This window comes from Bufo gargarizans, chromosome 1 (assembly GCF_014858855.1).
Source record: "Bufo gargarizans isolate SCDJY-AF-19 chromosome 1, ASM1485885v1, whole genome shotgun sequence".
NCBI classification, from domain to species: Eukaryota; Metazoa; Chordata; class Amphibia; order Anura; family Bufonidae; genus Bufo; species Bufo gargarizans.
In genome coordinates, this window is record NC_058080.1 from 514,412,729 (window position 1) to 514,556,898 (window position 144,170).

General features: G+C 44.4%; 1 protein-coding gene across 1 annotated transcript; it reads right to left on the reverse strand.

Annotated features, from left to right (window-relative positions):
• Positions 1 to 24,333: 24,333 nt before the first annotated feature.
• On the reverse strand, positions 24,334 to 78,359 carry CORO1C (coronin 1C). The gene is made up of 11 exons (XM_044275341.1): positions 78,195 to 78,359; positions 59,008 to 59,207; positions 40,246 to 40,368; positions 39,699 to 39,828; positions 38,110 to 38,291; positions 35,988 to 36,107; positions 34,752 to 34,856; positions 28,614 to 28,759; positions 27,697 to 27,754; positions 26,527 to 26,772; positions 24,334 to 25,152 (listed from the first exon to the last, which is right to left on the reverse strand). The coding sequence occupies exons 2-11, from the start codon at positions 59,200 to 59,202 to the stop codon at positions 25,015 to 25,017; spliced, it is 1,443 nt and encodes a 480-aa protein (XP_044131276.1). The 5' UTR covers positions 59,203 to 59,207; positions 78,195 to 78,359; the 3' UTR covers positions 24,334 to 25,014.
• Positions 78,360 to 144,170: the final 65,811 nt, after the last annotated feature.

Sequence of the window (144,170 nt, forward strand, 5' to 3'; positions counted from 1 at the left end):
TTGCGGTATGCACTATTAAAATGGATAATGAAATGGTGCAATGTGGCTCTATTTTTTTGTTTTGTAGGTTTTGTGTAATTTTGGATCCCACATACCGGTTATGTATGGCTTACTGGGTACATATCATAATACTTACTGTTAACTGAGTGGTGCTTATATTATAACATTTATGACATATGAATTATTTACAGTCTATCAATGATTTCTCAATGATTATCTAAAGTGTATGGCCAAATTTAAGTTAATGGTACATGTATCCATCACTGAGAATCCCTATATCTGTATGTAGTGTTTAGTAAAGTGAATTGTCCTTTACCTCATAGCTTATAATGCCTATTCAGCCAATCACTGGCCGAAGTGGTGACCCGCCATAGCTAGTGACTGGCGGAGCGGGAATTTCCTGTCACTTCCTGTGTGTTGAGACGAGACCAGGAAGTAGAGACCAGCAGCGACCCAAGAAGCATTAGAATGGGGGCAGCAGGGCATGAGTGAGGTGGATATCATTTCTTTTATTTTTTTGTTTAACCCACTGTAAGCTATTTTCCAAAGCTTTAGATAAAATACTGTATGTTTCACACAAGGCACTGACAGTAATTGTGAGAAATCGGTGGTTTCACCAAAGATCATTTTCACTTCACCAATTCGAGCATCAGTCCTGAACATGGGGCTGCAAATATAGTGAAAATGATATATTATTTGCAAACATTACTTATATGAAAGCACAGGCGTGAATTCACTTCTACATTATCACGTCCACATCCTGTTAGCACATCCCCTATTGAGACTGTTTACAAGTAACTGGTTGTATACAAAGGGGTTTCAACATCTGCCGTGTAGATTCACTGGCGTAGTGTGAACATAGTAATATCAGGATTTTTTGTGGCTCTGGGATTTTTTTTTATTTCTTAGGGAGAGGCAGTTCATCTTCAGCCCCCTGACTAATACAAGAAGCATACAACGTACATCATGATAATCACAAGTGTGGGGACTGCAATCTGGTACTGTATATTTACTGCTCCAGTATAAGCCTGCATTTCACATGAGCATATTCAGATCCTATATATGGCTATGTAGCCTTACTTACATATATATTGTTCCACTACTTGACTAGCTTTAAGAAGAGATGTATTTTGCTTTATGCCCCTCCCTCTTATATGAAAGCATTAGAATTACAAATAGCAGATATGGGCCCCAGATAGACCAGACCCCCTTATAGTAATACAGATGACTTACTATGCCCCTAAATCTACAGATCACAGACTTCAGATACAGACCTTCGTCCAGACCAGTAGCATAACTATAACTGGGCCCCAAAGCAAATTTTTGAACGAGCCCTACTCCCCCCAACAACTTTTTCGCAACCCCCTCCTCCCGTGCAACCCCCACCCCTGAGGCTAGTCAAGATCACTCTTTCAGATCAGGTCCAGCAGCTCTGTCCGTCCGTTTACTACACATACTGTATGTCATGTCATTGTATATACTGTCACTGTATATAATGTATTTTTATAATACTGTTGAGGGGGCCATGACAATAGAATCTTATAGTCCTCCTCCTGAGTGGGCCCCTTTCTGAGTTCGGGCCCCAAAGAAGCAGCTTTCCCTATAGCTACCAGACCCCTTAAATAAATATAGATCCCAAACCAGAGCCCCTATATACAGACCCAGAAATAAGTACACTCTTTAAAAAATTGTTCAGACCACTTAATACATATAGATACCCCACAGCCCCAATAGATGTTGGGGAGTAGTTGGTGCAGAAACAGATAACTTTATTCCTTCTAACAATAAGGTTAATGTTACATTAAGTAGTACACAAGCATAATGGTTGCAGTCACATGATATTTAATAGTTTCTCGCACACTAGACGGGCAAATACTCTTCAACAATCTCTTTTGGGGCCTTTGGAACTGTGTGCCACACTGCAAATCCTCCCGGGGTCAGGTTGAACCAAAAATAGCTAACAGCTTTTCTCCAAACCTTTTGTGCTGCTATACAGAGGCTACCACCTACCAAAATATGCTCCTTTGACACTATATATATGGAGCTATACCAGCCTCTCATATATTAATGGACATCTCTGGAATCTATCCTGATCACTCACAGCTCTGTGCATGTAGCGTGCTTGTACATTTCTCCACACAATCCGGTCTGTGAGCTCTACAGGCAGTTCTTTCTCATGGTTTGGTTTTTTCTCTAATATGCATTATCAGCTTTGACACATTATATATACAAGGGTGTCTCTTTCCAAATCATGTCCTATCAACTGAATGTACCACAGGTAGATCAACCAAAGTGTAGAAACATCTCAAGGATGGTCAAGATAAATGGGAGGCTCCAGAGCTAAATTTCAAGTGTCATAGCAAAGGGTCTAAATACTTACGTCCATGTGAAATGTGTGAAATTTAAGTTTTTCCTTTTTTAACTACTTAAGGACCCGCGGCGTACATGTACGGCGCAGCTGGACGCGACTTAAGGACGAGCGCCGTACATGTACAATGTCCGCCGGGTGCTGGGGTAGGATCGCAGGGGAATCGGGCACCATGGCTGCTCTTACTGGCAGGCATCCATGCCAAGTAAGTGCAGCTTTCTGTCTTTCCGCCCACCCTGCAGCTTCAAGCGCTGCGATTGGCCGGTCAATGAAGACCGGCACATTGCAGTGCTGGAAGAGAATGAAGCTGCTGGGCGGGGGGTCATGGGGAGGTGACCAGTGCTGAACAAGTCAGCACCGGTCTCCTTCGAGGTCAGGTAGGGGACTCCAGTGCCAGCCCTGCGATTGGCTGGAACAATGCTCCAGCCAATGACAGCGCTATAGCAGCACGGGAAAGGGCTGAACCTGTCTGCAGGCAGCCATTCTAGCTGGTGACTGCGTGCAGAGAGGTTCTGTGCTTTTCTGTGCTGCTTGTTGGCTTGCTGGAGAACATCTGGAACAACTGCCGCAGTGATTTATTAATATTTTTTTTTTGCAGCAGAAGTTCCAGATCCCTAATCCACCCCCCATTCCGAAGCCCTAATCCCTGTCCCTATTCCCCCCCCCCCACCCGATTTTGCGTACGGCGAACTAATTGTGACCTTTTTTTGTCACTATTATCTGGCTTTTTTTTTTTTTTCCTGCTCTGCACCACATTTTTTGTGTGCGAGCTGTGAACGCCACGTGCTGATCAGTCCGTTATCCCCACTGTTCAGCACCTGGGCTCATTTTTTTGGTGTAGATATTTTTTTTTTTATCTTATTATTTTTTTTAAGTACCGTAATTGAATCTTTTATATATATATATATGTATATATATATAAAAATCATTTTTTTTGTATCTGCAGTAAATTTTTATACTGCAGTGTCTGCACGGACGCACCAAATGTCAGCTTGGGTGCCTTCTGCAGCCCTGAGCACCAATAAGCACAATTTTTTTACTGGTCACTTTTGTGCTCATCATTAGATCCCTTGAACAAAAGCCAAGGAGTCCAAATTTTTAAGTATTTGTTGGAATTGCCCATGTCCTCCGCCAACAGCTCCTCCATTCTGTGAATTTTTTCAAAGGTGATGAGCCAGTCCCCAAGAAGAAGGGCAGTGGTGGATTTCCAAAATCTAGGTATGACCAGGCGAACAGCTTGCACAAAGAATCTCAGGAGGCCTTTTTTCAGTGTGGAGGTAGAACTAGGGAACATAGAGAGCAACTCCGGAGTCCACCTGGTTGTGCTGCCACTGACCTGATCAAGGGAGAAAAGAATGTAACAGGTCTGGTGTCCTGTACCATCTGGACAGGATCTTAAAATTATTTTCCTGGAGTCCGCAACTTACGGACGACTTATGTGATAACTCGAATGCCTTCTCCCATTGTTCTGAAGAAAATGACTACCCTAGTTCCTTTTCCCATACTCTTACAAATGGTATGGTCGAAACAGAGTAGACACTAAGTGTGTTGGGGGGGGGGGGGGATGATTGGAGGCAAAGCGCTTCAAAGGTAGTGAGGTCTCTAGAAAGAATTTCTTTGGGGCCTAAAGAGGTCAGGAAAGTCTTTAAACTGCCGTAACAAAGCCATGCCCCTCTAGACAACCCCTCCGGGAAGGAGGGCAGCGGACCCAAGGAGCCTTTCTCTTCAAATAGGGATATAGTAGGGTTATCTGCACGATCAATACCCAAAAGCGATTTACGGCCCACGCCCAAAGGGAACTTAAGGTTATCAAAAAGTTGGGTCAAGGGGCTGGGGGATAGGGTGAGGCCTAGGGGTATTGCACTTTTATCCCATATTCCTAGAATGCCCGAGGTCAATAGAGGGAGTCGCGAGGGTCTTTTAAACTTAGAGATCCAGAGTAGATTCTGAACTGGGAACCCCACCTCCTGCTTCTTAAATTGAATCCACCTTTTGGAATGTCCATTATGAAACTAATCCAAAATATATGAAAGGATTGCGGCTTTATGATATTTTGGGAGGTCCGGGACCCCCGCGCCTCCCCTCGACCTATGGCGGACCAAGAATCTCATCCCCAATAGGGGAGTAGACCCTGCCCAGATGAATTTTAGAAACATAGATCTAAGAGTCCTGAAGAAGACACTCGGCAGGGGTATGGGAATAGTGCGAAAAAGGTACAAGATTCGTGGGAGTATATTCATTTTAAGTGTGTGAATCCTACCAAACTAGGACAGCGGCAACCCCCTCCAAGCCCGCAAATCCTTCCTGATGTCTTCAATAAGGGGGGTTAAGTTTAGTGGGAAGAGATCAGCTGAATTAGAGGGAATAACCGTGCCCAAGTAAACAATGTGGCCTTGGGCCCAACAAAAAGGAAATGGGGATTGCAGAGTATTGACCAGGGCTTGCGGCAGAGTAATATTAAGAACCTCTGACTTATGGAGGTTAACTTCAAAGTTGCTAAGGTCTCCAAAGGTCGAGAATTCCTTCAGTATATTAGGAAAGCTGACCAATGGGTCTGTACAATAGTTAAGGAGATCATCTGCATAAATGGCAATCTTCAACTCCATTTCTCCCAATCTCAGGCCCCTGATAGACTCATTGGCTCTGAGAGCTCTGGCTAGAAATTCCATAACCATAATGTATAACAGAGGGGAAAGTGGACACCCCTGTCTGGTGCCATTACGGTTACGGAAATCGATAGAAGACAGAGAGGGGACCCTATTTTGCTAGCTCTATTTATGATGGCCAGAGAGCGAATGGTGTTGTCTCGCGTTTGCCTCCCTGGGACAAAACCCGCTTGGTCCACATGGATTAAAGAGGGCATAAATGACTTCAATCTTTCTGCTAAAATTTTTGCGGAGATCTTTACATCCACATTAATCAGAGAGATTGGACGGTAATTGCTGCAGGCTAACGGGTCTTTACCTGGCTTTGGGATAACACATATGTGGGCCATCAGGGCCTGGGGAGGGAAAGACGATCCACCCGCCAGGAAATTACACATTCTGGTAAAGGGGGTGGAAATATCATCCAGGAAGTGTTTGTAAAAGCGAGGCATGAAGCCGACCAGGGCTTTTACCAGCTATCAACCCCTTTATTGTTTTATGAACCTCCAACTCCTCTCTCTGGTCAGAGGACAGCTTAGGGCCAAGCAGACCAGACATGTATTCCCTGATCTTCCTAGTTTGGGCATCTAGGGGTAAATCAGCGAACTTTCCTCGCAAACTATACAATTCTTCATAATAGGAGCGGAATTCCTGGAGAATGTCCCCTGTCGTGTGTATCCATCCCCCCACCCTGCGATTTAGAGAGGGAATATACGAGGAGTTCGTTTTTGGTCGCAACATTCTCGCCAGTATTCTACCGCTTTATCCCTGTGACCATAAAAAAGCTTTTGCAGCCTATCCTTAGAACCCAGGTACTTTTGATCAATTATTTTCCTAAGAGCTGTGCAAGTCTCGCAAAGCTCCTGAAAAACCGCAGTGGAGAGCGACCCTTTATGCTTCTGCTCCAAACTGGCCAATTTCTGCAGTAGTGTTTTAACCTTCCCAGATCTAATTTTCTTAAGTCTAGAAGCATGTAGGATAAGTCTACCTCTAATTACACATTTTAAAGCTTCCCATTGAATGGTCGGGCTAGAGGGGTCGGATTTGTGAATCATTGCAAAATCAGAGAAGGCGGCTCTAATGTCAGCGGCGCAGACAGGGTCCCTAAGTATGTTGTCATTAAGTTTCCAGGTACTGAAAGATCTGGAAGAGTCCCCAATGTCTAAAGCAATCCAGGTCAGAGAGTGATCTGAAAATAAGACGGGTTCAATGCCCGCAGCGGGTCGTGAGTCAAGTAGAGAGTGAGAAATGAAGATGTAGTCAAGACGGTGATAAGTGTTGTGTGAGGCAGAAAAGTACGTGTAGTCCTTGGTAGTGGGGAATAGTATGCGCCAAACGTCTACTAACTTGAGGGATCGGAGGTGTCTCTTGAAGCTATGGGCTACCCCAGAAGAAATAGAGGACCTATGTGTCTATGATTTCACATGGAATTAACTTGTGGACGGCAATGGACACCCCCCCGAGATTTAGACTCTGGGTGTGTACAGTGCGACCGGGTCGTGTAATATCTGTTTTTTCAGGAGGTCACATGACCGGTTTTGAAGTGGGTCTCCTGCAAAAGAGCTATTGAGATTTTTTGTTTGTGCAGGTTATACAGGATTTGGTTACGTTTGACAGGCTCGTTAAGACCATTTACATTATAGGAGCTAATTCTAACAGACGCTATCAAGTGCAGCAGAGGTTAACAACTCTAGTAAGTACTGATCAGGAAAGGGAAGGGGAGGAAAAGTACAAAAGGGACGACAAAACGTGACTAGGAAGACAAAACAATGACTCACAATGAGAACAAAAACCAACAACCAGTGGCATTCTACCCGAGAAATAAACATCTCAGGAGTGTCTCGGCCACCCAAACTGAACAGGTAGGAGAGATGAAAGCCCAAGTTGAGCAAGCACCCACCCCCCCCCCCCCCTCACATAGTAGGAATAACTGGTAATAAGCTATCTGTTAGACGAGTGATCGCCTTCGCTCTACAGATGAGAGCAAGGGCGAAGCCAGTGAAATCAAGAACGGCATATAACACCCGCAGAGGTACATATAAAATATGAGGCAACTAGCTAGAGGAGACTAACAGTAAACTGAAGATAAGTAACTGGACACATAAACCCAGAAAATTGCAGAACGAAAGCAAGAAACCACTTGGATAGTGGACAAGTAAGTGCCAACCACAAAATTGAGAGACAGAGGACATCACGACGTCTTCCTTGACTTCGCTGTCCGCGGAGATACTTGGGTCCACTGTGCTCTGTCTGGCAGCTGTGCTGGAGACATCAACGGCCAGTCTGTAAGAGAGACCATAGGTAAAGAGAATGCAGTGCAAGGATGGGGCGCACCGCCCTGCGAAGTTGGAGTGTTCTTTTAGATGAATCCGATAGGATCTGGATTTGAGCACCTTGAAATGATAAGTCCTCGGACTGCCGTGCGCAGGGGTGGGATTCAAATTTTTAACAACAGGTTCCCTACTCAGCGGTGGATACGCAGCGCGTCACGAGTCATGACACATATTTACATACACCATATATATGCAACACAGTCACGACATATTTACATACACCATATATACACTACACACAAATACACTATATATACACTACACACATACCACTCAACTTTTAAAAAGCCTTAGGCCCCCTCTTTGTTATTACTGTAATGGCCCCCTCTTTATTATTATTATAATGGCCCACTCTTTATTTTTAATGTAATGGCCCCCACTTTATTATTAATATAATGACCCCCTCTTTTTTATTAATATAATGGCCCCCTCTTTATTGATAATATAATGGCCCCCTCTTTATTATTAATATAATGGCCCCCTCTTTATTATTAATATAATGGCCCCCTCTTTGTTATTACTGTAACGGCCCCCTCTTTGTTATTACTGTAACGGCCCCCTCTTTATTATTATTATAATGGCCCACTCTTTATTTTTAATGTAATGGCCCCCACTTTATTATTAATATAATGGCCCCCACTTTATTATTAATATAATGGCCCCCTCTTTATTATTAATATAATGGCCCCCACTTTATTATTAATATAATGGCCCCCTCTTTATTATTATTATAATGGCCCACTCTTTATTTTTAATATAATGGCCCCCACTTTATTATTAATATAATGACCACCTCTTTTTTATTAATATAATGGCCCCCTCTTTATTATTAATATAATGGCCCCCACTTTAATAACAAAGAGGGGGCCATTACATTAATAACAAAGAGGGAGCCATTACATTAATAATAAAGAGGGGGCCATTATATTAATAATAAAGAGGGGGCCATTACATTAATAACAAAGAGGGGGCCATTACATTAATAATAAAGAGGGGGCCATTATATTAATAATAAAGAGGGGGCCATTACATAGTGGAGTACCGCTTAAAAAAGCTGCTCTTACTCTGTGGGCAAAATAGATGTGTTTCCCTGTGTGTGGCCACCTTAAATATTGTCATCAACCCCATCCATAACTCTTGTTTGGCTAAAAGAATCTAAACATTGGGTCAGGATGAGGGGAAGGTGGAGTAGGCACCTGCTTAGGAGAAATAATTAATACTTACCTCTCTCTCCTTCACAGCTTGTGGCATCCTGGTACAGGCGGTCACCAATGCCTCGCTCACTGTGCCTTCCCGCGCCGCGTCATCGCGTCATCTCGCGAGATCCGCCGCAGGAGGTCACAGTGAGGTACGTGACTAAGTCCTGCGTCGCACCTCAACTGAAGCCGCTCCCCCGGCCCCTCCTCACTTCGCCTGCCCAGCTGCCCTGCACAGTGCGCGTCACACAGGGCCTCTCCTCTCGGCTTCCGCTCCGCCCCCACCCCTATAGCTACGCCACTGGTGCAGGCGCAGCTGCAGGACCGGGTCGGGATCCCTGCTTCTCACCGGTCCTGCGAACCGCCTGTAATTTTAACAAACGGTTCGGCAGAACCGGAGAGAACCGGCTGGATCCCATGCCTGGCCGTGCGGCTTTCATAATGTCCTCCTTAACTTTGTAAAAGGGTCTGCTGACTTAGGCCCCAAAGCCCTGTGCACCCGGTCTAGCTCGATGGGGGTAGTGTTTGACCCTTTCAACAGAGAGCTAAATAGCGACTGGACAGTGGCTTCCAGGTCAGACGGCATAACGGTTTCCGCCAGCCCTCTTATCCGGAGGTTGTTTCTCCGGTGACGATTGTCGATGTCGTCAAGGTGGGACAATAACTGGGAGATCTGCATAGAGTGTGCAGAGAGCACCTTTTGGTTTTATAAGACTGCTCGAGTCGGGAGACCGAATGTTCTAAGTCCTCCTTTGTAGGCAGAGCACGTAGCTGGGCTTGAAGGTCCCATCCTATATCGGAGGTACACGAGGAGGGACTCCTGGAGTCTGTTTCAGAGGGTGACGAGCGGGAGCCGCGGTCTGGAAGCGGCGTGGAGGTGCCGGCGGACATCTTGGGAGCTCCCTGCTGTCCCGCTGTATTATGTTTTGCAAAGTTGCGGAACGGATGCGGACCCATTTTGCGGACGTGTGAATGGACTTCCTTAGTGGGAACATCGTGTGGGACTTACTGCACCCACTGCTGGATAAGGGTTACCATCTCTATGTGGATTACTTTTATACCAGCATACCCCTATTAATGTCCCTAACTGCCAGAGGTACTGTTACTTGCAGCAGAGTGCTCAAAAATCTGAGAGGCCTTCCTAGATCCCTGGTAGGGCAACCACTGAGAATGGGTGAAAGTAGGGCTATCCTCCATGAGAACATGCTGGTGGTTAAATACAAAGACAAGAGGGACGTCCTTGTACTGACCACCATTCACACTAACACAGGCTCCCCTGCTCCTGTACGAGGTACCACAACCACTACCCCCAAACCAGTTTGTATTGTGGACTACAACAGGCACATGGGAGGGGTTGATCTTTCAGATCAACTTCTGAAGCCCTACAATGCCACACTAAAAATTAAAAAGTGTGGTACAAAAAGCTGGCCGTACACATTGTGGCAATGTACAATGCGTACGTGCTATTTTAATCTGCAGGCCACACAGGAACTTTCCTTCAGTTCCAAGAGGTGGTTATCAAGGCCCTAATTTTTCAAAGTCAGGCCGGAGAGGGTCCCAGTACTTCAGGAAGTCATGGTGTCCGTGTTGTACCAGGCCAACATTTTCCAGGTGAAGTCCCCCAGACAGGAAGGGAAGGACCCAATAAAGATGCAGGGTGTGTTCCAAAAGGGGGATACCATTTACCACTGCCCTGAAATACCTGGCCTTTGCATGCAGGAGTGTTTTAAAATCTACCACTCATAATTTCATCCATGATGTACCGTGTAGTTTTACCACCTTATATCTCTGATTTAGTTCCCATAGCTTACAGATCAACTTTTCGCCAACCACTACATATTCATTTCTGTGAAACACCTGTTTAGTCAAACGTGCCCTTTCCACCCCTTTAAATGTTCGTACAGGGGTGCACTTCTTGGGGTTTTTAATTTCTGGGGACATCAGCAATTTTTTAAATGTGACATGGCACCTAAAATCCAGGTCAGCCAAATCCATATTTTGCTGTTTCGCGCTAGAGCCCTGCTGTGCGCTCATACATCATTTTTTGAGCATATATGGGGTATTGCCGTATTCGGGGGGAAACTGGGAACAAAATGTGGGGTGCATTTTGTCCTGTTACCCTTTGGGAAAGTGAAAAATGTGGGTGTAAAGCAACCTTTTTCTAGAAAAAAAAAATGCAATTTTTCATTTTCACTGGCAAGTGTTTCCTAATTCAAAGTGCTCACTACACACCTTGAAAGATTCCTTGAAGGGTGTAGTTTCCAAAATTGCGTAACTTTTTGGGGGTTTCCACTGTAGGGCCACCTCAAGGTGTCTTCATATGCGACATAGCTCCCAATTACCATTCAAGCTAAATCCGCTCTCCAAAAGCGATATGGTGCTCCTTCCACTCTGAATCCAGCTGTGGGCCATACATCAGTTTTTGAGCACATATGGGGTGTTGCCGTATTCGGGGGGAAATGGGGAACAAAATGTGGGGTGCATTTTGTCCTATTCCCCTTTGAGAAAGTGAAAAATGTAGGTGTAAAGCAAAATTTTTTTTCTAGAAAAAAAATGCAATTTTTCATTTTCACTGCCAAGTGATTCCTAATATGGTGCTCCTTTCACTCTGAAGCCTGCTGTGCGCCCATACACATATGGGGTGTTTCTGTAAACTCCAGAACCGGGGTAATATATTTTGAGTTTTGTTTGTCTGTTAACCCTTGATGTGTTACAAAAAAAAAATATAAAAATTGAAAATCTGCTAAAAAATAAAAAAATGTTATATTTAGAAATTTCATTCTTATTTTCCTTGAATTCTCGTGGGACACCTAAAAGGTTAACAAAGTTTGTAAAATCAGTTTTAAATAGCTTGAGGGGTGTAGTTTGTAAAATGGGGTGATTTATGCGTGGTTTGTAATATGTAAACCCCACAAAGTGACTTCATAACTGAACTGGTCCTTAAAAAATTGGGTTTTGGAAATGTTCTTAAAAATTTTAAGATTTGCTTCTAAGCTTTCTAACGTCCCCAATAAATAAAATGTCATTTTCAAAATATCCAAACATGAAGTAGACATATGGGGAATGTAAAATAGTAATAGCTCCAAAAATAGTTATTATCTATTTTAAAAGTAGAGATATTAAAATTTGAAAATGTTTCCAAATTTTGTATAAATAAAATATCTTGACTCATATTTAAAAGCTTTTTAAAGTTATCACCACATAAAGTGACACATTTCAGATTTGCTAAAAAAAATGGCCTGGTTCTTAAGGTGAAAAATGGCAGGGTCCTGAAGGGGTTAAATTAAAAAATTTCTAATATTCAGTTTTTGCTTTCTTATTATGGGATATTGAGTGAAGAATGATTGAGACAAACGTGATTTGTTTTTAATGTTAGCACAAGGCTGCAACATAACACGATGTAAACAACGTGAAAGGGTCTGAAGACTTTGTGAATGTATTGTATCTCCTTTAATAAAGACCCCGGAACAGTTGTAGAGATACTGACCTCTCCCCCCGTTCCAGCACTTCTCTTCACTCTTATGCACCTGGCAATGTCCTGAAAGCTAGAGGAGCAGTGTAGTGCTGTGGGCAATATTCTGCTGAGTAATCCTGGCATATAAGTTGATGTTACTTTGACAAGTACAGTACTGCCTACATAAACATAGTTCCTAACCAGGTACACTATTTCACGGTAATGATATTCCCTAATGGCAGTGGCCTCTTTCAGTAGGATAATGCTCCCTGTCGTACTGCAAACAGAAATGGTTTGATTAATGTGACAAAGATTTCAAGGTGTTGACTTGATTTCTAAAAAAAATTCTAGATCTCTCTATCCAGACCATCTGTGGAAGCAATGTGTAAAACAAAATATAAAAAAAAAAAAAAAAATTTATAGTGGCTCATCTTACACCATACAGGACTTTAAAGGTCTGCTGCTAATAGTCTTGGTGCCAGTTAAAACAGGACTCCTAGAGAGACCATGTGGTGTCCATACCTTGATAGGTCAGAGCTGTTTTGGTGGTACAAGGCTAGGATTAGAATATTAGGCATTGTTTTTAATGATATAGCAATTTCATTATTATTTTTTTTAGGTAAGATGCATTTTTTAGAATGATTCATCACTCCTAGCACTGCCACACATCTTAAATATTTATCCCCATCTCCTTGGCTACAAGCTGACATACATACTGAAGCACTGCCAAATATGTCAGAGGACTGACTAAGATCTAGAACTTCAATAGCATTTTACACCACTCTCAAGACATTGTCTCCCTGCATTCTGTTAGCAAAAACATAATTTCATTTACATTGCTGAAACATTATGGGGACCTTTATTTTTCTAGGGACCAGTTGTCATTTTTTTGCCACCCTATTGGCAAGATTTTATTAGCAGCTTAATATGGTATGCTACAGCCATTAGTACCAAGGCAGAACCTGCTTTCATCACTTAAAGGGATTCGGTCATGAGAAATTGGTCCTATAAGCTAAACATATGGCGATGTCCCTTGTAAAACACTGAATCCTAAAGTGAGTTTATCAAATGCCCCTGTGGCTCTATATTCATAAAAAAGAGGTTTATATCACCTGTCAATCACTTCGAAATGTGTCCAAGGGGACGTCTCGTGGTGAAAGGTGCCCGGCTGCATCCATCTCGTTTAGGTGCCCAGCGCCGCCTTCCATGCTGAAATCGCCGCCCTTCCTCAGTTCAACGCCGCCTCTCATACGTCAGCTCGATTCAGCCAGATCCCACGCGTGCGCTCTAGGTATAACCTAATGCGCCCGTGCAGACTACTGGCAGCGGCCTCGTTTAGCGAAGTGCGCATGCACCGGCCGGCGCACTTCGCTCGAACCTCCACTAACTGCCCTATTACAGGCAGTAATAAACGGGTCCGCTGCCAGTAGTCCGCACGGGTGCATCAGGTTATACCTAGTGACAAAGGTGGTCTTAGGACATTAACCGGGCGCCACCAGGGAGGAGAGAGAAACCAATAGTGAGTAGGGGGGCAGGTGGGTGGTAGGCTGCCAGGAGTGGCTGTATATAGTATTGATAGAGCAAAAGGAAAACACAAGAAAAGAACCCAGGCACAAAATAGGTGCCAATCACCTGTGTGAAATGAAGTACGATAGGAAGAGGTTAAAATGATCTTGTATTGTCTAGAGTAGATTTTTATGAAGTATATATGGTCCATAAATAGAATGGCCGTGCGTTATTGAAGGAACAGTAGTTAAAAGTGGGTTCAAAAACCTCAGTTCTGGTTGCAATTATAGGTATAGATAACCACAGGTCAATAAATAGAATGAAATAAATATGGATAAGGGAAGGGCTTCTGGAATATTCCTTTTATTGAATCAAGGCTCAACGCGTTTCGGGGGCTGCGTAGATACCCGCTTCTTCAGGAGCGATGTATAAATAAATCCTTTATTTGATTAAGGCCTCATGCACACGACCGTGGTTGTGTTCCGTGTCCGTTGTTCCGTTTTCCATGATTTTCTGCGGACCCATTGACTTTCAATGGGTCCGTAAAAAAACTTGGCTAATGCACCGTTTGTCATCCGCGTCCGTGATCCGTGAAAAAAAATATGACCTGTCCTATTTTTTTCACGGACAACGGTTCGCGGACCCATTCAAGTCAATGGGTCCGTGAAAAAACACGGAGGCACACAAGATTGTCGTCCGCGTCCGTTCTTTTCCTATCATTTGCATGGCAAACTTGACTTAGATTTTTTTTTACTTTCCTTCATGTCTGGTGATCCTCCAAAAATAAAGGAAGACACACGGAAACAAAAACGGATACGGCTCAACGGAACCCCTTTTTGCGGACCGCATGAGACCTAAATAAAAGGAATATTCCAGAAGCCCTTCGTGTGGTGACTGCGGTTTGTTCCTGCGACTCTACAAGCGATTCTGTCCGGGGGAGTTTAGGCTTTGGGTGTTTTATGCTTATCCCTCAGACTATCTCACCCTGTGAAGTGAGTTACTTATATGTATAATTTTATTCATTTTATCCATATTTATTTCATTCTATTTATTGACCTGTGGTTATCTATACCTATAATTGCAATAACGCACGGCCATTCTATTTATGGACCATATATACTTCATAAAAATCTACTCTAGACAATACAAGATCATTTTAACCTCTTCCTATCATACTTCATTTCACACAGGTGATTGGTGCCTATTTTGTGGCTGGGTTCTTTTCATGTGTTTTCCCTTTGCTCTATGCCACAGGAGGACATCCAGCATCTGTATGGCCGTTACCATATCAGAGGGGCAGCCTGTATCACTGCAAGGAGAGATGCCACCTGGTATTATTGTGACCCTGCCTCATATACCCTACTGCAGAACTTAAAATGAAAGGTGCACCACCTAGGTCAGTGATGGCTAACCTTGGCCCTCCAGCTGTGGTAAAACTACAACTCCCAAGATGCCCCCCTTGCTTGGCTGCTCTTATAACTATATAGAAATAAATGGAGCATGCTGGGAGTCGTAGTTTCACCACAGCTGGAGTGCCAAGGTTAGCCATCACTGTCCTAGGTTGTGGGATCACACACAGCAGATTTTGTTGCTGAAATTTCAGCAACTGAAAATCAGTTCCATTTATCTGGAACTAATTTGTGACAAATTTATCAAATGTTGCATGATGTTTAAGAAATATGGGGCATCTTTTACACTTATGTATAGATGTTACTCCACTTTCTACAGCATCCCATTACTGGAATAAGATCGAGACAATTTTTGTGACTTTTTAAAAAGTTGCAGTTGATAAATCTAGCTTAAAGGGGTTGATCGATTTTTGATCTTTTTGACCTATGTTTAGGTCTCCCCAACACCCAGGTCAATCACCTGTTTGAAGAGACCATAGCTCTTCCTATGAGCCCTGCGTTCTCTTCACTATTTACCCCTTTAAATCAGCTCAACAGGCTAGCCATGTCCACTTTACCAGCCATTTTTAAAAACTGGAAGGAGAGGTGTAAAAGGTTTGCACAATTTTTTTTTTTTTAAAGACACAAAGCTCTATTTTGCAACATTTTGAAGGCAGAATGTTGGTGCATTTAGCTTAGTAAATATTCTGATGCCTCATGGTTTTGTTATGGATTCTTCTCTCCAAAGGTTATCTATATACCGTAATTTAGGCATCAATACAGAGAACTGGACATGGATTCTATCCCATTAGATAACTGAGAAGTGGGGGAAGGCTTCTCTAGCTTTATTACAACTAGACAGTATATAAACTCACAGGAAGTGCTATACCAAAGCCAAAGTAGATGATACTGGTATCTCACATAGAATATCAGAACACATTTCCTAGTAAGTTTCGGTTGAGATCCATATCATCTTGTGTGAAGAAAAGAAAAAACGAACACAACAGGGGAAACTGTTTCTGCAGTTTAATTAGTATGTTCTAGGGTGAAGAAAACAATCTGACCATAAGGTAAGGATAGGTCATAAAAGTGTAGCCATATTTTTTACCGGGAAGCTGAGATACAGTGCACTAATTCATATACAGTGGTCTCTCAAGATACTATATTAATTGGTTTCAGGACGACCACTGTATGTTGAAATCATTGTAACTTGAGTATTTGGTTCCAAAGCCCCAAAATGTCATCCAAGATAAGAGAAAATAAAGAATAAAAAAAAAAAAAATAACCAGATAACTAAGATAGCTAAAACAAGTCCTTACATATAATAGTCAGGAATAGCTGCTAACTAGCAACTAATACAGCTAGTTTACCAGAGACGTGGCCTTGATTGGTTGGATCTGAGTCTGAGACATTGTATGTTGAGTCTGGTTTCAACTTACGATGGATCAGAAAAGACCACTGTATGTTCAAAATATTGCATCCTGATGCCATTGAATCTTGAGGGACCATTGTAAAGCAAAGCTTTTGTGTCACCCATTTGCACAGTGTCTTCTAGAACCATGCCCTAACATAGCCCTTTTAAACAAGGCGACAATCAGGCGAACAGACGTTTATCTTGATCATTGGCCCCTATTAAGCTGCCCAGAGATCAGCTGACATACAATCTATTGCTTGCTTTTCCTTGACCACAAATTTTATGTGGGCATCAAAAATACTTTTTGGATTTTTTCTTCAAGCCACCCCTCCCTTGGTGCAGGCAGTTCATCTGCTGGTGGAAAAGGGGGAGTTAAAGACGGCCATATTAACTTATTTTAAGAATAGAAGCTAAAAGAGCATATTTGTCTCCTCTTCTTTAGTCTAGGTCTGCATAAAGCAGTGCTCCAGACAAAAAAAAATGACCAGGAGCCATTGGCTCCTAAACGAAAAAATTTAGGAGCCAAATTACATTTTCTAGTCGCCAAATTTAAAATGCATATAATAAAAAAAAAGGACTTTGAGAAGATGAGACGCAGGTCACAGTAGTGAGCCAGCACTACATATAGGAGAAAACCACATAGCTCTCACATCCAGGGACATCTTCTGGGGGACAAGGTGACTAAAAATGTCGAATTGCGTGGTTTAGAGTTTTTTTTTTTTCTGTTACGGCCTTCACCGAGCGGAAATATTTTTTTATATTTTAATAGCTCACACTTTTTGGGACGTGGCGATATGTAATATGTTAATTCTTTATTGTTTGTAAATTTTATATGTAAAACTGGGAAGGGGGCCATTTAAACTTTTAGTATTTTGGTGTTTTTTTTGTTTAACTTTTTATTTAATAACCATTTCTTCCCTTAGGACTAGAACCTGGATCTTTTCATCCCTTGTGCTATTCACCCTGATAGAGATCTATCAGGGTGAATAGGATCTCACACATCTCCCTGCTGCCCTGTGCTCTGTGCACACAGCAGCAGGGAGCTGAACATGGCAGCCAGGGCTCCAGTAGCGTCCTGGCTGCCATGGTAACGATCTGAGCCCCAGCAGTGTAATCTGCCACTGCCACCAATGGAGGGGATGGGACCCTGTGGCCACCATATAACAATGGGAGGGGGCCAGTGATAATGGGGGAGGGGGCCAGTGATAATGGGGGGGGGGGGAAACTTGTGGCCAGTGATAATGGGGGGGGGGGGGGTGAGGCTTTGGGAGGGCACACTGCATCAGCAGTGAATGTAATTAAAGAGGACCTTTCGTGGGTCCAAAAAAATATTAACTTATTAGTAGTAGGCTGCATAGAGCGGCGCCCAGGTATCTAAGTGCACTTACTATTAGTCCTGCGCCGCTCCGTTCGCCCGCTGTGGCCCCCGGTAATTTCAACAATCAGAGCAAGGAGGAGGCGACTCCAGTGTCCGTCCTTCCCCCTGACAGCAGCGCTGACCAATCACAGCGCAGAGAGAGGGAGAAAAAAAACAACTCCCTCTCTCTCCGCTGTGATTGGTCAGCGCTGCTGTCAGGGGGAAGGACAGACACTGGCGTCTCCTCCTCCTTGCTCTGAATGTTGAAATTACCGGGGGCCACAGCGGGCGAACGGAGCGGCACCCAGGACTAATAGTAAGTGCACTTAGATCCCTGGGCGCCGCTCTATGTAGCCTGCTACTAATAAGTTAATATTTGTACCCATGAAAGGTCCTCTTTAACTCCTGTCGGCAGCGGTATAACAGACCCGGCACCCGGACTCAATAACAGGGCATGCGATCTGTGGCACCTGAGGGGTTAATTACCGCAGATCGCATGCCCTGTTATTGAGGCCGGGTGCCAGGTCTGTGATACCTCTGCCTATACTTATGTTTTACATTCATTGGTGGCGCAGTGGCGACAGCTCCTCCCCTCCTCCTCCCTGCAATCTCCCCATTGGTGGTAGAGGCGGCCGCGTCACAGTGGAGAGGGAGGGACTCCTTCCTTCTCCACTGACTGTGCTGTGCTATTGAAGAGAACATAGGCTGCGCAGGATCGCGGCAGTACAGTCGCAAATGGCGACAAGACTAAAAAAGTCTTGTCGCCATCTGCAAATTTTAAGGCGCATTGGCGACCGTTTTGGTCGCCATCTGGAGCCCTGTAAAGGGTGCAGAGGTAGCAGTAACACCAGAACCCCGGTCAGTTAAGGGTATCAAAGGCCCCTCTACCAAAGATGCTAATATTTTATGTAGCGCATGGTATGTTGGGGGTCCAAGAGCTTGTAGTTATTGTTCTCAGATCCAGAACAGCATTCCATCATGGTCCTTATCTAAAGCATGGTGTTGCATCCTTTCTAATACCATGGTTTATGGGGATACTGTAACAGTAATACCAGTCTAATCCTATGATCCGTGACAAAATCTCTTAAAATCCTCATAACTCATATCCAAGTGCTCTTTTTGCAAGGCAGTGCTGAAATAAGATGCAGAATGAAAAGGACCATGACAAAACTGGTGCTCCTGTGCCCTTTGGTAACCAGTGTATATATAGAAGAGATGCAACTACCGTGTATTTTTGTTCACATAATTTCATCCTGTTAAAATGTTATGTTTTGTTCACATAATCACCGGTGTAAAGATATCTATTAAATTGAATGGTCCGTGTTCAGTCCTTGTGCTGAAATCCTTCTAAACTCAGAAAGCACCCATTGCGAAACATCACCTGGGTGAAATTAGCCCAAGATCACTGCTAAAAATCTACCATGCAAAAACAGTGGCAGATCTGGGAGCTGACCTGCCTTTGTGAACAGCACATTTTTGGCGGTCAATGGGGAAAGCAGCTAAAAGCCATTTGAAAGAAGTAACATACCACTTCTGAAGCAGGTCTCAAATCAGCATGGATATGGTGGCAGTTTTCACAGACAGGTCAGTGTAAAGCGGTTAGTGTCATCTTGATAGATTACACCTCAGACTATGGCCGTTTTAAGCAACTGTATCCACATCAGAGTTTGTAAGCCAAAACCAGGAATGGAACCCTACAGAGTACAAAATATCATGGAACAATTTGTGTCTCTTCTGTGCTTTGGACCAGATACTGGTTTAGGCTTACAAATACTGATTAATAATACTGATCAAATACTAACTCTGTGAAAGTGACCTGAAGTAGATCAACACTGACTAAATGTGTATGGTTGTGTCTATGGGACAATCATTCATCAGATGATCATCTGTTCAGCCTACTTCTATGTAAGGCCAGGTTCCCATCACACTTCTCTTCATGCACTTAGCAGATCGGTTCAACAGACAGCCCAAAAAAATGGATGAAAATAGATGTCAACAGAAAGGCATCAATACGAGATAGTGGGGGGTCCTGCTTCCAGAACCCTCAACGATTAGCTGTTTGAGGTCAAAGCACTCCCATGGCCTCCCCACAGTGCTGTAGTGTATAGCAGCTCAGCCCTATTGACCAGAAGAGCTGCACCTAGGCCATATGACTGATGAACGTGACATCAAATGGCATTAAAAAAAAAAAAAAGGCCTAAGCTGTCACAGAACACCATGCACTCTGTGTTAAGAAGGGGTCCCAGTCAACCCCCCCCCCCCCCATCTCATATTGATGACCTATCCTTAGAATAAGTTATTTACATATAAATCCCAAAGAACCCCCTTTAAGTCTGGTTTAGACAACGGTAAGAGTGCTGCCACATGTTCAAGGTTTTTATGCCATTTTTGAAGCCAAATACTTTCTTACTTTTATGGTCTAGTCTTGATTTTGGCTTCAAATCCTGAATATATGGCAACACCCTAAGGCAGGCATGGCCAACCTGCGGCTCTCCAGCTGTTGTAAAACTACAACTCCCACCATGCCCTGCTGCAGGCTAAGCTTTAGGCAGTCTAAGCATGGTGGGAGTTGTAGTTTTGCAACAGCTGGAGAGCCTCAGGTTGGCCATGCCTGCCCTAAGGCCTCTTAAACACCAACGTATTTTATTTCCGTCTCGTTTTTGCGGTTTCCGTTTGTAGTCCGTATGCGGAACCATTTAGTTCAATGGTTCTGCAAAAAAAAAAAAAATGGGTGTGCATTCCGTTTACATTAAAAGATAGAACATGTCCTATTGTCCACATTACTGGCAAGGATAGTACTATTTTATTAGGGGCCAGCTGTTCTGTTCTGCAAAATACAGGATACACAAGGATGTAATCTGTATTTTTTTGCAGACCGCAAAATACATACGGTCGTGTGCAAGAGCTGAACACAGAGCACATATAAACTCACAATAATTTAGTGCAAGTTCACACTAGTGGCACTTACATATCTTATTGATGGAATTTCAGCAAAAATACAGACATGCTTAAGAACACTAATGGTGTTGTCCCCTTGTATAAAATATGGCAATGTATTTCTTAACTCCCGGTATGCAGGAGCAGTTGAGTAAAAACCTAGTAGTCATATTTTGAAATCTTAAATGTGTTTCACCACTCATCCAAGTCTTTTCCTTATTTTAAAATGCATTTCCCAAGCAGCTGATCACCTTAAGAATGTTGCCCTATCTGCATACCCAAAGGTGTCATATGGATGGTAGAGATTTCAGCTCTGAAGCATTGGCATAAATCAACTGCTATTGGAAATGTTTGTGTATAATCACATGCTGTAGAAATTTCTGTGACAGACCTTATGGTCCGATACCTCCTCTCATTCCAAATTAAAATTAGTTGAGACAGACACCACTGTGAGCACGGCTCCATTCAAAAGAGGACCACTAGTCACATGACTGGTAGGTAAGCCAGTGGTTGGATCCTCAGTGATTTTACATTCATCACCTATCCTGTGGATAGGTGAAAAACATTTATTGTGGACCATCTCCATTAAGAAATTATTCACCTAGAGCAGTGATGGCTAACCTCCAGCTGTGGTGAAACCGACTCCCAGCACCCAGCATGCTTGATTCATCTAGAGTTCTGAGAACAGCCAAGCAAGTGTGCATCTTAGGAGTTGTAGTTTTACCACAGCTGGAGTTTAGCCATCACAAACCTATAGAGACCATCTCTTGTACCAGGCATAGCTCAAGTCACTGAGTGCTCGCTTGGAGCCTGCTCTGTCAGAAAAACTCGTCAGATTCCCTTATCCCACGTGACTTCCGGGGGTGTGCGCCTCCGCGCAAGTACAGTACCTGGGCATGTGTAAGGTAAAATTACAGTGAGTGTTGACTCCTGGACGCACACACGGACACCACACGTGTGCGCTCTCAGGGGTAAGGAGATGTGACAGTCTTTTGTCTTGTTAAATCTCCTTACCCTCACACTGCGCACGCGGAGATTGTAAAATCTCCTTACCCTCAAGCGTGCTGTGTAGTGAGGGTAAGGAGACTTTACAATCCGCACGTGCGCAGTGTGAGGGTAAGGAGATTTAACAAGACAAAAGACTGTCAGATCTCCTTACCCCTGAGAGCGCACACGCTCACTGTAATTTTACCTTAACCATGCCCTGGTACTGCACGTGCGAAGAGGCGCACACCCCCAGACATCACGTGAGGTAAGGCAATCTGACAAGTTAAGGTTTTCTGACAGAACAGAGCTAACTGTGCAGATTAGCAGGGGTCCTGGAGGTCCTCATCCTTTCCACCACCATCAAGCATTAATAGCCTAACCTACGGTGAACATAAGAACGTTTATAGTCCTGGAGCAACCTTTTCTTTCAAGGCTGCATCAACACAGAGCTTTCCCAGTGCTTAAGGCTACTATATCCATACCTCTAGTATATCAATATCCAGGTCTTCATTTACCCGACAAAGAGGATCAGTATACTGTTTTTTTTCTTCTGCTATGCAGAATAGTGCAGTGTGGTTTGCTAGTCCGTGCACATTAATCCACCCAAAAAAGTTGTGAACTTTTTTTGTTAACATGAACGCCTATGTGTATTGTATGGCGCTGTATAACTACAGAGTGACATACATCATAGGCATATGTGAGGAAATCCTGCTGATGTATACTGTAAGCTAAGTGTGAACTAAGATAGCCGTCAGCATGCAGAGCTGTCCCCAGCTTTTCTGCAGTCATCGAATGAAAAGCCTAGGAGGAGACCCATAAATGTGTCCAATTTCTTTGATTTCAGGAGCCTGCAGAAAGTTCTGACAACTGAGAAATGTCTGCATCTCCTTACGTTTAGCTGTGCACCAGAACAGAAGTGAATATGTAAATCCAGTCTGTGGTTTTGCAGAAATGGGCACGGAGAGTGGTATGTGCGGGCAGAAAATGTACCAAAGGAAAGAACGCTCTGTCCATTCTCAGAACAGTGTGGAAATGTGCAACTCGCTAAACGTTTAAATAGTGAGAAATTGGCCTATGCTTCCCCCCAGTGCCAATCTATCATGAAGACATCAACTGTGGCAGTCTTCACAAAACTTACCCAATACCTTGCCCAGTATGGCGTCTGTGATATTTAGTAGTCCAGGCATTAAAAAAAAAAAAAACACTTTATTCATACATTTTTTTTCACAAGCAAATAGACCAAACTCTATCACCCACAGAAAGTCATATTGGGAAAACCTGCATCCTTAAATATCCAGGCCTCAGTTAAGATCCCTTGAAAATAGTGTATATATCACCCAGTTTTGATTTCTATAGAACCTTTTCTCTGAGTAATAACTTAGCAACTCTCCACTTCAGTGTTGTATATGGTAAACCCCCTTTTATCACTTAGCCACAAGCATAGGTGATAAATGTATGACCACTGATGGTCAGACCACTAGGACCGCCACTGATCACAAGAATGGGGGTAACTGAGTGGCATGTGTGAACGGAGTGGTAGTGCTCCATTTACTTCTACAGGACTGTGCTCAGCTGTCCACACCCTAGAAGTGAATGGAGAGGTGGTCACATATGCGCACCACCACTAGTCACCCTCTGGGCTGCCCGTTCTCTCGATCACAGTCATACATTCATCACCAATGCTGTGTTATGAGGGATAAAAGTGGTTAATGGGCAAAACCCATTTAAGCCTGGGAGTTACAGACCCAGACGTGTGTGACTGATGTCATGGCTCTGGATAAGCCCCTGATGTGTACAGCAAGGAGCAAAATGGAAATTGATCTATGGCACATTACACTGCAGAGTAGTTTACAAACACAAAATTCGTTGTTTTTTTTTTTTTTTTTTTTAGATGTATATTAAAAAAAAAAAAAAAATTAAGCCCACAGTTACCAAGCTATAGTTACTTTGAACCGCCATACCCTGTATGTCTTACAAAGTCATTGTATTCAGCTCCATGCAATAACTTTTATACTGCAAAAAAAGCCTGTTGGTAACAGAACAGTAACACCGCTCTTCAGTTTTGGTTGCTGAGCTTCCCAGAGTGCTGCTAGTTAAAAACATGGAAGATCTTTGCTAACCCTTTAAGATAATTACAATTCCCTTCTACCTTCAGCAGAAAAAAAAAGGAACAAAAACCTGGAACAAACATTAAAACTACCCATAACGCTAAGGCTTATGGAGCGGTATGGCATATAGTGATGAAGATCGACTAGGTGTCATTCAGACAACTAATAGGCATGGTGTCAAGAACACGTTTTAATCAACTGGACACCTCTGGAGAAGAAAAGTGTGTGGAATAATGTGCCACTTCTTTCCCTTTTAAAGCAGAATTATATTTACGCAGAAGCGGCACAGCAGCTTCTTAACAAACACTGACAGCAACGCAAAGGCTGCTGCTGCAGGGTGCACAAAGCACAGTCACGTGGAGATACCTAGCAGCTTAGAAATTCTTATATTAATGATCAGTATAACAGCCACGACCGCTGAGATGTTCACCAAATCCTTACGAGTGTCTCTTTTCCTGGAATACTATATGTTACCTTCCGCGATAAAATACTGACCAGCTCTAAACAATACATAAAAACGTTCCTCAACATCGCTGAACTAAGACGAAAAGGCTGCAAACCTTCCCAAATTTTATCAACCCTTTCAACGCTTCTGATGCACACGCAAAATAAATTTTACTGCACACAATAGCAAAAAAGATTTATATAAAACTCATGAAGCTTTTATGGGTAATTATTTTCTTGCGATTCCAGACAGTAACACAGTGCTTCCTCCTTTACATTAAAAATAAAAATACTATATGATGCATGGTCCCAAAATATTTAACAAGGTCTTTTTGGCAAGAAAAAAAAAAATAATTGAAATTGAAAAAACAAAAAAAAAAAAAAAAAATGTGGCATAGGTCCATCTATTTCATACACCCTTACCTACCCAGAAAATTCTGATCAGAACCAGAATTAAAAAAAAAAAAAAAAAAAAAATCTATATACTGATCTTGGAAACAGGAAGTATTGTCATGTAACACTTGAACGATGAGGGTAAAAATCTTGGCTTTTAATTAACAAAATGTTTGTTGGTTTTAAGCAGAGGCTTCTCTTAAATCCTTTCCACTTTTGACTGAGGCCCACATAATGGTTAGGGTATCAACAGATTGTGTCACTTCAGGAGTTCATTAACAGGCAGCCAACTAAACTTCTGAAATGGCACAAGTGTGGAGGCACCTGGTGGAATGGGGGCAGGTGGAATGTCTGTGTTTGAATGGGAAAGGTGGATACAGTCTGTGCTGGAATGCTGATCATTGCTAGGACCTGGAGGAAAGTGATGGGGGTGGAATGTGATCTGGCAGTGGGCACCTCCAGCTCAGTTAAGACTTTGCTTGTTTCATTCCTCAGACGCATCATTGTTGGTGAGACTGGCGATTAGGTCTTCTAATTTGGAGATGCGTTCATCCTGGGCGTTGATGAGGTCTTTCATCGAACGCACTTCCTTCATTACCTCATCCAACTTTCCATCGTTAGCCTGAAATTAATCAGTAAAGAGGTCACAATGGGAACAGGGGCACAAACCAGTATAAAAAAATAATAATAATAATATATATATATATATATATATATATATATATATATATATATATATATATATATATATATATATATATATATATATATATATATATACACACACACACACATATATACACACACATACACTGGCAATGCCAGGTATGGATGTTCACTTGTCAATTTGACATTTATAGTACAAAATTCTGATTAGAATGTCATGTCTGCTGTGGTACCAGGAAGAACTGCAGATTTCTTAACCTCCTATCTATGGTCATCATTATGGATTATTCCCATCATAGACACTTCTAACATATCCTATGTCTTTATAGATTATGGGTCCCACTTCTGTGGTTTTATCTAGAAAATGCGCCCATCCTCCACAAACACCCTGGATGTGACTACAGACACAGCCAAGCAGGCAGTGCCGTTTCTCCCATACACGTGAAAAGGAGTTATGGAAACAGCATAGCATGGCCCACTTAGCCATTTCTGTAGTCTCGACCACCTTGGGCATCTTCATACAGGTAAGGCAGGAGCCCCGACCTATAGGTATCTATTAGATATTTATGAACTAACCCGTGGAAAGGTAATGGGAATACCTTTTTAACCAAACCAACCATAAGCTTTTACAATGCAATTATGTAAATGAAGTCAAACCTTTTTGCAAGACCTTGTGGCAGAGAAGAGAACGTATCAAAACTAGTGCAAAGAAAAAGTTGTTGTCAATGGTAACCAATCAGAGTCTACCTTTCATTTTTAAGAAGCACTTTGGAAAATGAATGTAGCAAGCTAGATGGTGTCCATGGACAACTGTTCAAATCCCGATTGCATCAAATTTGATACATCTTCCCCATTGAGTGTCCAGGAGTAGAATATTGATGGCCTAGCCTCATGATAGGTCCTCAATATCTGATCGGCTGGGGGTTCGTCTCCTAGCACTGCTCAGCTGTTTGAAGAAGCCACGGCACTCTGTTGAGTGCTGCAGCCAACTTGCAGCACACCAAGCCCAGCGCCGTCAATTGTATAGAGACCGTATTAGGTATTGCAGTCCAGGACCATTCACCTGAAAGTGACTGAGCTGCACATAGACAATGTGACCAATGAACGTGATGTCATTGGCCCAGGAAGTGGTTGCAGTGCTCACCTGCAGCCTCCTCAAACGGCTGAATAGCAATGTAACTGGATCACCGCCAATCAGATATTGATGACCTATGCTGAGGATAGATCATCAATATTCTACTTCCAGTAAACCTCTAAGATCTAGGAAATAACCCTCAACCTGCTATGCATAGTGCCCCAAATCACAGCATCCATTTGAGTTTTTACTTACAGGACTAGAAGTTTGTGGTGCTGCTTTGTGGGCGCTGGATGGGTCATACTTCTTCTGCGCAGATGGCTTGCTTCCCAAAATATTCTTCTTCACCACATTCAGGTCCCGGTTTTTGCTTGGCGTGTACCCATCTTTTAGGGAAATCAAAATTGGATCAGCATTTTTTCCATCAAACCACTCTTCGGCTTCCATGGGAGCCTCCGGGCCGGAAGTATCTGGGTATAAGTCATCTTGGAAAAGATCAGACTAAACAAAAAAAAGGATAGAAATGAAAAAGAATCCCTAAACTTTATCAGTACAAATACTTATACAAAGCCAGAACCATTTACATAGACATCCAAGCAACAATTATCTATTTGGGTATTATTAATGCATATATACGGTAGATGGGTTACAAATACCAAGTTTAACAAAAGATACATGGTAACCTAATTTCCTGTCAACCATTCTATATGGCTGTAAAAAGCACTTTTTTTTATGCATTTCTCCAGATGGGTGTTACCAGTTGGGTCTGACTGTGCAGGAACACCCCTGTCTACATATTAACACCCAGCTGGACCTTCTTACCAACTGCTAGAAGGAATAATAGAGGAATGGTACAATAGAATTGTTACTACACGGGGAATGGAAATAATTACTAAAACAGATATGGAAAGGCTCCTCTTTAACACCTCATCCAGAAGGTCAAGACACTAAGACTAAAGGTGTATTCACACTTAAAGAAGTTGGCCCATCTCATACATTGGGGGCATATTGCTAGGATATGCCACCAATGTTTGATAGCTGTGGGTCTCACCTTCCTTTGATAGGTGCGGGTCCCATGCAGACATTTTTTTTATTTTTATAGAATGGCAAAGCCAACAATACTTTTTTTGATGTGGGGGCCTATCAGCAACATATTGATACATTGCGAAGCATATGATATATTACCTGTAAAAAATTTAGAAAAGTGCTGATATCAATGTAAAATTAAATAAGTGATTCTTGCTGAATTTACAGTGCAGAGAAAATATCACTGCTGTGGCATTATTTCTAATTTCTGCTTGTAGCATATTCTACAAATGACAGATACCTAAAATGGAGCAGGTTGTCCCCAGGAGTATATAATGACCCCAACCCCCAATATAAAGATGCTTCCAGTTAAATATATGATGACTTTACTAAACTCACCTTCCTGGGCACAGTCATGATAATTGGCTCACACTTCCTCTCATGAAGTTTGTAGAACCTCAATGGAAAAAAATAAAAATATTACAATTATTTGTTCATACATAGGAAAAATACACTTTACTGTAGGATTTCAAGTTGTTAAAACGTCAATTAGATTTTCTGTACAGCAATTTGGCAAAGTCAGTTCTAGAGCAGCAGATTATGGTTTGATCATCATGTGTATCCAGGTCAATAAAGGGGTTATCCTACAAAAAGTACTCATCACCTATCCACACAACAGGTGATTAATATTGGATGGCAGGGGTCTTACCACTGGGACCCCCAATGATTCCAAGAAGGGAGGGTCCCAGACTATGCCTGAGTGGAGTGGTAGTGTGCTTGTCCAATGCAGTAGACGGAGCAGTGGCCAAACAGACACCCTACCACTCCATTCAGAGGGGAGAGTCGAGAATCCTCCTTCTCAAAATACTGTACATCCCAGTGGTCAGACCCCCCCATTCCCACAATTCATCCCTGGGAATTGTCACAATTAGGGATCGGCAAATGTCATATATTGAAGTTCGTGTGCGGGTTCGTGTTGTGGTATTTACTGAATTGCGTTATGGATTCCGTTACCACGGACCATAACACAATTCCATGGTGGAATACATAATGTAATGCCTTTAGAGGCATTCTGTTATTTGATACGTCATAATAGAAGTCTATGGCCTGCATAACGGATCCGTCCGGTTTACGTTATGCAGGAGAGGACACAGAGGAAATTGAGGACTCCAGCCTCTACACATCAATAGGATGCAGTGGTTCACAGCATTAGCTGGCTATGCCGGATACGGTGAACTCTGGCAGACTGTCTATCGGATTTCTCAACGCACGCATGAACCTCGGCCAATATAACCATTTTGTCCATAGCTCAGTACCTGGCAATCTCACACTTGTTAACGTCCAGACCCCGCTTTGGCATGTAACCCATTCCTCGCTGCGGTTCCTTGCTGCTGAAAGTGTTGAGGTAGTGAACGTAAGGCGATTCATCTGTGATCTCAAAATACCGAATACTACTGTCGCCCTGTTACGGAAAAAAAGTGAAAGTCAGAACATGCCGGTAATCTCTTTCATATTCAAAAAACTGCAGTTAAGAAAATTACAATCCCACAGCTATGACGGCTTTACAATGCTAAAGTAAAAACCACACATGCAGACAAATATTGCGGGATTTTGATGGAGCAACATTTTCCTATGAAAGTAGCATGAAGAATAAAGGTTTCAAATCTAATCACTCCTGCACCTAAACATTACAATCGTACCAGCATCAGGACTATGGACAGCTTTGGTCTACTCCGTTTTGATGGTATGTGTGAACTCCCATCTTAAAGGGATTCTGTCACCAGTTTTTGACCCCCACATTCAAAAATATGGTTATGTGCATGGAGCCCTTGTGATTCCTAATGTGGTCTTATAAGCTAAGGCCTCTTTCACACTTGCGTTGTCCGGATCCGGCGTGTAGTCCACTTGCCGGATTTACACGCCGGATCCGGAATAACGCAAGGGTACTGAAAGCATTTGAAGACGGATCCGTCTTCAAAATGCTTTCAGTGTTACTATGGCACCCAGGACGCTATTAAAGTCCTGGTTGCCATAGTAGGAGCGGGGAGCAGGGGAGCGGTATACTTACAGTCCGTGCGGCTCCCGGGGCGCTCCTGAATGACGTCAGAGCGCCGCATGCGCATGGATCATGTGATCCATGCGCCTGGGGCGCCCTGACGTCACTCTGGAGCGCCCCGGGAGCCGCACGGATGGTAAGTATGCTGCTCCCCGCTCCCCACTACACTTTACCATGGCTGCCAGGACTTTAGCGTCCTGGCAGTCATGGTAACCATTGAGAAAAAGCTAAACGTTGCATCCGGCAATGCGCCGAAACGACGTTTAGCTTAAGGCCGGATCCGGATGAATGCCTTTCAATGGGCATTCATTCCGGATCCGGCCTTGCGGCAAGTGTTCCGGATTTTTGGCCGGAGCAAAAAGCGCAGCATGCTGCGCTATTTGCTGCGGCCAAAAAACGTTGCGTACCGGAACGGAAGACATCCTGATGCATCCTGAAGGACGGACTGTCCATTCAGAATGCATTAGGATAATCCTGATCAGTATTCTTCCGGCATAGAGCCCCGACGACGGAACTCTATGCCGGAAGAAAAGAACGCAGATGTGAAAGAGCCCTAAATCTGTAGGCTCATTTAGTGTAAAAAACGTTTTATCTAACCTGTCATTCATCAGATTAAGGTGCCCAGGAGGACGCTCATGTCTCCAAGATGCCGCCCGCCACCGCTCGTGCCCAGCTCCTCCTTTGCTTTCATCAGCGATGTGCCCAGCTCCTCCTTTGCTTTCATCAGCGATGTGCCCAGCTCCTCCTTTGCCGTCATCAGCGCCGCCTGAGAATACTTTGCAACGATGAGTTGCAGGCGGCGCTGATGACAGCAAAGGAGGAGCTGGGCACATCGCTTATGAAAGCAAAGGAGGAGCTGGGCACATCGCTGATGAAAGCAAAGGAGGAGCTGGGCACGAACAGCGGCGGGCGGCATCTTGGAGACATGAGCATCCTCCTGGGCACCTTAATCTGATAAATGACAGGTTAGATAAAACGTTTTTTACACTAAATGAGTCTACAGATTTAGCTTATAAGACCACATTAGGAATCACAAGGGCTCCATGCACATAACCATATTTGTGGGGATCAAAAACTGGTGACAGAATCCCTTTAAGTTAGTTTTAGACAGTGCTGAGCATCTCAGTTTCTGCTTGGGTCAGACTTGTACAAACACATTTTTATACTAAATGTTAAACTTCAATTCAAAAGTTGTATAAATGTGCCCATTATTTTAATGTTCTGGGAGGCATCTGCACGGTGTGAAAGGTCATCTACTTTCAGAAAATATGTAGGTATGGGCTATATTAATATTTTTTTTAATTTTTAATTTGGGTTTTCTATGTGTCTAAAGTGTGAAAAATATGCTGAATCCCCTGGTAGTGAATAAGATGCGCCCTGCACATGCACTGCCAGCGGAATGCTTGTGGACTCAGGATGGTATCTAAATTTAGATTGAATTCAGATTGTGTGAACACTACCTTAGGTCTGAAACCTCCAGCATACCAGAAAGCAATACTGGCTTGTGCTACAAATTAACTGTCTTAGCATAAGCTTTTCAGCCAAGAGATCTGACATAACGGGTCACTGAATACAAAAGACGAACATGACATATTAGTGACATTGCTTATTTACCCATATGGTGTATTAAGAATATAAATGTCTTGTTAGATCCTGTGGTGAGGAGCAGGCAAGACATAACCCAACACCCTTGTTTAGTGGGCTTATCTGTAATCACTAGGCTCACACCCCTCATGTTGGCTCACGTGATAAATTGCATTTGATGTCTAAGTCTACTTTGACACTCGCGTTTTGGTTTCCATTTGTGAGATCCGTTCAGGGCTCTCACAAGCGGTCCAAAACAGATCAGTTTTGCCCTAATGCATTCTGAATGGATACGGAACCGCTCAGAATGCATCAGTTTGGCTCAGTTAAGTTTCTGCTTTGGGGGCGGACACCAAAACACTGCCTGCAGCGTTTTGGTGTCAGTCTGACGAAACTGAGCCAAACGTATGTAAGTACACAATGTAAATCAATAGGGACGGATCAGTTTTCACCGACACAATATGGCACAATAGAAAACGGATCCGTCCCCCATTGACTTTCTACGGTGTTCAAGACGGATACGTTTGGGCCATGTTAAAGATAATACAAACTGATGTGTGCGGTTGTATTATCTGAACGGATGCGTTTGTGCAGATCCATACCAAACGCAAGTGTGAAAGAAGCCTTAGGATAAGCGTCTCAATTTTACACAGTAAAAGCCTGAGCCATGTAATTACAGAAAGGCAATGAAGCCTTTGACATGTTGTATGAATGTCAGTGGTAGACCATATAATTGGCAAAAATATCAGCCCTTCACTTTAAAGCGGGTCAGTTTAAAATACTGCTGTAGTTCCAGTAGTCACAATGGCACATCAAACATGCAAATTAAGCTACATGCACACGACCGTTTGTATTTTGCAGTCTGCAAATCACGGATATGCAAAATACATAGGGCCGTGTGCACTTAGCCTTAAAGCTGTTTTTGCACCGCATCACGGATGCAGACCCATTCGCTTGCATGGTTCCGCAATCTGTAAGGTGCAGTGCAGAATGGAGGAACGGAGTTTAACAGAAGCACTAGAGTGCTTCCATGGGTTTTCTGTCCGTGCCTCCGCACCACAAAAAAATAGTCCATGCACTACTTTTTTGCGGTGTGGACCGTCAGATGTGGATGGCAGGCCCCAATCAAGTAAATAGGTTATCGTCCACAGACGGCGGCCACGCGGTTGGCGCCCGTGCATTGCGGACCGCAGCACAGGCAAGGCTGGCACACTGTCATGTGCATGAGACCTTAGCCTGCATCACGCTGGCAGATTTTCGCTTGTTAGCGATCTGGCAGTCTAATACTGCCACCGATTACCTGATGAATGAGCAAACACTCGTTTATCGGGCTATAGTTATCTTTCAGCATGCTGGAAGATCATGATTTGCCTGCGGCAATCACGATCTGCTGCCAGCAAATAACGAGCATGGGGACGAGCAATGGCATAATGATCTCTCCTTCCCATCCTGTGGAGGAGATCGCAGCATGCAATAGCACTGGTCTCCTTAGCTAGCGAGCAGGCAATTGCCGGGAAGGAAAGTTTCCCTCCCGACAAATCGCCTGGTGTAATACAGCCCTTAGTTGCAAGCACCACTGATAAGGCTACTTTCACACTTGCGTTCGTGGTTCCGCTTGCGAGTTCCGTTTGAGGCTCTCACAAGCGGCCCCGAACGGATCCGTACAGCCCCAATGCATTCTGAGTGGATCCGCTCAGAATGCATCAGTATGGCTCCGTTTGGCCTCCGTTCCACTCAGCAGGTGGACACCCGAACGCTGCCATCGTTTGCATTATAGGAGCGGATCCGTCTGTGCAGATACCAGACGGATCCGCTAGCCTTAGACTTGGGACGGGGACTGATGGACTGCTGTGTACATGTGCATACAAAGCCACCAGACAATCACACCCCACGGGGCAGCACTTTGATCATGAATACAATAAGACTTAGGGCTGTTTCACACGAGCGGATGCCGTGCGTGGCATCCGCTCCGTGAAAGAGTGCCAAGACCTGATGCAGACTGCAGAGGCACGGAGCATTAACATGACTGATAATGCTCCGTGCCTCTCTGATCTCTCTACTACGAAATCACGGTGACAACTTTATCTCACTGTGATTTCCTAGTAAAGAGATCACAGAGCGGCACGGAGCATTATCAGTCATGTTAATGCTCCGTGCCTCTGCAGTCTGCATCGGGTCTTGGCACTCTTTCACGGAGCGGATGCTACGCACGGCATCCGCTCGTGTGAAACAGCCCTTAGGGTACTTTCACCCTTGCGTCAAAGTTTTCCGGTATTGAGTCCTGTCCTAGGGGCTCAATACCGGAAAAAAACTGTTCAGTTTGATCCTAATGCACTGTGAATGGAAAGCAATCCGATCAGGATGCATCAGTTCAGTCCTTTTATGGTACTTGGACTGAGAAAAAAATAAAAATAAAAAAACAGCAGCATGCTGCATTTTTCTCTCCAGCCAAAAATCCTGAACACTTGTCGGAATGCGAGATCCAGCATTTTTTTTAAATGTATTTGTGCCGGATTAAAATTGACAGGTCCGGTCCGGAGAGACTGATCCGGTATTGCAATGCATTGGTGAGACAGATCCAGATCAGTCTACAAGTGGTTCCCATTTGCATACAGAATGCCAGATCCGGCAGGCAGTTCCGGCGACGGAACTGCCTGCCGGAAACCAGCAACGCAAGTGTGAAAGTACCCTAAGGCTGAGTTCACACACCAGTTTTTTCAATCAGTTATTGTGAGACAAAACCAGTAGTGAAGAGATCAGGTGTAATGATTTGATTTTCACCTATTCTGCGTTTTTGACCCGTACCTGGTTTTGGCTCACAATAACTGATCAAATCAACTGACGTGTGAACTCCAGTGTACCCTTTCAGTGCTGCACATTTTTGGCTGCTAGTAGTACAAACCTGTAGCTGTAATATACTGCCCTTACACAGAGCAGCATATTAAGCTGATAGATCCACTTTATACCTTCCACAATGAGAACATTACAAAGCCCACCATTACACACACACAAAAAAAAAATTATAATAATAATCACGCTAGGCATACAATTTTGGTAAGACTGACCAACTATGTAATGTTTAGTTTGTGATGGTGGCACATGACTCTACCCCATCTGAACACACGTATGCTCGGGCACACAGAGTGTACATTGTGTGTGGAGGAGTTTGAGAGAAATAGCTTTGTGTATGGTCAACATCTCTCTAAGGGTACGACCAAACAGTGCGGTCACACTGTGGTTGGGTAGAGGCTGCAGCGGGCACTATTTAAAATAACGAAGACCGCACTGTTTAGTCGGTCTGCATGTGACCGAACATATAATGATGCGATTTCCAGCCCAACCACAGCTTCACTTGTGCACAGTACAACAGATTCACGGATGGGTTGGAACGTACAGCAACAGAACACTGATGCAGAAAGTCTGGCTCAACTGAGCCGCAGACGGTCTGAAAAGTGCGGCTGTCACATGGATGGCATTTCAGACCGCATATGGCCATATGAGAGCAGCCTAAATGTGCTATATATCACCAGACATACAAGCAAACCTATTGTTTTTCAGGTGATATATTGTTTATGAGGCACTTCAAATCATTGTGATCAATAAACCTGTATGGGCAGAATGATAATGTCCAGCAATGACCTATTTATCCCCATACAGAGGGGATGATTGCATCATGTACATGCAGCTGAACAAGCGAGCAATGGCTGGGAACCAACAGTTTATTCCTGATCATTGCCCTGTGTACTGATCCATGTAAACGGGTCCTTACACTCCATTTATGAATTCAAACAGAAAATACAATTATTAATCTCACCTTGCCACATAAGTAGATGATGTTCGTGTCGGGGTCATAAAAAGGCAGCAAGACTCCATTGCTTGTATCCATTTCGTGTAGTGCAATAGGCTCGTCCATACTTTTCTGTACATAACAAAAACATTCATTTACTAAAAAAGCTAGAAAAAAAACCCCCCTCACATCTAAGGTTTAGTTTTGCAACTAATCTCAGCACAGTTAATATTAAAACACTCTGAAAAATAATCATTAGTAAATGTTAAAACTGAGAAGTATCTAAGGGTGGGTTCACACTAGCGTTATGGCTTTCCGTTATGACAGGGTTATAACGGAACATAGCGGAATCCATAGGTTGGAATGCAAAACTAAAGCCTTTAAAAGGCATTCCGCTTTGCTCCATCCTAATAGAAGTCTATGGGAAAACATAACGGATCCGTCTGGGTCCCGTTATGCAAGACGGAAAACAAAGTCCTGTCGACAGGAGCGTCCGTTTTGCATTCCGTCATAATGCAAGTCTACGGGCAGCAAAACTGATCCGTCCTACCGTTATAACGGAAAGCCATAACGGACTCCATAACGCTAGCGTGAACCCACCCTAACATATAAATCAGCACAAAATTCAAAGTTGCTACAACTTTAAACACATGCTTCCTTTTTCTTTTTTCACCAGTATGTTTTATCATGTAGATAACCTCTATACAGCTTAAACGGAAGTCTACAAGTGTTCTGAAGAGCAATGCTAGGTTTATCTCAAGCATAAAACATGACTGACAACCTACCTGCTAAAATTCATTTTGCACTGTGCAACCACTACCTGCCGGTGAAGCAATATTTAAATCTGTCATCAAATTGCATTACATTACAGAGCAGATCTAACCACCAATATCCTAATTCATAAATCATCTGCACATAGCGAGTAGAAGATGGACGCAGATGTAAAAAGTATGCTTTCACACACTTGCGGACTGGAAATTAGCGGTTTTCCCATGGGGTCACAGTAAGGAATGAAAGGCGTTGCGCATTTTTGCACAATCAGGACTTCTATAAGGAAGGATTTTAATCTGATGGTAAAGATCAATAGGTTGCTCAAAGATGAAGCTAAGGAATATAAAATATTAAGATAATGAATATTAAAGCTGTCAAATCTTCCTGAGTGTACCAGCAGAAGTATCACACATTCTGCTCACTACTTCTACATACAAGTAAAAGTGTGCCCAGCTTATCAGTGGCTACTAAAATGTATGTCTAATCACTTACCGGATTCCACAATGCTAACTGGCGTTCACTCATACGGCTGAACCCAGTGGTAAAAATGCTGTCATCAGATAAAAAGATTGCCCTCATAGGCCGAGCGCCTTCGTGTGCTTTATCTTTCTCCTATAGAAAGTTGACAAAAAAACAAAAACAAATCCGTTACAAGAACAGCAAACAGGTTTATTTAGCAAACTATCAACTCTTACATAGCATTTATATAGCAAACATAAATGTATGTAAAGAAACCATTAACAAAAAAAAAAAACATGGTTTTATGTTTAGAATTGCAAAAGGCCACAACAATCCCATAGTGTAGTTGAGTGGCTGCAGCGCTGGTCTAAGCAGTGTAGCCTCTTCATACAGCTGATTGGTGGGGGTGCTAGAAGATATCTATTCTTACTTGCTCCCTGCCGCTTCATTTCAGATCTGTGGCTCCCAGGATGTCTTCACAGGACTTCTGGTCTCCACCTGTCAACTTCCACATGGACAGATCACATATGCTGCTACATCCAACGACTGACCTAAAGCAGCATGTCACTACTGCGTCATGAGCCACTTGGCACCATGCAATAGCTCTCGTCAGTCCACTTGAACCCATCTGTACCGAAGCTGACAGGTGGGGATCGGATACTCCTGGGAGCAACAGTGCTGGAATGCAGCGGCGGGGAGCAGGAAAGTGAAGATCTCTTCATAGGTATCACTGGAGAGTAGGTCAATAATATTTTAAGAGTAACTAAACCTTTATATGAACTTTTAATTTGTCCCTAATGCTCTAATAAAACTATTTCGAATATACTTTATTAATCAATTTTGTATATATATATATATATATATATATATATATATATATATATATATATATATATATATATATATATATATATATATATATAATTTTTACTTCCCTAAAGCGCACCATTCACTGTGCACTTAAAACTGTTCACTGCTGACAGCTCAGCGGTTTATGCAACACACATTTTATCAATGGGCCACAGCAGCGCTGTGAGGACGGACAGGAATGCATATTGCAGAAGCCCGCTCCGCTAATCCTGGTATAGTACATGGGTACCCATGTGCTATGCCAGGAGTTAGTAATCCTCCAGGGAGCACGGGCAGGAGCAGCAATGTGCGCTCCTGCGGCCCCAATGATAAAATGTGTACTACGTACACCGCTGAGTTGTCTACAGAGAACAGAGCTTTAAGCGCACAGTGAATGGTGCGCTCTCGTTCATCCCGGGACATAAATACAAGGTCAATAGGTACTACACATGTAGATCGAAGGATGCGATTTATATGACCCACTGTCCCTGCAGTTTAATCTATGTTGGAGAAACTACGATGGAGATCAGAGAACGTATTAATAAACATAAAAGTACGAGAATGTTGGACAAGCCTGTAGCGAAACATTTCACCGATTGTGGCAATTCAATAAATCAATTAAGATTCAGGGTGATTAACTCTGTGGGAACGTTGAGGAGAGGAGGTGGGGAGATGATCTTGAGGAAAAAAGAATTTAAATGGATCTTTACTCTGCGGTCGTTACAGCCATATGGCTCGAATATAGAATTCAATGTAAGTGGTATGGAGAAGGATATCTTTGTCAGTATAGTTATTTTAGTTATTTGTTTTTAACCAGTTTTTTTAATGTAATATTTTTTTTCTATTGTGTTTGATTCCTGTAGGTGGGGAGCGATTGAGGCTGGACCCTTATCATGCCCGAATTGATACAATTGGCGATGTTTAAATTATTATTGAATATGACATTCCCGAATCAGAGTGCTTATCCTGGCGGGATTTATTTTGCAGAATTGACTGCGAGATCGGTGGCATCCTATTAGTTATGAAGAGGGGGAGTGCCTATATCCCCATGGTTACGTGACACCATGTAGATTTACCCACGAGAGACGGAGGTGATTATGGCGAATATGAAGCAGGAGATGTGATCAGTGTGTGATCACATGATCTGCCGACATCATGAAGGGGTGTAACTGTTTAGTCTTTGGGCATCAGTTATACATTAACGCAGCGGTGACCCAGCTGATTATGGGGGGGGGAAACAAAACAAAAAAAAACTTTAACTGCTGGAAAACCCCTTTCTCCCAAAATGATGTCCCCAACTACATACCGCTACCATTTCCATTTTGCGTGGATCAATAACACGAAGCTTCTTGTCCTTGGAAGCCGTACAAATGAGGCTGCCATTTCGGTTCCAGCTGGCACTGAATATCATATCGTTGTGCATATCCTCTAGGGAGATTAGAGCCTCCCCGGTACCCACATTCCATATCAAAACAATATTATCACCACCTGCAATGAAAATGACAATCCCCTTACAGTCAATATCTCAGAGCACCAATTGCCTCGCCAGTTTCATAGATGCCCCCCACTCCCCAGAGCAACATCTCTCAAAAACAAATCTATTAAAAGGTTCACCAATAAAGTATAATCCAGAAGAATTGTTTGTGTGTGTCTGAATTCTTTGCAAACAAATTGTGACATGTATGGTATATATTTAGACAATCTGCCACTAGGGGGCACTATAACAGAACATATTGGGATTTGAATGCAGCGAAAATAATAATAATTGACATCAGAAGCAACACTAATAAGCCTCAAAAACGCAAACTTTACCCTGCGCCCCTTGTAAGCAGAGAGCTCTGGAAACCACAAAATTAAAGGAAACCTTTCACCTCAAAAATGCATCTAAACTCGCCAGCAGTACCTCGTAGTAGCCCGCAGCTACTAAAACGCGGTTTTATTCTCCATCAGCGCTATAGTGTCGGCCAGCTTGAAGTCAAGGGGGCAGCGGCCTCCTTGCTTCAAGTCAAGGTAACCACGCCCCCTAACCGTCCCCTATTGCCCGAGAATGACAGCCTGCAGTGCGGTCGCGATTCCCCAAGGCTCGCGCATGCGCATTGTGCCGCTGAAACCCGGCTAACAGCGGCAGCAGGAGATGGGATAACGCATTACTACAGAGCGCACCGCGCATGCGCGAGACCTGGGGAATCACGACCGCACTGCAGGCTGTCACTCTCGGGCAAGAGGGGATGGTTAGGGGGCGTGGTTACCTTGACTTGAAGCAAGGAGGCCGCTGCCCCCTTGACTTCAAGCTAGCCGGCACTATAGCGTTGATTGAGAATAAAACCGCGGTTTTTGAACTTGCGCAGCATCGGATAACAGGATGAAACACATGATTATTAACAGGCTGCGGGCTACTATTAGGTACTGGTGGTGGGTATAGATGCATTTTTGAGGTCATGGGTTCCCTTTAAGCAATCTGAACCCTATGGACATGTTCAGCTATTATTAAGCCGTTTACAGTGGAGTCAAACAGATGTTATAAGCTCAATGGCTACAGAAGGGGTTGTCTCACCTCAGACATTGGTGGCATAGGCACGGGTGTCACCTCTGAGCACCCAAAGTTCAGGAGAGGACACCGCGCATGAGCAGCCGCCCTCCATTCATTTCTAAGGGAGCAATGAAAAAATGAAAATAGCCAAGAGGCACGTTCAGCGATTTTCATGTCCCTTAGAATTGAATGGACAGCACACCGTGCAAGCGTGGCCACCAGACCATTCACTTATATGGAACTACCAGATTTTTAGCACCCTCATAGAAATGCTCCCGCTGTGAGCTTCATTCTAGAGATGGGTGCGGGTGGGCATACCATTTCATTCGGTAATACTGCAGTGAATTATCCATATGCCAACATACCTGCACTGAGCAGCACGTTCCGGGCTGTTGGGTGCCATGTCACAATGCCTACCCTCTTGGAATGTCCTTCCAACACTACCACAGGCTCCGTGAGCGGAATGGTTAGGCCACCTTCTGGGATTTGCCATACCTATGTAACAAAATACAGATTGTTGTCAAAGCCAGGTTTACCACTCTTACTGACCTCAATAGGATTTATCAAATGTCACCAGCTAGCCTCTGCGCTGTTAGGGCACAAAGTACAAAAAACACTGAAGTCAGATGATAAATAGGTGACAAAATATGAAGCCATCGGTCACGCTTTACATTGATGATCTGCTAAGTGAAACAACTGCACACGTGTAATAAGCGTTTCTTTCACATGGCCACTTAACGTTATCTGTGTAAAACTGCTACAGAAAAAAAAATATATATATTTTTAGTCATTAGCAAAAATGACCATGATAAAATATACTATAAAATATGCTTTAGTGGCAAAATATATACTTGAATCCCACAATCTACCACTAGGGGGAGCTTAGAGTCTAAAGATTCATGAAGTACTTACCATGACCGTGCAGTCTTCAGAGCCGCTAGCGATCACATTGTCATTATGAGGACACCAGTCAATGTCCAGCACCGGACCTGTGTGACCACACACTGTCGGGTAGGCCTTGTCAATTCTCCCAGTCTAGAGAAAGACATTGATACAGCTGTTAGGAGCTACTAAAAATATACCTCTGCAGCATAAAAGGGGGGCGAAAAAGTTAGATATTAAGGGGGACATTTATCAAACTAGTGTAAAAGCAGAACTGACTTAGTTGCCCACAGCAACCAATCAGATTTCAACTTTCATTTTCCAAAGGGGCTGTGCAAAATGAAATGAGGAATCTGGTTGCTATGGGCAACTAAGCCAGTTCTACTTTACACTAACTGTTAAAAAGCATTATTGGTGTTTGCTTCCTAAGTCCAAGTCTCAACACCCAGGAAATAGAAATGCTCCCATGGCCAGTAATTGGCTGAGGAGGGTCATGGCTGCGACCAGTCATTGGCATTGTGGGCATTTCCTGTGTGTCAACACTGGACCAGGAAACAGAGACCATTAAGCCATGGAGATCGGTGAGGCGAGTAACCCAGAGACTTTTCTAAAACATTTTGTCCAGCCGGACAACCCCATGAAGGTCTAGAAACCCATCTGATCATATGAGCATGTTAAAAGGGGGGACATATCCCCATTTTCACCCAGGCAGCCCCCGATTGGAGCATTTCATGATCCAATGCTTCCCCGTGCCTTGCACCGTTCATATTTTTTACACTGCTAGGCGGGCTTTAGCGCTGCTCTAGCCGTTTTACAGTCTACAGCAGCGCCTAAGCCCACTAATTAGTGCCAGTGATGTCACCAGGAACACTGCTAGGTACAAGCCTGCGCCTAGCTTTACCCATGGACAGCCTAGTACATCACAGGATCTCCAAAAAAGCTGAATCGCGCAGGGCAAGGGAGAGCATTGGCGCATGAAAGGCTAGGGCAGTGCTACAGCCTGACTATTAGTGCCGGTGACATCAGTGGGCTTACTGCTAGGCAGAAGCGTCACCTAGCTATACCCATGGAGAGCCCGGTAAGTCACTGGATCTCCAAAAAAAAGCCTTTGCCCTGCGAGATTCAGGGAGAGAATTAGGGCATAAAAGGCTCCAATGCTCATATCAGGGGGACTGACTGGGTGAAAATGGGGATATGTCTGGGTTCAACTCTGAATCTGGACTACCCCCTTTAAGTTTTGTTCTGTCTAAAATCATTTTAGAATTAAGATTTTGCTTCACTAATTCACTTGAACTGTCCGTGACGTCCGTGTGCATTCAGTTTTTTGCGGAACGCAACAGCTGGCCCCTGATAGAAGAGTACTATCCTTGTCAGTTATGCGGACAATAATAGGACCTGTTCTATCTTTGAACGGAAAAACAAATACGGAAACGGAAGGCATACGGAGTAACTTCCTTGAAATGAATGGTTCTGTAAATAGAACACAAAAAAACGGAACATAAACTGGAAAAAAAGAGTGTATGCGCAAGAGGCCTTAGGGTACTAAGCGTTTTTGTTTTCCGGTATTGAGTTCCGTCACTGCTGATCAGTTTTATCCTAATGCATTCTGAATGGAGAGCATTCCGTTCAGGATGCATCAGTTCAGTCCCTCTTAAGTTTTTTTGGACAGAGAAAATACTGCAGCATGCTGCAGTTTTCTCTCTGGCCAAAAATACTGATCACTTGCCGGAATGCCGGATCCGGCATTAAGTGTTTCGACAAAACGCATGCGCAGACCTTTAAAAAATGCAAAAAAATATATATAATTAATAGTGGGTCTGTTTTTCCGGTATTTCAATGCATTTGTCAGACGGATCCGCATCCGGATCAGTCTGACAAATACCATTAGTTTGCGTCTGGATTGCTGGATCTGCCTGCCAGAATCCTCTGCCGCAAGTATTAAAGTACCCTAAGCCAAATATTCAAGAAAGCGACCCCGCTTTTCACTAAGGGGGTATAACCAGTTAATGCTGCCCTCACATACAAGATGCCCTTTGTCTGTTCCGTCAGCCTGCAAAAAGATAGAACACGTCCTATGCTTGTCGGTTGTATTTCTACAGGATCTGCTGTATAGCAGGAATGGTTCTGCTGTGGCAAATGTGTACATGACAAAAAGACCGGACTGTTCGACATGTGGAAACCACGTTTATAGCAGGTGTTCACGTGGCATCACCATGAGATTCTGGCGTGACCTTAACAGAGGAAAGCAGTTTACTTTCCATGTCTGTTACGAAAACTGTGATTGTTCTTTATGGAAGGAGAAATAATAGTCATTGTTCCCCATACCTCACCTACCTAGACACCTATCAAAGGACTTCAGAATGTATTGGGGCTACTGTACACCAACGCTTTCAGATTAACACTGCTGAGCGGGTAAGACACATGAACAGTCATGAGACCACCATTACAAATTACCCTTACAGGGCTATTCCGGTAATACCTATTTTTTTTTTTTTTTTAGCAAGTGCCCACAGCCTGCCCCCTTAAAGAGGATTCATACTTATCTGCCCCATGCTGACCCTCTGCGCTGCCTCCATCTTCTAGTCCCCACACTATTCACATCAAGAAGTGCATGGACATGGTCACATGCACCGCTACAGCCAAGGACTGGCTTCAGTGGTGACATGCTGCTTGTGGCCACATTACCACTGAAGCCAGTCATTGGCTGGAGTGGTGCATGTTACCATAACCATGTACCACTGAAAGAAAGGGTCCAGAAGATGAAGAAACCGGAGGCAGTGTGAAGGACCAGAGCGACATGGAGCAAGTATGTATTATTGGAAAACCCCTTTAAGGGCATTAGCTTTCATATAATACAACCATACAGGGGACCAGGAAACCCGATTCGTGATGATCCCACTAAATCATCATGTTGGGAGCCAATAAATAAAAAAAGTAAAAAAGCATGAAAACCCGAAAATTGCCCCCTTGCAAACGTCAAGTTATGCTAAGCAGCCAGTACTGCTGGACACTGGAATCGCAAGGATCATTTGCCAAATCTAAGAGGAAAGAACAGGGAGTACCACACAAAGTTTCTTCTACGTGATGGTATTTGTTTTACAGTGAAAGTAAAAGGAGTAAATTACTTGAGGCGGTAAATCGGCTACAGAGGACGACGCCAACAGCATTCCTGCAGAAATAAAATGGCTCCAGAGGTTCCCTTGAGCATAGCACTTTACTGGCACAGACACCGCTCATTTCAATATCTGTGCCTGCATATTTCAGGTTCTTTTCCTGGACACTGTCTGGAGCATGGAAACCAGCCTGGCATGTCACATATGCTTGAATTAGGCAAACACCCCCTCGCGGACTTCTCACGGCACTCCTGCAGGTAGGGATGTGAACCTGAACGTATCAGATTAGAAATGCAGGGCAGATTCCTTTAAAGGGTTGGGCACTGACTGGTAAACAGTTTTATTTCCCATGAAATAACCATTCTGGCGCTTCCTACAACTTTGCATTATATACTCCCTCTAGAAAAGTATGAATAAACTGACAATTGGGTGTTACTAGTCGGGGTGGCACATACACACCATCCAATCAGTGCTGCCAGTGTCAGACTATGTAGGGACACACCCCTTTGACAAGTGAACAGAGCTTAGCCGCGCCCAGGCCAGTGATACTAGTTGTGACGTCACTGGGCCTGCGGTAAACAGTGAGAAGGCCACGGCACTACTGCCAGCGCTGCTGCCTTCTCAAACAACTGATCAGCCGGGGTCCCGGGTGTCGGACACCCGCCGATCAGATGCTGATTATCTATCCAGAGGATAGATCATCAGTTTAAAGGGCTTTTGTCACCCCACTAAACAGTTTTTTTTTTTGTGTACTTATAATCCCTATACTGCGATTTATCCATACATAATGTGATTGATCATTTTGGTTTAGTAGATTTTGCTAAAAACGTACTTTTATAATATGTAAAATTACCTGTCTACCAGCAAGTAGGGCGGCTACTTGCTGGAAGCAGCCGCATCCTCCTATCATAATGACGCCCCCCCTCTGCATGTTGATTGACAGGGCCAGCGAACGGGATCGTTCTCTGCTGGCCCTGCCTGTTTGCATTCAAAATCTGGCGCCTGCGCCGCGGCTGTACCTGTCTTCAATCGGCGCAGGCGCACTAAGAGCCGCTCCATCCTCAATGCGCCTGCGCCAATGACGTCACATCTATACCTGGCGCAGGCGCATTGAGGATGGAGCGGCTCTTAGTGCGCCTGCGCCGATTGAAGACAGGTACAGCCGCGGCGCAGGCGCCAGATTTTGAATGCAAACAGGCAGGGCCAGCAGAGAACGATCCCGTTCGCTGGCCCTGTCAATCAACATGCAGAGGGGGGGCGTCATTATGATAGGAGGATGCGGCTGCTACCAGCAAGTAGCCGCCCTACTTGCTGGTAGACAGGTAATTTACATATTATAAAAGTACGTTTTTAGCAAAATCTACTAAACCAAAATGATCAATCACATTATGTATGGATAAATCGCAGTATAGGGATTATAAGTACACACAAAAAAAAAATAAAAAAATAAAATAAAATGTTTAGTGGGGTGACAGAACCCCTTTTAATGAGATATTGCAACCTCAAAAATTTATGGCATATCCACAGGATACGACAAAAGTCTGACACATGTGGGTTCCACCTCTGTCTAGAATGGTGCTATAGAAACAATGCCTCAAGGAAAACCAAAAACTAAAAAAAAAAAGAAGCATTGCTCCCCTCCATGATCCCCTGCCCTTCTAAAGCTGCTATGGTCCCTACAGCAATGCACTCTCTGGTCCTGACTTGACACCCCGGAATGGCTTGGTATGCCTGCAGGGGTGACACCTCCTGTAGAGATTGGCTGAGCGGGAAGCTGCAGCCATTTCCTGTGCGCTGAGACCAGGAAGTGGAGAAAGCAGCCTGGGCCAGAGCAGCTCCGGAACAGCAGCAGATCAGTGCTTCCTTAATTTTGTTAATGTCGTCATCCTTTATATTTTCACCCTTTCAGGGCTTTTTTTCACTTCTGCATAGAGTTGCTCAACTGAGCAGAAAAATAAGTCATTTTCTTTGTAATGTAATAATCGGCCATTACGTTTCATTTACATTATAGGTGAATTGGCATGCCAACTGTCCCTCCCTAAATTGTAAATGTTGCAATACCTTTCCCATAGGTTATCCCAAATAAGCTGAAAGCCAGTCAAAAATGACCTTCCGGTAAGTCACAGAAGACCAGATCTCATTAGTGTTTAATCTCAGACAGCCTTATTTACTTGTCTAGGTCTGGGCTGCAGTACCAGACGCAGCCAATGGACGAAAGTGGCGCTGCTTCTACAAGAAAATAATCACATGTCTCCAAATTTCAACAACCCCTTTAATAATGACAATCTGTAGGTGTGGATTCAGGGTATTCCTAGTATGCGTGTGAATTCCGCACTTATCAGACTGATCAGAATGTGGGAGCACTTTTCCATCATCCCTAATCATGCTCATTCCATCTTCGTGTAACTATTTTAGGACATGTGCGTTTACACTGCTTTCTATGAAGATGGCTACATCCACAATAGATGGGGGGGGGGGGGGGAAGCAACACTGATATGGCAGTATAGAAAATACCGAGCGGGTGTATGTATAGTGTGTGCTGAATCCAGTCGTCAGGCTGAAGAGCAGGCAGTGAGAGTGATCTGGCATCTTCGCACCCGCCCTCCTCCCTGAGCCCAGACAGTAAATTTTACCATATAAGGGCATGGATGACTTGAACCCTGACAGCACACGGTCCCGGCTTCCTGCACTGCTCGCTCATTGGCTGCAGTGTCTCCGGCTATGATGACAGCAGGGCGTGTGCTCTGGAGGCATCCACACAGCAGCGTGCGTCCTTAACGCTTTACCTCCTGGGACTCATGGCAACAGGCGATGCATTTACTGGAGCCACAAAGAGGCTATACAAGACGAAAATCACATCCTGGTGCCTACGTCTATGCATTCAATCGCATCCCAACTATCCCACATATAAAGTAGACTAGGCCTACAGCACATGAGATCAACGGAATAGAAGCAAATCAGCGCGGGCCTCTGTGGTACAGATCGCATGCTTCTATAGCAGAGATCAAACTCATCTTAGTATTTCATTTATGTAAAGAAGCTGAAAAACGACTCCTATCCGTATTAATGGGGTTATCCCAGGATTAATGGAAAAAATAAAAAAACAGGCAACATATACTATATGGCAGACAAATCTCTAACAAAACTAGAACCAGCCATGTACCTCACAAGGATCCTGAGATCCCCCCCATTAAAAGGAAACTGTCACCAGCGCCCTCCATATCCGGCCTTATGCCTAGACACATAAGGGTCCATTCACACATCCGCAATTCTGTGCTGCATTTTGCGGAACGGAATTGCGGACCAATTCATTTCTATGGGGCCACACTATGTGCTGTCCGGATCCGCATTTCCGTTCCCGAAAAAATGTCCTATTCTTGTCTGCATTTTCTATTATAGAGCTGGGGAAAGGTATTCCGCAAAATGCGGAACCCACATCGCCGGTGTCCGTGTTTCGCAGATCCGGAAAACACATACGGATGTGTGAATGGACTTACTGTGGTTCAAGCTGATTTTCTTTTGTTGATCTGAGGCTCTGTTCCCAAGTTATAATACTAATATGCAGATTAGGCCTTTGGCGCAAGGAAGGCATCACCATTGCTCTTGTTGCATCCAAGCTCCACGCCTTCCTGTGACAACACAGCTAGGGGTGACAGCCACAGAAATGAGTGGAGCTCATTATTGAATCCATTACACTGTGCCAGATCCACTGTATGTAAGGCCCTACAGGCACCCCACAAACCATATGAATTTGCACTCATTTGTCACGGTTCAGTCGAGGTGTGCGCTCTACTGATGGAAGAATAGCATTGCAAAATTGTGTGCGATGGTGGCGCGCTGACCAGAGGCTTATGGGTACATAATGGGCTCCATACTACATGCATCTGTAAAATAGGGGGTATACATAAGGCCCCTTTACACTGGCCGAACATCGGGCACATCATTGTAATGGTCCATTCACACGTCCACAATTTTGTTCCGCATTTTGCGGAACGGAATTGCGGACCCATTCATTCCTATCCGCAAAACACGTTGCGGACGTGTGAATGGAGCCTAAAGAAGTACCGTAGGTTAGCTTGTTGCTGTCAATTACCCAATGAATGTACGAAACAATATTTTAAATATGATTGTTTGTGCGGACACCTAAGGCTACTTTCACACTGCCGTTTTGGCTTTCAGTTTGTGAGATCCGTTCAGGGCTCTCACAAGCGGTCCAAAACGGATCAGTTTGCATTGTAATGCATTCTGAATGGAAAAGGATCCTCTCAGAATGCATCAGTTTAGTCTACATTCCGCTGTGGAGACAGACAGCAAAAAGCTGCTTGCAGGCTCCGTCCTGGCACACAATGTTAGTCAATGTGGATAGATCCATTTTCACGGACACAATAGAAAACTGATCCGTCCTCCATTCACTTTCAATGTTGTTCAAGACGGATCCGTCTTGGCTATGTTAAAGATAATACAAACGGATCCGTTCTGAACAGATACATGCGGTTTTATTATCGGTGCGGATCAGTCTGTGCAGATCCACCAAACGCGAGTGTGAAAGTAGCCTTAGTCATCATTTGCCGGTCGCAGATTGTGCCATCTAATCATGCTCTGCTGCTGGAAAACAATGATTACGTAAGCAGCAGTCTCCTCCACTGACGAGCAGGAACGAACACTTACCTAGCAGTGTAAAGGGGCTCTCCGAGATTTTAATACTACAGGTTTCAGTTTCAATCCTCTGGATAGATCATCAGTATCTGATCGGTGGGGGTTCGAAACCTGGGACCCCCGCTGATCAGCTGTTTGAGTAGGTACCGGCGCTCACAGCTTTTCCTAGGCAGTGTAACGACACCTTCATCGCTCACATGACCTAGGCACAGCTCAGCCCCATTCAAGTGAAGCGGAGCTAACGCCATACCTAGCACAGCCATTATATACTGTACGGTTGATGTGCTTGGTAAGCACGGAGAAGGTCACAGCACTCACAGGGGCACCGGTGCCTTCTCAAACAGCTGATTGGCGGAGGTCGGACTAGATTACTTATCCAGAGGATAGGTCATCAGTATAAGTGTCTTAGAAAACCCTTTTAACCAATCTATCCAATTATATCGATGAGATATGAGGAAAAAAATAAATAAAGTGGGAGGGAAGCAAACGGTTCTCCTTTCCATGAATCGGCACACTGTCAGTCTGCTGTGCAAGCAATTCCACTTCTATATTTTCCTTTCCTTGCACATTTCCTGTTCTCTATATAAAGACGAGGCAGGAAGTGCTTTACCCACATACAGCACAGGAGGAACGTCCGCCTAACTGCAGCAAAAGGGAAGATACCAGAGATCAAACCTTCACCCAGCTGCGGAGCCTGATGGAGCTTCTTTTGAATACGGTCGTGTGTATGAGGCCTAAATTCCATTAATAAAGACTAGTAATGTTACTGCCTCGTCTTCACCGTTCCCAGCAATGTGTACAGAGATCAGATCCTGGACAAGTCTCAGGAGGTCTCCGCTTGTTTTCGTATTCCATTATGACCACTGTGTCACCAGTCAGGAATTTAGCAGCTGAGCCATACATAAACTAACACAAGAATGTGCATTAGCCAATATACCACATTACTAAACACCAGAAGGCCCCACAACAAAGCTTCACTACAAGGAAGTATTCTGGAAAAGGAGACGAAAATACCATCTTTACTGAGGTTTGCCCCTAGTCCACACTGGCATATATGCGGCTTGCGCCACATTTATTTTAGACATATTTAGAGACCATTTTCGAACCGCCCAACAAGGGGGCGTGGATTATCAGAGATGGGATACGGCCTTGCATAATTGGGTCAGGAGGATGTGCTTAAAGTGAATGTGCCAACCTACTTTTAAATACAATGATCCCTCAAAACACAGTGGCCTCCGGATACAATATTTTCAACATACAATGATCTTTTCTGACCCATTGCAAGTTTAAACCAGACTCAACATACAATGTCTCAGACTCAGATCCAACCAATCAAGGCTTGGTAAAGTAGCTGTAGGAGGATTTTCAGGGATGCGGCGCCCTTACGGGTACCCCGCCCCCTGAGGTCTAGGGGGTGTGTGTGTGGGGCCATATTTGTTCCTCACCTCCCTGCCAAACCCCATGGGCTCTCCCTCCGGGGAAGGTCCAGATCTTGTTGAAGTTCCTGGCTGACGCCTTGGGTGGCAGCCTAGGCAAAAGCCGGGAGCATAGATGGGCGTACCCCCTTGGCTTCGGCTGAGGGTTGCCGTTTGTCCCAGTCCCTTGCGGGAGCTCCGGCCCAGGAGGGATAGGGAATGGTTTGTGGGAGGCCCTAGTGCACGATTTTTGTGTGGCACGCTGCACGATTTTGTTGCACGGGGTGAGAGCACGACTTTAGGATTTCGGGAAAATAAATTTAAAAAAAGCTGTAGTAGTTACTAGTTAGCAGCTATTCCTGACTGTTATAGGTAAGGACCTGTTTTAGCTGTCTTATCTGCTATTTCTTATATCTTCTCATTTTCTCTCATCTTGGATGACATTTTGGGGCTTTGGAACCAATTGCTCAACTTACAATGGTTTCAACATACAATGGTCGCCCTGGAACCAATTTATATTGTAACTTCAGAGACCACGGTATTTGTAGTTTTCCACGTCATTATCTATATTTAAACAAAACCCATAAAATACTGTCATTTTTACACTGTGCACTAAGCCTAATACTAGATGACAATACTGTACAGACCACATCACTGCAGTTATCTGCTCATCTGTCACTAATCCTAATATCACCTCTGCGTGTAGATAAGACAGGATCCACCATTCACAATAGGTGGTTGTCACAGCTTATCTATTCTTTCCTTGTACAATGACCTCTGCACAGGTCACAGAACATTCCTAGAAAACACTCCCATACAAGTCAATAAGGTCCGCTCCTGACCATTGCGTCTATGGCCAATGGTGCTGCCGTAAAGCAGTTTATTTTTTTTTATGCTTTCAAAATGCTGTTAACAGCAGCTCAGGCAAGATGGCCGCATTAATCATGTTCAGGCAATAGAAGAAATAAATCTGCAATCGGAAAATAAAAACAGATTAGAATATAAAAAAGGAGATGTGTCACTATCTGGCAGATGTATTTGGTGACACATTTCCTTTAATTTATGATGAAGCACCGTTAATGAGCTGGCAGTTACACCAGAAAACTGTCATAAATGATGATAGATCTTTTCAGAAAGTGGCGAGGGCGGCGTAGTAATGCCAATTGCCACTAAATTTAGTGGTGTTAATGTATACATTTTTTTGCTGGACTGAAAAATATGGTACACTACGCTTTCCCATTCTGCAGTGTCTTTCTTTTTTACAATGGAACTCTATGGTGACGGATGGCACTGTATGGCATCTATTAACCCCTTAGGGACTCGGCCCTATTTCACCTTACGGACTTGGCATTTTTTTGCAAATCTGACCAGTGTCACTTTAAGTGGTGATAACTTTAAAACTCTTTGGCTTATCCAGGCCATTCTGAGATATTTTTTTCGTCACATATTGAACTTCATGACACTGGTAAAATGAAGTAAAAACAAAACAAATATACCAAAAATTTGTAAACAAAATTGCTAATTTCCAAGTTTCAATTTCTCTACTTCTATAATACATAGTAATACCTCCAAAAATTGTTATTACTTTACATTCCCCATATGTCTACTTCATGTTTCGATCATTTTGGGAATGATATTAAATTTTTTGGGGATGTTACAAGGCTAAGGCTACTTTCACACTTCCGTTCGGAGCGGATCCGTCTGGTATCTGCACAGACTGATCCGCTCCTATAATGCAAACAATGGTATCCGTTCAGAACGGATCCGTCTGCATTATATTTCAGAAAAAAAATCTAAGTCTAATTGTTAGTCAGACGGATCCGTCCTGACTTTGCATTAAAAGTCAATTAGGATCCGTTTGAAATTGCACCATATTGTGTCAACGTCAAACGGATCCGTCCCCATTGACTTACATTGTAAGTCTGGACGGATCCGTTTGGCTCCGCACCGCTAGGCGGACAAGAAAACGCTACAAGCAGCGTTCGGGTGTCCGCCTGCTGAGCAGAACGGAAGCCAGACGGAGCCATACTTATGCGTTCTGAGAGGATCCGCATCCACTCAGAATGCATTGGGGCTGTACGGATCTGTTCGGGGCCGCTTGTGAGAGCCTTCAAACGAAACTCACAAGCGGAACCCCGAACGCAAGTGTGAAAGAAGCCTTAGAAGTATAGAAGCAAATCTTGAAATTTCTCAGAAATTTTCAAAAACCCAATTTTTAGGAACCAGTTCAGGTCTGAAGTCACTTTGCGAGGCTTACATAATAGAAACCACCCAAAAATGACCACATTCTAGAAACTACACCCCGCAAGGTATTTAAAACTGATTTTGCAAACTTTGTTAACCCTTTAAATGTTCCACAAGAATTAATGGAAAATAGATACAATTTCAAAATTTCACTTTTTTGGCAGATTTTCCATTTTAATATTTTTTTTAACTTTTACAAAGCAAGGGTTAACAGCCAAACAAAACAATATTTATGGCCCTGATTCTGTAGTTTACAGAAACACCCCATATGTGGTCGTAAACAGCTGTACGTGCACACGGCAGGGCGCAGAAGGAAAGGAATGCCATACGGTTATTGAAAGGCAGATTTTGCTGGACTTGTTTTTTGGACACCATGTCCCATTTGAAGCCCCCCTGATGCACCCCTAGAGTAAAAACTCCCAAAAAAAGTGACCCCATTTTAGAAACTACGGGATAGGGTGGCAGTATTGTTGGTACTAGTTTAGGGTACATATGATTTTTGGTTGCTCTATATTACACTTTTTGTGAGGCAAGATCACAAGAAATAGCTGTTTTGGCACAGTTTTTATTTTTTGTTATTTACAACAGTCATCTGACAGGTTAGATCATGTGATATTTTTATAGACCAGGTTGTCACGGATGCGGCGATACCTAATAAGTATACTTTTTCTTTTAATGTAGGTTTTAATGATTTCATTTTTGAAGCAAAAAAATAAATAAATCATGGTTTTAGTGTTTCCATAGTCTGAGAGCCATAATTTTTTCAGTTTTTGGGCGATTACCTTGGGTAGGGTATGATTTTTGCGGGATGAGATGACGGTTTTATTGGCACTATTTTGGGGTGCGTGTGACTTTTTGATTGATTGCTATTACACTTTTTGTGATGCAAGCTGACCAAAAAATTGTTTATTTAGCACAGTTTTTATTTAAAAATTTTTATGGTGTTCATCTGAGGGGTTAGGTCATGTGATATTTTTATAGAGCCGGTCGATACGGACGCGGCGATACTCGATATGTATACTTTTTTTTATTTATGTAAGTTTTACACTAACAGCTTTTTTTAAACAAAAAAAATTATGTTTTAGTGTCTCCATACTCTGAGCCATAGTTTTTATATTTTTTGGGCGATTGTCTCAGGTAGGGGCTCATTTTTTGCGGGACGAGGTGACTGTTAGATTGGTACTATTTTGGTGGGAAAACGCCTTTTTGATCGCTTGCTGTTGCACTTTGTGATGTAAGGTGACCAAAAAATTTTTATTTAGCACAGTTTTCATTTTTTTACGGTGTTCATCTGAGGGGTTAGGCCATGTGATATGTTTATAGAGCCGGTCGATGCTATTTTTTACCAATTTTTTTTTTATTTGGGGAAAATGACACTTGTTTATTTTTACTTGAAACTTCATTTTTTGGGGGGGGGGGAAGTATTTTTTTTTACTTTTTTTTTTTTTCCACTTTCTTTTTTGGCCCACTTTGGGACTTGAACTTTTGGGGGTCTGATCCTTTACAATGCATTCTGAAACGTCTTTCGAGACCCTTCAAGGCAATTATTTGACACATTAGATAAATGTTGGCCAAACCCGGTGTTTTGGTGTGGACAGCCCTCTAATGTGCAGGGCGCTTCCTGAATCGCCCCAGACGACGGGTGGGGGATGATCTTGCAATTGGATCTGCTTGATCCTTTTGTTCTGAGAGAGATAACCTGCTGACAGAGGAGTCTGGCATCGGCTCTCTCTCCGTTTAGGACACATGCATGGTGAGCCGAGTGTGCATGTGTCCTGGGCATGTTCACACGGCTCAGTGATTGGGGAAAGGCTGACCACGGGTCTGAATGTGCAAATAAGCATAGTCTGTACAGTTACATGCATCTTATCTCATCTTGGAATAGAAGAGGCTGTCTGCACCGTTTTTCGATGTCCCCTCACCACGATCCTGGAAATGCTAGTAATAGCAGCACTTTGCCAATAAGTTTCTCAAAAAACAGACTTGAGGATTAGTGCTCCTTTAAGACACTGGAGGTACAGAGGAGCAGACGATAACCCTTTCTCGGTGCTGTGGTAATATCAGGGCAGGGCTGAATCAACAAGCCCAAGAGACATAAATGTTCTATGTGCCTGTGCTACACGCTACCTCCAAGGGACTCCGGGGAAAGGCGCTAAGAGCTCCTCATGCATATTATTGATTTAGGATCTAACTCTAGAAAGCTATAATCTAATTTTCTCTGCTCTTATTGATCACAGGTGGGGGAAGGGGGATCTTAGAAACCAGCTCGGCACCCATCTTCCACCGCTCAGACCACTAGCTGCCCCATAAAACCTGATGATTACCTACAGTTCTGGGGATGCATGAAATCCCATGTGCTTCAAGCAACATGTAAATCAATGAATGAAAACTATAAGGCCTCTTTCACACGAAAGTTTTTCTTTTCCCCGTTTACGCGCCGTTATTTGTGTTCCGTATATGGAACCATTCATTTCAATGGTTCTGCAAAAAAATAAAAAAATAATATATATATATATATATATATATATATATATATATATATATATAAAAAAGTGGAAAAATGTGGCAGCACCAAAACATAACAGTGTAGCGGGTGCTATGTCCAGGGTTATCACTGCTTACCCAACACTTGTATGTAGAAATGGACAGCACATCCAGTAGAAAAATATATTCAAAAAATTTTATTCAGCCACAGTGGCACAAGAGGCGACGTTTCGGCTCAAAATCCTGAGAAAGGCTCAGGATTTTGAGCCGAAACGTCGCCTCTTGTGCCACTGTGGCTGAATAAAATTTTTTGAATATATTTTTCTACTGGATGTGCTGTCCATTTCTACACATTATATATATATATATATATATATATATATATATATATATATATATATATATATATATATATATATATATATATATATATATATATATATATATATATATATGAGAAAGTGTGGGCAGCACCACTATCTGTAAAGTATATGCGGAGTGCCAGCGGCTGGGTAGGCGATCCACCTCCAAACGTATAAAAATAAGAAATTCCGCAGCACATCCAGGTTGTAAGAAAGTAAAAAAAGACTTTATTCACCAAGCATGCGACGTTTCAATCCTCTCAATGGGATTTTCCTCAGGCACTGCCTGAGGAAAATCCCATTGAGAGGATTGAAACGTCGCATGCTTGGAATGTGCTGCGGAATTTCTTATTTTTATATATATATATATAGCATATTTCCATATGCTCAGCCCAATTTTTTTCTATGTAATTACTGTATATGCCATACATAAAAACGGAACAGAAACAATGGATCCGTGAAAAACGGATCGCAAAACACCGAAAAAGCCATACGGTCATGTGAAAGGCCTAATGGAGATTTCTACAAAATATGGAGCAAATCTTAGTGAATCGGGCAAATCTCCAATCCATGTGTTTTAATATGCAGCATACTCCATTATACCATGTTCCTCCATAGTAGTCAAAGGAACACAGGAAACAAAACATGGATGGATGGATGGATGCATAGTTTACTATTACAATGTACCATCTGTATCAGGCTGGGTTCAGACCTGAGCGTTCTGAAACGAGCGCTCTGTATGCGCGATTGTACGGGCGTTTACAATCGCGCATACAGAGACAGGCGTGCACACATTGTCGCGCGTTCCCGAATATCTATGTGCGGGAACGCGCGACAAACGCCCAAAAAAAAGCTCAAGCACTTGTTTGAGCGTCGGGCGTTTTACAGCGCGATCGTACGCGCTGTAAAACGCCCAGGTGAGAACCATTCCCATAGGGAATCATTGGTTCTTGCCTGTTGTGCGTTTTACAGCGCGTAGGAACGCGCTGTAAAACGCTCAGGTGTGAACCCAGCCTTAGGGTTTTTCTTTCATCTCAAACCTAATAATCTGGTACATTACCATAATTTATTCCCTCACTTCCAGCTATAAAACAAGCACACAGCACGAGAACGCATGGTGTCATTGCTTAGGATTGCATGACGACATAGAGGGAGAGGCACTTAGAAGGTCGAGCCCTGGTGCCGCCAGCATGGCATAAGCAGACTATAAGCTTCATTTACAATCTGACATGTGGCGGCAATAATAACCACCCTCACCGATGCAGCTCCAACATCTTCTGCTGCGATTTCTAATCTCTACAAAGTAATGAGAATAGAAAGCAACGGTGAAAAAAATAAATAAAAATCCTGCACATGACAAGCTCACACTGATCCAAACAGGACAGGGACGAGCGCATACGCTGGCTCGTTCCACTGCCAGTCAACAGGAACCTTTACATGGGCCGGTGACTGAGAACCCCTGATGGACTGAGCCAATATTCATTATTGGGTTTTCATTTTTTCTCCCCAATTTCTAAAAGATGATTTTTTATATTTTTTTCTCTGTTCACAGCGCCATATGAGGGCTTATTTTTACAGGACAAATTGTACTATTTATTGACGCCATTTAATAAACTATATCTTGGGTTGGAAAAATGGATAAAAAAAATTCTGGTGAAATAAAAAAAATACGCAATTCCTCCAAATAATACGCAATTTTTTTTTTTTTTAGTTTTTTCAAGGTGCACTAAGAATGACATGACAGCCAGTAATACCAAGTTTATATAGTTTCTATTATGAGTCACTTCAAAGTCTCTTCAGCACCATATTCTGACAGCCATAACTTTAATTTTTAGCCGATTACAGAACGGTGCAACAGATGCTGACAGCACACGGAGTGCTGTCCGCATCTTTTGCGGCCCCATTGAAGTGAATGGGTCTGCATCCGAGCCGCCAAAACTGCGGCTCGGATGCGGACTAAAACAACGGCCGTGTGCATGAGGCCTAAAATAGTTAAACAGAAAGTGTTTTTTTTCCCCTTTACAGTACTTCTTAGTCCTCTAAGTGGACCTGAAGCATAAGTTCCTCTGATCACTTGTCCCATAAACTGCAATAGAATCCTACTGCAATCTATGGGATTTTTACAAGCTGCCGGTCTGGTAGTGCCTCAGGCTCAGTTTCATAGGCAGACAGATTTCGCCACGAGGGCTCGCAATGGGTGCACACTCCCGCTGTCTACCAACACAGATTGACAGCAGTAGCCATGACTGGGATTGGAGTCATCTCTGTTCCCAGTAACTGCTGGCAGGCGTCAGCTCTATTTTATTACACTGGTGCTAGCAGCCGGTGTGTGTGGAGCGATCCCAGTGCGCGAATCCTCTGCATACTTCCACTTAATGCTTATGACTTACAGGAATGTCCTAATGCGTTAAACGGTTCAAGAGGAACCATCCACCACTCCTGACATGTCTAACGAGCATTTCCTCATCCAATAGCCAATTTGGAGAATCTTTCCATCTAAGCATGTTATTCTGTTACTCAGTTATTGCTACTAGAAGTTCATTAATAAATTGATGCTGGGAGTTACCTATAAGGGTGTATCCCTACAAAGTCTGACATTTTCCAAGTAGTGCTGCTAGTGTCAGACTGTGCAGGGACACCCTTGTTAAAGGAACCTTAAACAAGGTGACCCTCCAGGAGATCAGTTGTCCTCCAACATCACAAAAGCCAAAGAACACAAAAAGGTCTTCAAAGGTGAAGTGCAGGAGCACAAGACAAGAGCACAATTAAACCACCCCGACTCAGAACAAAAGAGATTTATCTAATTAAAGGGTGTGAACAGAATCCTGTTTATACAAGCTACAGTGGACGATTAACATTAGTAGAGTGAAACAAAAAAAACAGAATGCATGTTTCATCCAGCAAAGCTCCGTCTCTGTACGGTATTAGAATATATGAGCTCTCCTATCTTCAATTCAGTGGAATTTATTTCACCAGCAAAAAAAATGCGACGTCTCGACCGTAAAGGTCTTTCTCAAGCAAGTTGTTGCTTGAGAAAGACCTTTACGGTCGAAACGTCGCATTTTTTTTGCTGGTGAAATCAATTCCACTGAATTAAAGACAGGAGAGTGCTGCGGTTTCTTCTATATGACACATCCAAGGGGGAACTTCTGACTGGCTCCCAACACGGCTGGCACCACCACAAGACAAGACTTTAATTTTTCGTTGTGCTGCTATACGCATTTTTTTCTAGAATATATGAACTCTGATGAGCCAAAGTAAGCCATTTGTGAAGTCGCACGTGACTTCGTTGAATAAATTCCGTAATTAATTTTTAAAGTGGAAAACCACTTTAAAACTTGAAAGCGAACTCTGCTTCGGTTCTGGGGTACTAGTCGGAGACAAAGCAGAGTTAAATTACAAGTTTTAAAGTGGTTTTCCACTTTAAAAATCAATTGACGAAGTTATTCAACGTTATCTCAATCACCTTCGCGAATAACTAACTTCGGCTCATCTGAGCCCATACATTCTAATACTGTACGGAGACGAATCTCTGTACAGAATTATCCCGAAGTTTTGAACGAAGCATCAAAAGCTCGCTTCACTCAACACTGGTGAAGATATCTGTGTCTCATCTGTATTCCACGGACACTGCTAGGCTGAAAGCTCATTTCCAGAGCATCTCCTATTAGAGGTAAGTGAAAAACAGACAACAGGGATGCCATCAATGTTTTTTCCAGGGACACAGACTATAACGGGGGTGTTTGGTCTACATCACGGACCAAAGTAGTACTTGTTTCCGGGATTTTTCAACTGACCCACGGTCAGTAAAAGATACTGATGTGTGAAAGGACACAGTAAAATCAATGGGTACATGTGGTGTCTGTGGAAAATGCGGACAGCACACGTCAGAGGAAATGTGAATGAGGCCTTCAGGTGAAGTCTGCTGTATTAAGAGGCCACAGCCTCTTAACTGTATACCAAGCAAGGAACATCTACTGCATAGAAGCTGTGCTTGGTACTGAAGCTCAATCGCTTGTAAAATGGGTCTGAACACACAACCGACGGACACAGGATTCCAACTGGAGCCCCCCACCAATCCTGTGAATGAAAGGGCTGCAGCACTGTATCTGCTTTGCAGCTGCCTTGATTCACTCAAATACAGCTGCAGTTCCCTGCACAGCAGGAGGGATGGGTGTCATTGTCCAGGGAAAGAATGAGGGGCGACAGCCATGAATAAGACCTGTGGATGCTCCAGATTGGGGATTGGCGGGGATCTCAGACATCACTGCTATACAATGATATCCTTTAAAAAATAAAATATATAAAACTGTTGAGTGGGGCTCTTTTCAGGAATTTTATTCTCATTTCTGGAAACATGCCCATGAAAGTTCACTTAATTTTGCAGGTAACCAAAGGTTATACATACACAAAAATTAAATAAAAAGGAGTATAGAAGAGAACAAGCATGTATCCCCGACTGAAAATATACAGAAGGGTTGACTTTGGAAGAGCATAAAAAAAGTTTCTTTAAAATACCTTCACTAATGGCAGCACTAGGAAAGCTCCGCCTCCGCTCGCATCTATGATTATGGCAACAAATTTGGGGTTAACCGCACAGAATGAGCTATCCCAGGTAACCCGGGAAACTCTGATGTCATCATAGCACTGATCATTCTTCACAGCCTGCCCAAAGACATGCCGGAATTTACTTTGTCGAACCACACGCCTCATCGTTTCTGTAGACACAAAAAGAAAAAATTAAGTAAATAGCATATATACACAATGCATACACAAAAATTACATACTACAGCTTAGAGCATATGGACTGGTATTTTCAAGCTGGCTTCCTGTAAACTGGTGCTGCCAACTCAAATGTAAGCATGGTATTATTTCATGAAAACTTACCTGCAAGGCAAAACGTAACAAAGCTAAATCTGGGGGCGAGATGGAGGCAGTTTAGGCTCCATCATTAAAGTAGGCGATTACCCTAAATTAAAAATTGATATAGTCTGTCTGCAAACGCTTCCACCCATGCTGCTAACCGTAAACTGGATTAATGTATATTACAGTCATGCAAATTGCGCTCCTTTAGTAGGCACCGGTTGAATTTACCAGGCTCAGACTTCTTTTGGCGCTTTGTTAGCGAGCAGACAGATTAACTCACCCATCAGGGCACGTTTACAAATTCTGTCTAAAATGCAGATGCTGTAAACTTGGACAGATTGCCCAAAAATGTACCAAAATCATCACCCTGGCTTAAGTGGGATGATAAATCTAGCGTACAGAGGGCCACGTTTGTCTACCTTTGCACCAACTATTGGTTGCCTTATTTTACGACAGGACTATGTGCCCAAATTTTTGCCACAAAAGGTGTATATTAAAATAGATTTCCGGTTACACACACAAAAAAAAAAATATAATAATTCAACCCTACTGAATTATATAAATTAGATGTAGAAGTCCTGAGGGCATTCTGACTCCTGCAGCGTAACTGCCATCTGTGACCTGCACCCTGTGTTCACATACTGATGAAAGACTCACAGCAGTGTCTGTAGCATGAGGGCTCAGCCTCTCCTTCCCCTCCCAACTTGAACATCACAGATCCAAACCTGCTTGAAGCCCTGTTGCAAAAACCTCACCCTAAGGGCTCGTTCCCACGAACGTGCGATGCCCGCTTCTGTATTGCGGACAGCATTTGCAGATCCGCAATACACGGGCACCGTTCCATGCCCATTCCGCATCGCGGATGCGGACCAATTCACTTCAATTGGTCCGCAAATCCGGAGATACGGAACACTACAGAAGCACTACGGAGTGCTTTCTGGGGTTCCATTCCATGCTTCCGCACCGCAAAAAGATAGAGCAAATGGGTCTGCGATCACTATGTGCCTGCCCCACGGACGGTGCCCGTGCATTGTGGATCGCAATTTGCGGTCCAAAGTACGAGCTTCAGACGTTTGTGTGAACGAGCCCTAAGGCTACATGCACACGACCGTATGTGTTTAGCGGTCGGCAAATTATTTATATTTTTTTTATAAAACGGATGACCTCAGTAGGCCATCTTTTTTTTTTTTTGGCGGATCCATTGAAACAATGCCTAAAACAGACAATAGGACATGTTCAATTTTTTTGCGGGGCTACGGAACGGACATACTGATGCGGACAGCACACGGTGTGCTGTCCGCATTTTTTCTGGACCCATTGAAATGAATGGGTCTGCATCCTAGTCCGCAAAAAAATAAAACGTAACAGACATGGAAACAAACGTTTGTGTGCATGTAGCCTAAGAAATAGCATCATTGCTGTCATCACGTCTACAGGGCAGGGTCTAGGGACAGGGATGCTCAACCTGCGGCCCTTCAGCTGTTGCAAACCTACAGCTCACAGCATGCTCTAACAGTGCTAGGCTGTCCAGGCATGCTGGGAGAATGACAAGGTCACTGATGATTGTGTCTACACGGCAGACCCTTACAGGCCTTGCAACACCTCAGATGTCATCCAGATAGGGAACTAACACAGAGGAAATGTCACGACCACAATGGAGAACGGGGCATTACAGATAAACAATGACTATTAGAAAGTGATATTGGGTTGTTTCCTGTCAACTGAGGGAAATCCAGGGTCGTCCGGCCACCACCTTCCTCTCTCCGTTCTCACTGTAGGTGCGGGTCCCACCTCAGACAATGGGGGCATATCCTAGAGATATATCCCATTCCCCATTGTCTCAGATGGTAATACCTCTTTAATATGCCCAAGACTATGCAGAGCTGGATTACAAGCAGTGTCTCCAAGTGTGAGAGCCCATTACTTACCCACCATTATTTCCAGCTGTAGAAACCAGATTGGGAAACCTCTAAAAGAGACCCTGTGTCCTTGTTGCCAACAACAACCAATCACAGCACAGCTCTTATGTTTCAAGAGCAGAATATGAAGTGAAAGCTGGGCTGTTATTGGCTGCTATGGGCAACAAAGCCAGTTTCTCCATTAGGCAGTGTCTCCAGTACACAATGGGAATTCTTTCTAGAGTTTCCTAAGCAAAGCCGATCTGGAAACGTCACAGAAGCCGGGAACAGAGGCAGTGAGTTTAAGGCGCAGCAGATACAAATAATTTTAGATTTCATAAGCTGTAGGTCAATGATCTAACCAGAGCAAATATGAAATCCATGTCTCACACCCAACTAGCTTTTCAAGACTTTACTCCTATGACATACAGCAGTAGTGACATCAGCTCTGCAGAGACTTCAAGAAGAAAAGAATAAGGAGGCGTCTACCACGGGTACGCAGCCAATTAGGGCTGGCAACTGCTCAACAGAACGCATGTAAGAGTAACCTTTACACTGCCAGGGAGAAGGAAGCACCTGTATATGATTCAGCATCCAATCCGTCAGACACTTGCCATATCAATTCTGCAGGCACTGCTCAGACTAGAAGGGGTGTTCAGGGCTCATGCACACGGCCGCGATCGGCCTGGGAAACTAGGTTTGTGTGTCAGCTGTGGCTCCTCTGACCCAAATTGACAGAATCAGAGATTTATAATACAGCCAGCTCCTGATCGGGGGTTTATTACACTGTACTCACCATCATGCGAGTACTGCAATAGCCCTGCCATCAGACATAAATCAATATGATACAGCCAGCTCCTGATCGGGGGTTTATTACACTGTACTCACCATCATGCGAGTACTGCAATAGCCCTGCCATCAGATATAAATCAATATGATACAGCCAGCTCCTGATCGGGGGTTTATTACACTGTACTCACCATCATGCGAGTACTGCAATAGCCCTGCCATCAGATATAAATCAATATGATACAGCCAGCTCCTGATCGGGGGTTTATTACACTGTACTTACCATCATGCGAGTACTGCAATAGCCCTGCCATCAGACATAAATCAATATGATACAGCCAGCTCCTGATCGGGGGTTTATTACACTGTACTCACCATCATGCGAGTACTGCAATAGCCCTGCCATCAGACATAAATCAATATGATACAGCCAGCTCCTGATCGGGGGTTTATTACACTGTACTCACCATCATGCGAGTACTGCAATAGCCCTGCCATCAGACATAAATCAATATGATACAGCCAGCTCCTGATCGGGGGTTTATTACACTGTACTCACCATCATGCGAGTACTGCAATAGCCCTGCCATCAGATATAAATCAATATGATACAGCCAGCTGCTGATCGGGGGTTTATTACACTGTACTCACCATCATGCGAGTACTGCAATAGCCCTGCCATCAGACATAAATCAATATGATACAGCCAGCTCCTGATCGGTGGTTTATTACACTGTACTTACCATCATGCGAGTACTGCAATAGCCCTGCCATCAGACATAAATCAATATGATACAGCCAGCTCCTGATCGGGGGTTTATTACACTGTACTTACCATCATGCGAGTACTGCAATAGCCCTGCCATCAGACATGAATCAATATGATACAGCCAGCTCCTGATCGGGGGTTTATTACACTGTACTCACCATCATGCGAGTACTGCAATAGCCCTGCCATCAGACATGAATCAATATGATACAGCCAGCTCCTGATCGGGGGTTTATTACACTGTACTCACCATCATGTGCGTACACTGTAACAGCCCCACCATCGGACAGGCTGACTATCATAAATCAATATGTGTGGTCAGCCTGGGAGATGCCGATCCTATGCTCAAGCCCTAACTGAAAATACAGTTTAGCAGTGAGGATAGCCGTACAACAGAAAACTGCTCAGCCCACTAAGCATCCCCGGGTTTCAGGTACAACATATCTACATAGCTGAAGAATGAGCGGCACTCTGCTTTGGCTGCAATCTCCTGGAGTGCGGTCCCCAACGGCATTATTCTGCAGAGCATACGGTTTTATGCACGCCAACAAAGAAAACCAGCAGCGTTTGTTTTATATACTAGGAGATTAACATTCAAACACATTTATACGACCAAAAATAGGATTCAGTCGCACACGGCTCTTTGGGAGATTACCATCTTCGGTAAAGAGCACTCTCAGTACCCACACAAAACGCAGTAATCTACCTAGGGAGACTGTTACCCTTTTATGTCCACATTGTTTCCTCTCTCTAGGGTGAGCGCAAGAATAGAAATGTTACTCTTCGGGGACTCTGGCAGTTTACAGATGCTGCTATATTTATCTCAGCTAGGCCTCATTCACACAGCGATGTTTGGTCAGCATCCGATCCACATTGTTTTGAGGATCGCATGCGGACCCATTCATTTCCATGGGACTGCAAAAACTTCTGTGGCCATCCCGCAAATTATAGAACATGTCCTATTCTTGTCCGTTTGGTTGACAGGAGTAGGCATTTTGACCATAAGGCTGCAAAAAGTGCGGAATGCACACAGTATCCGCATTATTTGGCTCGGTGGACCGCAGACCCTACAACAGGGATCAGCAACCTTCGGCACTCCAGCTGTGGTGAAACTACGACTCCCAGCATGCACACCTCCTTGGCTGTTCTGAGAACTGCCAAAAGAGTGAATGGAGCATGCTGGGAGTCGTAGTTTCACAACAGCTGGAGTGCCGGAGGTTGCTGATCCCTGCCCTACAATATCAGTGTACCATGGTGGCTTTACGGACACTAGGATTGTAAGCAATGAAGTGAAGCTGCCCCTTAGGATACATTCACAAGTGTAGCTTTCCTAGAAAAACCGGCCATGTGTTAATCTTTATGTAGCATGTGTGATCATGAAATGGATGGCGGCTTTCCAAGACTTTTTAATGCTGCAGTTTTCCACACTGACGTGGGTAAAGAAAGTAAACAACCATCAAGCACCAAATACCGTGTGGTTTACACACACACACACACACACACACACACAAACATGGTCCAGACCACTGCAGCATAATAGAGAACACTGCTGCGCATGCACACACCCGCCCAGACTAAAGAGCACTCCTCTCAAGGTGAGGACACTCCCCCTTCCACCTGATTGACAGGGCCAGACACCTCTGCTGAACATGACAGTCTCGTATCTGCACCGCTGCTCGGTGTAGCAGCACAAGCGTAGAGGTTCTGCTTCCACAGCTGCAACAGTTCATGCACAGCTCCTCAAGATAAATTATCCCCTATCCACATGAGTGGCGCATGAACAGTGGCAGGAGCTTTAAGCCACATGGAAACAACCCTCATATTTAGGCCTCATGCACACGACAGTATTTTTTTGCGGTCCGCAAAAAGGGGTTCCGTGATCAGTGTCTGTTTTTGTTTCCGTGTGTCTTCCTTTATTTTTGGAGGCTCTCCACACATAAAGTAAAAAAAAATAAAAATCTAAGTCAAGTTTGCCGTGCAAATGATAGGAAAAAAACAAACCGTTGTCCGTGAAAAAAAATAGGACAGGTCATTTTTTTTTTTACGGACTGGAAACACGGATCACGGACGACAAACTGTGCATTATCAGAGTTTTCCACGGACCCATTGAAAGTCAACGGGTCCGCAGAAAGTCACGGAAAATGAAACAACGGACACAACAACGGTCGTGTGCATGAGGCCTTACTAACAAAAAGGTCAATTAGTAGGACAGATACCAACAGAAAGCGGAACTCTGCGGAAATTAACCCAAAAAAAAAAAAAACAACAACGAACACCAAATAAACGTATGCAACATGAAAAAATGCATGCATTTTTACTGCGAAAAAAGAAAAACAAAAAAAAGTGTGTGAATAAAGACTAATGAGTTGCTAAAGTGGATCGGTCCACCTAAAGGGTTTTTCGGGGGTTCGACTAATCAGCTGTTTGAAGGGATCACAACACTCGAGCATGTACTGTGGCATCTTCGCTTTATACCAAACACAGCGCCGCACATTGTATAGTGGCTTTGCTTGGTATTGCAGCTCAATCCCATTCACTTGAATGGGAGCGAAGTGCAGAAAGGTCATGTGACTGATGGACAGGATGTCACAGGCATAATGAAGAGGCTGCGGCGTTTGACAGAACCTTCATATAGCCAACGGGTCAAGAACATTAGATTAACTCCTCACAATATCCCAACCTGTCAATCACCATCTTGGGGGGTGCTGAAGTGCTCTGCTTGTGAATAAGGGGTTGTCTCACAAAAAAATATTCTACCGGTTTCAAACCAGCACCTGGATCTGAGTACTTTTGTAATTGCATGGAACTGAGAATTTTGTATAGCCACTGAGTTATTTAATAAAATATATCAAATATATCTGCATAGCGCCACCTGCTGTTTGTTCTATTTCTTTGTCTGGCTCAATGAGATGGTTGCACATGCTCAGTTCTGTCCTTCAGCTGCCTCCTGAGCTGTGATAGGGAGAGCTCCAAAAGAATAGACACGCCCCCTGAGCTGCAGCAGAATAGACACGCCCCCTGAGCTGCCAGCCTGATATAAATCTAGTAGAGCAAATAATGGGGATATACCTGGATCCATGTGAGGTACAGGGCTGGTTCTAGCTTTGTTAGTAAATACAGTCATGTAGTATATGATGTCGGATTCATTTTTTACATGTCATGGCATAACCCCTTTAACTACGAGACTGATGTATTCGTTCAGCACTCCTAGTTTTGTGCCGTTTTGGCGACCAGTAGAACGACCTGTAGCTATAATATAAGCCGACAATCCTTCTGGGCTCCTTGATTAAGCATACAAGTGTGTTCTGCGGAAAGGGGGCAATGTCAAATATGATATAACACAGGAGTCAGATTGTGGCTGGTTATTTACACTGGAGTTATACTGACTTCATGATAAGTTTCCTTTTGGGAAACCAGAGGAAGTGAATTTAAGATGGGGAAGTGACTAAATGTTTTGTAAAGCTGGGGGCATTACAGAGGAATGAAACGTTTCTAATAGGTTTCCTTTGTTATCCCGCTTTTTGCAATGTTAACAGGACAGTTGAGCCATGACAAGTTCCACATTATTTAACATGTAGACTTTAGTCTTCTTCCCTTTCTGGTGGATGACCACGACATTGATCAGCGCTCAGTGGACACACTTCTAATGGTGGCCACAAAGAACAGCTTGCCGAACTATAGATTCTGAAAATGCCTCTTTCCACCTCTAACACTCCACAACTGCTGTAACCATCTGACATGGTTTGATATTTCACTTACGTTTAAGGGGTTATCTGATATTTCTGCCCTCGGGATAGGTCACCAATATCAGTGCGGTGGGGGGTCTAACTCCCGGCACAATATTGTAGCCCTGCAGAGTCCATTGACTTGAGGACAGTAATCATCAACCTGCCAGATTACCGAGATGAATATCAAATATATTGGGAGCTACAAAGCACTACAGACTGTATCGTGTACATGGACACTTCAAATTTTCTCCAAAAATAAAGTTTAAAGGGGTTTTCCACGATATTTTTTATTGATGACCTATCCTCTGGTCAGACATTGGCTTAGCTAACTATATGCGGCACAAAAAAGACTTGCTTCTGGAGGAGAGCTAATGTGCACTTTTTTTTCAATGACAATTTCTAGGGTCATAGGCTACCTGTATCTATCTAAAGCAGGCATCCTCAAACTGCGGCCCTGCAGCTGTTGCAAAACTACAACTCCCAGCATGCCCAGACAGCCTACAGCAGGGCATTGTGGGAGTTCTAGTTTTACAACAGCTGGAGGGCCGCAGTTTGAGGATGCCTGATCTAAAGTTTCTCTACTTTAATTTCTTTGGATTCAGAGCACCCCAGTGGTATGATAATGACATTGCAGCAGGGAAGCCCAATGACCGTCATGTGTATTGCAGTGAGGGCGCAGGACCTGCTGCGATGTCATCAGAATTGAACAATGTGTGGAGGGCCCTTTCCATGAAAGGTCCTAGTAGCAACTGGGATTGGGTTACGACCCTGCCTGAAAAATCCAAAATAGTGAAAAATCTTGCCATTGTCACTCTAGCGCTCCCTAATATAAAATAACGCGCTGTACCAAAACCACATAGATGGGATTGTAGAGGACTGGCTTTGCTTTGTATGGAAAGCCAATGTCAGCCCAATGCACTCACATGCAGGATCTGCCTCCTTCCTCCGTCACTACTGGGAACCACTTCAAGTGAGGAGCCGACACTAAAGAGGTCGGAGTCCGGGGCCAGCGGTCACATGAGACAGGGACGTGACGCCAGCAAACACCACAAGACTCCTGGACAGCACTGAGTGAGACCTGAAGCAGGTGAATGGTGGCAGATAGGGTAAGAATATGCATTACCATGAATGAGATAATTAAAGAAAAATCTTTGTTAAGGGCCGAGAAATGAACAAATCATTGCTAACGTGCATCCATAGTTATGCTCATTAGCGATGATCTGGCAGTTTAAATGCCCCGCCAATTACACCATGAATGAGCGAAATGTTCCCAACGTAGTGTAACTGATGTACTATTTAAAGTGCTCCCAAGATCCCAATGTAGAAACTACCTTCAGATGTCAGCGACAGGTTGGATATTGAGAATTTGCAAGTCTGAGATCATATTCAGCGTGCATCCTGCCTGCATACTTGGACAAGTCCCGACAGTGTGTACAGGCACTAGGGTGTAAGACGTACTATGTCAGCAGGGCACAAGAATGTTTCCCACATACCTGTAGAAGGCAAAGGGTAAAGTGTCTTATGACAATAAATGGAACCCGTCAGCTCCTGTATGTGGCCCTAAATGAGGGTGTAGACAGGGACCCGCTGATTTCAATGGCATTCTGTAGTTCTAGAGTTCTGACCTGCTGAAGCCCTGGTGCGATGTATGACCTTGTGACGCCAAGCTCAGCCATCATCCTATATCACAACTATAAAGAAAAAACACGACTTCTGCTGCATAAAGACACCAAGACCTACACAAGGCTGGCTATGACCGTCAGCACTGCTGCCATGTAAATGGTGGAAGGAATTCTGTAATCTCATCTTAAACCAGTGGAAGAAAATGTACACAATGGATCCCAAGCTATAAGACCTCACTTTTTGGCTCGGTCTCTACTGTTGGAAAATCCTTAGTGGTCATACACTTTCATCAGCCAAACTCATGTGGCCAGCAGCCATTCTCTGAATGGAGAGAGGGGAGAACGCGGCTACCACACGCCTCCAGCAGTGCCTCATCTCCCCTGAGATCAGAAGGATGGGGGATGCTGAAGTCCATCATCTGTCAGGGGGAAGTCAGGGCATCCCCATATACATTAGATGGTCGACCGCTCCCGTAGAAACTGGCAGATTCAGCCAATATTAATCTGAACTGTATTGCAGGGCAACTTTAATCTAGTATTCCCCTGTGTCATATATATTTCTACAGAGAAGCCCAGGAAACCCCTACTGAATCCCTCCAGCTTACCTGTGTCGGCGATAAACACATTGTGGGTTGGGAAACTTATGCCAGTCTATGACATCGCCTGCACTGCCGGAGGATGTGACTAAGGCTACTTTCACACTAGCGTTCGGGCGGATCCGTTCTGAACGGATCCGCCCATAATAATGCAGACGGAGGCTCCGTTCAGAACGGATCCGTCTGCATTATATTAGCTAAAAAAAGCTAAGTGTGAAAATAGCCTGGGACGGATCCGTCCAGACTTTCAATGTAAAGTCAATGGGGGACGGATCCGCTTGAAGATTGAGCCACATTGTGGCATCTTCAAACGGATCCGTCCCCATTGACTTACATTGTAAGTCTGGACGGATCCGCACGCCTCCGCACGGCCAGGCGGACACCCGAACGCTGCAAGCAGCGTTCAGCTGTCCGCCTGTCCGTGCGGAGGCGAGCGGAGCGGAGGCTGAACGCCGCCAGACTGATGCAGTCTGAGCGGATCCGCCTCCATTCAGACTGCATCAGGGCTGGACGGCTGCGTTCGGGTCCGCTCGTGAGCTCCTTCAAACGGAGCTCACGAACGGAAACCCGAACGCTAGTGTGAAAGCAGCCTTAGGCTACTTTCACATATGCATTACGGTTTTGAGATCCGGCATCTCAAAACCGGGCCAAAACGGTTCTGTTTAGTCCCAATGCATTCTGAATGCAAAGAGACCCGTTCAGGATGCATCAGGATGTCTTCCGTTCCGTCATTATTCCATTTTGTGACCGGACCAAACCAGAACCATCACTAGAAAAACAATGTAGGTTAATGGGGACGGATCCGGTTTGCTCTGTTCCGATTTCACACAACCACATCCTATCGGAACGGGTGAATACAGAGGTGTAATCAAAATGGAACCATTTTGGGCAGGATTGGAGATCCTTTGTGATGCATACCTCGCCATAAATTAAGCACATTCTCTGGCAGTCTGTGTAACCAATTATATAATAATAATAATAAAATAAAAATAGGTAAAAGATTATAAATGTGCTGGGCCTGCGGGCCCCACTTGACCCCCTTCTCAGGAAAGTGGCAATGGGCAGAGTAGAAAGGCCACTTGCACCTAAAGCGCAATGCTGTTTAAAAAAAGTCATAAACACAAGGTTTGCAACTTGTTTTTACACCCAAAAACTGGTATTGGATATTTTTGGTGCCCCTTTCACTCCTTGTCTAAATAGGCATAAAAAGTGTCAAACTGTCTTGATAAATGGAGAACAAAGCATGCACACCCGTTATTTTGTGCAAATTGCGCCTTAAAACGATGACTCTCCCCATCCTGTTATTGGTTTCATGGCGTCGGGTAACTGCAATGCATAGAAATGAATGTGAGATAGTGGGAACAGGAAATATCTGCACTATGACAGCGCCATCATGCCACATCCAAGTAATGTAAAATATCTGATCATTGATTTCCAAGTGTTATGTGTACAGGAACCAAATAGCTTAATCTATCGCTCGCCTCTCCACCCGACTCCATACACATTAGCTAAAGGTGGCCACCAACAAATAACCACAACGGTGACGCAGAAGCACTGCCTTTACTCCGTATCAGCCACACATCAATGACACCCGATGGATGATCTTTCCCCCGCTCCTATATTTGAATAGTTCTGACGTTTTCAGACATGGCGCTAAGGATTATGTTTACTTTATGTATATTTTTATATGTGAAATTGGGTAGAGGGGCGATTTTAACTTAATACTTTTGGCTTTTTTTTTATATAATTTTTTTTTTTTATATGTTAACTTATTTCAGTCCCCCTGGGGAGCTTGAACATGTGATCAATCAATCGCAGTCCTCCTATTAAACTCTGTCGCAGACAAGGCTCAAAGGGGGTGTCCTATTAAAACCACTTCACCCCTATCCTCAGGATAGTGGACAGGGGTTAAGCTCCTCCTTCTGTCTAACTGTTCAGATGTCGCAGTCACTACTGACACAACATATGAACAGATGCTCAAGAACTGTTATCATATGGGAAATGAAATGTCAGGCGATGTGACAACTCTATTTCCTGGTCCCTCTGGACACACAGGAAATGCCTGCGACAATGACCTGCCTCATCCACTGACCGGCCATTTCCTGTGTGTCCAGAGGGACCAGGAAGCAGAGACCGGCAGGGGGGACCTGGCTGGTGTCAGAGCAGTGGAGAAGAGCTAATCCTCAGTATATCATTAGAAGTGTTAATAATGATGAAGAACATCACATTCTGGAGCGGAGATTTACTTGGAGCTTGGGAAACAAAGTGAAAATGCCAATTCTAGACGTAGCTGAGGCGGGACACAAGCCATTAAAAACACTTTGATCTTGGTGGCAGAAGCCGCCCTGAGAAGGATGACACCAGGCAGGTGCTACATCCTCCCACATGTCATTAGACGACTGCCTGCTCTTCTGAAGAATCCCACCCGCCTTGGTTTCACTCAGCCAGCAAATGACCCGATTGAAGCCAGATGACTGTCAGAATACCAGCTTTTTCCATGGCCTCGTGTAATTGTTCCAGCCCCAGTCATGTTTGTTCTACAGCAAATACCTCACAGCAATCTTCAAGGTTTCTGTATGTAAGCATTATCCTCTTGTGTGTGAAAAGGGGCAAAGCAGAGCACTGTGTGAAGGACCAGGCCTACAAAGCCTACAAGATTGCTGAAGGGGATCATGTGGTTACTATGAAGCAAAAGACAAACATCTCAATATGAACCCGAATAATGGGTCATTTGATGGAACAAACTGGGAAAAAATACATTTGGAAAACGCGAGGAAGACATCGCCACCAAGGATGTTGGAAGCGCAATAGGGGTGAGGTACCTATATAGTGCCAGCAGGGGGACTATGGTTGGGAAGCACAGCCCATGTGACGGCCACATTTCCCAGACCAAGTGCAGCTCGGCTAATCCAGTCCAACCATGGGTCTACGGCCGCATACTCCTGAAGCTTATAAGGGCCAGTAGACCAGCAGTCGTGCTGAAACAGCATTATAAATTACTATGGCACAGCAAGCATGTGTCCAAGAAATGCAGCCACTGGCCTACATAGCCACAGTAAGGACTCTTTCACACGAGCGTGACGGGTAGGCTCCGGATGCGTTCAGGGAAACTCGCACCATTTTGCAAGCAAGTTCAGTCAGTTTTGTCTGCAATTGGGTTCAGTTGTTCCCGCTCGGGTGCAATGCGTTTTAATGCGTTTTTCACGTGCGCGATAAAAAAACAGAAGGTTTACAAACAACATCTCTTAGCAACCATTAGTGAAAAACGCATTGCATCCGCACTTGCTTCCGGATGCAATGCGCTTTTCACTGAAGCCCCATTCACTTCTATGGGGCCAGTGCTGCACGAAAGACTCAGAATAAAGAATTCAGAGCGGGTGCTATGAGTTCACATCACGCATTGCACCCGCGCGGGAAAACTCGTTCGTGTGAAAGGGGCCCAAGTGTATGGGCTCATGCACACGAACATATGCCCTCCAAGATATACGGTCCGTGAGCGGGCCATATGTCGCGGAGCGGCATACGTCGTGCGGACAGCATCATAGGTTGATATTATGAGTGCGGGACAATAGCCTAATATGCACAGCATCATAGTAACCTATGATGCTGTGTGCTCCCGTGCGCACGATGTATGCACTTGAATGGAGCTTAGCCCCGCCCAGGCCAGTGGATACTAGTCATGACGTCACTGGGCCTGCGGTAAACAGTGAGAAGGCCGCGGCGCTGCTGGAGTGCCACTGCCCTCTCAAACAGCTGATCGGCGGGGGTCCCGGGTGTCGGACTCCGGCCGATCAGATGCTGATGATCTATCCAGAGGATAGATCATCATTTTAAACAAACTGTAGAACCCCTTTAAAGAGGAGCGGTCACCTGTCCTGACATCTGTTTTAGTAACTACATGCATTCCCCGTGTAGAGCAACTCTAGAGCATCTTTTCTTATGACTATATTGCATCATTCCTTTTTCGTTATTTCTACTAGAAGTTATCGATGAATTGCCTGCAGCTTGCAGTAAAGGGTACAGAGGGGTGGTGTCCCTGCACAGTCTGCCACTGAAAGCACTGACTGGAAAGAGTCAGACGCACCAGCTACTGGTAACACCCAGCAGTACCTTTACTGCAGACTGTGGGAAGATTGTAAACTTCTAGCAGGAATAATAAAGGAATGGCACAGAATCGATGCTTTAGAATTGTTATTACATGGGGATGCAAGTAGTTAATAAAGCTGACATGTCAGGAGAGGTGGCAGGTCCTGTTTAAGGCCTTGTGCACACGGCCGTAAGCCTTTTGTGGTCTGCAAAACACAAATCCCGGCCGCCGTCCCCCGTCTAGAGAAAAGTCCTATTCTTGTCCATAAAAACTGTTCTATTTTTATTTTATTTTTTTTGGCGGGGATGCGGAACAGACTTACAGAAGTGGACAGCACATCCGCATGTTTTATGGCCCCACTGAGATGAACGGGACCACATCCGATCCGTTAAAAATGCATATCGGATGCTGGCTGCAATGACGGGCGTGTGCGTCAGCGAGGAATTTCAACAGTCTAACCGCTACCTATTGTGGAATCCCATACCGACGGTTTAAAACCTACACAGCTCATTTTTCTACTGCATCGCTCTCCATAAAACAAGGGGGCAGCAGCAGCAATCACTGCGCAGTTTTCCTCTTTATCCGGTGGGGTGCGAGGCGTTCAGACAAGGCTGACTCACAGACACAGACCCTGCATGCGTCTTCAAGCTCAGTGAATACGTGTACGCAATCTGCTCGCTGCTAAACGTGACCACGGACCTATGATGAATATCAGACACCCCCAGCAGCATCACAAGGTTGGTACTACTGCCAGACAGGATCGGAGCCATGTTTCCCATAGATCCCACACTACCGGGTCACTGGCAGACATGCAGGGCCTACAGGCAGCCTTGGGAATTCTGTTTTCTGGGTCATGTCACTCAAGGTAGCATTATCTGCACGGATAGAAAAATGCTATTTATACAGTGTATTCAGGACTGGAGCCGCTCACGTGACTTGCTCTCCAAGGAAGGAACGATTTTAGGTAAAGTCTCCTCTGCATATTCTAACAGATCACAGGAAAAGTGGAATTCCGGAGAGAGGAAGCAGGAAAGAAGTGCCTGCGCGGCAGTAAATGACTATGCACCAGAAATGCGGGATCCCACAGAGCATTCTGGAGGTCCATCTATAATAACGCAGGATATCCTTATCCAGTGCTGCGTGCGGGGGAGGGGTACTGACAACTGTGCAGCGCTCAGAGAAACGTCTTGACACTCCAGTCTTAAGGCCTCATGCATTTGTCATCCGTGTGCCATCTGCATTCTTTCCGGTTAGCACACTGACGCATTCGAAGCTGTAGGGCCAGACACACACCTATTTTTTTTTTTGCAATTCCGTTTGGCCATTCTGCATATTCTAGAGCAGGGATCAGCAACCTGTGGCACTCAAGCTGCTGTAAAACTACAACTCACAGCATGCACATTTACACTGATAGAAGTGAAAGGAGGATTCTGGGAGTTGTAGTTTGTGAACAGCTGGAGTGCAGGAGGCTGCTGACCCCTGTTCTAGAGCATGTCCTATGATGGGCCACGTGGTGGATGAGAATAGTCATTTCTATTGATGGGAGTGAGAAAAATGTGGAGTGCACACGGACGGCAGCCGTATTTTATCAGGGTATGGCCACACGTGGCGTAAATGCTGCGGATCCCCCGCACTGAAGCTGCATGTAGAAAATCTGCAGAATTTACACTAGCAGCAAAGCAGATAACGCTGTCAGAAAACTTGTCTGCATGCTGCAGGGTAAACGGACTCGCCCTACGGGTTTTCAATCCGGAGGACTCACTGATTCCTGCGGCAATGCTGTCACAAAATTACAGCCCATTTCTGAGGCAGCGGATTTCAGAGAACCTGCTTCCGAATTTGGGTCTTTACATGACTATGGTTCTGGCATTTAAAATTACCTGTAAATAAAATGACAAAATAAATGCAAGCGTTTGGTTTTTTCAGCAGCTGCATTTTTCTTCATGGCATTTTTCCCTTAGGGGTCATGCACAAGAACGTGTGCACCTCCTGCTGCGGACGGCAAAAAGCGCCATTTGCGGATGCCGACCCATTCACTTCAATGGGTCAGCAATCTGTAAGATCCAGTCCGAACTGCAAAAAAATAGAACATGTTCTATTTTTTTTGTGGTGCAGAGGCACGGACCGAAATCCCACGGAAGCAGATTCGTAGTGCTTCCACTCTATATTGCGAACACATTCAGGTGAATGGGTCCGCACCCGTGATACGGAGCGCACATGTTCCTGTGCATGAGCCTTTATAGAGAAGATGATGTGACAATACCAGAAAAAATCCGCCTGAGCTTCAGCATGCAGCATTTTTGAAAAGACGACAAAAAAAATCTGCCTAATGAAAAAACACTCAGGGGGTCATTTAATAACCATAAATAAGCCTATATTAGGTGTATTTCTGGTGAAGATTGTGGCGCAAAGGTCCTTTGCGTTGCAATATGCGACTTTTCCCCACTGACGCCAGGTCTAAAAAAGTGGACGTGGCGTGGACGGGAAAGGGGCGGGGCCGGCAGGCAGTCTCATTTACCATTTTCTACGCCTGTTTTAGGCTTAGAAAATGGTGTAAATGTAAGACAGCAAGGAAGCTGGCAGACATTTATAAGCGGGGTGGATGCGCCTAAGTTATGTACATGCCGACGCCTTTACTTAACCACCAGGTATAGGGGTTAAGAGCAGCGTCTAAACCGCCATTCATCATAAATGACCCGCTTTGTGTCCTGCGTTTCGTATTTCCAATAGACGTTCAGCTAACACAAAGACGCAACGAATGCTTTGCTCATATCGCATTTTTGTCAAATGATTAACATATATGGTAAACGGATCCCATATAGTGACGCCCATTTAAAAAAACATGTTAACATTAGAGATGAGTGATTTTCATATTTTGAAATTTCTTCACGCTTCATTTGGTGGTAAAAGCAGAATTGCGTTATGGATTTCGTTACCTCTAAAGGCATCCCGTCATAGAATTTCGTTATGGTCCGTGGTAACAAAATCCATAACGCAATTCTGCTTTTACCACCAAATGAAGTGTGAACAAATTTCAAAATATGAAAATCGCTCGTCTCTAGTTAACATATCTATACATTTTTTCAAGAATCTACAGGATAAAAAAAAAAAAAAGTTGCGGATTACATTTTTACACCTCCCCTCCCCCCCCCCTACAAACTATATGTTTAAGGCTACTTTCACACTTCCGTTTGGTGCGGATCTGCACAGACTGATCCTCACCGATAATACAACCGTCTGCATCCGCTCCTATTATGTTTAACATAGCCAAGATCCGACTTGAACACCATTGAAAGTCAATAGATGGCGGATCCGTTTTCTATTGTGCCAGATTGTGTTATAGAAAACGGATTCATCCCCATTGACTTACATTGTGTGTCAGAACGGATCCGTTTGCCTCAGCCTCGTCAGGCGGACAACGTCCGCCTCCAAAGCGGAATGGAGACTGATCGGAGGCAAACTGATGCATTCTGAGTGGATCTTTTACCACTCAAAATGCATTAGGGCAAAACTGATCAGTTTTGGACCGCTTGTGAGAGCGCTGAACTGATCTCACTAATGGAAAACCAAAACACCAGTGTGAAAGGAGCCTAAAATGGGAATAAAGTGTGATCTGAACAGCCCTGAAAAAAATAACACATGAAAGCCCCCTTTATGGGATGGAAATTGAGAAGTGGGGTCATCCCATGCAGCTGAACCCAGAGAAGTGACATGGGCGATCACCGGTGTAACAGGGTATATAAGGGTACAGTGGAGATAAGCGGGTAGAGCCTCGGACATCACCTTTACCCTGCTTTCACACCTGAGCGTTTATCAAACGCGCGTTTTACGCACGTTTTTTGTAATAGTAAACGCGCGTTTGTGTGATTGACTGCAGTGTCCTATGGCCACAAACGCGCGTCAAAACGCCCCAAAGAAGCTCAAGTACTTGATTATGCGTCGGGCGTTTTACAGCGCGATCGTACGCGCTGTAAAACGCCCAGGTGAGAACCATTCCCATAGGGAAGCATTGGTTTTCATGTGTTGAGCGTTTTACAGCGCGTTTGAACGCGCTGTAAAACGCTCAGGTGTGAACTTAGGGTCAGGGCTTCAGTTTCTGCTCAGATTTTTTTTTTAATGATTCAAACCTGAAACTCAACAGATCTTAAGATCCAGTGTGAACAGAGGCAAAAACAGCAGGTTACATGTTAGTATACTTTCACACTAGCATTTTTTGTTTTCCGGTACTGAGTTCTGTCCTTGGGGCTCAACACCGAAAAAAAACTGACCAGTTTTATCCTAATGCATTCTGAATGGAGAGATATCCGTTCAGGATGCATCAGGAGGTCTTCAGTTCAGTCTTTTTGCCATTTCAGGACGGAGATAATACCACAGCATGCTGCGGTATTATCTCCGTCCAAAATTCTGGATCAGTTGCCGGAATGCAGGATCCGGCATTAATTTACATTGAAATGTATTAGTGCCTGATGTGAAAAAATATAGAACTGATCCATTTCTCCAGAGAGACAGATCCGTTCTTGCAATGCATCTGAAAGACGGATCCGCTCCTGGATCTATCTAGAAATGCTGCCCGTTGGCATGCAGATTGCTGGATCACTCTGCCGCACGTGTGAAAGTAGCCTTTAAGAGAAGAATCTGCTCAGTGAACAGCCCTTTCCACCACAAAGGTCGACTCGCCCATTATACAGCCTAGAAAACAGGCCAGGGCAATAAAACAAGGGTGTATAACGCCTGGGCTGATACTGCTATGCCATAAAATGGACAGACGGAAGAAAACTACTGACGACCGACGGCTCATAGGTCAGGGGCACAGGGCACCACCACAGGGACTGGCATGGCAAGGAATACCTACTGCAGACACCCTCACGTGCTGCTCACACCCATAACAAGCTCCATACGTAAAGGGGTTAACCACATACCACTGCTCCATGTAACACACCCATAAGGTGCACTGCCTGGTCTTGGCACATCTCAAGACCCCAGACTGAGGAGATCTGACCTATCCAAACCTACTACACCCCCACAGGGATACATCTGACCCATCACTATACTAAATGAACAGATATGGGGGGGGGGGGGGCATCATGTACGATTGTCACAAAGGAGCAAGGTGCCCCCACCAGGACCCCCAAAATGACGAATTCATGGCAGTGTTCAGACATCAGAGCTCCTCCTTCATTAGGGTGGAAGCATGGGGATACAACCATGAGGCAGTGACAACAATGAGGGGCTGCTCGCCCATGGAGACCCCCGGACTGCACCGCCCTATGCACGACCGCCGCAGAGAAGCGCGCACTCTCACGCCACATTGCTCGCGCTGATGGAGCCCCGCAGCCAGGACGTGTCTCACCTACAAATCCGTGCTCGTTCCTCAGAGCCTTGGTGCGAGGCGCCGGTGGAAGGTGGTGGGCCTGTGTGTCCGGGGAATCTGGGGCTACGGCTCGGCTCTCCCCGCTCTCTTCCTCCTCCCTCTCACTATCGCACCGAGCAGCCCTCGTAACCGGAAACGCAGCTCACACAACCGCCCCCTCCCGTCGCTTCCAACAGGCAGGGCGTCTAGCCAATCACAAGCCTGGGGCAGACGGACGGGCGCTACCCCAGCCGGAACTACATTGCTGTGGTCCTCCGCGCGGTGAGCCGTCCACAGGGATGGTAACGCAATGTAGTTCCCAGCTGTGGCGGTGACCATGTCTACACAGCTACTTGAGCCATGAGCTGGACTATGCGACATTCTGCTAAAAGTGTGGCTCAACCTGCAAACTCATTGGGTTGGTGCCCCAGGATTAGGGGGCAGTAGCCAAAGCCTAGAGACAGGACACAGAGCTTCAGCTCTGTATTTTTTTTAGTTGTTTTCACAGAAATTGTTCTGGAGGACACAGTGTCCTTCTTCAGGCCCTGAATTCTGCTGGGGTCATCAACAGGTCCAATGGTTTACCGAAAATTAATGGTCATTGGTTCCTGAGGCATTTGGGAATACCATGGTGGCCATGCAGCTATCCAGCCACATTCAGCGCCTGAAGAAGGCCTCTGTTGTCCAAAATGTTACATTTTTCTGTGGTGGTGATATAATAAATTCCTGCAATTCAAGGGGTTCTCCATATTGATGTTCAGTCCCATTCAAGTGAATGGCCTGGGCTGCAATACCAAGTACAACCTCTATACAATGCACGGCGCTGTGGTTTGTAAGCTGTGAGGAGGCCGCAGTGTTCACCAGAGTGCCATGGCCTCTTCAAACAGCTGATCTTTGGGGGTGCCCACCAGTCAGGCATTGATAACCTATCGTCTTATCCTGAAGAAGGCCGCTGTTGTCCAAAATGTAAAATTTTTCTATGGTGGTGATATAATAAATTCCTGTAAATTAAAGGGGTTTTCCATATTGATGATCAATATTGGTCACATGGTCAAGTAAATGGCCTGGGGTGCAATACCAAGCACAGCCACTATACAATGCACGGCGCTGTGGTTGGTAAGCTGTGAGGAGGCCGCAGTGTTCACCGGAGTACCATGGCCTCTTCAAGCAGCTGATCTTAGGGGGTACCGGGAGTCGGACCCCCACTAGTCAGGTATTGATGACCTATCGTCCTATCCTGAAGACAGGCCATCAATATTAGTTTCCTATGATATGCAGATGAATTTGTTGTGTGTTGCCTCGAGTCTTTGAATAATACGATAGCGGAAGTAAACCTGGGGCAATCAAAGCATGTGCCTCAGGCACTGAATACCTGGGTGGGGTGCCAGGGTATTTAGATATAGGTCTATGGCAGGAAACTGAACCTTTGCCTCAGGTGAAAGAAAGCCTAGCCAGGGTTTTCTTTTCAAGCCATAGTATAAAGCAGGCATCCTCAAACTGCGGCCCTCCAGCTGTTGTAAAACTACAATTCCCACAGTGCCCTGCTGTAGGCTGTTCGGGCATTCTGGGAGTTGTAGTTTTGCAACAGCTGGAGGGCCGCAGTTTGAGGATGCCTGGTATAAAGCATTTAAAGGGTTGTCCCACCATGACATGTCAAGTCAGAAAAAATAAAGCATATTTACATGCTGTTAAAAATGATCTTGTGAAGAAGTTTGGTTTAATTTTCCACATGGTATGGCGCCACCTGGTGCTCAAAGTGAATGGCAACGTGCACGTCCATCTGCTGAACTAAGTGCTGCTGGTCACACATGCTCAGTCACTCTCTCAACATCCAGTTCTCTGCATGGTGATGTCCTGTTCAGAGCAGAGCCGCCAATCGAAATAGTGGTCTGCTCTGCCTTTCAAGAAACTAGCAGAACCTTTTGCAGTGTCATCCGGGCCTATCAGATAAGTTATACTTACCCTGCTCCCCAACGCTGGTGAAGGGGAGCGGGGTAAGTATAACCAGTATGAGGGGCCCACGCATTAGGGGGGTCATTATAGGGGTTGGATAACCCCTTTAAGAAAACTCTTCTGGTAGGATTTACAGAGTTTTTTGGAGGAGGTTTGAAGCATTAAAAACATCAAATGTTCAGACAAAAGACACTCACGCGTTTCAAACAATAAAGTGCACATTCTTAGCGAGAACATGCACTTTATTGTATGAAACGCGTACGCACCTTTTTTGGATGAACATTTGATGTTTTTAATGGTGTGATAATATAATATTGGACTTTTATCAGTGCTGGAAGAAACCTTACCTACCAGTAAGAATCTGACCGCTGGGATTCCCCAATGGCTGTGGCCTCTTCATTCTAGGTATCATGGGATCCTAGCCATTTGAACCATGCAATTAGTACTAATACATTTTCAACACAGACCTAAGAGTGCCAACCTGTGCCATGCTTAAAAAGTACACAAACTTTGTCTAAGTTCTTACTTTTTTCCACGGAGCCATGTGTGCTCGGTCAACAAGCAGCTATCACATGTTTCATTGGATACTACTATTTGAGCAGTAGATAACCGCCCTTATCGGATAATCTGGATTTGCGGATATCCACCTGTTCTGCCCGGAGTCTGGCAAGTGTCATTTTTAAGGAGGATTCTAGGTAACGCAGGAGTGGTGGCAGTTAGGCCTCTTTCACACGAGTGAGTTTTCCGCGCAGGTGTGGTGCGTGATGTGAACGCATAGCACCCGCACTGAATTCGGACCCATTCTTTTAAATGGGTCTGTGTACATGAGGTTTTTTTTCACGCATCAGTTCTGCGTTGTGTGAAAATCGCAGCATGCTCTATATTGTGCGTTTATCACGCAACGCAGGCCCCATAGAAATGAATGGGGTTGCATGAAAATCGCAAGCATCGGCAAGCAAGTGCGGATGCGGTGCGATTTTCATGCACGGTTGCTAGGTGACGATTGGGATGGGGACCCGATCATTATTATTTTCCCTTATAACATGGTTATAAGGGAAAATAATAGCATTCTGAATACAGAATGCATAGTACAATAGGGCTGGAGGGGTTAAAAAAAATAAAATAATTTAACTCACCTTAATCCACTTGTTCGCGCAGCCGGCATCTCTTCTGTCTTGTTCTGTGAAGAATAGGACCTTTGATGACGTCACTACGTTCATCACATGGTCCGTCACATGATCCATCACCATAGTGATGGATCATGTGACGGACCATGTGATGAGCGTAGTGACATCATAAAAGGTCCTTTTCCTCACAGAACAAGACAGAAGAGATGCCGGCTGCGCGAACAAGTGGATTAAGGTGAGTTAAATTATTTTTATTTTTTTAACCCCTCCAGCCCTATTTTACTATGCATTCTGTATTCAGAATGCTATTATTTTCCCTTATAACCATGTTATAAGGGGAAATAATACAATCTACTCTACAACTAACCCAAACTTGAACTTCTGTGAAGAAGTTCGGGCCTGGGTGCCACAGTCGGTTTTTTATCACGCGCGTGCACATTGCACATTGCACCCGCGCGATAAAAACTGAACATCGGAACGCAATCGCAGTCAAAACTGACTGCAATTGTGTACCTACTCGCGCGGGTTTGCCGCAATGCACCAGGACGCATCCGGACCTAATCCGGACACGCTCGTGTGAAAGAGGCCTTAGGGTAAGTCCTATGCAGATTTTATTCTAGGTGCACAGACTGCCAGAGGATGCACTTATCACCTCTGCGCTTTGATTGACAGAGCCTGACATGATGACGTTTACACTGCCTGGCCAATCAACGTGCAGGGGGCTCAGCAGCAGGGAGAACGCAGCCTCTAGGTGTAACGGTAACGCCACCTGTTGCTCCTAGAGGCTCATTTGCATATATTAAAACATTTTCTCAGCAATGCGGGCACATATGAACATGGGACCAACTCAGATGTCTTCAGCTGCCAAGCGCACATGTAACAGGTCAGCCAGTTTCATAGGTACAAATCTTCTGACAGATGCCCTTTTATGCATCCTCCGTCAGCGCTGGGGGCATCAAGACTGATGTAGAAAATGCCAAGTCTTGATCAATCGGTGTGTTACCTCCAGAGCTATAGATAAATATCTATATGCAATATGATATATGAACTGTCTAATGGGCCAATCTCTGTAATCACCACATAGGATAGGGCCACACATGGACACTCGGTAGAAAGCAGGATTTTATACTGATCAGTCGCAACATTAAAACCACTGATTGCCTTATGACCATGCTACCTATCAAGGGATGGGAGATATAAGCAGGAAATGAAGATTGGCAAGTTTAATTCTGACAGGGCCAAATTGTGATGGCAGCTGGGTCAGAGTATCTCCAAAATGAAAGGTCTTAAAGGATAACTAACTGTCATATTTTTTTTTATTTGCTAGTTTATTAGAGCTAGGCATGTATACCTGAGTCTGTCAATGATTGCCAAAAGATCTGTAATTACCTTATAATAACAGCTTTCATTAATGTCCTCTCTCCCTTTCCACTGCTCCCTCAAAGGACAGTTGCTATGGCTTGTCTGTCTCTGGCTAAGAAGACAGGAAGACGGAGGGGCGGTCCTTCACACTGCATGCCTGCATTAGGCAGCAGAGTGAGAAGGCGTGTCTCTCAGTAATCCAATCTGATTGGCTGGCAGGGAGCTGCTGGCTACAGCAAGTTTGTATGTGACCTGAGGGAATGCAGTTTTGGCCTCAGAGAACTGGCAAAGGAGCCATCTTGAGAAGATCCTCATATTGAAAATGTTTAAACAGCCGTAACTAAGGAAAAAACTCAAGGAATGTGAAGAAAACATGACAGTTACCCTTTAAGGGTTCTTAGCAATGTGCTGTGTTTAGTAGCCACCAAAAGTAGTCCAAGGAAGAACACCTGGTGAACCACTGATATGGTACCGAAGGCACATTGGTGTGCCTAGGACATCAAGGCTACCGTGGCTGGTCATATCACACAGAAGAACACAAACTGCTGAAAAAATCTTAAAGGTGTTGTTCACCCCAAGGGGTTCTTCTGGAGGACCCCCCAGCATGCCTAGACCTGTAGGGGGAATCATACTTACCTAATTCCTACCGCTGGGTTCCGGCTTCTTTGCTTGGTCTCCCAACGTCAAACAACCAGTTTGATGCAGGTCATGTGGCACATGGGGCACACGTCACCACTAAGGTCACGTGATCCGCATCAAATGGGATGTTGAAGTGGGCAGAGTGACAATCTTCAGAGACGACAGAGGCGCAAAAAAGCCAGAACTCAGTCGTGGGGATCAGGTAATTATGGTTTTCTACGCAGGTACTGCCACGCTAGGGGGTCTGCCAGAAAGGTCCCCGGGGATGAACAACCCCTTTAACGCTAGACACCTTTAGTAATTTTGTGGAGTCCTTGACTGGTAGGGTCAGAGTTGTGTTGGTGGCATGCACAACCTACACAATATATTAGACAGGTGGTTTTAATGTTATGGTTGATCAGTAAATGTTGTTACATCACAGGGCAACCCACAGCCAAGGTATTCTAACGAATTCCAAGGAAACAGCCACCTCTATTCCTCCAGTGATACCAGTGCATGTAGAGCAAGGCCATGTAGCACGGGCGGATAGTCATGCAGGCATGTGTAGTGTATAATTTCTTTTAAAGATATTTGTAAATAAAATCTGGTTTTGTAAAAAGTGCACGTTTGTGGTATCTTCTCGCTGAAGGCTAACTACAGAGGTGGGAGATCAGTGATACAAGGTGACAAGAGAAGATGGTATGGATGAATGGAAGATGCAATGTGATGATGGGGTGGAGGAGCAGACAGTCCACTGCACAGCGCTGCCTACACACATGGTTATTTAATACTATATTTAGCACAGTAATATTGAGGAATCTTATATTTCAATGGGGTATTTTGTACGAGGTTAATATTTCTATGTTTGCCTGTTGGAAGCCCAAAATGTTATAGACATCTGTCCTCAGATATAGTAAAAGGAGAACTGGGCCAAAAATGCCTTAGTAAAGCTTATATTATACAAGTAGATCATCCAGGCGATTGTTGGGAAGGAAGTGTTCCTTCCGAGCAATCGCCTGCTCGTCAGTGGAGGAGACCGCTGCTTTTACATGCAGTAAACTTCTCCACAGTATGGGGAGCTCCTCACTGTGAAAACTAATCCCATTGCTTCGTATCCATACTGAATCATAAATCATGATTAGACAGCACAATCTGCTGCTAGCAAAACCAGCTGAAAGATTCCAATTACCAGTTGAATGAGCATTTGCTCGTTCATCAGGCAATACGTGGCAGGATTACACTGCCAAATCATCGCTCACAAGCGTTCATACGAATGCTCCTCAGCAATGATCTGTACAATTATCTGCACGTCTAATAAAAGCCTAACTCTTCTGATAGACATGTATTGGGTAGATCGCCATATCTGTTTGATTAACTATGGACAGTGCTATTCTATCTGGAAGATCAAGGGTCGACATGTAAGAAATGATGTTGGCCGTCTATGAGGAGCCAAGGACTTCAGTAACCTGGGCTACACGTCCGTTTGACCTCTACGAGAACTACAACTCTGGACTCAAGGATGCCATCTACAGTCAGGAAGGTGTAGAACTCTACATCATTGTCTGCAAACTGTAAAGGGACTGTGCTAATTGGTTACGGCTACTTTCACACCTCTGGTGTAGAACTCCAGCATGGCTTCTCTGGCAGACAAGCGGAGGATTGGCCGGACACAAACCACAGCATGCAGCGGGTTTGTGTCCTGTTGGTTCTCTGCTTGTCTGCTGGAATACGTACGGATCACCGCTGGACCCCAATGGGCTGGCGGACATTCCATCCGTATTTGGCTGCGCCAGATGTGAATGTAGCCTTAGATAGCCCATTGGAGGTGTTCCAGAATGGGCAATGTATTGGCTATGTATGTGGCTGGTATACAGGTCCTTCTCAAAAAATTAGCATATTGTGATAAAGTTCATTATTTTCTGTAATGTACTGATAAACATTAGACTTTCATATATTTTAGATTCATTACACACCAACTGAAGTAGTTCAAGCCTTTTATTGTTTTAATATTGATGATTTTGGCATACAGCTCATGAAAACCCAAATTTCCTATCTCAAAAAATTAGCATATTTCATCCGACCAATAAAAGAAAAGTGTTTTTCATACAAAAAAAGTCAACCTTCAAATAATGATGTTCAGTTATGCACTCAATACTTGGTCGGGAATCCTTTTGCAGAAATGACTGCTTCAATGCGGCGTGGCATGGAGGCAATCAGCCTGTGGCACTGCTGAGGTGTTATGGAGGCCCAGGATGCTTCGATAGCGGCCTTAAGCTCATCCAGAGTGTTGGGTCTTGTGCTCTCAACTTTCTCTTCCCAATATCCCACAGATTCTCTATGGGGTTCAGGTCAGGAGAGTTGGCAGGCCAATTGAGCCCAGTAATACCATGGTCAGTAAACCATTTACCAGTGGTTTTGGCACTGTGAGCAGGTGCCAGGTCGTGCTGAAAAATGAAATCTTCATCTCCATAAAGCTTTTCAGCAGATGGAAGCATGAAGTGCTCCAAAATCTCCTGATAGCTAGCTGCATTGACCCTGCCCTTGATAAAACACAGTGGACCAACACCAGCAGCTGACATGGCACCCCAGACCATCACTGACTGTGGGTACTTGACACTGGACTTCAGGCATTTTGGCATTTCCCTCTCCCCAGTCTTCCTCCAGACTCTGACACCTTGATTTCCGAATGACATGCAAAATTTGCTTTCATCCGAAAAAAGTACTTTGGACCACTGAGCAACAGTCCAGTGCTGCTTCTCTGTAGCCCAGGTCAGGCGCTTCTGCCGCTGTTTCTGGTTCAAAAGTGGCTTGACCTGGGGAATGCGGCACCTGTAGCCCATTTTCTGCACACACCTGTACACGGTGGCTCTGGATGTTTCTACTCCAGACTCAGTCCACTGCTTCCGCAGGTCCCCCAAGGTCTGGAATCGGTCCTTCTCCACAATCTTCCTCAGGGTCCGGTCACCTCTTCTCGTTGTGCAGCGTTTTCTGCCACACTTTTTCCTTCCCACAGACTTCCCACTGAGGTGCCTTGATACAGCACTCTGGGAACAGCCTATTCGTTCAGAAATTTCTTGCTTGAGGGTGTCAATGATGGCCTTCTGGACAGCAGTCAGGTCGGCAGTCTTACCCATGATTGCGGTTTTGAGTAATGAACCAGGCTGGGAGTTTTTAAAAGCCTCAGGAATCTTTTGCAGGTGTTTAGAGTTAATTAGTTGATTCAAATGATTAGGTTAATAACTCGTTTAGAGAACCTTTTCATGATATGCTAATTTTTTGAGATAGGAATTTTGGGTTTTCATGCGCTGTATGCCAAAATCATCAATATTAAAACAATAAAAGGCTTGAACTACTTCAGTTGGTGTGTAATGAATCTAAAATATATGAAAGTCTAATGTTTATCAGTACATTACAGAAAATAATGAACTTTATCACAATATGCTAATTTTTTTAGAAGGACCTGTATATAAATATATCTAAGGCTGCTCATAGATAGCTAGTTAGACACTTCCTTCCCTACCCTGACCCTTAGGTAATTAGTAAACTTTTTATTATAATACCCTGTACCAATAATGAATCCCCTCTAAAGATCCAGTAGTTATTGTTAATTTACTATTAACTGACACCCCAAAAGCAGATTCTCCAACACTTAGGTACAATTCTCTAAGATTATGTGAGAAATACAGAGCACACAGTTACTGCACGTAAGGTCGCTTTCAGATGAAGAAGTGAGCACTTACATTTCAGCCTCCTGAAAGAAGCCTAAGGCCCCTTTCACACTGGCGAGATTTCTGCGGGGTGCAATGCGTGAGGTGAACGCATTGCACCCGCACTGAATCCGGACCCATTCATTTCTATGGGGCTGTGCAGATGAGCAGTGATTTTCACGCATCACTTGTGCGTTGCGTGAAAATTGCAGCATGCTCTATATTGTTTGTTTTTCACGCAACGCAGGCCCCATAGAAGTGAATGGGGCTGCATGAAAAATGCATTGCATCCGCAAGCAAGTGCGGATGCGGTGCGATTTTTACGCATGGTTGCTAGGTGATGATTGGGATGGGGACCCGATCTTTATTATTTTCCCTTATAACATGGTAATAGGAAAATAATAGCATTCTTAATACAGAATGCTTAGTAAATTAGGGATGGAGGGGTTAAATAAATAAATAAATATAAACTCACCTCATCCACTTGTTCGCACAGTCCGGCTTATCTTCTTTCTTCTTCTTTGAGGACCTGGGAGAAAAGGACCTTTGGTGACGTCACTGCGCTCATCACATGGTCCATCACCAAAGATCCTTTTCCTCCCAGGTCAATAAAGAAGAAGAAAGAAGAGAAGCCGGGCTGCGGGAACAAGTGGATGAGGTGAGTTTATTTTTATTTATTTTTTAACCCCTCCATCCCTAATTTACTAAGCATTCTGTATTAACAATGCTATTATTTTCCCTTTTAGCCAGTGATACTAGTCGTCATGTCACTGGGCCTGAGGGCAACAGAGAGAAGGCTGCTGCACTCCTGGAGCACTGCTGCCTTCTCAAACAGCGGATTAGTCTCCTCCTCCCTGTACCGATGGTATGAATTAGCATACAGGGTGGGAAACCAGAACGGGGGCACAGTGGGGGAACGGAGCAGCCCAGCGGAAAAAAACAAAAAAAGCACAAGGACATCTCCTCAACATGCCCTACAGTGCCAGGTCCTTATAATGTAATGTCAGGACCAGTGAAAGGTCCTCTTCAAAGAGGACCTGTCACCACCAAATGCAATCCAATCTGAATGCACTTGTTTTATAGATCAGGAGAAACTGAGCAGATTGATATATTTTTGTGGGAAAAGATTCAGTAAAACCTGTAATTTAGGGTACTTCCACACTAGCGTTGTTCGGATTCGGCAGGCAGTTCCGGCAACGGCAAACCATATGCAAACGGAAATATGTTTTTTCCGGATCCCCATCCAATATCATCCGGAATAACGGATCCGGTATTTCATTTTTTTTTAAAGATCAAAAGCAAAAATAGCTCCTCCTATGTCCCGGCGCATGAGCTGCCAGAAAAAAATGGTAACTCAGCAATTTCCGGAACACTTGGTACCGGATACTGAATTAATATATCCCTATGGAAATTAATGCTGGATCCGGCAAGTGCGGTAGTGTTCCGGGATTTTGGCCATACAAGGGACGGAACAGAAGACATCCTGATGCCTACTGAACGCATTCAGAATGCATTAGGACAAAACTGATGCGTTTTTTTCCGGTATTGAGACCATTTACTGGATTTCAATACCGGAAAAGAATAACGCTAGTGTGAAAGTAGCCTTATACATCTATATCTTTGCCTTTTTAACCTCCTAACACAGTGTTATCAGAGATTGACAGCAGCGTGTGTATAAGTGTACATACAAAGATAGCTGTCAGTCACTATTGTGTCATTATTTATTAAATATAGATAATGACATGGGGAAAAAAAGACCAAAAATTAAAAAGTAATGACATGGGGAAAAAAACACCAAAAATTAAAAAGTGATTTAAACAACAGGTCATTTTTTGAGGACACATTCCCTTAAATGTCAATGGGGAAACTGTTGGTGGAGTTTTGAATGTGGATTTTGCAGCTGAAAAAGCACATTTTGCGCTGCTGAATCGTTGGCAGATTTTAGCAGCTTGAACATACCCTCAGTGTTGTGGCTGATCAGTGTACATAATGTAGTTCTTCAGGCTGATGATTACAAGGAGAAACCCCAATTCCAGTTTTTCTGGCACTCTCCTGTTACATCAGGTTCATAAACCAGTGTGCTGAGAAATTACCAGTATATGTAGCACATGTCCTGTTTTTATTCTCAAACGTTAAAGGTTGTGCCTAAAATGCAGAACAATACATGAAAGAATGACAGCAGAGAAAGACCCTTTTATTTTATCTCAGGATAGATATAGGTTTGTCCTTGGCATGTATACATTCACTTACTGTAGATTTCTGAATCACCATTTACATGGCAGTTATTATATACACAGATGATCTGCATCATTACTGCAATTAGCCGATGGTTTGGTCTAGACCAGGCATGCTCAACCTGCGGCCCTCCAGCTGTTGCAAAACTACAACTCCCGGCATGCCTGAACAGCCTACAGAAGGGCATTGTGGGAGTTGCAGTTTTACAACAGCTGGAGGGCCGCAGGTTGAGCATGCCTGGTCTAGAATGACCCTGGAGAGTGCAGCACATATGGACAGCTTTAATCTAACGCTAACTGCCTGGGGCCCCTTTAAATACAAAGGCATAGCTGTTGTGTTCCAGTGCTTATTTCTTGATGTAAAATAAAAATGTCAACCTGTTCCTAATTCGTAATGGCACTAATTACATTATTCTTTTACAAAATAAACTGCTGCATGCTATGCCGACACTAGGGAAGGAAGGACTGTCATTTAAAGTATGGTATATGTATGGTCTTATATCATTATCTTAATCTTCTCATGTAAATGACAGAAATCTAGCTCCCACAGAATCCATTATGATGCCTTGAAATTTCACGGAGTTTAGGGAAGGCCAGCTGTGTATGGAGACTTAGGGGGTATACTGTATGTGAACAGATACAGTATACTCCACTTTTGTGGCGTATATCTGGCGCAGATTCTGTCACACGCCATGTTGCGACAGAATCTTCGACTTCTTCCCCGCTCACACAAGGTCTAAAAAAGGGGGCACAGCGGGAAAGGTGTCAGACCAGCAGGCCCGTCTAATTCATAATTTTCTACGCCTGGTTAAGGCATACAAAATGGTCTAAGTGTAAGACAGCAAGGAAGATGGCTTACATTTAGAATCGGTGGTGCATACGGCGCCTCTACATAACTTCGGCGATCCACCTCCAGCGCAGAGGCTTATTAAGGCCAGCATCTAAAACGCCGGTCTTAATAAATGTGCCCCTCAGGATTTGGGGGATACTATATGTCTACATATGGAGAGTGTCCAAATGGAGTGAGGAGTCTTATAGGCCAGGCAACGTTCCTCTAGAAGTTTGGGAAGAAGGTATGCAAATGAGTCCTTAGCAAGCTATGCCTCTAATGCCCGGTAATGGTAGTGCTCCATGGGAAAATAATAGACAAATAAATATCTCCCAGAGAAAGAGAACTGCCTCACTAGCGCCACCGTTTGGAAGTGGTCCAACTTTTTAACAAGCCTAGGACCATTATAAGGGAAAATAGCTAAGTCAAATACACACTTGGTCCAGTGGAAAGCTTTAAAAACATACTTGTCTTTTTGGTCTCTAGAGATTTCATATACCCATTTGGATCATGAAAATTCCAGATTCTACCAAATCTATAATTAAATACATTTTGACATTGCAATTACTGATGCTTAGTCCAAGCAACCATTACCTGTGATGTTTAGCTGGCTACACACATTAGATAAAAGTTGGTAGAGCCCGCCAATTATCTAATTTGTATGGGGTTCTTCCAACTCTTCTATGGTGATTAATGTTGGGGAAAGAAAGATCAGGCAAGTGGGCCTTAAAGCTCCACAAAACAAAACGCTGAAGATTTCTAACACGGATTGTTTCCATGGCAAATGCACAGCGAAATCCCCAACAAATCTTTATGTAACTGATACAGATTATGAGCCAGATCTGCAACAAAATCTGCTTTGAAATTTTTCTGTAGAAAAATCTTGGCATTTAGGCTGGCCACTATCTGTCATGGCATGTGATTAGATTATTTTACCTATTGCAGATCGCCATGTTATTCTGGACTGTGTGCAATATGCGCTCGTTCTACAGTTGCAATCAAAATGATTGAACCTCATTGCAAACTAGGTTTATTAGCCAAATGTACAAACATTCATCTGTTTGTAATAAGCCAGTCAAACAAGAACAATGTAAATAGCTCAACACAACTAATAGAACAAGTGGTTTCTTGAGCTGCACCTAGGCCATGTGACCGATGAACATGACATCACATGGCGCTATTGCCTTCCTGGCGGTGCCTTCTCAAACAGCTGATCGCCAGGGGTCCTGGGTATCGCACCCCCACCGATCATATACTGATGAACTATCGTGAGGATAGGTCATCAGTTAAAAAATCTCAGACAACTACTAACCTCCTTCATGATAATCATATTTATTACTGCAGATATGATGCATAGCTAGACACCAGCTTCTGCGGAATCTTAGTCCATTCTTCATGGGTAATGCCCTCCAGTTCACTAATATTCTAGAGTTTGTGTGCTGCAATCGTAGTGGAGCTGACTTTTCTTGTACTTTTGGATCAGTAGGGGTCCACAATCTTGGACTGGTACATGGAGACTGTAAGTGTTTAGTATGCACCTTACTGTGCAACGGGAAACCTCAGTGCCTGCTACCACCAAATCTTGCTGCAGGTCTTTTGCAGTCACTCAAGGGTTTTTGACCACCTTTCTCCTCAGGTGGCCACCAGTGATAGCTTCCTCTTTCTTCTACATCCAGGTAGAGTAGCCAGTGTTCTTTTAGATTTGAACTTCAGAACTATGCTTCTGTAACTGTATCTCTAAGAACATCCATTGCCTTTGCTTTTTGTATCCTTTTCCTTATTTGTGCAAGGCAATGATCTCTTCTCTTAACTTTTTGGACCCCTCTTTTGACTTAGGCTTATTTCTAACATGTAATTCAACATCGCAGTCAACAAACCCCTAACCTGTCCAGGTATTTGATGTGTTTTATCTTTAGCAGAGCTGATGGAACTAATAAAGCCCTTGATCAGTTGCATCAGGGGTGCTTGACACAATACCTGATTTACAAACGTGTGCTGTGGGATTCTATTATGGGGTTTGAATAAGGGCTTATGCACGCGACCGTATGCCCTCCGAGACATACGGTCCGTGAGCGGGCCATATGTCTCGGAGCGGCATACATCGTGCTGTGCGCATTGGGCTGCCCGCAGGACTATTGTCCTGCACTCATATGATATTATGAGTGCGAGACAATAGCTCTGTGGGCGGCCCGATGTGCACAGCATCATAGTAACCTATGATGCTGTGCGCTTCCGTGCGCACAATGTATGCCGCTCCGGGACATATGGCCCACTCACGGACCGTATGTCTCGGAGGGCATATGGTCGTGTGCATGAGCCCTAATTCTGAAACTGCAGTAGTCATTCAAAGTGGCATTTTATGTTGAATTTGAAGAAACTACTTTTTATATTAAACAGATATAAAAAGACCACTATAAAGGTCACACTTTGTCAGTAGAATCACCCCAAATAAAATTCAGAAAAATCTAAAAGAGGCCAGCAACACCAGGGTAATCATATTAAAACTTAAAGGGGTTGTCTGGGTTCGGGTTCAGATCTGAACTCGGACATACCCATATTTTCACCCAGGCAGCCCCCCTGATGTTAGCATCAGAACTCCGATGCGCTCCCTTGCCCTGCGCTGGATCGTGCAGGGCAAGGGCTTTTTTATTTGCAATAATACACTGCTGGGCGGCGGCTTCCGCCCAGCAGTGTGTTTGGTGACGTCATGTAGAACACTCATTGGGGCGATATGTGGAAGTTAGGTTCAGTAACCTGCCGCAATAGATTAGTGTTGATCACGAATATTCGAATTGCAAATTTTTATCGTGAATATAGGCACTTCGAGAATTCGCTAATATTTAGAATATAGTGATATATATTCGGAATTTCAAATTTAAAATTTTAATCAGTACACATGATCCCTCCCTGCTTCTAGCTTGTGGGCCAATGAGAAGGCTACATTATCTTTGACTTTAGGAGTAGTGTTGATTGCGAATTTTCGTAATGCAAATTTTGGTGAATGCGGTTCATACGCCACCATAATGAGAGGCAGACATGGGTGTGATTATGTGGCTAGAGATAAAAAAAGTAACTGTTGGCCAGTACAGTCCCCAAAAATTAGGCAATAGACATTCACCTGACAGCAAGAACTTTGGATTCTGTGGCTGGAGGTACATTAGGCGGTCACAGGATAAATATGTAACTGTCGGCCAGTACAGGCCCCAAAAATTAGGCAATAGGCATTTACCTGACAGCAAAGACCTTTGGATTCTGTGGCTGGAGGTACATTAGGCGGTAACAGGATAAATATGTAACTGTCGGCCAGTACAGGCCCCAAAAATTTGCCAATAAGCAATCACCTGACAGCAAAGACCTTTGGATTCTGTGGCTGGAGGTACATTAGGCGGTCACAGGATAAATATGTAACTGTCGGCCAATATAGGCCCCAAAAATAAGGCAATAGGCATTCACCTGACAGCAAATAACTTTGGATTCTATGGCTGAAGGTACATTAGGCGGTCACAGGATAAATATGTAACTGTCGGCCAGTACAGGCCCCAAAAATAAGGCATTCATCTGACATAAAATGCCTTTTATGCTGCTGTATATACATAAGGCAAGGACCATTGTTTGTTCTGGGTAGTGGCGGATATCTGTGGACTGGCATGAGGAAATCCAATTACACGTGGTCATTACAGGTGTTGAATTCCTCTGAGATCCATGCCTTATTCATTAAAAAAAATGTGAGGTAGTCCACACTGTCGTGAGCTAGTCGAATGCGCTTATCAGTCATGATCCCCTCTGCTGCGCTGAACGTCCTTTCGGACAGGACAATTGATGAGGGGCAAGCCAAGAGTTCCATGGCAAATTGTTCCACCTTTGGCCACAGGTCAAGCCTGCACACCCAGTAGTCAAGGGGTTCCTCGCTTCTCAGAGCGTTCACATCGGCGGTTAACTCGATGTAGTCAGACACCTGTTGGTCTAGGCGTTCCCTGAGGCTGGATCCGGAGGGCGGCTGTTGATGGGTTGGCTGCAAGAATGATCTCATATCCAAAGTGGCCAGCACATCTTCAAACCTCCCTCTTTTTGCAGGCGCGGTAGGATTGGTACCCGCACCTGTTTCGCTGTGGGTGGAAGTTCCTCTGCCAGTGCCCGCAACAGCAGAATGCTGTATCTCTCGCAGCAAGGCCTGGAAATGCTGTCATCCATTTTGTGTTTTTACTGGGGGTCTAAGTACGTTGCCACCCAGTACAGGACCTTGACTTTTTTGATTTTCATACGGGGGTCCCTCTTCAAACACTGGAGCATGAAGGCCTCCATTTGCACTAAATTGGAAGCGGTGAAGCACCCTGGCTCCTGCTCATCGCCCAGGAAAATGTTGTCCTTGGTCTCCTCCCCCCAGCCACGGACAACACCAAGGATCCCCTAAAAGTTTAAAGCCTGCTCTTCTTGCTCCTCCTCCTCCTACCCCCAGCCACCATCCTCCTCTGACTCCTCTTCAGACTCCTGCTGACTTGTGTCAGATGGAGTAGCCCCCCTGGGAATTCATTCAGCATTGCTATTTCCTCATCTTCCAGCTCCTGCTCCTCGACGCCTTGATCAATGACACAACACAATGCATGCTCCAGAAAGTAGGCGTAAGGTACGATGTCACTGATGGCGCCCTTGCTGCGACTGACCAGTTTGGTGATCTCATCAAATGGCAGCAGAAGTCTGCATGTGTCACGCATTAGCAGCCACTGTCGCGGTGAAAAGAAACCAAGTTCCCCAGAATCTGTCCTGCCGCAGAGTTCGTACAGGCAGTCGTTAACGGCACGTTTCTGCTGGAGCAGTCTATCAAGCATATACAAGGTGTAGTTACAGCGCGTCGAGCAGTCACAAATCAGACGTCTGACTGGCAAGTGGTGTCGCCACTGAACGTCAGCAAGGCGAGCCATGGCCGTGTAAGATCTTCTAAAATGGCCAGAGATTTTCCTGGCCTGCTGCAAGATGTCCTAGACCCCAGGGTATTTGGCAACGAATCGCTGTACGATTAAGTTCAGGACGTGTGCCATGCATGGCAAGTGTGTAATTTTTCCCTGTTTCAGCGTGCTCTGCAGATTGGCACCGTTGTCGCACACCACTTTACTAACTGTCAAATTGAGCGGGGTTAGCCACTGATCGGCCTGTGACCGCAGAGCTGAAAGCAGTGCAGGACCGGTGTGGCTCTTGGCTTCCAGGCACAACAGCCACAGCACAGCATGGCAACGTCTCACCTGGCACGTCGAATAGGTTCTGGGGAGCTTGGGGGGTGCAGCGGAAAATGAGGAGTCAGCCGAGGAGCAGACGGAGGATGGAGTAGGAGGAGGAGAAGAGGCAGGCCTGCATGCAATCCGTAGCGGTAACACCAAATGCACACGGGTGCCACGGGTTACATCCTTGACGGCCGTCAGAAGGTTCACCAGTGGGCAGTAAAAGTTATGTACCTTCCCTGCCCATGTTTGCTAGACCACATGTCTGTGGTCAGATGTATCTTGGAAATATATTAACTTGCCGCTGAATGTGGCCATATAGTTCAGGGATGCCCTTCGTGGAAGAAATATTTCCTTCCGGGGACCTTCCATTGCTGTGTGCCAATGGCCACAAATTTTATAAAGGCCTCCGAGTCCACCAATTTTTTATGGCAGTAGTTGGCAGGCTAGCAGTTCGGACAAGCCAGCGGTCAGCCGTTGGGCAAGAGGACTATCCGGCGTCATCATTTTTTTACACACGAACATTCGGCCCACGGAAGCCTGCCTTGTGCCAGATGAAAGCAATGACGCCACGGTGGAAGGTGGAGTGGAGGACAATTGGGAGGAGAGAGAAGAAGGAGAAGAGGCAGAACGTGGATCGCCGGGAGTGTGGCTTTGTGGGCTCTGACGGCATTGCTCCCACTGGGCTTGGTGATGGGAGGCCAGGTGCCTTCTTAAGGCAGTCGTCCCTAGTTGAGTGTAGGGCTTACCGCGACGTATGCGTTGACAGCACAGGCTGCAGATGGCAACACTATTGTCAGCCGCTGACACGTTAAAAAAGGCCCACACTGCAGAGCCATGTGCCGGCGTCCTGGGAGCGCAAGATGTGACCGTGCATGGTGGATGGCTTGCTCCAGATACATTAGCAGTCTGCTTTTTGCCTCCTGTGCACTGCAAGTTCTGCCTGCTTCTCCTCCTTCTCTGCTGCTCCGTCTCTCCCTCTGAACTCCCCTCCTCTTCCATCGACACGTCATCATCGTCACATACACCACCACTGACATTAGAGATCTCGGAGTAGGCAGCAACAGCTCGGACCACCCTCCTTGGGCTGATCTGGGTACTGTCGTCAGACCGCTGGGTGGCGGCCGTTGCTACCTCCTTATCCTTATCCAATGCCAAGAATGGCTGCGCATAGGTAAGGTCTGGGAATGGATGGGAAAATAATTCTTCAGACTCAAGTGGAGGGGCTATGCTGGTGGTGGTCGTGGTGTCTTTGGGGGTGCACACAGCAGAGAGTGAGGAGGGTGCAGACACAGAGGATAAGGAGGGTGCAGAAGCGGAAGGCTGAGTGAGCCACTCAACCAACGCTGGTGCATCGATTGACGCAATCGCACGCACCTTCTCCAACTTCCCACTTAGGCTCTGGCCTGGTGCACCTGCCCGACACCTACCACCCCTGCGGAACGGCCTGCCTCTTCCTCTTCCTGTCATTTTCAAAATGATCCTGTGCCAAAGTCCCTAGAGAAGAGCAGTATTTGTGGAAGCAGGTATATCGCAGGCCTCAATCAGTTGTTAGTTGAAACAGGTATATCAACCTCAAGCAGCAATTTTGTGGACGCAGGTATATGGAAAACCTCAATCAATATTTTGTGGAAGCTGATATATGGCAGGCCTCAATCAGTTGTCAGTTGAAGCAGGTATATCACCCTCAAGCAGTAATTTTGTGGATGCAGATATATGGAAAACCTCAATCACTATTTTGTGGAAGCTGATACATGGAAGGCTTCAATCAATTGTCAGTTGAAGCAGGTATATCACCCTCAAGCAGTAATTTTGTGGACGTAGGTATATGGAAAATCTCAATCACTATTTTGTGGAAGCATACAAATGCACTATAATATACTTTCTGTTAGAAAGTATAAGTATATCACACCCCTCTGTGTATGACACCTATCGATAGCACAATGTTACCAGTCCTTAAAAGGACTTTTGTGGCCCTGTTAGCTAGCGTTTGGTGTCCCTAAGTTCCTAACAGCCTGTCCCTGCTCCAAAATGCAACCTGTCCCTACACTGGCAAAACACAAAATGTAAAATGGGTTGGGGTGTGTCCATGTGCTAAAACGTCTCAATTGGCTGTCCTGTCCCACCTGATGGATGTGTCATGGCTCAAAGTTCGGCGCAATGCAAAAGAATATGGCGCACGTGGACATCGCCATATGTTCGCATGTTCGGCGGATCGCGAACGCGCAAAGTTCGCTGCGAAACGACCGCCGGGTGAACCGCAAGGCCATCACTACCCACCACTTTGTTATACTAGTGGAGCCATGTAGTCTTTTTATTATTATAATTTTTTTTTAAAGGGGGGTCCTCAAAGTGGCTGTGTACCAGTTTATCCTTTTAAACTGCCCCCCTTATGGTAGGTAATCTGAGGATTGGGGGCCATCACCTTGCTGATATCAGGATCCATTTGAAGGATCCCCAGTGTTTGGAGATTACTCTCCTAAACTACAGTCGTGGCAAAAAGTTTTGAGAATGACACAAATATTAGTTTTCACAAAGTTTGCTGCTAAACTGCTTTTAGATCTTTGTTTCAGTTGTTTCTGTGATGTAGTGAAATATAATTACACGCACTTCATACGTTTCAAAGGCTTTTATCGACAATTACATGACATTTCTTTGCAAAGAGTCAGTATTTGCAGTGTTGGCCCTTCTTTTTCAGGACCTCTGCAATTCGACTGGGCATGCTCTCAATCAACTTCTGGGCCAATTCCTGACTGATAGCAACCCATTCTTTCATAATCACTTCTTGGAGTTTGTCAGAATTAGTGGGTTTTTGTTTGTCCACCCGCCTCTTGAGGATTGACCACAAGTTCTCAATGGGATTAAGATCTGGGGAGTTTCCAGGCCATGGACCCAAAATGTCAACGTTTTGATCCCCGAGCCACTTAGTTATCACTTTTGCCTTATGGCATGGTGCTCCATCGTGCTGGAAAATGCATTGTTCTTCACCAAACTGTTGTTGGATTGTTGGAAGAAGTTGCTGTTGGAGGGTGTTTTGGTACCATTCTTTATTCATGGCTGTGTTTTTGGGCAAAATTGTGAGTGAGCCCACTCCCTTGAATGAGAAGCAACCCCACACATGAATGGTCTCAGGATGCTTTACTGTTGGCATGACACAGGACTGATGGTAGCGCTCACCTTTTCTTCTCCGGACAAGCCTTTTTCCTGATGCCCCAAACAATCGGAAAGAGGCTTCATCTGAGAATATGACTTTGCCCCAGTCCTTAGCAGTCCATTCACCATATTTTCTGCAGAAGATCAATCTGTCCCTGATGTTTTTTTGAGAGAAGTGGCTTCTTTGCTGCACTTCTTGACACCAGGCCATCTTCCAAAAAGTCTTCGCCTCACTGTGCGTGCAGATGCGCTCACACCTGCCTGCTGCCATTCCTGAGCAAGCTCTGCACTGGTGGCACTCCGATCCCGCAGCTGAATCCTCTTTAGGAGACGATCCTGGCGCTTGCTGGACTTTCTTGGACGCCCTAAAGGCTTCTTAACAAGAATTGAACCTCTTTCCTTGAAATTCTTGATGATCCTATTAATTGTTGATTGAGGTGCAATCTTAGTAGCCACAATATCCTTGCCTGTAAAGCCATTTTTATGCAACGCAAACGGCTGCACGCGTTTCTTTGCAGGTCACCATGGTTAACAATGGAAGAACAATGATTTCAAGCATCACCCTCCTTTTAACAGGTCAAGTCTGCCATTTTAAACCAATCAGCCTGACATAATGATCTCCAGCCTTGTGCTCGTCAACATTCTCACCTGAGTTAACAAGACGATTACTGAAATTATCTCAGCAGGTCGTTTAATGACAGCAATGAAATGCAGTGGAAAGGTTTTTTTGGGATTAAGTTAATTTTCATGACAAAGAAGGACTATGCAATTCATCTGATCACTCTTCATAACATTCTGGAGTATATGCAAATTGCTATTATAAAAACTTAAGCAGCAACTTTTCCAATTTCCAATATTTATGTAATTCTCAAAACCTTTGGCCACGACTGTACTTTGCAGCTTCATCGAAGGTACCTATAAGTCTGACCTGTTTCATATCGAGTGGTGTGGTAAGATATGTAATGCCTCTCTGAGGCCAAAATTAACAATAAGTAAGGTGTAGTAGCTCTGAGACCTCAATCAGTTGTTAGTTTAAGCAGGTATATCAAAACTCACAATCTGTATTTTGTGGAAGCAGGTATATGGAAAACCTTAATCACTATTTTGTGGAAGCTGATATATGGCAGGCCTCAATCAGTTGTTAGTTGAAGCAGGTATTTCACCCTCAAGCAGTAATTTTGTGGACGCAGGTATATGGAAAATCTCAATTACTATTTTGTTAAGCTGATATATGGAAGTCCTCAATCAGTTGTTAGTTGAAGCAGGTATATCAAAACCCGTAATCTGTATTTTGTGGACGCAGGTATATGGAAAACCTCAATCACTATTTTGTGGAAGCTTATATATTGCAAGCCTCAATCAGTTGTTAGTTGAAGCAGGTATATTACCCTCAAGCAGTAATTTTGTGGACGCAGGTATATGGAAAACCTCAATCACTATTTTGTGGAAGCTGATATATGGCAGGCCTCAATCAGTTGTTAGTTGAAGCAGGTATATCACCCTCAAGCAGTAATTTTGTGGACGCAGGTATATGGAAAACCCCAATCACTATTTTGTGGAAGCTGATATATGGAAGGCCTCAATCAGTTGTTAGTTGAAGCAGGTATATCACCCTCAAGCAGTCATTTTGTGGACGCAGGTATATGGAAAATCTCAATCACTATTTTGTGGAAGCATACAAATGCACTATAATATACTTTCTGTTAGAAAGTATAAGTATATCACACCCCTCTGTGTATCACACCTATCGATAGCACAATGTTACCAGTTCTTAAAAGGACTTTTGTGGCCCTATTAGCTAGCGTTTGGTGTCCCTAAGTTCCTAACAGCCTGTCCCTGCTCCAAAATGCAACCTGTCCCTACACTGGCAAAACACATAATGTAAAATGGCTGCCAGATCGGGTTCTGTTATATGGTTGGGGGTGTGTCCATGTGTCATGGGTCAAAGTTTAGCGCAATGCAAAAGAATATGGCGCACGCGGACATCGCCATATGTTCGCATGTTCGGCGGATCGCGAACGTGCAAAGTTCGCCGTGAAACGACCACAGGGCGAAGCGCAAGGCCATCACTACCCACCACTTTGTTATACTCGTGGAGCCAAGTAGTCTTTTTTTTTTTTTAAAGGGGGGTCCTCAAAGTGGCTGTGTATAAGTTTATCCTTTTCAACTGCCCCCCTTATAGTAGGTGATCTGAGGATTGGGGGCCATCACCTTGCTGATATCAGGATCCACTTGAAGGATCCCCAGTGTTTGGAGATTACTCTCCTAAACTACTTTGCAGCTTTATCAAAAGTACCTATAAGTCTAACCTGTTTCATATCGAGTGGTGTCGTAAGATATGTAATGCCTCTCTGAGGCTAAAATTGATAATAAGTAAGGTGTAGTAGCTCTGAGACCTTAGAATTCCTCCACAAGGGAATGAGTGGTGGGCACACCCTGTAAGATAGCGAATCGGGTTCATGCCAGCTCCATATACCTCATAGGAGCCCACCAAGGCAGCCTCCAGAACCACTGCAGGATTTTTGGAATCTGCCCTTATCCACCATGCAGCAAAAGACAACTGTGTGGCAACATAGTATAGGTACATATTAGGAAGAGCCAAACCTCCCTGCTTGTATGTAATCTTTAGGGTATTTCTAGCCAATCAAGGAGTGGTATAAGGCCACAAAAACTCAGTTAACAATTTATCAAGAGCAGCAAAATGATCCCTGGGCAGGGCCACAGGAGCCACTCTATACACATGTAGTAGTTTTAGGTAGCAGTATAATTTTAAAAATATTAACATGACTTGAGAGGGAGGCCCTCCCAAGGCTTGAGTATATTATAGCAGATCATTCACTATTTTTGCAGAGGGGGTAAATTATTGTGTTGGCGAATGTAGTCTTCTTTTGCAGAACAATTTGTAGTTTTCACTAGTACTATTTTGGGGTATATATTTATTGGTTGACTGTCATTACTTTTTTGGTAGGAAAATGAGAGAAAAATAAGTAAAAAGTTACCGTCAGGGCGGACATACCGCCGGTGCAGCTGGTTTGGCTGCACAGGGGCCCAGTGCGGTAGGGGGGCCCGTGAGAGGTTCCGTGGCAGGGCAGGGAGAGATAAGTGCTTCTATTGTGGAAGCGTTCATCTCTATATTCATCTGTATCGCCGCCCTCAGGACAGCGATACAGGTGGATGCTGCAGCGGGGCAGGGGGCAGGTGTTTCCCTTACCCATTTCTCTGATAGGCTGCAGGCACTAGGCCTGCAGCCTATCAGAGGCTGGTGCAGGCAGTGCGATGGCATCATTGTGCCGCCTGAGCCGTACAGCGCGGGACACAGGCTGGAGGAGGCCTTCACCGCTTCACGCAGAGTGTCAAGGAGATAAGTATGTGAGTAAAAAAAAATTATTCAACACTAGAAGGGGGGAGAGGAGCACTATTGGGGCATCTACTAGGGGGCATTATACTGGCACAAATGTGGGTAGAGGAGCACTATGGGGCATCATACTGGCACACATGGGGGGAGAGGAGCATTATGGGGGCATCTACTAGGGGGATTTATACTGGCACACATGGGAGGAGAGGAGCACTATGGAGGCATCTACTAGGGGGCATTATTTACTGCCACACATGGGGGGAGAGGAGCACTATGGGGACATCTTCTAGGGGGCATTATACTGGCACAAATGTGGGTAGAGGAGCACTATGGGGCATCATACTGGCACACATGGGGGGAGAGGAGCATTATGGGGGCATCTACTAGGGGGATTTATACTGGCAGACATGGGGGGAGAGGAGCACTATGGAGGCATCTACTGGGGGCATTATTTACTGGCACACATGGTCATGGTCAATCATCATGGTGGTGTGGTCTGAAAGGAGAAGATGAGGAAAGAGAAGATCTAAGAAGAAGTCACTGGATCTACTAGGGGGGCATTATACTGGCACACATGGGGGAGAGGAGCATTATGGAGGCATCTACTAGGGAGCACTATGTGGTACTAGTATTTTCAGGGGCTTTATCTGTTTCTGCAGTATAGTATTGGGGAGCACAGCAGGCACAGGATGGGGTGTTCAGAAGGTTGGAGGATGTTGGAAAAGTAGAAAACTTAGATGTCTGTCTGTCAAACTCTGCAGAGAGAAGAGACAGTTGAAAGGAATCATCATGGTGGTCTGATCTGTAAGGAGAAGATGAGGAAAGAGAAGATCTAAGAAGACGTCACAGCGTTTTTTTGTCCGAGCGGGTATTTAGTGCTGCTGGGGGCATAATAACTGATAAGCGCATCCGACTGTCAACTGAAAATGCTGACAGGTTGACTCCTATCAAAATGAACAAGGGCTGGATTGCCCCTGACTTCTCTATTCCACCAGAGGAAAGCGGTTGAACATAAAGGCACTTTAAATGTGGCTTTTATGGTGTATTGAATACACTGTATTCCCATGCACCCCTTCCACCACAAAAAAGAGAATATGGTTTAATCTTCCTTTCTCATCCTCCTCCTTCTGCTCCATTATATTAACATGCTTATTAGGCTGCCCTAGCTCCTAATGTTTTAGAGGGTCAGCTCAGCAGCTGACCCTCACCCCTAATGTTTTAGAGGGTCACCAGCAGGCCCTCGCGCATAATGTTTTAGAGGGTCAGCTCAGCAGCAGACCCTCACCCCTAATGTTTTAGATGGTCAGATCAGCGGCAGGCCCCAGCCCCTAATGTTTTAGAGGGAAAGGTGGGGAGACAGATCAGCGGCACTGCTCCTTTAAGGAAATCACCCACGCCTCCTTAAAATCCAGAACTCCTAGACCTGCAGCTGCACAAGCGGACCCAGACAGTGCGGTGCTCAGCGTGACGAAAGTAATATATGGCATGGAAGGTAGGTGAAAGATACGCGGCACTCACCAGGGTCAAATCTTCATGGAAACTTTATTGCTGACTAGCAGGATAACATCAGCTGCACAGGCTGGGGAGCGGGACGCGCTGGATCGCGCTTCCTTCCAGTAGCAGTCCGAGGAAGCGCGATCCAGCGCGAAACGGCCGTCACCACCCATCCATACCTGGGCCGTCCCGCTCCCCAGCCTGTGCAGCTGATGTTATCCTGCTAGTCAGCAATAAAGTTTCCATGAAGATTTGACCCTGGTGAGTGCCGCGTATCTTTCACCTACCTTCCATGCCTAATGTTTTAGAGGGTCAGTTCAGCAGCAGACCCTCACCCCTAATGTCTTAGATGGTCAGATCAGCAGCAGGCCCTTGCTCCTAATGTTTTTGAGGGTCACCAGCAGGCCATCAATCATAATTTTTCAAGGGTGTGTATCATGCCCTCCTTTATGTGTAACAAAGGGTGTGTTGGAGTGCCATTTCCTTGTAATTTTTGGCAGCCCTTTCACTTAGTGCATAGGCTTTATGAGTGTAGGAGTCCCACTACCTGAACAATTGTACCACAATGTGAATGATGCCATCCTTTATGTGATATAAAGGTTGTATCGGAGTGCCTCTTCCTTGTAATTTTTGGCAGCACTTGCAATTTATATACAAGTAAATATACAGGAAAGAATGTTTCCTAACAATTTTTGCTCTAAAACTGATTTTATCTTCGGTTTTGTGCGTATTATTGTCAGTCTGTAAAAGTGGCGTACTACTTCAGTGGTGTTTCCATCAATTTCTGACCTTTTCATGTGAACCAGACACCCTCCCCTCTTCAGAGCAGGGGGTGCCTGGTTTAATGCTCTGGTTCTCCCATTGACTTCCATTGTGCTCTGGTGCTCGGTAGAGCACCCGAGCATCCCAAAGTGTTCTACTTGAGCACCAAAGCACTTTGGTTCTCAATCAAGACTTACACACCAGCCAATCCATGGTAATGCCCACATTACCTTCATAGCGGCACCAAACAAATAACACCATGCAATACACATAATACCCCCTAGCAGCACTGTGGCAGACCTCTCTGCCTTTGGATTACTATATGAAACCTGATTCGTCTGTTTGTCCAGAGATTGCTGGTTGTTTGCCCAGATCAGAGCTATCCAGGGACGTATAATTTATGGGGATATGTGATGTTTTGGGGTGTTTTCTGTGTTTGGGAAAAATGTGTGTTCTCTGTCTGTGTCACAACCAGACAGCTGAGAAGCTCTGACAGAGGCCTTTCAGAACCTCCTCTTTGAGTTTCTGTGTTGTGGTATTCAGCTCCTCCTCTCCTTAGCCTCTCTCAGCTGTCATGTGTTGGACTAATTGCTTCCCTTTAAATTCTTCCCCAGGAGGCTTTTCTGGGCGGCTTATATTTCTTCCTGGAGTGTGTGTGCATGCTCATCTGGTTCTCCTCTCCTCTACAAAGTTAAGTGTTATACTGTTATCTGTTATTTTCTGTTTGCTGGATCCCAGGTGACCCTGACTCCCTCCGTGTCTGGTGTAGGGAGCCGGTGGTCGTGTCCCCTCACTATTGTAGGGTGCTCAGGGGTTATATAGTCAAGGTACGTGGATATGCATACCTCCACCATTCGGATCTATGCATAGGCTAAGCAGCCAGGGAAAGTGCCAGGTCTTCTACAGGGGTCTCCCTTTTGTTCCTTAGCTGTTGGATCCAGCGAGTCATTTATGCATGTTGTTTTGCCTTGTTACCTGTACACATTCCGTGACATTATAAGCCGCCAAAACCGTCTTAAGCATGGATCCGGTTTCACTTTTGGCTGAACGCCTCCAGGGTCTTTCATTGGAGGTAGCTGATCTCCGTAAGACTTTTTCTCAGCTTCAAGTGACCGGTTCAGCTTGCGTTCATGGAGCTTGTTCTGAGCCTAAGATCTCGCTCCCAGATACGTTCTCCGGGGGTAGTGAGAATTTTGTGCGTTTTAGAGAGGCTTGCAAACTCCATTTTCACCTTCTTCCCCTTTCCTCTGGAGATGAGGAACGGAGGGTGGGGATCATTATATCGCTGCTCAGAGGTAACGCTCAGTCCTGGGCCTTTTCGCTGCCGGAGGGGGCACGGCCTCTCCGTTCAGTGGATGAATTCTTTTTAGCCCTGGGTCAGATATATGATGATCCGGATCGTATTGCTCTGGCGGAGTCTAGACTACGTCTCTTATGCCAGGGTAAACAATCCGCAGAAATATACTGCTCAGAATTTCTGAAATGGGCAGCTGATACTGGTTGGAATGATGCTGCACTCCGAAGTCAATTTTGCCATGGTCTTTCAGAGGGATTGAAAGATGCATTTGCCTTTCATGAAAGGCCTATTTCTTTGGACTCTGCTATGTCTCAGGCCGTTCGTATTGACAGGCGTCTTAGAGAGAGAGGAGAGATCTCTCCTTCCTGTCATACTCGGTCCCAGGACTGTGCAGCGGTCCCATTCTGTGCGCAGGGGTCTCAGTCGCTGTCAGCCCCTTCTGAGCAGGAGCCCATGCAGCTGGGGTTGATTGCTTCTGACAATAGAAGATTCAGCCCGCATGGGACGGTTTGTTTTTGTTGTGGAGGTATTAATCATTTGGCAAATATTTGTCCCTCTAGGAGATTCAGGCAGTTCTCTGGGTATAATAAAGAAACAAAGAGGAAAAAATCTTTGAAAAATGTTCAGTCTGTTACTATTGGCAGGGTTGAGGCGGAAATTGAAGGTTTTCCGTTTGCTTGTAGTTCCCGTTTTGTCCTGCCGGCTAGGGTGGCGCTAGAGAGCAAGAACATTTTTTGTGAGATTTTTGTGGATAGTGGAGCAGCGGTCAATCTCATTGATAATCAATTTGCGATAACTCATGGTTTCCAGGTGTGCGCTTTGAGAAGGGATATTCCTTTTTTGCTATCGATTCCGCTCCACTTTCTCAGAAATCATTAAAGGGCATAGTTCACAATATCCGTTTGATTGTGAGTGATGCTCATGTTGAGGATGTGTCATGTTTCGTCCTTAGCGGTTTGCCCACCCCTCTGGTGTTGGGGCTGCCCTGGCTCACTAGGCATAACCCCACCATTGATTGGCAAGCGAAGCAAATAAATGGTTGGAGTGACTTTTGCAGAGAGAATTGCCTCATGACATCTGTTTCTGAGGTTGCTACTAAGACTATACCATCTTTTCTCTCTGAATTTTCGGATGTCTTCTCTGAGAGTGGAGTTCAGGATTTGCCCCCGCACAGGGAGTACGATTGCCCTATTAATCTCATCCCAGATGCCAAGCTGCCTAAATCTCGTTTATACAATCTTTCCCAACCTGAGAGGATCGCTATGCGTGCTTATATCTCTGAGAGTCTGAGAAAGGGACACATACGACCCTTGAAGTCACCTGTTGCCGCTGGTTTTTTCTTTGTTAAGAAAAAAGATGGTTCTTTAAGACCTTGTCTGGATTTCAGGGAGCTGAACAATATCACAATTCGTGACCCTTATCCGCTTCCTCTGATCCCGGACCTATTTAACCAGGTTGTTGGGGCTAAAGTCTTTTCCAAATTAGATTTAAGAGGGGCATACAACCTGGTCAGGGTCAGAGAAGGGGACGAATGGAAGACGGCCTTCAATACCCCTGAGGGCCATTTTGAAAACTTGGTTATGCCTTTTGGTTTGATGAATGCCCCAGCCGTTTTTCAGCATTTCGTGAACAGCATTTTTTATCATTTGATGGGAAAATTTGTATTGGTGTATTTGGATGACATTTTGATTTTTTCTCCCGATTTCAAAACTCATAAGGAACATTTACGTCAGGTCTTGCTCATTCTGCGGGAGAATAAATTATATGCGAAACTGGAAAAATGTGTGTTTGCGGTTCCAGAAATTCAATTTCTGGGGTTTCTTCTCTCCGCTTCTGGTTTTCGCATGGACCCCGAGAAGGTCCGCGCTGTGCTTGAGTGGGAGCTTCCTGAGAATCAAAAGGCGCTGATGCGTTTTTTGGGCTTTGCCAATTATTACAGGAAGTTCATTTTGAATTATTCTTCTATTGTTAAACCACTCACTGATATGACCAGAAAGGGGGTAGATTTTTCTTCTTGGTCAGTGGAGGCGCGTAAGGCTTTTTCTGATATCAAGGAGAGTTTTGCTTCCGCTCCCATCTTGGTGCAACCTGATGTTTCGTTACCCTTCATAGTTGAGGTTGATGCTTCTGAGGTGGGTGTGGGGGCGGTCTTGTCTCAGGGTTCCTCTCCTGCCAATTGGCGACCGTGTGCCTTTTTCTCAAGAAAACTCTCCTCCGCAGAGAGAAATTACGATGTGGGAGATAGGGAATTGTTGGCCATCAAGTTGGCTTTTGAGGAATGGCGCCATTGGCTAGAGGGAGCCAGACACCCTATTACCGTATTTACTGACCATAAAAATCTGGCCTACTTGGAGTCAGCCAAGCGTCTGAACCCGAGACAGGCCAGATGGTCGTTGTTCTTTTCTAGGTTTAATTTTGTTGTCACGTTCCGCCCTGGAGTTAAGAATGTGAAGGCAGATGCCCTGTCACGTTGTTTTCCGGGAGGCGGGAATTTTGAAGACCCGGGTCCCATTTTGGCTGAAGGTGTGGTGGTCTCTGCTCTTTTTCCTGAATTGGAGGCAGAGGTGCAGGCAGCCCAGTCAGAGGCTCCTGATCTTTGTCCTCCTGGGAGGTTGTTTGTGCCTCTCGCTTTAAGACACAAGATTTTTAAAGAACACCACGATACGGTCCTTGCTGGGCACCCGGGGGTAAGAGCCACACTGGATCTCATCGCTCGGAGATTCTGGTGGCCTGCGCTTCGTAAGTCGGTTGAGGGTTTTGTGGCAGCCTGCGAGACTTGCGCTCGTGCCAAAGTCCCTCATTCACGGCCATCAGGTCCTCTCCTTCCCTTACCCATTCCTTCCCGTCCTTGGACACATCTGTCCATGGACTTCATAACAGACCTGCCTCGTTCCTCGGGGAAGACTGTGATTCTGGTGGTGGTGGACCGTTTTAGCAAAATGGTGCATTTCATCCCTTTTCCTGGTTTGCCCAATGCTAAGACGCTGGCGCAGGCATTTGTTGATCACATTGTCAAATTGCACGGTATTCCTTCAGACATAGTCTCTGATAGGGGCACGCAGTTTGTTTCCAGATTCTGGAAGGCTTTCTGTTCTCGCTTGGGGGTTCGGTTGTCATTCTCTTCTGCTTTCCACCCGCAGTCGAATGGTCAGACAGAGCGCGTCAATCAGAATCTGGAGACATATCTGCGTTGTTTTGTGGCGGAGAATCAAGAGGATTGGTGTTCTTTTTTGTCCCTTGCTGAGTTTGCTTTAAATAACCGTCGTCAGGAGTCCTCTGATAAGTCACCATTTTTTGGTGCATATGGGTTTCATCCACAGTTTGGGACTTTCTCGGGAGAGGGGTCTTCTGGTTTACCTGATGAGGACAGATTCTCCTCGTCTTTGTCATCTATTTGGCAAAAGATTCAAGATAATCTAAAGAGCATGAGTGAGAGATATAAGCGTGTGGCTGATAAGAGACGTGTGCTTGGTCCGGACCTGAATGTTGGTGATCTGGTGTGGTTGTCTACCAAGAATATCAAATTGAAGGTTCCCTCCTGGAAGTTGGGTCCTAGGTTTATTGGGCCTTACAAAATCCTGTCTGTCATCAATCCTGTTGCATACCGTCTTGATCTTCCTCAGACTTGGAAGATCCATAATGTTTTTCATAAGTCCTTATTGAAACCTTATGTTCAACCCATTGTACCCTCGCCTTTGCCTCCTCCTCCGATTATGGTTGATGGGAATCTTGAATTTCAGGTCTCGGGGATTGTGGATTCTCGTCTTGGCCGCGGTTCTCTTCAGTACCTTGTTCACTGGGAGGGGTATGGTCCTGAGGAGAGGATGTGGGTCCCAGTGACGGACATTAAAGCCTCTCGTCTCATCAGGGCTTTCCATAGGTCCCATCCTGAGAAGGTGGGTTCTGAGTGTCCGGAGTCCACTCGTAGAGGGAGGGGTACTGTCACAACCAGACAGCTGAGAAGCTCTGACAGAGGCCTTTCAGAACCTCCTCTTTGAGTTTCTGTGTTGTGGTATTCAGCTCCTCCTCTCCTTAGCCTCTCTCAGCTGTCATGTGTTGGACTAATTGCTTCCCTTTAAATTCTTCCCCAGAAGGCTTTTCTGGGCGGCTTATATTTCTTCCTGGAGTGTGTGTGCATGCCCATCTGGTTCTCCTCTCCTCTACAAAGTTAAGTGTTATACTGTTATCTGTTATTTTCTGTTTGCTGGATCCCAGGTGACCCTGACTCCCTCCGTGTCTGGTGTAGGGAGCCGGTGGTCGTATCCCCTCACTATTGTAGGGTGCTCAGGGGTTATATAGTCAAGGTACGTGGATATGCATACCTCCACCATTCGGATCTATGCATAGGCTAAGCAGCCAGGGAAAGTGCCAGGTCTTCTACAGGGGTCTCCCTTTTGTTCCTTAGCTGTTGGATCCAGTGAGTCATTTATGCATGTTGTTTTGCCTTGTTACCTGTACACATTCCGTGACAGTCTGAGAGTAATTAAACTAGCCCATTGTGTTTGTTAATGGTATCACAGGCAGAGGGAAAATGTGTGTTCTCTGTCCGTGAGTAATTAAGTTAGCCCATTGTGGTTGTTAAGTGTATCACAGGCAGAGGGGGGGTTTGTGTACATTTGCTGGGAGTGTCCCCTGCTGGAAGACCTGCATAAAAGGCTGACATGTAGCCCCATTAAAGAGTTTCTGTTTTACTCTCAATACAGAGCCTCGTTTCGTACTTGGGGGGGAGGGGGTAATTCGTATGATTCCTGTTCGACGCCTAGGAGTGTTCGGTAGCTGATGTCATATTTGGGGACAAGAACAGCTTTGGCGGCGTTAACCCCTTTATCTACTCGGGGTGCCGTAACAACTGGTGGCAAGCGGTGGTATAGTTCTCCCACCCCATAAGGACAGCTACAAGGCGACCTAAGTGAATGGAGGCACACTATGAGCAACTAAAGCGATCTACTTTCAAGGATTTGCTGGAGAACCGGGGTCGACCGGCTAGTAACCGCAAAAAGAGGGATATTATTGCCGAATTGCTAGAGATGGATCGAGCCGAAAGGATTGTCAAACCAGAGAGGACACCCGCAGAGGCGAGTTTTGACGGGGCCGTTCAGATAAGTTTGTCACACTATGAACCAAATCCCCCAATGGATATAATAACACAAGTCATAGCGGCCGTGGATGCTAACCGGCACCAGACTCAGCAAAGAGGTACTGCAGCAGCAGAGGTAACAGCAGTTCCAGTCATAAAAAGAAAAGTGCACTTTGCAGCTTTTAAAAATGTTGTGGAAGCTGACACAGCAATTGACGGGTACCTTGCCGATTTTGAACTGCACTGTGTTCTACACAGAGTTCCCAGGGACGAATGGGTCACAATTTTGTCTGGAAAACTGTCCGGCCATGCCAGTGAAGCCTTTTGGGCTATTCCTGATGAGGATATAGAGGATTATGGGCTGGTAAAGGAAGCACTATTGGCCAGGTACGCTATAATTCCTGAGGCATACCAGAGGTGATTCCGGGATAATACTATCACGACCAGCGTGCCAATCACATACGTGACGCAAAGGGAGACAAAAGGAAGGCCCTGTCCAAGTGAGAGGGAAAGGTGGTGACCCCTAACTCACCTTGAGGCTGGCACCTGACTGCCCTGACGTCTCTAGACGGGTTTCTCACCCGTACGCCGATCACGTTCCTAAACCCTGGCTTTCCCTAAGATGAGCCCTACGTAGTGAATAGGGCGGTGGGAACACTAGTCCGCACCACTAACACTAAAGGGAAACACTAGGGAGAAGACAGACAATACTGACAAAACATATAGTCCCAGGTGGGCGACAACAAACAACCAACAGGGATCCGGAGGGTAATGCTCTGGTACGACAACCAGGGATAACAGCGACTCAGCTCCAGTAGGTCAGTATAGAAGTCCAGGCAGGAAGCTCTATATCTGGCAACCAGAGAAGTGGGAGAGGGGAATATAAGGAGGTTGGGAGTGCCGGACAAGAAACAGCTGAGGAGAAGCAGCTACGGATCCCTGAGTGAGACAAAAAGGATTGCAAGGCAAACCCAGAAAGTTACCATTAAGTAACAGCACTATCTTTAGACATAGAGCGCGCAGCCACCCACTGCGACTTCCTGACCCCGGGTATAACGGAGTCAGACGTGGCTCTTGACACCCTCGTGACAAATACCAAGCAAAGTTGGGACTCTTACACAGTGTGGGCATGCTGTCTACATCGCACGACATCCCACTGGATCAATGGATGCCAGGCAGTATCCAGGGAAGAGGTGCTGCAGTTATTCCTGCTGGAGCACTTTTACGAAAAGCTGAGTCCTTTGATGCGAGAGTGGATCAGAAATAGGAGACCTCTGACCCTACTTGAAGCAGCTCGCCTTACACCCACAAGACAGATACCCCTGTGATCAAAGCCACTCCATGACCGGATTACCCACCTGTAGCACCCCCTCCACCTACCACCTACCAAAATCAGCCCAGGTATGCCCAGTACAAACCACAACCACCAAAATGCTTCCAGTGTGACCAAGTCGGACATAAGAAACTAGACTACCCTTTGAATCCTTCCCGGCAGTATCAGTCCTGGAGGAAGCCAGGAGGAGGGAACCCTCGTGCACCAATGCCTGCTGCCCACTGCATCGAAGTGGGGAACACAGCAGAAGAGCACTGGGGAACCTTACATGAGGCTGACCCTGTCCAGGCACCTGCCCGGGATAATTGGCAGCAACACAGACAGACTATCCTGGTCAATGGAAAAACAGCCAGTGGGCTAAGAGACACCGGAGCTACTTTGACCCTGCTACAGCGCAATCTGATCCCCGGAAAGTGAACACACGGGGCACACTGTAGCTATTAGAGTAGCTGGAAGGACCATCTACCGGTTACCCTTTTGCCCGGGTTCACTTGGATTGGGGAGTTAGTTCGGGACAGGTGAATATGGGCATCATGAATGAGTTACCAGCTTATATCTTACTGGGGAATGATTTGGCCCCCTTTGTTTCTGGATATGCCCCGCTGGGCCCTGTGGAGGCTAACCCTGTGACTACCCGTGCCTAGACCCAAGCTGCTGGAACCGGCCCACCTGCTGCAGAGACCCAGGTAAGGACACCTACCCCGACGATTACCTTAGGACAGGCCCCCTTAGACTGGGATACCCCAGGGGCATTTGGGAAAGAGAACCAGGAAGATCCGACCCTTCAGAAGTATAGGGCCAAGACAGACACCCAGGAGAGGGGAGCAGATGGGGAACTCTATGAGTGGGTGGGGGTTAGGCTATATAGGATCTCCAAGAAATCCACAACAAGTAAGACCCCTTCGCAGAAGAGACAGCTGGTAGTCCCTAAGAAATACCAGCTGGAGATTCTGCGAATCGGGCATGATGTCCCCCTAGCAGCACATCTAGGGACCCGCCGCACGGCCCATAGGATCACCCAGAATTTCTTCTGGCCCAGTATCAATAAGGACATGTGACAATATTGTAGGACTTGTGACACATGTCAACGGGTAGGAAAGCGGGGGGACCACCCTAAGGCGAGACTCATGGCAATGCCTATTATTGGGGAGCCCTTCTATCGCATAACTGTTGACATTGTGGGTCCTTTAGCCAGACCTAGTCCATCCAGGAAGAAATACATTCTTACTGTGGTGGACTATGCCACATGATACCCAGAGGCAGTAGCTATGTCCAACAACCGATACCCTGGTTAAAATATTCACCCGTGTGGGGTTCCCTAAGGAGATCCTATAAGACCAGGGGACCCAGTTCACTGCTGTTCTCACCCAGCAGTTGTGGAAGGTGTGCAACTTTTGAGTTCACCTTACCATCCCCAGACTAACGGTCTCTGTGAGAGCTTTAATGGGACCCTAAAGCAAATGCTGAGGAGTGGACCCTTACTTATGCCTGCAGAGACTGGGAGAGATTCCTACCTCACCTGTTGTTTGCGTACAGGGAGGTACTTCAGGAATCTACAAGGTTCTCTCCCTTCGAGTGGCTCTATTGGAGAAGGGTCCGCAGGCCCCTAGATCTCATTATAGGACAATGGGGGGGAGAAACAGAACAGGAGGGGACCCCCATAGTGCCATAAGTGCTGGAACTCTGGGACCGCATGGAGCAGCTGTCTCTGATGGTAAGAGAGAACATCGAGGCGGCCCAGGGGAGACAGAAAAGATTGTACGATCGGGGTGCCAGACAGCGCACTTTCCAGGTTGGGCAAAAGGTCTTAGTGCTCAAAACTGTAAAAACAGACAAGCTGCAGGCATCTTGGCAGGGCCCATAAAAAGTAGTTGCCCAACTCTGTGATACTACCTACATTATTGCCAGCTGTGCAGATGAAAGGATCCAGCGATCCTTTCATGTGAACATGCTGAAGAAGTATCAGGAAAGGCAGGAAGATATCACTGTAGTATGTGCCCCTGCTGCAGATGACTGAGAGCTTACCCCTCCCTGACCTATTAGAAAGGGAACCCCAGACTGACCTCACTAGCCTAGTGAAGTTAGGAGACCGGTTAAGCCCCACAGAAATGGAACAGGCTAAACAGCTTCTGTGGGAAAAACAAGTTACCTTTTCCCAAGAACCAGGCTACACGACCCTGGCCATACATAAGGTAGAGACCCCTGGACAAGCACCCCTCAGACAGCTGCCCAACCGTATCCCTTAAGCAGTCCGGGAAGGAATGCGGAAGGAGATACAGGAGATGACTCGGTTAGGAGTCATTGAGCACTCTGACAGCCCCTGAGCCCTGCCTGTAGTCCTTGTACCCAAGAAGGTTGGAACCTACCCGATGCCCAGGGTAGACAAACTGCTGGATCTCTAGTCACTGATCACAACCCATTGGTCTGGCTTAACCGGGTTGCAGAAGACAATGGCAGTTTGCTGCGGTGGAGCTTAGCCCTGCAACCCTATAACTTCATCATCAGCTACCGACCCGGTAAGCAGAATGGCAATGCCGATGGGTTGTCCCGGCAAACAAACATCACTCCAGCTTCCTAGTTCCGGACATCCCCAAGTTGACCCAAGAAGGATCAAGCAGGGTCTGCCGGAGTGTCCCTCAAGGAGGGAGCCATGTGGCAGACCTCTCTGCCTTTGGATTACTATATAAAACCTGATTTGTCTGTTTGTCCAGAGATTGCTGGTTCGCCCAGATCAGAGCTATCCAGGGACGAATAATTTATGGGGATATGTTGGGTTTTAGGGTGTTTTCTGTGTTTGGGAAAAATGTGTGTTCTCTGTCTGAGAGTAATTAAACTAGCTTATTGTGTTTGTTAATGGTATCACAGCCAGAGGGAAAATGTGTGTTCTCTGTCCGTGGGAAATTAAGTTAGCCCATTGTGGCTGTTAAGTATATCACAGGCGGACGGGGGGGGTGTACATTTGCTGGGAGTGTCCCCTGCTTGAAGACCTGCCCCATTAAGGAGTTCCTGTTTTACTCTCAATACAGAGCCTCGTCTCGTACTTGGGGGGGGGGGGGGGGGGGGGGATTCGTATGATTCCTGTTCGACGCCTAGGAGTGTTCAGTAGCTGATGTCATATTCACGGACAAGAACAGCTTGTCATATTAAGGGACAAGAACAGCTTTGGTGGCGTTAACCCCTTTACCTACTCGGGGTGCCGTATAAGAACTAAATAACAATACTCAGTACCTTTCCAGCAGCACCAAACAGAAACCAAAGAGTGTGTTTAGAGATGATCAGGAATAAGGCTGTGTTGAGAGACAGATTCCGTCACATTAAAGGGGTTATCCAAGACCTATAGTGCCCGGGGCCCTCACACAGATTGTACTTACCTCTCTCCCCGGCACCTGCGTCACTTGTGATGCCGGCACGGCCGCCGCTGCATCTCTATCACCCGCAATCCTAGGAAAGCTTGTGCCGGCATCAGAAGCAACGCGGATGCCGGGGAGCGAGGTAAGTACAATCTGTGTGCCATGAGTGTCAGGGGTGGGACCATTATGGCAGGGCCAGAGGTTCACACATCGGTGGTGCATGTTCATTATAAAGGAGGCCCACCTCTTGGTTCAGGGGTTCACAGGGAGATTCACTGGCTCTCGGGTGGCCCAGTCTGGCCCAGGCACCAGAACCCCACAGCTCTGTACACTGAGTAGTGCCTGCACCTGGCTACTGCAGCACTGTTCCTATTCAAGTGAATATAATGACACTACTGTACTTTCTTCTTCAAGATCTTTGCATTGAGTGAATAAATGCATGAGATTTCAAGCCATACAGACCTAATAATTCTCACAGCTGAGGTTGCTACAATTCTAAGCAGTAAAACAACAGCACACATCTCTCTATTGTACCAATAGTCTGCCACAATGTATCAATGGAAAAGAAATGCAACAAACAACACAGGACATACTGTATAATGACACAATGTTATCAGGCTTCACTATAGGGAGGTTATGTGCTGATATAAATCTCTGCACTCAGAATATCCTTCAATAACATGAATAGGATTATAAAAAAAAAAAAAAGAGTAAAAAAAAAGCGTGGACTGTAAGAGCTGTACTACACCAACAGATTATCATAGGACACACACAGATCTTTTGTTATACACACCAACTATTGGTCTGATTGGACAGATATTAGTCAGATAATCTTTTGGTATAATACAACCCTAACAAGCTGCTGTCACGGCCATGGCCATGACCGTGACTCCTCAACCGCATGCGGTTGCCTGCGGTTTGGTTTAGTGTTCAATCACAGGTGAGGGCCGCTGGTGTGTGGCCTCACTTGTGGTTGCCGCGGGCAACCTGTCGTATGTGTTGGTTTCAGCAGAGCAGCCTGAGCGTTGCTGGGCAGCTTGCTGCATGGCATGCGGTTGCACCTAACAACCTTTCTGTTAGGTGTGTGTGTATGTATGCACTGTTGTTTCTCTGTGTGCACTCTGTGTATTGTGTGGTGTGCACTGACATCTTTACTGCACTGTGGTTCGTTTGGTTGTATAGTGTACATGTGGTGGCAGTGTCCCGGCCTTCGGGCTGACTCCCAGGACACAGTTGCCACCCATGTCGTTGCCTGCGGCAACAACCACAGTGTGTTTGTTGTGTTGGACACTTTTCCTTTAAGTTGGTGTTTCCCTTCCCTGGTGCTGGAAGGGTTAACTCCCTTCCCAGTGTGTGTGAGTCACTGGGTGTGTCTGACCGTTGGGTGTGGCCTCTTAGGCCTATAAAGCCTCTCACTTTGGCATGGCTCAGGAGGTTGCTTCAGTCATGCATTGCTGTAGCAGCCTCCTGTGATTCCATCTTCTTGTAAGGGCCACCCTTCCGGTCATAAGTTCTATTACCGTGATGTGTTGTTGATGTCCTATGTCTTTGCTTTTCAGTGCGGCTATGGATGTCCTGGTTCCTGAGTGTTCGTATATGTGTGCTGTTTTTCTTATGTTGTGTGGACAGCGTTTTCTGAGCACGGGTTCTAGTCAGCAAGGCTGAGACAGGTTTGTGTGTAACTGTTTGGTTCACCTGTCTTATCCATAGTCCTGTTTATGTTCCCCATCTTCATGCTGCTTGGCCAGTGAGACTCCTGCTCCTCTGTGCCTAGGAGGAGTGGGTTGTCTTACTCTGTTCTCTAGTTCAGGGCCGATTTGAGGGCTTGTAGGGACTATAAGGTTCCAGCGTATGAGCCCTCCTACCACCAAGGTCGGCTCATACAGACAGGAGACAGGGTCAGCGTTAGGGACGCAATAGGAGGTGACCTGCTCCCTAATTCTGTGGTCCTGGCTGAGTAGCGACTGGACACCCTCCATCACCGCACGGCTGAGAATTTCCCCCATCCTCAGCCGTGACAGCTGCAGAACTGCCGCATGCCTTATACAAGGATTTATTTTGGACGTTTTTCACCTGTTGACTTGAATACAGAAAAACACAACTTCAAAGAAAACCCTCAATCAATAACAAATTTACTAAATGCTTTTGCTAAATGTTCTTACAGTTACATAAACTACTTTTGGTGGGAACTGTATTACACAGCCCGACAGAGCAGGCAATTATCATGAAGGGGACATTGCTTCCCGATAACTGCCTGCTCGTCAGTGGAGGTGAAGAGCTGCATCTACATGAAGCAATCACCTCCACTGTATGTGGATGAGTGATGGCCACTGCCGTTGTTCATCCTCATACAGATCCATTGCTTCTGAGCAGCAGATTGCTGTTCACACAGCATAATCTGCTGCCCAGAAACGATGATTTAATGCTGGATTTACACGGCCCACTGGTGGAGATGATTATCAGGGACGTATGTATATGTGTTGCCAATTATCCGAAGGTGAAATGACTATTCATACAGCACAATAAATCAATGTTTCTGGGCAGCATGGATCTGTATGAGGATGAACGACGGCAGTAGACATCACTCGTCCCCATACAAGGGAGGTGGTTTCCTCATGTAAATGCAGCTCTTTCCTCCACAGATGAAAAGACAATTATCGGGAAGGAATGGCTCCTTCCCGATAATTGCCTGCCAGGTTGGGTCATGTAAATCCACCATAATGTGCTGCATAAAAGATAATTTCACCCGTGTTTTGCTCATTCATTGGGTGATCGGCAGCCCATTTACATGGGCTGATCATCGAGCATGAGCAATCATAAAAATGTTCTTTTCCGATAATCGGCCCAACAATTGGGCTGTGTAAACCCTCATTAAAGGGATTGTACGGACTTTTAATATTGATGACCTATCCACAGCATAGGACATTAATTTCAGATTGGCGGTGGGGGGCGACACTCAGCACCCCAACCGATCAGCTGTTTGAGGGGAAGGCGCGCGCCATGAGCATGTGCCAATCTCCCTTCACTCTTCCTGCTCGCTGCTGCTATGTCTATGGCGAGAGAGATAGTAGCCAGCATGCACGCACTGCACACGCCTTCCCTTCATACAGCTGATCACCCGACACCCCTGACAATCTGATATTGATGACCTATCCTAAGGATAGTAGTAATAGTATAATAGTAGCTGATACAAAAAAATATCCGTTCAGACCGTGAATTCTCTGTGACCTTAGAGGACCCAAATGGCCAGGCAGGAGCTGGTGGATACACCAGTCAGTTACAGCTAAGCCAATCAGGTAAGGGAGACCTTCTTTAAGGGGTACATATAGGAGTTATGTGGTGGTTACACCTCACAGGGTACAGAAGCACCAGTAACATATTTTTATTGGACCTCTAGGTCAGATTCTTCTTAACACAAATTGAGAACAGCAAGAGCTCAGTGGTGTTTATAATGTTAAAGCTGCCCACTGTTATAATCTTGCCCATATAATCTTAACACCTTAACCCTTTCATGACCAAAGGTCATTGATGCCCCAGTGTCCAGGTCAAAATTTACAAATCTGACATGCGTCACTTTAAGTGGTAATAGCTTTGGAACACTTTTACTTATCCACGCCATTCTGAGATTGTTTTCTCGTGATACATTGTACTTCATGACAGTCATAAATTTGAGTCAATATATATCTCCTTTTTTTGGGAAAAAATCGCAAATTTACCCAAAAATTGAAAAAAATTGCAATTTTCTAAATTTCAATTTCTCTGCTTCTGAAACAGAAAGTGATACCTCATAAAATATGTATTACATAACATTCCCCACATGTCTACTTTATGTTGGCATCATTTTGGAAATGTTATTTTATTTTTTTAGGACATTACAAGGCTTAGAAGTTTAGCAGCAATTCTTAAAATTTTTAAGAACATTTCCAAAACCCACTTTTTAAGGACCAGTGCAGGTCTGAAGTCACTTTGTGGGGCTTACATAGTGGAAACCCCCCATAAATGACCCCATTGTAGAAACTACACCCCTCAAGTTACTTAAAACCAATTTTACAAACGTTATTAACCCTTTAGGTGTTCCACAAGAATTAAAGGAAAATGGAGATGAAATTTTCACTTTTTTAGCAGATTTTCTATTTTATTACATTTTTTTTCTTTAACACATTAACGGTTAACAGCCAAACAAAACTCAATATTTATTACTCGATTCTGCGGTTTCCAGAAACACCCCACATGTGGTCGTAAACTGATGTAAGGGCGCACGGCAGGGCGCAGAAGGAAAGGAACACAGTATGGTTTTTGGAAGGCAGATTTTGCTGGATTGGTTTTCTGAACGCCATATGTTTTTTATTTTTCTACCGATCGTCTTGTGCAGGGGCTCATTTTTTGCAGAAAGAGTTGAGGTTTTTATTGGTACCATTTTTGGGTGCATAGTATTTTTTGATCATTCATTATTACACTTTGTGGGACAAGGTGGCCAAAAAATTGGCTGTTTTGGAACATTTTTTTAATTTATTTTTTACAGCATTCATCTGAGGGGTTAGGTCATGTGACAGTTTTATAGAGCAGATCGTTACGGACGTGGCAATACCCAATATGTATACTTTTTCTTATTTATTTAAGTTTTACACAATAATAGCATTTCTGAAACCAAAAAAATGATGTTTTAGTGTCTCCATAGTCTGAGAGCCATAGCTTTTTTATTTTTTGGGCGATTGTCTTAAATATGGGCTCATTTTTTGCGGGATGAGGTAACGGTTTGATTGGTACTATTTTGGGGTATATTCGCCTTTTTTGATCGCTTGGTGTTGCACTTTTTGTGATGTAAGGTGACAAAAATGGCTTATTTTTTTACACCGTTTTTATTTTTTATGGTGTTTATTGAACGGGGTTGATGATGTGATATATTTATAAGGTTCAACTGGATCGACACAGCCTGTTATCAACAGGAATGTACCACCTAAATATATATCAACTAAAGAGAAATCGGTACTATGTAATATCCTTTAAAATAGTTATTTTTATTATTATTAAATGACATAAAAGACATGTACAAAAGAACACATGAATGCAGAGAATGTTGGCACTCTAGGGGATAGTATTAACAGCAGAGGCTTTATTTTTGATGGAATGATTTGTTTTTCTTCAGCCTCATCCAATATATCATTTAATTTTTTCTGAAAGGTAAGTAGGGGATTAAAATCTAATTTACGGTAGCATTTTTTGTCTCTAAGTATTTTATAGGCCTGTCTCATATACATATTTTCTGGCCAGATTACCACATTACCCCCTTTATCTGCTTGTTTAAATAGCACTCCTTTTACTTCCCTTAATGCATTTAGTGCATTTTTTTCTTTTAAGCTTAGATTTTCATCTCTTTTTTTACCTTGATTATTGAGGGTGTTGAGGTCTTCACTTACCAATTTTACAAAGATGTCGATTGCTGGACATAATTGCAGAGGGGGAAAATTTGTGGATTTTTTTATATAATTGTTTGGGAATAACACTTACCTTAGTTTGATCTTCATTTTCATTCATCAAGTCTTCTAGAATTTTTAGTGCTTTCATTTCTTCCTCTGTGTCCAATCCTTCATAATTATTTCTTTTATTATTGTGCAATTTTTTAAGGAGTAATTTTCTAGCGAATAAAGGAGCGCACGCCATACCGAGCCAGCCCACACTCATACAGCGCTGAACATAGGGTAAGAAATAGAGATTTTGATCGGCCTGATTTGATACACCGCAGCACTAGATGACATGACTTATAGGCTATATGGTGTCGGTCACAACATTAGAAATACCATCTATACCCGATCTTTAACTATGCTAGATGTATTGTAAGTTGGGATAGCTGTAAGCATAGCCAGAGCCAGCTGTTTGATATTGTATGCTGACCTGGGCGCCCCTGCACAGCTTCCTAACAGCAATATAGCTGTATGTATAGCAAATACCAACTGCTAACAAGTGATATTAATGTGGACTGTCTTGTATGGCACTCTGTATGATCTCTGCATTCATGTGTTCTTTTGTACATGTCTTTTATGTCATTTAATAATAATAATAAAAAACTATTTTAAAGGATATTACATAGTACCGATTTCTCTTTAGTTGATAGATATATTTATAGAGATGGTCGTTACGGACGCGGTGACACCTAATATGTGTGGTTTTTGTTTGTTTTTTTTATAGGAAAAGGAAATGTATTTTTTACATATTAATTTATTTTTACTTTTATTATTTTCAAATTTTTTTTTATCAGTTCCCTCTTGGATCTTGAAGATCCAGTGGGGCTGATGGTTGTACTATACTTTGCAATGCTCTTGCATTGCAAAGTATAATACAATCAGATGCCTGTAGGTGGCAGCACTGGACGCCTATACCATGGCAACCGGACGCCTTTGCAAAGCGTCCGGTTGCCATGGCAACCATCGGGCGCTGCGATCGCAGCAGCCCTGATGGTTGAGAGAGAGGGAGCCCCCTCCCTCTATTAACCCCATGGATGCCGCTACTGCGGCAACTATGGGGTTACAGCAGTGTCAGCATAGAGCTGACACACGCTGCTGATGGCGGCGGCTCAGGAATGGAGCCGCCGCCATCACACACACAAGGGGGACCACATCGGGGGCAGGGGACAGAGGACAGGGGGCAGCGCTGGAAACGGGGGAGGGGGGCAGCATTTTACTTACAGATTGGGGCAGGAGGGGGCGGACCGCATCGGGGGGGGGGGGCAGGATAAGAAGATTGACAATAAGGGGGCACAGATCGGGGCAGGAGGGGGCGGACCGCATCGGGGGCAGGACAAGAACAAGGAGGGGGCACAGATCGGGGGCTTCAAGGGGGCACAGATCGGGGGCTTCAGGACACATTACCGATTTCAGGCTCTGATCTGCAGAGCGCAGATCAGAGCCTGAAACCGGCATTTTAACAATGCCGCGATCCGATTGGTTAGTCTGCACAGACTAACCAATCGGATCGATTGCCGGCAAGGGGCCACTTTGATTGGTCCCTTGCCGGCATTACTGCACTGTATGATTAAAGAGCTGCCAGAACGTATATATACGTGGTAGCTGCACGGGGTATGTGAAGCTATCACGTGTGTATATATACAGATTGCAGACGTGAAGGGGTTAAGGACCAGGCAATTTTTAGCAAATCTGACATGTGTCACTTTATGTGGTAATAACTTTAAAACGCTTTTACTTATCCAGGCCATTCTGAGAATGTTTTCTCGTCACATATTGTACTTCATGACAGTGGTAAAACTGAGTCAAAAAAAAATTCATTTTTATTTTAAAAAAAAAAGCCCAAATTACAAAAAAAATTGAAAAATTAGCAAATTTCAATTTCTCTATTTTTATAATAGATAGTAATAACTCAAAAAAAATTTATTACTTTACATTCCCCAAATGTCTACTTCATGTTTGGATCATTTTGTGAATGCCATTTTATTTTTTGGGGACATTAGAAGGCTTATAAGTTTAGAAGCAACTCTTGAATTTTTTCAGAAAATTTCCAAAACCCACTTTTTAAGGACCAGTTCAAGTCTGAAGTCACTTTGTGAGGCTTACATAATAGAAACCACCCAAAAATTACCCCATTTTAGAAACTACACCCCTCAAGGTTTTCAAAACAGATTTTACAAACTTTGTTAACCCTTTAGGTGTTCCTCAAGAATTATTGGAAAATGGAGATGAAATTACAGAATTTCACTTTTTTGGCAGATTTTCCATTTTAATAAAAAAAATTCTGCTAACATAGCAAGGCCAAACAAAACTCAATATTTATTGCCATGATTCTGTAGTTTACAGAAACACCCCATATGTGGTCGTAAACTGCTGTACGGGCACATGGCAGGGTGCAGAAGGAAAGGAACACCATATGGTTTTTGAAAGGCAGATTTCACTGGTATAATTTTAAGCTGCCATGTCACATTTAAAGATCTCCTCATGCACCCCTAGAGTAGAAACTAAAAACAAAATGACCCCAAACTACCGGATAAGGTGGCAGTTTTGTTGGTACTATTTTAGGGTACATACGATTTTTGGTTGCTCTTTATTACACTTTTTGTCAGGCAAGGTAACAAAAAATAGCTGTTTTGGCACTGTTTTTATTTTTAGTCATTTACAATGTTCATCTGAAAAAGTTAGATCATGTGCTATTTTTATAGAGCAGGTTGTTACAGACACGACAATACCAAATATGACTACTTTTTGGGGTTGTTTGTTTCAGTTTTACATAATAAAGCATTTTTGAAAAAAAAAAGATTTTTTTGTGTCTCCATATTCTGAAAGCCATATATATATATTTTTTTCATTTTTGGGTGACTATCTTATGTAGGGTCTAATTTTTTTCCCGGCATGAGATGACGGTTTGATTGGTACTATTTTAGGGTGCGTATGACTTTCTGATCGCTTGGTATTACACTTTTTGTAATGTAAGGTGACAAAAAATAGCTTTTTTTACACCGGGTTTTATTTTTTTTACGGTGTTCACCTGAGGGGTTAGTTCATGTGATATTTTTATACAGCAGGTTCTTACGGATGCGGCGATACCTAACATGTATACTTTTTTTTATTTATTTTTACATTCGAGAGCATTTTTTAAATAAATAAATCATGTTTTAGTGTCTCCATAGTCTGAGCCATATTTTTTTTTATTTTTTGGGTGATTGTCTTAGGTAGGGGCTAATTTTTTGTGGGATGAGGTGCCGGTTAGATTGGTACTATTTTGGGGGGCATACGCCTTTTTGATCGCTTGGTGTTGCACTTTTAGTGATGTAAGGTGACAAAAAATGTTTTTTTTTAGCAGTTTTTATTATTATTTTTTGACGGTGTTCATCTGAGGGGTTAGGGATACTGAATATGTCTACTTTTCTTTTTTTCCCTATTTTTGTCAATTTTTTTTACATTATTTTGGGAAAAGGACGCTTTTCCCAAAATGGACGCTTTTTTTTTTTACTTGAAACTTTAAATTTTTTTTGTTTTATATTTGTCCCACTTTGGGACTTTACTTTTTCAGGGTTTGATCCCTGTTTCAATTCAGTACAATACATTCTGTATTGTGCTGAATTGAACTGTCAGCGTCTTAAACAGTAAGACGCTGACAGTTGCCTAGGAGACCTAGCCCTCAGGCTGGATCTCCTGGGCTTCCGTAGCTGGCAGGCCCTGATGCCTGTGGAAGGCATTGGGGCTGCCATGGCAACCATCCGGTCCCCGCCACCGCAGAGCGGGGACCCGAAGGCTAAGGAGAGGGAGCGCAAACCTCCCATATGCCGCGGTGAGTGCTGACCACGGCATATGAGGGGTTATTCACCGGCATCGGCGTTATCACCGATATTGGTGGATGCAGCACGGATCTGGCTGTCAGTAACAGCCGGATCCGTGCTGCTGATCGCACCAGCGCACATGGGGGGGGGGGGAAGGATCGCAGGACGAGAATGCTCGTCCTGGGGTGCTAAGTACTGGCCATTTAGGACAAGCATTTTCGTCCTGGGTCGTTAAGGAGTTAAAGGGAACTTGTCACCAACTTTATGCTGGCCTCACTGAGGGCAGCATAAAGTAGTGACAGAAATGCTGATTTCAGCAGTGTGTCACTCATGAGCTGAAAGTAAGTGGTTGCTGAGAACCAGCATCATAATCATTGCAGCCCAGGCCTGGAAAAGATTCAAATGTACTTGAGAAGAGTCATGGTCATTCATAATCTCCTGCACTCTCGCCCATCTGCTGATGATTGGCAGTTCTCTCCTAGATAGAAAGGGTGAAAACTAGGTAGAAGACTGTCAGTCATCAGCAGATGGGCAGGGAGAGCCGGAAGTCATGATAACCAGAACTCTTCTCAGGTGGCCGTGACTCTTTTTCAGGCCCAGTCTGCAATGATTGTGATGTCTGTTCTCGGCATCCACTTACTGTTAACTTTTAAATGACAGACCGCTGAAAACAACTCACCTGTCTCTACTTTATGCTGCCGTTAGTATGGGCAGCATGAAGTTAATGACAGGTTCCCTTTAAAGGGAGCCTATCACCTTCAAAATCAGTTTCAAAGAAAGTTGAGGGGGAACTATAGCTGAAGAGTGCCTGCTGTTTTACATAGTAGACACTCAGTGGCAAAGTCTGTGATTGGAGATAATGCTTAATTGTGACCACAGTATCTGAGCAGTCAATTACTGTGTTCCTGGTGCCCGAACAGATGCCCCGCAGCGAGATCACAGGAGCTGTTCACTTGCTATGGCAGCCTTGGGCCTTCTGAAGGCTCCGAGGCCTGTTAAAGCAGACTGATTCTCCCATAGAGTGTTCCCCTAGGGCAGGCATGCTCATCCTTCAGCCCTCCAGCTGTTGCAAAACTACAACTCCCATAATTCCCTGACAGCCTACAGCTATCATCCTACAGAAGTGCATTGTGGGAGTTGTAGTTTTACAACAGCTGGAGGGCCGCAGGTTGAGCATCCCTGCCCTACGGTAACTAAAAATAAGTGTTAAAAAAGTAAACAAAAGTTTGAAAAAATATAAAAAAGAAATGAAAATGTAAATCACCCCTTTTCCCCATTCTAAGAATAAAATAAAGATCATTAGTATTGCTGTGTCCCAAAATGTTAAAGTTTTTATCTCATATAGTGAATAGCGTAAAAGAAAAAATCTAAATGGCTGATTCTCCATTTTTTGGTAGCTTTACTTCCCCATAATATAGTATGAATGAAAAATATAGAATGCTCCACACAAACAAAAATGAGCCCTCACACAGCTCCTTAGACGTAAATATAAAAGCTATCCGGGTTTTTTTTTTTTTTTGTAAGTACTAAAACACAAGAACAACTCTGTGGTTTTGCTGTGATCGCACTGACCCAGAAAATGAAGTTTCCGTGTCATTTTTACTACATATGGAACACCGTAAAAACTAAACTCATAAAATTATGGTGGAATTGCATTTTTTTTCTTCAATTCCACCTGATTTCGAATTTTTTTCCAGCTTCCCACTACACTTATACGTAAATGGAAAGATAAAAAAGTTATTGCTCCTGGAAGACCAGTAGTAAAAAATGAAAATTTGCTGTGTCAGGAAGGGGTTAAAGACATTAACCATAATGGCATGACCACATTTTATGCATTGATGTTCAGCAGGATAACCACGCTCATTAATATGGATTAGGCTGTCCAAATAGTAGATCAGCGTTCTTTGAATTCACTTAGACTCATTTAAAGGGGTATTCTCATCTGGGAAATTGATGAAATATGCTTTGGCTATGCCATCAATGTCAGATAGGTTTGGGTCCCATCCTCCTATCTCCATTAGAACATTTCAGCAAATTTCTAGACATATCCTTACACCTTTAAATGCTAAAATAAATTATATCAGATGCCTCATTTCAAGAATGAATATCCCCAAAAAATTAATAACACAAATATAATTTCCATAAAATCAAAAGTATTGCTTAAAAGTTTCAGTGCTAGTTCTATAAGGAACTACAGGTAATGTCTCCTCCATGGGATTTCTGTACAATGGAAGCATTGTCTCTCCTATTCTACATGTATTTAGCACAGACACATATTACCACAAACAGCAAGCTTCTGCTTCATTATGATATTAAAGTTCATACAAGTTCATTAATAGTGATCACTGGCATTTTTCTGGACTTGATCTCGGACAACTAGCAACAATTAATACTCTATTTTCATGTATGGGGCAGAAAACAGATTCATTTTAAGGAAATATCACCCATCAGAACAAGAGGCACTTACCTCTTTTGGAGTGACTAACCAGTACTTTGCGTTTGGAAGAGCTTGACGCCTCAAAGGCTCTCCGAGCATCTGCTACTGAGAGGACCTTGTCTTCTTCTGAGTCACCTTGCTCGGGCTTGCTCTCCTCAGAAGAGGTCCTTCCCTGGGAGCTGGTTTGGGCTGAGAAGACCCCTTTAACCACCTCAGTACAGAGATTGGGAGGAGCGTCTTGTGGGAGCTTTGCATTTTGACAAGTTCCTATGTTCCATAAAGTTACCTCCTCCGTAGCACCTTCATGTCCATACAATGTGCTGCTGTCTTCCTCGGTGTCGCTCAGATTCTCCTTACACGATGGATCCAGCTGGTATATGCGCTTGGGTGGCCCCCGGCTCCCGGGAAGACGCTCCTTCTCCTTGTCATTGCTATTTTTGGTGATCTCCTGAGCTTGGACTTGAATGCTAGTGCACATCAAGGCATGGACGCTACTTACCATCTGCCCCACACTTTCCAGTAAGTGGTCAGTGCTATACGATCTTCCCATTCTCTGAAGTGACAGCCTGGTGACTTGTCTGTGGCCATCACTGCTCTCTGAGGCAGAACGGGTCAGTGCCCGGATACTGCCTTGGAGATATGAGACCAGGTTCTCACTCTGTGCCCTCCTGTACAGTTTTACCTTTCTCATCCTGTCATCTTCATCTCTAGATTTTTTTAAACTAGTGGTGGTGTGGTCAGTATACTTGGAGAGGTTTTGTCCTTCACTCCAAAGTCTAGACTCATCTTCTTCCATCTTATAAAGAATAACGTTCATATGCTTGGATTGGTTGTCCTCTGTCTTCTCCAGCTTTACTTCTACCACACCACCACTATCCTCTTGATGTGTCCCAACTGGCAAGTCCTCAGTGTCTAACACATCCCAACTAAAGCTCCTTTCTTCTAGCTTCCATTTTCTTCTTTGGATGCACTCTCTGCTTGACATTTCTGAGGAGCTCTTCTTTATGTCACAAGTCCCAGGCTCACCTAACACCTTTACTCCACCTCCAAACCTATGTTCCTCACCTAGACCCTGTGCAATGTGTTTGGACTGCTCGGAAGTTTCTAAAGTTAGGAAGTGTATGGGCTGATTGGAAAAATTTTGAGCCTCTTGACCTTCAACTAGTGAATCACCCCCAAGGTAAAGCCGAGCAAAGGCAGGAGTGGAATCCCCCAGCTTCTGATGATCCCCCAGCTTTTGATACTCTGTCATGGCGTGGTGTCCTCCTGTGTAATCCAGCTCTTGTCTGCTCTGCAAGCAGTTATCAGCTGATTGTGGATGAATCGGATCCATGCTGTGGACTGTATGCTTCTCCTGTTACAATGAGCTCCTATCTGTTCTTTTCCATGAAGATGTTACACTGTACTTCTTGTTACTTATTCATGCCTGTGCTGAGGAGCCAAGGGAGACGAGTAGAACTCTGTAAGAGTAGAATGCCTCAGCTGATCCTTGACTTACACTTGGTTATTAAAAGGATTGCTTCCTTCAAGGTTTGTGCATTGCATTGATGGTCAGTTCAAGAGATGACAGAGAAAATACTTGACATGCAATAAGGTGACTGGAATAAAGATGTGGGATGTTCTGTGCCAGGATTCCTTCAGTCGCACCCTTCTCAGGGATATGAGAAATCCATCTGCTTTATTGAATTATGAGCTATGAAACCTTCCAGAGGTAAACAAGAGGATGTAACAAGTACAACAGTACTGCACAACCTCTCTGTGCAAATTATACACTGTATCAGAACCTCGATTTCAGTTATTTCCCACCTGATTACCCCAGGGGACCCCTGAAACATGCTGGGGACAGCATTTGCAGTGCTATAATTTGAGTCATATATGTTTACTGCTTTGCAAAGCTTCTTAGGGCAAGCTGAAATCAGATTGCCTTCTCTACTGTCAAGTGACAGGTTTTGTTTTTGCTGTGTTCTGATTGGGCTAAGGGTACTTTCACACTAGCGTTTTTCTTTTCCGGCACTGAGTTCCGTCGTAGGGGCTCTATACCGGAAAAGAACTGTTCAGGCATATCCCCATGCATTCTGAATGGAGAGTAATCCGTTCAGGATGCATCAGGATGTCTTCAGTTCAGTCATTTTGACTGATCAGGCAAAAGAGAAAACCGTAGCATGCTACGGTTTTATCTCCGGCGAAAAAAACTGAAGACTTGCCTGAATGCCGGATCCGGCATTTTTCCCCATAGGAATGTATTAGTGCCGGATGGGCAGGGCCGGTTCTAGGTGAAATGGGGCCCTGGGGCGGAAAACAATAAGGGCATCCCCCCCACATGCCTGCCGCTGCTCCAGTCTTGAATCTCTTACACTGGGTTCACACCTGAGCGTACTCTGTATGTGCTTTGTATGCGCGATTTTATCGGGCGTTTACATACGCGGCTCGGGAAACAAGCAAACGCCCATTGTCATTACGCCCCAAAGAAGCTCCTGTACTTCTTGGGGTGTAGGGCGTTTTACAGCGCGTTCGTACGTGCTGTAAAACGCTCAGGTGAGAACCATGCCCATAGGGAATCATTGGTTCTTGCCTGTTGAGAGTTTTACAGCGCATAGGAACGCGCTGTAAAACGCTCAGGTATAAACCCAGCCTTAAAGAGACAAGCAGCGCAGGCACAGCCCCTCCACTTCAGACTCCAGTCCAGTTTTAATTACATTACGGCGGCGCTGAGCTGTCTCCAGACCGGACCGCCGGGGCCACCCGGCGCCACAGGCACACAATAGAATTATAGATATAGTAGTAGTTGCCGGCCCTGCGGATGGGGCATTCAAAATGCCGGATCCGTCCTTGTAAAAAAAAGGATACAAGATGGATCTGTCTGTCCGCATGACAAGCGGAGAGACGGATCTGTTCTTGCAATGCATTTGTGAGACGGATCCGCATCCGGATGCGTCTCACAAATGCTTTCAGTCACCTAGAGGGGTTCCCATGTGGACATTTTTGGCATACTGATAGGTACAAGTCCCACTCCTATCTCAAGACCAATGCCCCTCAGTGAATGTAAAGCACACTGCACATGCACAGCTTTCTCTACTCATTGCTATGGGACATCCAAAAATAGCTGAGCACTCCCATAGTGGTGAAATGTGCAGCATTCTCTCCAAGCATGGTGGGACTTGGTTCTTACCATAGGAGTGGTTCCCAGAGATGGGATCTGCATGTATCAGATATTTATGACATATCCTATCGATATGCCATAAATGTTCAAATGGGGCAACCCCTTTAAGGAACCCCAGGGTTTCCTGGAACAGTGCTCTAGAATGTATTTAAAGGACGCTGGGGAACACAGTGTAAAGCACAAAGCAACCAGTCAAGACATAGCTTTCATTCAGTGCAGCACTATTTATCTTTGCGCTACGTTTTAGGCATGAAAATACATTATTGAAGTTTTTCCTTAAAATTGATAACAGCACAGGGTTGCCCGAACTTTGTAATATGCTGTTGTTTAAAGCAGATTTGTCAGTTTAATATGGCTCCCTATGTTAGCACAGCTATTCTGTTGCTAAAGCAGTGGAAATTCATTTGTTAGCTGCGGTCAGTGACAGCAGCTAAATTAATTTCCACTGCTTTAGCAACACGTCTGGCTCATGTAAGGGGCTTCCCAAGACAGTCTAGTATGCTACTCAGTGCCATTTTGTTGAGTAGAATTGTCCTGCCGTACACACTAACATAACCTAACTCTTTGGGGGTATTATTACTGTGTGGCACAGTGGGAGCAATCTTACTGCTGTGGAGAGCAATAAGAGGGGTACTATTACAACATGGGGCCTAATGGGGCAGTGTGGAAGACCATTCAGGTAATATTACTGTCAATACTGTCTAGGGCACTTTCTGGTCTTATTGTTGTTGGTGATGCTATCTGTGTGGTACTATTATTTATTATTTACACAACCAGCACAACTTTAAGGGTAGAAGTAGGATGTAGGGTGGGGAGGGTGCTGGAAAAGCTAGGAGCCAAAAATGTTTGGGTAGCAAACTTTACAGAGATGAATCATGGCTAGAAGAAGTCATCATTCCAGTCTGGGCTGACTAGAGAAGAAAAGGGAAAGTGAACAACTCTTATCAGAGATGTCATCTGTGAGTCAAAACCTGCTGGTTAAAGGATCATATTTACTAGTTGGTGCATGGTTTGGCACATTTGTCTAAGATTACACCACCCAGTCGTTAGTTTACTTTGCATCAAAATTATGTGAGCAATTTTGGTGCAAGTTGTCACTACTTAATCCATGCTCCCTTGAAGGTGTTGAAAGGGTCTAAAACAATAAATATGGTGCGTCAATGTATCAAAACATCCCTGTTGAAGGGTCTCTTCCTGTTCCCGTCTCATGTCTTTCTGGCACATTGAGAGATTCCTCCCACTTGCAACCACATAACTGTGAAAATATCTGCCTGGTTCAGTTTATGCCGTATGAATGTGTATAGTTTTTTGTTCGCATTGTTGGCTATACCCGAGAAAAGTGGTGGCACACATAGGTCAGGATAGAAAATTATATTCTTTCTACAAAATTGTTTCGTGTTAAACTTTGGTATGGTTTCTAAAAAAGTCTTTATTGGAGTTTATAATCGAAAGATACCAATTTCCGCCCTCAGAGCAGGGGCAATAGGTGAGGTAAAACCATAGCTGCCTCTGTTGTGATAGTCTTTATTAAAAGCTTAATTTTTTATGGATTCTATATGTTTTCATTTTCAGATGATGCATCAAACACATATAGGAAACGTGACAAAACTACTACTACTCATGGGCGATCTCCTTTACTCTAGCTAATCCAATGACTTCTTGAAATTCAAAAATGATCCTGGCAAGGTCACTGGTTATACATGAAATATACAATATTGTCTACATACGTATGTGTGAGCAATTAGCAAGCTTCACTGGGACTTGTATATGTATGATCAAGGTTCCAACGGAGCTGCACAGTTCACATTTCCACTTCCCTTAAAGTATAACTGTCATTTTTTTTTTTTGAGTATTGGATTGTGGTGATTAATATCTCCTTGGTGGCCCTATTTCAACTTTTCACTGTGTACTCAATTGCCCCTTAATTCCACAGTTTTGTTCCCTGTACTGCCTGCTTTTACCTGTGCTTAAAATAGGGCTGCTAGGCATGGTCCGTCTGTGTGTTGAAGGACGGAGGACGCAGCGTGCAAGGTCAGATTACTGACAGCCAGGGACTGTAAGTAAATGGTTAAAGCCAGGTCCTCCCCAGCAGCTGATAACAGTGCCTGGGCTGTGCGCACTTCTACCTGTCCCTGCGCTTGGCAGACGCTCCCTCACTCAGCAGAGCTGGAGAAGTAGAGCTGAAGCAGCGCAGACCAGGGAAGGGAGATCTGCCGTCTGCTCAGTGTATAAATGAAAGCAACATGTGGTATAAGGACCCCTTTGTGCTGCAGGAAATTAACCCTTTAGGGGGAGGGCTCTGGTTACTGACACTTTTGGGGGGCTATTGTTACTGGCTAGTGAGGGCAGGCGGGATTAGCCTCAGGGTGAGGGCAGTGGCGGCCATCTTAACTGAATAGTGAGATTGCAGTTTTATGCAGACTGGTTGCTAAGGGCTGAATCTTATTAAATATGGGGTAAGTCAGTCTAATAGTAACTGATTCTCGAATATAGTGTTATTAGTAACTACATATATGAAAATTGAAATTAGGGTCTAAATGTGACAGTTATCCTTTAATAATCAAATTTCCACGAAAGTAGTTTCTCAGCTGGAAATAAAACTACCTTTGAGGTGAGTTACCCACTGACTCATTTTTCTGATGGTAAACCAACATAAAAAAAAAAAAAAAGATCAGCAAAAAAAAATACACTTATGTTACTTTGCAGATGTCATTGTGGATTTTTGAGTTGAAGGGCAATTAAAGAGACTGGCCTATCTCAGACAGTGATGGCAATATCGCTTGGATATGCCATCAACATCAGATAGCTGTGTGTCCCTATCTCCACAATAGGGCCCCTAAAGTGAAAGAGAGCACATCACGCATGCACGGCTGTAATCTTCATTCATCACAATGAGAGTTCTGAAAAAAGCAAGCAAATGCGCTTGGCTGTTTTCTGAAGTTGCAAAGTGTTGAATAGAAAGCCCACTGCGCAAGCATTCGCCAGAACTCCCAATAGCGGTGAACGGAGGGTGGTTGTGCATGCATGGCTGCTCTCTGTTCACTTCGGAGACCCCGTTCTATAGATAGGAGTGGGTCCCAGAGGTGGGATCTGCACCAATCTGACATTGATGGCATATCCTAGCGATGTGCCATCAATACCTGAGATGGGCCAATGAAATCTACAGTGAAACTTTGTTGCATTTCCAAAAGACCCTCCAGGCCACTTTTATATGGTCAGTATTTTGCAGGTATTTCTAACCCAAAACCAACAGTAGAACATCTAGAGAAATAGCATAATGGAGGGATATGTGGCACTGCTGTCTTTTGGACTTCTGTTTTTGGCTCACACATAATAGTGCCAAATACTGATCATGTGCCCATAGATTTCATTTATTATAAAGTATCAAATATACACACACCTGTTTCACATCCTACCCACATACAAGGACACACCATTTCAGGGTTGGAGCCCTTCTTTCTCATATAGTAGTACCCAGATGCTTAAAGCGGTCTGCACTTATAGTTGTGGAGACTGTGACATTGAGTTGAGGAGCAGTGTGACATTTTTTATGTATGAAGACCGATATGGAGATTTAAAAAAATTAAAAAGTTCCCCCTCCCTTATTCCAGTCCTGCTTTGCAATTTACTAAGACTGTTTACTAAGGGCAACTAAGGCACTTTCTTAGAATGGCTTTTATGCATGAGGACAGAGGTGAATCCCGAATTATCTGGACATGCAGTAGTTAAGCTAAATATTGACTCTCAAGCGCCATAAAGTAGCTTTCTGTGTTCCAAGATCCTTCACGTTAAAAGGGAACACATTAAGTGCAAGATTCAGAAGCTTAAAGCCTTTGCCTTAAATGGTTAGCTTCTTCTAGTCTTTCCATTGCTTGTGCTCAGTGGACTTCACATTGCACTTCCTACAAGTCCCAAAATTCTGATCCCTGCATGGCCAAGAAAACTGTGTGAAAGTTTATGAATCTTTTGTCATATGTATACAGATCCGAATGCAAACAATATCCACACAGGAAAATATGGCAAGGAGAAACCCTGGCTGAGCATATCTGCTGGGAGTTTTGGGGAGGTAATGGTCAGGAAAATGAATGTAATGTGTATGGCTGCCCTTACAGAACCCGCACAGAGATGTTAGGAACTATGAACCTGTGGCGGTAACTCAGGAGGAGTAGAAAATAAGTAATGCAAAGCAAATACAAAGTTACTTTTTATATAGCTTCTATGCATTTATACATATGGATGGCAAAATGGTCTTTCAGGTCTACAACAGCTATTCGCTGTGAAACACAACACATCCACCGGACTTCCTGTATCGAGATAACATGCATTGGTGTCAGTGATAGTGTTCCATATATTTTTGTAGTATAGTATATTATAGTGTTATAAATTCTGTATCCGCCATCAGCAGAGGGCAAAAGTGAATATGCATGCCCTATGGATCTTCGCTGCTGAGAGACAACAGTGTAAAGCTTCAGCTTTTCTTTGGCGGGGGGTTTGTTTTAAGTTACAATGGCCGGACCGCATGTCCTACTGGTGGTGCTGCCCATCCACAAGACACTAAAAGAGGTGAGAAATCAGTGGAGCTGTGCTGTCAACTTTCATTTTCTCTTCTCTGGACTAATTATCCAAAAATAACAGTCAGTCGACAATTTCTGTGAACAAAACTGCAAAACCATAATGAATGATAACAATTGTAAGAAATACATGTCTATAGCTCAATATACTGATATGACCTCAATAGATCTCTCCCATGATCTATTTATACCCAGGACTGTGGACATCCTCTGCGTCTGGAGGAAAGAGGGTTTGTACACAAACACAGAAGAGGATTCTTTACGGTAAGAGCAGTGAGACTATGGAACTCTCTGCCTGAGGAGGTGGTGTGTTGAACTCACTAAAAGAGTTCAAGAGGGGCCTGGATATATTTCTGGAGCGTAAAAATATTACAGGTTATAGTTATTAGATTTCTGGAGAAGGGACATTGATCAAGGGAGTTACTCTGATTGAAGTTGGGAAGGAACTTTTTCCCCTAAAAACAGCTTAATTGGCTTCCACCTCACAGGATTTTGTTGCCTTACTTTGGATCAACTAGCAGGATAACAGGCTGAACTAGATGGATATACACTACTCACAAAAAGTTAGGGATATTTGGCTTTCGGGTGAGATTTATGGAAAATGTAAAAAGTTCAGGCTACAGTGATAGTATATCATGAAAATAGGGTATTTTACATAGAAGCATGCAACGGTGATTTCCTCATCTCAAACAATTTATTGAACAAAAGCCAACAACAGTGGTGGGTATACCCACACAAAAATGTCAGTGTCTCAATAATTTGTCATGTGGCCTTGGGCATCAATTACAGCTTGACAACGACGTCTTATCGTGTTCACAAGTCGACTTATTGTCTGCTGAGGCATGGCATTTCACTCTTCTTGAAGGGCGTCCCTCAGGTCATTGATTTTCTGGGGTACAGAGTTACAAGCCTCTACACAGCGACTCAGTTGATCCCATAGGTTTTCAATGGATTCAGGTCTGGAGAAAGTGCAGGCCACTCCATTTGAGGTACCCCAGTCTCCAGCAGCCGTTCCCTAATGATGCGACCTCGATGAGCTGGCTCATTGTCGTCCATGAAGATGAAATTAGACCTGTGTTCATGCAGAGGCACAATGATTGGATTAATGATGCTATTCAAGTAGTATGGGCTTGTCACTGCACCATTAAAATAGTGTAGGGCAGTTCTGTATTAACTAGACACACCTGCCCACACTTTAACACCACCACCACCAAAGGCTCATCTGGTGACGACAGTGGCTGATGCATAGCACTCTACTTGACGTCTGCAATATTGTTGGCAGCCATCATTTCTGCTCAGTGCAAATCAACTTTCATCAGTGAACAGCACTGAAGCCCACTGGTCCCTCGTCCAGCATAGATGCTTGCTGGCCCATGCAAGACAATGATGTCTGTGGTCAGCTACCTTTGCAGGTTGTCTAGCATGCAGACCACGCTGATGTAAATGGTTTAGAATGGTCTTACGTAATACACTTGGGTGCTTCTCAACTCCCTTAAATATGCCTGGAGTTGTGTGGCATTCATCATCCGGATCTGCAGGGCATTGTTCACAATGAAGTGGTCATCATTGGGGGATGGGGCCAAAGGACGTCCACTTCTATGCCTTTTTGTGACTCTTCCAGTCTCTCTGTTGCAACCTGCTGATGACACTCTGTGACACTCTAAACCAGGGGTGGCCAACCTTACAGACACAAAGAGCCAGAAAAAAAACCATATGACTGCAAGGAGCCACACGCTATCCGTTTACACAATTATGCGTGCACACAACATTATTACTGCAATTGAGTTATCAAACATTTAAAAGTGCATTTAAACCACCTTGCCTACCTGTAGTGTAGACAGCTTTAGTGAGACTTCTGGCAATCTTTGTTTTTCACAATGTGTTTCAAGATTTCTCAGATGACATCCCATACACAGATGACACCCTTATGCTCAGATGACCGCCCCATGCTCAGATGACCGCCTATACTCAGATGACACCCCATGCACAGAAGACACCCTTATGCTCAGATGACACCCCATGCACAGATGACACCCTTATGCTAGATGACCGCCATATGCTCAGATGACCGCCCATGCTCAGATGACCGCCCTATGCTCAGATGACCGCCCCATGCTCAGATGACCGCCCCATGCTCAGATGACCGCCCCATGCTCAGATGACTGCCTTATGCTCAGATGACTGACCCATGCTCAGAGGATACCCCATGCACAGATGACACCCTTATGCTCAGATGACACCCTTATGCTCAGATGATCGCCCCATGCTCAGATGACCGCCCCATGCTCGGATGACTGACCCATGCTCAGAGGATACCCCATGCACAGATGACACCCTTATGCTCAGATGACACCCTTATGCTCAGATGCTCAGATGATCGCCCCATGCTCAGATGACACCCCCACCCCCATTCTGAGATCATGTGTGGGGGGGTGATTTGACATAGGGGAGATGTGAGCATGGGGTGTCTGATTTTTGGTGTCTTAGGTGAGCACTGGGGAGGCTAATTTTGTGGGTCTTATCTGAGCTCATACTACCCCCATGTCAGATAAGACCCCCACGATCAGTACTTTAATAAAATAAAACTGTGTAGGAGCGGGCTTATCCTACCTCTGCTGCTGCTGCCGCTGCTCTGAAGACTGTGGCGCCCTCTCCAGTGACCTGACGTGCACAGCGTGGGCCTCCACGTATTAAAGGGGGAGGGGGGGGTGCACTGCACCATCAATGACAATTAACCTTTAATACAGATACAGGAGGCGGGTGCTGGCGGAATCACATAGCCGACACCTGGCCTCTATGACGGTGCTGCGATCCCCGGAAGTTAACCCCTCCGGTGCGGCACCTAAAGGGTTAACTATACCTCTAATAGCCAGCACCCGCCTCCTGTATTTGAATAAATGAGTGAGTTAACTTCATTGGTGGCAGTGGCCACAGCCCCTCCCCTCCGCATTCTCATTGGTGGCAGCAGCACGGGGGGGGGGGGACTGCTTTCTTCTTCCTTCTCCCCTGTCCTGCTAATATTTCGATACCTGCAACATCCTTGGCCCACTCCCCTGCGAGCCGCATATGTAGAGGAGAGCGCGCTCCTCTGAGAGCCGCAAGTGAAGGTGCGAGGAGCCGCGGGTTGGCCACCCCTGCTCTAAACTCAGTGGCCACTTCAGTCTGAGAACATCCTGATTGAAGCCTCGCAATGGTGAGGTGCTGTTGATCAATTGTTAGGTGTAGTCTTGGTCTCGTGATTTCAAAATGTGAACAACATGATGAGGAGGTCTGTTTAAATACCAATTCTAATTGAACCAGGAAATGTATTGGGCGATTCATGGATCAAACACCTGTTGTGAATTTTGCCATTAAGCTCCTTGTTATAGAACAGCAAGTTGTGCAAAAAGTAATGAAACATTGAAGAGTTGGACATGTGCAGACAAAATTTTAGAGAAGGTCACATTAAGTTCACCTGTAAAGGTTAGAGTGCATTTTAGGTTCATCCTGAAATGTCACCCACAAGCCAAATATTCCTAGCTTTTTGTGAGTAGTGTATGTCTTTCTTCAGCCTTAGGCCTCCTGCACACGACCGTTCAGTTTTTTGCGGTCTGCAAAAAACGAAAGCTGCCCGGGTGCCTTCTGCAATTTGCAGAACGGAACGGGCGGCCCATTGTAGAGATGCCTATTCTTGTCCGCAAAACGGAGAAGAATAGGACATGCTATATTTTTTTTGCGGGGCAACCAATGCGGACAGCACACAGAGTGCTGACCGCATCTTTTGTGGCCCCATTGAAGTTAATGAGTCTCGGCTCAGATGCGGACCACAGCAAAGGCCGTATGCATGAGGCCTAATAAACTATTTTACTATTACCAACATTAACTGTGAGCTGTAAAATTTATAGTTGTAGTGACCTGCTTAAACACGACTAGCCTGAAAACAAACGTCGCAAAAATTACAGTTAAAATTCCTTTTCTTTGTATTATGTTTACACTGTTGTATAATGGTAATATTTGGAAGTATTTTTGTAAGAGGGTTTGTGGGATAGCCCCTTTGAAAACAACGAATAAAAATATTTCACAATTCATGTATTTAATGTCTGTCAAAATAATTTAACAAAATGTACCGTATTTGCTGCACAAAATTATGTACACCGTTTCTGGAGAACAGTGACTATAATAATTGAAATGCCTTTTATTTATGTTATACATGGAAGATACGATTATTGGGGGTAATTTATTTAGACTGGCAATTTAGACCACTGGTCTTAATTCCCCTGAGTTGCTGGTGGATGCGCCAAAGTTAATGTAGAGGCACAGGTGCTTGGTGCTGCTGGCCGTGCGACATGCATTAAACTATACTAGCTCCCTTGCTCGAGTAGTTTAAGACCATTTTCAATGCCATAAACTGGTGTAGAAAATGATGAATGAGACGGGCCTTCACAATAAAGGGACAACATTATAGATTCTTAGGCACAATATGGCTATGACTACACAAGATACATTTAGTATTTGATGTAAATATGACCCTACAGCTCACAAAAAAATAATAATCTACCATTACTATAAAATCTGCTATTTTCGGCAGCCGCCACCACTGGAATAAAAGCACAGTGGACTGAGCTGGAAGCAGAAGGCTCCATGCACAGTGTAGTGGCTTCCATTGTACTGCATAGGAGCCGAGCTGTAGTATGCGGACACGGCCAGTGTACCGTGGATGGAGCCTTCTGCTTTAGGCTCCATCTACTGTTAATTTCCCGGTATCAGCTGAAAACCGCTGATTGCTGGGTGTCAGACCCCCACCAATTAGATGCTGATGACCTATCCGGAGAATCTCTTTAATACAATTTTTTCTCCCTGACAGAAACCCCCCCCCCCAAAAAAACAAAAAACATACACAAGTGCAAACAGATCCCCCAAATAGGGATTTACCATGGACTATGGGGCAATCGGTGGTCCTGAATCCCATGCGCTGCCCGTCTCACAAATCATCACACACATATAGCTTTCTGGTTAATCACATAACAATGAAAGGAAAAAACTGTTTAATTTGCATCAGGAAAACTTTCAGAACGACAATAGCCTGATCCTGAACTGTGTCCCGTAATTTTATTTTACAGGGTAAACAGGTGGCAACAGGGTCTTTTTATACTGAAAAATGACAATACCCATGTAAGGCTACTTTCACACTCGCGTTTAGTGCGGATCAGTCATGGATCTGCACAGACTGATCCGTTCAGATAACACAACCGTTTGCATCCGTTCAGAACGGATCCGTTTGTATTATCTTTAACATAGTCAAAACGGATCCGTCTTGAACACCATTGAAAGTCAATGGAGGACGGCTCCGTTTTTCTATTGTGCCATATTGTGTCAGTAAAAATGGATCCGTCCCCATTGACTTACATTGTGTGTCAGAACGGATCCGTTTGGCTCAGTTTAGTCAGACGTGCAGCGTTTTGGTGTCTGCCTCCAAAGCGGAATGGAGATGAAATGGAGGCAAACTGATGCATTCTGAACGGATCTTTTTCCATTCAGAACGCAATAGGGCGCTTCTAAGGGCCCTGAACCCGATCTCACAAACGGAAACCAAAACGCCAGTGTGAAAGTAGCCTAAAAGAGTATTAAAACAAAGACTTAGGGTACTTTCAGACTAGCATTTTTCTTTTCCGGCACCGAGTCATAGGGGCTCAATACCGGAAAATAACTGATCAGTTTCATCCCCATCAACGGTGTTTTGTATGGAGGAAATACCGCAGCATGCTGCGGTATTATCTCCGTCCAAAATTTCTGATCAGTTTCCGGAATGCCGGATCCAGCATTAAAAATACCGCAATTCCGGATCAGTCCTTTCGGTCTGTGCATGCGCAGACCAGTAAAAATGTGAAAAATATATATAATGGATCAGTTTCTCCGGATGACATGCAGAGAGACGGATCCGTTCTTGCAATGCATTTGTAAGAAGGATCCGCATCCGGATCAGTCTACAAATGCTTTCCGTTTGCACGCAGATTGCCGGCGACGGAACCGCTTGCCGGATCACTCTGCCGCAAGTTTGAAAGTAGCCTAAGGGGCACATTTATTAAGACCAGTGTTTTAGACGCTGCACTTAATAAGGCTCTGCACTGGTGGTGGATCCTCCAGAGTTATGAAGAGATGCCGGCCTCTACATAATTTCGACGGATCCATCGCTGCTTCTCAATTTAAGACAGCTTCATTTACCATTTTCTATGCCTAAACGAGGCGTAGATAACGATAAATGAGGCGGCATCCTGGCACGTCCCCTTCCACGCCACGCCCACTTATTTTTTAGACCTGCAGTGAGCAGGAAGAAGTCGCAAATTACAGCACAAATTTACTTTTCACCGCAATCTGCGCTAGAAATACTACGCACTACTATGGAGTATGATATCTGCCAGGCACAATCTCTGGACACTTACCACCTTCCCTTCCACCCTCATTAAAACAAATTATTCTACTCTAGTATGCATTTTTTTAAATAAAATGTGATGTTTAGTGTGAATTCGCTTTCCCTGCTGCTGTACCTACTAAGCATTCCTGCAGACCATGAAAAAAATGTTCGAAGTCTCATTTTGGCCAAAACTACGCTCACACAGAGATTTTAAACCAAGCTGACTAAAATAGTATGATGGTTCATTCTAGGAGAAGATAGGTTAGATGGTTCTTTAGTCAAGATCTTGGCTATTGGTAATGGCTCAGTGGGTAAGCCTGTATGCCAGGATTCAAATTACAGAAATTTGGATTTGAACTGTAAAATAAAAAACTGATGAAGATTTCATAAAGATAATGAGATAAAGATCTCATAAAGAGTGCTAATGAGCATGCCATGTAAGGGCTCTTTCACACGAGCGTGTCCCTTGTGGGAATCTGCGTTCTGGACTTACAAAAGTGCAGGGCATTATCACGATTGACAATGCTGTGCGTCTCTACCTGACCTTTCTACTTCAGAATCCTACTGACAGCTTTATGTCAGTATGATTCTGTTACACATACTGTTAGTGTGAAATTAACATTTATGGAGGCACCTGGGCGCACAAATGCATAAGGGTTCCCCCCCATTTTGGGGCAACATGAAACGAATGCCATAATTCTTCCCAGATAATCATTACTTACCTAAATAATATCAACATTCAGTGAAAATTGTAGTACAACAGACCCAATGTCCACAGATTATAGCCATAAAATGCCTGCAAAATAATACCAGACAAAAACTGTAGATAGCACTAATAGATATCTAACGAAACAACATCCGGTCACACCAGTATTCTACATCCTCCTAAAGATTCACAAGAACCGCCACAATCCCCCTGGCAGACCAATTGTATTATCCCCTCTCTCTACATACTTGGATCGGATATTTACCCCTCTTATTAAGACATTATAATCTTTTCTTCTAGATACCAATGACTTCATTTCCAAACAATGTAGACCTGAACCAGATTCCTTACTTATTACTATGGACGTCAATAGTCTTTACATGTCTATGGAACATAGTAAAGGCATAGAAGAGACTGCCCAACTTCTCTCTACACATTCCCGTTTGGACACTTTACAACAGGAATTTTGCTTTGCACTTCTTTCAGTAGTCCTACATGAGAATGTATTTTTGTTTGGGGACCAATACGATGCCTAAAAACTAGGGACTGCGATGGAGGCCAATGTGGCCCCACCTTACTCAACTGCATATTATTTTTTTCCGAGGAAAAATATGTATACCCTCACAAACTCTTTAACCCTTTCATGACCAAGGGTCATTGATGCCCCAGTGTCCAGGTCAAAATTTACAAATCTGACATGCGTCACTTTATGTGGTAATGGCTTTGGAACACTTTTACTTATCCGCGCCATTCTGAGATTGTTTTCTCGTGACACATTGTACTTCATGATAGTCATATATTTGAGTCAATATATTTCACCTTTATTTATGAAAAAATCCCAAATTTACCAAAAATTTTGGAAAATTCACAATTTTCTAAATTTCAATTTCTCTGCTTCTAAAACAGAAAGTCATACCTAATAAAATATTTATTACTTAACATTCCCCTTATGTCTACTTTATGTTGGCATCATTTTGGAAATGTCATTTAATTTTTTTAGGACGTTAGAAGGCTTAGAAGTTTAGAAGCAAGTCTTACAATTTTTAAGAAAATTTCCAAAACCCACTTTTTAAGGACCAGTTCCAGTTCAGGTCTGAAGTCACTTTGTGGGGCTTACATATACAGGGAGTGCAGAATTATTAGGCAAGTTGTATTTTTGAGGATTCATTTTATTATTATTATTTTTTTTCAATCTTATTTTATTGTTTTCAAATGCAGGTTTACATCAATAGAAAACAGAACCATAGTACTCCATACACAAACAATGGTCATCTAGCTTATCTCACAGTAAAGCATATTAAATATTGCAAACATTCTATTGCAAATTTCTTAGGATGTCAATCAAAGAAATCTTAAATCAAATCTTAAATCAACAGGCGTGTAAATCAGTCCATATAATATTGAACAACACGTCTTACAACATTTCAATATGTCATTACAACATTTCGATATCTGGCCCTCATAACCAACATTTTGTCAACTGGATGATCTTCCGTAGTTAGCCCTTCCCTTGAATTATGCTCCGTCATTCTCATATCTCCATTTATGAAAGCCCTACTTTGAATTCTATCGCCCATAGCGTTCATTGTGCCAATCTACCCATTTAGCCCAGTTCAAGGTAAATTTATCATGGGACATTGTCTCCCAGCTCGTCAGCTCCTCAAGTTGACATATCTCCTGCACTTTATTTACCCACTCACGTAAGCTGGGGACATTCGCTGAGAGCCAATATTTTGGTATGAGAAGTTTTGCTGCGGAGATCAGGTGAGCCGACAGCGAGTGTTTGACAAGTGTATAGTTGTGGTCAGGTAAATTCATAAGAGCCACCGTCGGGGTGATAGGTGAACTTAGTTGACAGATTTCCTGGACTGCTTTAGATATCCCATCCCAGTATACTGATATAAGCGGGCAAGTCCACCATATGTGGTACATGGTTCCCTTGTCTATACCACACCTCCAGCATTCCGCAGAGTTGGAAGGAGAGATAGAGTGCAATAGTGCCGGGGTTTTATACCATCTGGTTATTATCTTGTAGGAATTTTCCTGCAATTTAATACATCTTGACTGACCATGAGATTGGGATAATATTTTACTTGTGGTTTCATCATTCAAGGGCTGTCCTAGCTCCTCCTCCCATTGTTCAATAAACCAGGGTCTAGCGTCTGAGCCAAACTCTAAGAGTTTCCTGTAAAGTAGAGATATCGTGCCTTTCTTACCCGCAGTCTGGTTCCATACCCCATCATACCAAGTGGGGATATAATTGCTTTGTGAGGAGGATAAGTATAACTTACAATACCATTTAAATTGATAGTATTGTGGGATAGTCCAAGGAATATGCCGAAATCTAGTTTTTAAGGCCAACACCTCCGGTATTTGGCGGTCAGTGAGTACGTCTCCAGTTGCTATATCACCCAATGAGGCCCATAAACCCATGTAGAAGTTTGATAGGCGTGAAAGGTGATATGGATGTGGAATTGCCTAGATGTCTAGCCATGATGCGCCAACACTCCATCACTCCTTTCAAGGATGTAGGTGTCTTAAAGTGATGTTGTGAAGAACCACTTATATCCCATAGTAGTGCTAAC

Coding starts and splice junctions, on each gene's coding strand:
- CORO1C (XM_044275341.1), bottom strand. CDS start 59,202: ATGAGGCGTGTGGTTCGACAAAGTAAATTCCGGCATGTCTTTGGGCAG. Junction 38,292..39,698: donor GAACGTGCTGCTCAGTGCAG/GTATGTTGGCAT, acceptor TTTTCATTGCAG/GTGGTGATAATATTGTTTTG. Junction 28,760..34,751: donor TCATCTACTTATGTGGCAAG/GTGAGATTAATA, acceptor TTTCCGTAACAG/GGCGACAGTAGTATTCGGTA.